This window comes from Zalophus californianus, chromosome 11, assembly GCF_009762305.2.
Source record: "Zalophus californianus isolate mZalCal1 chromosome 11, mZalCal1.pri.v2, whole genome shotgun sequence".
Classification (NCBI taxonomy): domain Eukaryota; kingdom Metazoa; phylum Chordata; class Mammalia; order Carnivora; family Otariidae; genus Zalophus; species Zalophus californianus.
The window spans coordinates 21,257,437-21,401,615 of record NC_045605.1 but is presented as its reverse complement, the minus strand read 5'-3'; the positions used below and the strand labels follow the sequence as shown (position 1 = coordinate 21,401,615).

General features: G+C 45.4%; 3 protein-coding genes across 7 annotated transcripts; 1 reads left to right on the top strand and 2 right to left on the bottom strand.

The window, feature by feature from the left end:
• Positions 1–26,660: 26,660 nt before the first annotated feature.
• LOC113910877 (peroxisomal coenzyme A diphosphatase NUDT7-like) lies at positions 26,661–27,700 on the bottom strand. The gene is given in 2 exon segments (XM_035722984.1): positions 26,661–27,145; positions 27,148–27,700. Coding segments are annotated over 2 exon segments (777 nt in total). The 3' UTR covers positions 26,661–26,921.
• A 37,204-nt stretch (positions 27,701–64,904) lies between these two features.
• On the bottom strand, positions 64,905–142,905 carry CHEK1 (checkpoint kinase 1). Of its 5 annotated transcripts, none has more exons than XR_003517614.2 (15): positions 141,483–142,905; positions 140,671–140,755; positions 139,653–139,876; positions 138,491–138,555; positions 138,327–138,396; positions 125,365–125,553; positions 124,624–124,728; positions 122,333–122,428; positions 118,674–118,782; positions 118,309–118,486; positions 117,910–118,041; positions 115,520–115,621; positions 114,177–114,291; positions 66,318–66,442; positions 64,905–65,432 (listed from the first exon to the last, which is right to left on the bottom strand). XR_003517614.2 is itself a non-coding variant. In XM_027581141.1 (14 exons), the coding sequence occupies exons 2-13, from the start codon at positions 140,733–140,735 to the stop codon at positions 114,196–114,198; spliced, it is 1,431 nt and encodes a 476-aa protein (XP_027436942.1). In that variant the 5' UTR covers positions 140,736–140,755; positions 141,483–142,905; the 3' UTR covers positions 79,610–79,697; positions 114,177–114,195. The 5 variants fall into 5 exon arrangements, 3 of the variants coding, with proteins under 3 accessions (XP_027436942.1, XP_027436940.1, XP_027436943.1); XR_004819438.1 differs by lacking the exons at positions 64,905–65,432; positions 66,318–66,442 and adding exons at positions 99,050–99,722; positions 100,610–100,734; XM_027581141.1 differs by lacking the exons at positions 64,905–65,432; positions 66,318–66,442 and adding an exon at positions 79,610–79,697.
• ACRV1 (acrosomal vesicle protein 1) lies at positions 76,704–82,257 on the top strand. The gene is made up of 4 exons (XM_027581143.2): positions 76,704–76,937; positions 79,042–79,647; positions 80,999–81,118; positions 81,872–82,257. The coding sequence occupies exons 1-4, from the start codon at positions 76,889–76,891 to the stop codon at positions 81,994–81,996; spliced, it is 900 nt and encodes a 299-aa protein (XP_027436944.1). The 5' UTR covers positions 76,704–76,888; the 3' UTR covers positions 81,997–82,257.
• Positions 142,906–144,179: the final 1,274 nt, after the last annotated feature.

The window sequence follows — 144,179 nt, the reverse complement described above, 5'->3', positions numbered from 1 at the left end:
TGCTGGCCAAGGAGAATGAAGTTTTAGTTATGCAAGATGAGTAAGTCCTGGAAATCTATTATACGCATAGCACCTATAGATAACAGTACTATATTATAGACTTAAGATGTGCTGAAAACATAGATCTTATGTTAAGTGAAAATGAAATAATAATAATAATAATAAAGGAGATGGAAGGGATTTTTGAAAGGTGATTGACCCTGCATGACATAGACTATTGTGGAAATGACATTGCATTGCTTCAAGGCTAGGGTATAAATGGCCTTGCGCTTTGCACTTGGAACAGCTGTAACCTTGAAGTGCCATATAAGAATTCTGATTCATCAGAGGCTACCGTACTAGACAGAAAGGAGACCACGCGGAGAAGCCTTGAGGCCACATGAAGTGAGAGACATGCCTGACCTGCCACATGTTCCAGCTCCAAACCTTTTGAGTTTTCTAGCTGAGGCCTCAAGCACCGTGGAGTTGAGCTGAGGCGATCTTGCCAAGGGTGCCTGAGTTGCAGATTTGTGAGCAAACTTAAAACAAAAACAAAAACAAAAAACAAAAAACACTTGTTTTAAGCCAGTAAGTTTTCGGGTAACTGGAACACTTTTTAAAAAGTGAGTATTTGTCATAAACTCATACTGATATTTCCAATGAAATTTATGACTGTTTTTTCTTAACATTTTTGTCTATATTCACATCTTTTTTTTTTTGAGGGGGGAAGAGCAGAGGGAGAGGGAGAGAGAATCTTAAGCAGGCTCCATGCCCAGTGCGGCGCCCAAAGGGGCTCAATCTCATGACCCATGAGATCATGACCTGAGCCGAGATCAAGAGTCGGATGCTCAGGACGCCTGGTGGTTAAGTGTCTGCCTCCTGCGAAGGTCATGATTCCGGGTCCTGGGATTGAGTCCCGCGTCGGGCTCCTTGCTCAGCGGGAAGCCTGCTTCTCCCTCTGCCCCTCTCTCTGCTTGTGCCCGCTCTTTCTGACAGATAAATAAATAAAATCTTAAAAAAAAAAAAGAGTCGGATGCTCAACCGAGTGAGCCACCCAGGTGTCCCTGAATCTCTTTTCTTCTTGTGCTGAAATGCTTGGTTCCTGACATGTATACAATGAATTTTGTATATACATACACACACACACACGTGTGTGTGTGTGTGTGTGTGAGATGTGTGTGTGGGTACACACGTGTGTATTTGTGTGTATATATATTATTTTCAGCATAACACTAATTTTATTACAAAATTATAATATCTGAGATAATTCTAAGGCCGTTTTGTAGTTTTATTAACCTTATATTCCAATAGTAGTGTACAATCCAATTACTGTTTTTCGGAGGGGAGGTGCACAAAGGTGATTTTTATTAAAGCACAGGGATAAGACCCATGGGCAGAAAGAGCTGCTACCAGTTACTGGCTTTTAAAGTCAAAAATCTCAATGGTTGCATATGTTACCTCTCCCTCTCCCTGCCACCCTTCCCCTCCAGTGGCTAACTGAATTCCAAGGCCAGCTATAAAACATCACAGATTACAAGATGCTATCTGGGCAGAGAACGTGGTTATCTGCTGTGTGGCCCATAATTTCTGCAGTGACATTTTAGGACAATAACTGTGGCAGTGAGACCATACCTTGCCCTTCTCCGTATCCCTGTGTCTCTCTTAGGCAGGTCTGTGTATCTCTCTTCCAGAATCACGGCCTTGTCCAAAGTGCTTCCCCCTTTGTTCAGTGGCTTCTCTAAATATCAGACATTCAGAGTCATGGGGCCTGGGTATCAACTCCTTCCTGACTTTATAAAGCAGGTCTCACTCTCTGATCTGCCGATGCCCTCAAACATGGTGCTTGGTTTATTTATTTATTTGAATAACAAAAGCAAAAAGAACAGACTCAATTTCTGACCCTGCACTTGAGAGAATCAGAAGGGTGAACCAGATGGGTGATTAAAAGTGGCATAGGCAAGGGACGCCTGGGTGACGCAGTCAGTTGAGCACCTGACTCTTGATTTCAGCTCAGGTAATGACCTCAGGGTCACGGGATCAAGCCCTGCACTGAGCACCGAATGCAGAACCTGCTTGGGATTCTCCTTCCCTCCTCCTCTGCCCCTCCCCCCCCACTCGCACTCTCTCTCTCAAATAAATATAAAAAGACATATATAAATAAATTTTTTTGAAAGTTTAAAGAAAAAGTGGCATGGGCTGAGGGACAACTCACCCCATCAATAGGACAACCAGACAACTCCCTGTGTCATCTACAATTTATTTCCTCTCCTCTGTTCCCCCTTCTTCTCCTTTTATTATTTTATTTTCACCTCTCTCTCTGTCCCTACTAGTTTAAATACTTATCTAAATGTGGAAATCCAGCATGACGGAGAGGACCTGCAAGCATAGTTGATAGATTCTGCTAAGGGCCTATCAGACCTAAGAGAATTCTACACGGCCCTGAATAACTGATTGGTGCACCCACATAAAATCAGTTATGCTGGGGGGCGCGGGGGGTGCCTGGGTGGCCCCAGTGGTTAAACGTCTGCCTTCCACTCAGGTCATGATCCCGGCGTCCTGGGATCGAGTCCCGCATCGGGCTCCCTGCTCCGCTTCTCCCTCCTCTCCTACTCCCTCGGCTTGTGCTCCCTCTCTCAAATAAATAAATAAATAAATAAATAAATAAATAAATAAATAAATAAATAAATAAATAAACAAATAAATAAATAAATAAATTCTTTTTTAAAAAATCGGTTATGCTCCCCAGGAGGGAGCTCTCGAGCCAGCAGAGGAGCTGGTGACCATGAGGGCAGAGGGGTCAGGGCAGAACAGGCCACCGGCAGGCCTGAGGGCAGGGTCACATGGCTGACAGGTGGGCAGGAGGCTGAAACTTCTTGAATGAGAAGTGCCGGAGACTGAAAAACCAAACATGAGGGTGACAGGGGCTGCAAAGTTGGTGGTAGCTGTGGCAGGATGTTTATCACAGGTTATGTTAGTTCTCAAGTATTTGAAATAAAAATGGAGGCAACTTTAGGAAATCTGTTTGCAAGGTCAGTATTGGACATGGCTGCACGATCTACGAAACTTTCCGGATGGGGCGCCTGGGTGGCTCAGATGGTTAAGCGTCTGCCTTCGGCTCAGGTCATGATCCCAGGGTCCTGGGATCGAGTCCCGCATCAGGCTCCCTGCTCTTTGGGAGCCTGCTTCTCCCTCTGCCTCTCTCTCTCTCTCTGTCTCTCATGAATAAATAAATAAAATCTTAAAAAAAAAAAACTTTCCGGATGTTACTGTGACATGTCAAAGCTTGCCCTGAGAATCGTTTGCTTTTAAAAATGACAAACCGCAAGAGCCTCTTAATCTTAGGAAAGAAACTGAGGGTTGCCGGTGTGGAAGGGGGTGGGAAGGATGAGGTGGGTGATGGACATTGGGAAGGGTATGTGTTGTGGTGAGTGCTTCATGTTGTGTAAGACTGATGAATCACAAACCTGTACCCCTGAAACAAATAACACTCTATATGTTAATAAAAAAATGGCAACTGGAGTAGCCAATGGCCAATATGGTGGACCCAAAATCTGCCTGGAAGACAATGTTCTTTTTTTTTTTCACTATGAGTGAAATCATATGGAATTTAATGAGTGGTGTTAAGAATAATGTTAGAAAAGGGATCAGTGGAAAATAGAAAAACAGAAGTATTAGATACCAAACATTTTGACATGCGGGGAGGAGATGGCCACACTCACTACCTCCAGTTCAGCTCTATCCACACACCATTAGTGCCCTTTCTTCTGGCTTCTGCCACCAATACTCACCTGTACATGCTCTGACCACGGTCATCAATAATCACCAAGGTCTTGCCTGTATGATCGGACTTTATCCTATTTCTCTGACCAGCCCTCCACATTCTAAGGGTGTGTTCTTCACCCAACTCTTTGACTTTCCCATTCCTTTAAATTCCATGCTTTTCTTGTCACTCATCACTTGGTTCAGTGGTCAACTACTTAGCTCTCATGACTTTAGCAGCATATATGTCCTTGATCTGCATGTAGTTGTTTAAGATCCCAAACCTCCCATCTCCAACTGTGAAGTTGTCCCAAACCTTCACCCCAATGTATCCGTGTACCTAGGCCAGAGAAGCCCCTGCCTGCCTAGCGGCTGTCTCAAAACACCATTCCCTTAGTGGCCTAGATGTTGCATGACTACAGAGCATTGAACAGGCCAACACTCTGAAGGGAAAGAAGAAAGGGATGAGGTGGAGAGGCTCCAACCAGCTGAGGGGGATTGATGGCTTCAACATGAAAGAGTCTTTTGCCCACCACCTTCGGGGCTGCAGGGAAGGGACATGCCCACCTCTCACCGTGAGCTCCCTTGGACAGGAGCACCAAGACAGAAGATGCCCATTCAGGCTAGCAGGGCTTCAGCGCAGAGAGCTTTACCTGGATTAGTCTCAGGGGGTACTTTCCCACCTCTGCACACTGCATTTTCTGTCGTGCTGCCCTTCCCTTCACCTTCCTGGTACTGGCCATTTGAAAATCTTTAGCAAACCATGCACACTATGGTTGAGGCTAGATGAGCAGACATGGAGGCCAAACCCTTGGGTGGGAGAGCTAAGACCCAGTGTAGTTGAGTCAGAGAGTTGGGGATTTCAGATACCCTGGCCTAGATATAATTCTCCACCATATACATGGTACCTGAAATTCTTCCATTGTGTTGCTTCCATTGAGACCTGAATGTTTCTGGAATCTCCTCAAGTTCTCTCCATCCCCTTAAATATGAATAATCCCAGCCAGATTAACCAAGGTTAGCATCAAGATTCAAATGCCTGCAGTTTCATTAGGATATCTATAGGAGAGGTAAGAGAGCAGAGAGAAGACAAATAAGAGGAATGGGGAAAAATGGTGACCCAACAAAGGGTGGATGAGTTCATTGGAGATCCTTGGGTGAATAAAGCATCAGGACAACCAGGCATTGACCAGGGCACCAAAGCTTACCTAGGAGCTAGGAGACAGGCTTTTGATGCCTTGATGATTAAGACTTATCCGTGCACATGGGGAAATAATAAACTTGCCATCCAAGTGCAATCTGTGTGTTTCCTGTTGAAATGCAGCTTCAAGTCAAGTCTTTTAGTGCCCCTTTCCAAACAGATAATGCTGCCCCTGAGGCCTGTGATATGGAGGTGATGGGACACTGCCTCTGCCTTACTGCAGCCCCACCAACTCTAAAGCATAAAGGGCCCCATCACCATTGTGCCTGTAGCCAGTAACTTCTCCGAAATAAGCCCTTGAGCAGATTCAAGACCAGCACCTAGGTTGGCAAATCCAGCAGCCAGAGGTCAGGGCCAGAGCCCAAGCAGCACACAGCCCCTGTGATGCCCTCTGCTGCTGATCACATCAGCCCAGGACCCAATCCCCAGCTTCCTCCTCCACCCAGTCTTTTGCCCCTTGCCCCAGTCTAGCCTAGTGTCTCACCCAGGGTGACGGGGACAAAAGAACAAAAGAAAACGCACACACACACACACACACACACACACACACACACACACACACACACACAGAAGGCTCTCAGCACTGGGAGCAGCAACTGGAACTTCTCCATCGCTTCCAAGGATAGCAGGTAGGGAAAGGGGTGGGGGAGGGCGGCTGGAACAGAGGACCCAGCCTTGGAGAGGCAGCAACAATGTGGCATGAAAGGAGGTCTAAAGTTCCAGCCAGAATCACTCCCAGAAGCTTCCTTTTAGACAAAGGCCTATAGGTGTTTCCTTACCCCCAACACAGGGAATCCTGTGCCCCAAACCAGGACCTTTGGCCCACTGGGCAAGAGGGCCTCCACTATCTCTGCCAGTTCCCTTGGGGTTGCCAGGGATCAGATGCAAGGGAGCCAGGCTGCTTGACCAGACACACTGGATACCCTGTCTGGTGAGGAAGCCACCCCAGTGCCCAGGAGCACAAAGACTGGGGTCCCTTGTCTAATTGGGGTTTGTGCTGACATGCCCACTTCTTTTGGGTTTGACCCCCCCTCCTCCACCACAACCACCCTCTCCCCACTTGGCTTTGGGCTAGTCTGCTGATGTGCGACTTTCTGTGTTTCTGCTTCCCAGGGGCTCCTTGTGCCCTTGGCCCAACACTTGGGCTCCTCTCCTTTCTTTAATATCTCTTCCCCATCTCTTTGCAGAGTTTTTCAGCTAGCTCCCTGCCCATGGCAGTAAGATGCAATGGTATGTGGGTGATGGAGGTGTAGGTGGTGGTTATGACAGAAGTGGAGGAAATCTGTGTTAATGTTTATTCTGCTATTGTTACCCCAAAGCTCTCCTCACCTTCCCAGCAAAACCTGTTGAAGAGTTTCTCCATTCTCTCTACCAGTTCTCACCAACCTCTCATTGTCTTCTACGCTCAGCCACAACCCAATCAAGTGGCCACCCTCTACTCTAGCCAGGCTTACCAATGATGCCATGTTATCAAATCCAGTGGTGACTTCTCTGTCCACGTGTTTAGACGCCTAAGTGGCATTTGCCCAGGTTGACCCCCGTCTCCTCGGAACCCACTCTCCTCTTGGCTGCCATGATGTCCCACCAGCCTTCTGGGGAAAGGAACAAAAAGAGTATGTTAGCCCCTTTAGTCCAGTTGTGGCTTGGTCGTTCCCGGCGCGGAATTGCGGCTGAAGGGGCCGAGGAGCCGGATCTGTGGGCAGAGAGTTGAGTTTTTTAAAAATACAACAGAAGGGACACTTGGGTGGCTCAATCAGTTAAGCATCTGCCTTCAGCTCAGGTCATGATCCCAGGGTCCTGGAATCAAGTCCTGCATTGGGCTGCCTGCTCAGTGGGGAGTCTGCTTTTCCCTCTCCCTCTACTCCTCCACTGTTTGTGTTCTCTCTCTCTCTTTCTCACTCTCAGATAAATAAATAAAATCTTTTAAAAATAAATAAATAAACAAATAAATAAATAAAAATACCAATGAAGTTGGCTGTCATAGTTAAAAAAAAACAAACAAGAGTATGTTAGGTCCATAGCCTTTAGAAGTTCACATGTTTAGGGGCTCCTGGGTGGCTCAGTCGTTAGGCTTCTGCCTTCGGCTCAGGTCATGATCCCAGGGTCCTGGGATGGAGCCCCGCATCTGGCTCCCTGCTCCGCGGGAAGCCTGCTTCCCCCTCTCCCACTCCCCCTGCTTGTGTTCCCTCTCTCGCTGTGTCTCTCTGTGTCAAATAAATAAATAAATAAATAAATAAATAAATAAATAAATAAAATCTTTAAAAAAAAAGAATTTTTTGACATGTTTATAGGACTTCTCCTTTGTCAATCATTTCCAAATGTTGAGTCATCATAATCTCCCCCAATGAAAATGTCACCTCCTGAATTCCCACTTCCTTTCTACTCCCTTCTCTTAAAAGGTATTCAGCCTCCCTGAGACATCAGGAACCTCATTTGCCAAGAGAGTACAATGAAATAGCTGGGAGTGTTTAATATAACGTACTTAGACCTGTTCTACCACCTCAGATCTCCAGAAAATACAAGCTAAGATTTTTATTATCTCGGTATTTTTCTGTTTCACGTTATTCCAAGCACAAAATGGTGGGTCCTCCATTTTCCCTCCCCTACACCTCAGCTGTCACAGTCTTCTATGTGTTTTCCTCACATGTTTACCTCAGTTCAAACTTACTTTTTCATACCTGAGCCCACAGCCACCCTCCCCAGACGGGTGGTCACCACCTCCACTCCTGCGTGGTCTCACTTCCTCCACCCTTGCCCATGCTCAAGAGCATCCCGAGCCCCAGCTCCCCACGTCTCTGTCTCAGTCCACGATGGAAGAGACATTCAGATGGTCTAACAGGACCAGATAAGGCTGGGTCTTCAATGCCAAGCTGTGAGCTTTCCAGACTATTCAAGAAACAAGCAGGCTGGGGAGTTCACACGTTAAACTAGAGGGAGTCTTGATGGTTGCAACATGCAGAGAAGGTTCTCATAGACCCAACCTCTGAGAGCTGGCAGGGACCTTATAGGCCATCAGGCCCAACCTCTCCTGCTGCCCCTCCAGATTTCCTGACTGGGGACTTTCAGCTTATCCTTATACAGAACTCCCCAGGCTTCCAGGCTCACCCCAATCCCTATCAGACCTCCAGAGGTGAGTTGAGGCTGGACCAGATTGGAGCGGGGTGGCGAAAGGCACAGGCTCTGTCACCACTGGGTCAGGGCCCAAATCCTGACTCCAGCACTTACTGGCCTGAAACCCTGGCCAAGTTATTTAACCTCTCTGAAAGCATCAGCTGCTCCATGTGGCAAAGGGAGACAATAATACAACCTATCTGCAAGGGTTTTGCCAGGATTAAATAAAATGATGCCTTTTAAGTATCTGATATGTGTTACCTAGAGTCTTATTGTCTTATCATTGTTAACTTTGTGCTCCAGCCACACAAGGCCCAGATAAAACTGGGCCTGCGAAAGAGGTGAAGACTGAACACGACCCTCCCCCAAGCTCTCTTCCTGTGTCCTTTCATTCTCTTGACAGCCCTACCACTTCCCAACATAAGCAAACACTCCCCCCACAGCCACACTTTTCCCCCTCACACCACAGAATGTGAAGCCCTGCTAGGCCTCAGCCTCAGAGCCAGCGTGGTCCCAGGGCTGGCATGCCCCTCCGCACACTCCTCCCTGTCCCACATGTCCCACTCAGAGAGGCCACCGTCCCAGGCCAAAGGGCAAGGTGGAAATGGAGACTTCAAATAGAGGGATTAGCAGCTGGCCCAGGCCAGGGGCGCTTCATCACCTCTCAGGTTACACCAATGGAAATGGCGCCCCCTACAGCACTGGTCCAAGCAGGTCCGCATCAGCCCACCAGAGGTGCTCTAGTGAAGGAGCTGGGTGGGGAGACGGGCAGCCTCATCTGCCATCCCTGTCAGAGCTCCCAAACTTCTCTTTCCCAGCTCCCTCCCCACACAGGCACACCCCCTGCCCCCCCCCCCCCACCACCATGCCTTCCTCAGCCTGGCAACATGGGGAGGATTTGTCGTTCTCTACCCTGGCCCTGCTGTAGCCAAGACTCTCCATGGTGTGTGCCAGGTATGGCTGGATGTGTGGATGGTTGGGGAGGGAGAGGGGATGAATAACTAGAAGTAGATGGGTCAGCAATGCTTCCTAGGGGACAAGCAACCAAGAGCCTGAAGAATCTTGACTGTCTGATATGGTCTCCCAGCTGACACGAGCACACAGCCTCTCCTGTCCTATCTTGGAAAAGAGAAGTGTTCCAAGAGTACTCCTGTCTACCAGCTTTCCAGGGACCTTTGCTCAAATCTCTCTCCCCTGGAGTCACTGTTTATTAAGGACCAATCCTGCTACCCCTGCCTATTCATATGTTGAAGCCCTAATCCCACATATGAAGGTAATTATGTTTAGATGAAGTCAGGAGACTAGAGCCTCCTTGATGGGATTAGCACCCTTAGAAGAGGAGACACCAGAGAGCCTGCAGGTTGTCTACTTGGAAAATTTCCTGTTGGTTGTTCTCTCACTCACACCCATTCCAAGGGTTCTATTCTCTGTTCACCTTTTCTGTTCCCCGGAGTTCTTGTCCATTGGAATCTACAACTCTACCCCTTCCTGGTGCTCCTTCGGCCTTCCTGACCATTATCTCTCACCCTGTCTTAGTCTTCTTTGCCCGCCCCATTAACACTGACATTTCCTGGTGTTTCTTCCTCAGTGTATTTCTCATGTAGCTTTTCTTACAGAATTCACCGGGAAAAAAAATCTCATTAACTCTCAAAATAATAGTCATCAAATGCTGTTGGGATGCATTTAACCATCTACTGTACAGGTTGATGGTCTCGAGCCTTTTATCCATGGTCCTGACATCTTTCTGGATCCCCAGACCTCTCTATCCAGCTTCTTGGTGCCATTGCCACCTGGCTTTTCCTCCGACCCATCATATTCATCATGTCCTGTAGAGAACTTACGGTCCTCCCATGCAAACTGCTTTCCCCGCTAAATTCCCAGTCTAAATGCCTCCAGTTATATCCAAACCAGAAATCTAGGAGTTTGGTCTGTCCACCCCCCCAACCCCCATCCAATCTATCAGTAGGACTTCACCTGCCAAACATTTTGTAAATCTGCTATCTTCTTCCCATATCTACTAAAACAGCTTGGCACACAAACTAACCGATGGCCTTCTGCCTACTTCCTCTCTAGACTCCTCTCCCACTCTTTCTTGCTCTTTACTTTATCCTTGAATAATTCTGAACAGCTTGTGGTTGCCCATGTACACCTTGCCCAGCTCCAGTTCTTTGGTCTTACAGTATTTTTTTTCTAGAATGTTTGCCGCCCACTCTTTCCTTCAGCTGGCTCTAAATGATCCTCATACAATTCACCCGACAATCATCTCTTACAAACCTAGAACCCCTAGACTAGCTTATGGTGCCCCTGATCTGTGCTCCCATACCATCCCATGTTTACCTTTGTCCCAACACATATCGCATTGTAATGAAATTGTTTGTGTCAGACTTCCTAACTGAAAACAAGGAATGTATCTTACTGCTCCGAGAGTGTCCAGCACTCACAGGATATCTGGCAGTAAATATCCAGAAAGGTATAGAGGGAAATTGTGAGGTCTTCATTCAGCCCCAGACACAGTGTGGATACCTCTTAAAGATTATCCTTTTGGAAAGGACCTTACCCTTTGGAAATGTCTACTGAACTGGGTGGCTCAGTTGGTTGAGCAACTGCCTTCATTTCAGGTCACGATCCTGGAGTCCCGGGATCGAGTCCCATGTCGGGCTCCCTGCTCAGTGGGGAGTCTGCTTCTCCCTCTGACCCTACCTCCTCTTGGGCTCTCTCTCTCAAATAAATAAATAAAATCTTTAAGAAAAGAAAGAAAGAAAGAAGGAAAGAAAGAAAGAAAGAAAGAAAGAAAGAAAGAAAGAAAGAAAGAAAGAAAGAAAGAAAGAAAGAAAGAAAGAAAGAAAGAAGGAAAGAAGGAAAGAAGGAAAGAAGGAAAGAAAGGAAAGAAGGAAAGAAAAGCTACTCTTTACAGCTCATCAAAACGCCCCTGCAAGAGTTCATCCAAAATGAAGAACTAGGGGCACCTGGGTGGCTCAGTTGGTTAAGCGTCTGCCTTCTGCTCAGGTCATGATCTCCAGGTCCTGGGATCAAGCTCTGCATCAGGCTTCCTGCTCAGCTTCTCTCACTCTCACACCTCTCTCTCTCTCTCTCTGCCCCTCTGCTCATTCTCTCTCTCTCAAATAAATAAAATCTTTTAAAAAGTAAAATAAAATAAAATGAAGAACTAGAATAAGATTCAGACCTAACATCCTGGCAAAGCTAAGGCATGAATTTGAAACCGCATTTGGAGATCTTCATTCTTCTCTTAAAGATAAAGAAAAGAGTAAACATGAATACCAATAACTCTAGTAGAGTCTTCTATGCCTCTGCTTACTTTTAACTTTTGGAGGGAGGGGAGACAGTTAAGAGCCAGCAATTGAATTGATTTGTTGGCTACTTCCTACCTCCTTGGAATCCCCTAAGAGAGTCCAGGTCTTTCTACTCTTCCCACCAACCCCAGCTATGCAAAGAGCTCATACCTCTTAGTTACAAGATCCCTTGTTCACCACTCCTTCAGATAAAAATATGCTGGAAAAATACTAAAAATTAATTCATTTGGTGAATAGTCTATTTAACACTCTTTAATTGATTTTTTCAGATACCTAGAAAATGATCTCACTTGTTAATACCATGTGATCTCTCTGCCCATCCTCTAATCAAATTGTCCAAACTGTAAAACCCAGTGTCTATTTAATAGCTGAGATGTACTTCTGAGCAATTTTCTTTTACTTCAGTCCATTCACCACCTTTTTATGCTCCCATTTATTATTTTTACAGGTCAGGCAATGTGCTAAGCACTGTGCATGCATTACAAGTAATTGCCCCTTCCCCCAGAGCTCCTTGTGACTTGAGCCTCCCCTGCTCCTTTAAAGCTTTACTCAAATGCTACCTTCTTGGGGATGTTTAACTTAAACATTGCAACTCCCATTTCTTTCCTCAGAATTCCTTATCCCAGATCTTTTTTTCCAAAAATGCATTTTGTTATTAATTTTTTTATTGTCTGTCTCTTCTCGTTATGATATAACCTCCATGAAGGTTACATCTCTGGGATGTAGTAAATATTCAGTGTTTGTGGAACGAATGAAGAATCACTGCAATCCCATGAAGTTCATGGATGAGATAACTGAGATCATAGATAATAAGTAACTTGCCAAACAGGTGCTGGAGCCAGAGTTGGATCCGTGTCTGTTTGTCACCACAGCCCGAGCTTCTATCCACTACATACACTCCCTCAGTTCCTCATGTCTCTCTACCACCTCATGTGCGTCTTTTCCCTGCTTCTTTCCACATCTCCATTTCTTTTCTTTACCTTTCTACTTCCGTATTTCTCTTCCCCTTTCAGTTTTTTACCCCTCTGGATTCTACTTCTCCTGATTTCCTGTTTGAACCATTTTCCCCCTCTACCTCTCTATTCGAGGAGGTTCCGAAATGTGATTCTGTAAGCTAGTTCAAGAGCAAGTCATGCTGATGAATTAGTCCCCACTAAATACAAGCACAAAAGATGGGTTTCTTTTTTTTAAGATTTTATTTATTTATTTGTCAGAGGGAGAGCACAAGCTGGGGGAGCAGCAGAGGGGGAGGGAGAAGCAGACCCCCAAGGAGCAGGGAGCCCGATGCGGGACTCGATCCCAGGACCCTGGGATCATGACCCCAGCTGAAGGCAGATGCTTAATCAACCGAGCCATCCAGGCGCCCCCCCAAAAACAGGTTTCTGTGTCATTTTTACAGGGCTTTTTAACAGAATAATAACCATTGCTTAAGTGTACCTGATGTTTGATTTAATAGCCATCTCAACATAGATTAAAAATCTCCCCTGTTGTTGGACATCTAGATTGTTTCCAAATTTTTGCAGATAAAAGAAATGTTATAATAGACTTCTTCTGCATATGGTTTTTCTTTTTTCTTTTTTACCAATGTATCTATTTTAAACAGATGACATAGATCATACAATGACATAGATCATGCATGCATGTGATTTTAAAAAGTCACACTGAGTTAGTGATGTCAACCTCATGGGAGTGTAAGACTGTCCTCCTTTCTATCCCACTTTTTAAACAGTGATTACAGATTCATCCACAAGCAAAAGCGCCTTTGTGGGTGTTGTGAGATCTAGAACAATATGTCAAGAGACCTGGGAGGAGTCTCATCTACGTGTGCATCTGGTAATAGTCAGACAGACTTCAATACAGGCTGCAGAACCCATGGAGCCAGCAAACCTGCCCAGACCCATTTTACCCTGATCAGGGAAAAAAAAAAAATCTAGAAAGTGCTGACCTGGGAAGATCAGCATGAGAGAATTTGCAGAAGTTCAGCCCTACATAGGGGAGATTCTAACACCTCAGTGGATCCAAAAAGGTTAAAGTATGAGTTTGGTTGCAGCAGAGGCAACAGTAAGAAACTTTTCCAGCATCACCCTTCCCCTCCCAAGGAAACACTGCTTGGGGTTGATCTATAGGAGAGTGGCAATCTCCCATGGGGGGATAAAGGGGCCAGTGAGTGAGTGCCTAGCTACCCCAGTTGTGCAGGACACAGCTGAAGAAACCCATTTCTCTTCATCAGTACCCAGAACACGGAGGTGGGACCTCCATGACTTGGGGAGGTAAGAGGATATTGGGAAAGAGTCAGATAGGAATTTCAAAAGATAATAAAGGGATTTCACTCAGTAGGAAGTCCACCCATGAGCCTCTGTGAGTACCACACCTGGAGATGTCTTCACTGAGTCCATGGGCACCCCTAATGCTCCAGGTGTTAAACCCACACCTCCCATCTCTCTGCTCCAGCACCTTGTACCCAGCGCTCCAGCAGATGGGAAGAACAGCTTAGAAAAGAGGCTTTGGGGGACGCCTGGGTGGCTCAGTCAATTAAGCATCTGCCTTCGGCTCAGGTCACCCTCCCAGGGTCCTGGGATGGAGCCCCGCATCAGGCTTCTTGCTCAGTGGGGACTCTGCTTCTCCCTCTTCCTCCGCCTGCCATTCCCCCCTGCTTGTGCTTGCTCTCTCTCTCTCTCTCCCTGACAAATAAATAAGTAAAATCTTGGAAGGAAGGAAGGAAGGAAGGAAGGAAGGAAGGAAGGAAGGAAGGAAGGAAGGAAGGAGAAAGAAAGAAAGAAAGAAGAAAGAAAGAAAGAAAGAAAGAAAGAAAGAAAGAAAGAAAGGAAGGAAGGAAGGAAGGAAGGAAGGAAGGAAGGAAGGAAGGAAGGAAGGAAGGAAGGAAGGAAGGAAGAAAGAAAGAAAGAAAGAAAGAAAGAAAGAAAGAAAGAAAGAAAGAAAGAAAGAAAGAAAGAAAGAAAAAAGAAAAGAGACGACTTTGGTCTAAGGGTGAAAAAGAAACCACAAACATGAGCTATAGCACCACCTTCTTGAAACCAAAAGAGAGGTTCCCAGCCGGCAACCTGAGGAGTTGTAAGAATGAGAGAAGACGCAGAAACTTAAGAATTCTGCATTAGAGAGCAAGAAAGGTGGAAAAGATATACTGCTACAAAGACAGAAAAGTCCATATAATAACAGCATTGAACAAAATACATCATCCAAAGGTCACTAACAATGATTTAAGGAGATGTTTGCTACTTCAAATATGAAAGCAGCAATGCAGAACTACAAGGAACGTGAAAAAATCAAGGAAACATGTCATCACAAAATAAAATAATAATTCCCCAGTAACCAAGCTCAAAGAAATAAAATTTTGTGATCTGATAAAAGAATTCAAAATTACTATTTTGAAGAAACCCAACAAATTAAAAACTCAGAAAGACAATTCAATGAAATGTCAAAAAATACATGATCAAAGTGCAATTTTTACAAAGAGATAGAAATTATTGAAAAAAATCAAACAGATTCTAGAGCTGAAGAATTCAATGAATGAAATTAGGTATGTCATAGAGAGCATGTGCCGTGATTAGAGCTAACAGAAGACAGAAGAAGTAAGTTAGAGGATAGGAATTTTGAAATAACCCTATTAGAGGCAAACAAAGAAAAAAAAGAATGAAAAAGAGCAAAAAAAGCTAATAGGATCTATAGGACTCCATCTAAAAGACAAATATTAGAATAATTGGATTTCCAAAAGAGAAGATTGGGAAAGGGGAGCAGAAATTTCATTTAAAGAAATAATAACCGAGAACTTCCCAAGCCTAAGGAAGGAATTGAACATCCAAATACAGGAGGCTAACAGATGACTTAATTGTCTCAATGCAAAAAGACTTTTTCTAAGACATATTATTCTTATTCTTATTTAACATAGTACTAGAAGTCCTGGCTAAAACAATTAGGCAAGACATGGAAATAAAAATCATCCAAATCAGAAAGGAAGAAGTAAAATTGTCATTATTCGCAGATAATATGATCTTATACATAGAAAATCCTAAAGACTCTTCAGTTTGTTGTAACTAATTAACAAATTTAGTAAAGTTGCAAGATATAAAATCAACATACGGAAATCAGTTGCATTTCCATACAAGAATAATGAAACATATGAAAAAGAACTTTTAAACAATATCAACTCACAATAGCATCAAAAACAATAAAAGACTCAAGAATAAATGTAACCAAGGAAGTAAAAGATTTGTACAAGGAAAACCATAAGACCTTGATGAAAGAAATTGAAGAAGACACAAACAAGTAGAAAGATAACTTATATTCATGGATGAGAAACCATTAAAATGGGGCGCCTGTGTGGCTCACATGGTTAAGCCTCTGTCTTCAGCTCAGGTCATGATCCCAGGGTCCTGGGATCGAGTCACACATCGGGCTCCCTGCTCAGCGGAGAGCCTGCTTCTCCCTCTCCCTCTGCCCCTCCCCCTGCTCATGCTCTTTCTCTCTGTATCTCTCTGTCTCAAATGAGTAAATAAAAAAAAATCTTAAAAAAAAAGAAACTGTTAAAATGTTGATAAGATCCAAAGACATTTATATAGATAGCACCTCTATGTGGAATCTAACAAAGCCAAACTTGCAAAAACAGAGAGTAAAGTGTTGGTTACCAGGGACTAGGGAGTGGGGGAATTGGGGAGATGTTGTTTAAAGATACAAACTGGGAACTAGTAGATAAGTAAGTCCTGGGAAGCTAATGCACAGTGTAGTGATTATAACCAACAATACTCTAATATAAAATTCAAAGTTGTTAAGAGACTAGTCATTAAGTGCTCCCACCATAAAAAAAGAAACATACAGTGTAACGATGTAACGTGAGAGAGGTTAGCTAACGCTCCAGCAGTAATCGGATCACAACTTATAAATATATCAAATCACCTTATTGTCCACCTTAAACTTCTGCAATGTTACGAGTCAATTATATTCCAATGTTTCAAAAATTAAAACTAAGTTTAGAAAACTTTTAATCAAACTACAAAACAGCGTAGAGAAAAAGGAAAATTTCCCCTCATCTCAGGCCCCCAGTCCCCTCTGTAGGAGCCATCGATATTTCAAGTTTTTTGTGTATACTACAAAAGTATTCTGTATATTTATTAACAGATAGGCTTATGCATCTCTACATTTTTACCCAAATGGTATGGCTATAGACTGAATTGTGTCCCCTCAAAGTTCATATGTTGAAGCCCTAATTCCTATAACTTCAGCACATGACTGCCTTTGAGGGTAGAGCCTTGAAAGAGGTGATTAAGTTAAAAACAAGGCCTAATCCCAAATGACTGGTGTCCTTATAAGAGGAGGAAGTTTGAACACAAGCAGACACTAGGAACACACACACACAGAATAAAGACCAGGTGAGGACACAGCAAGGGGGCAGCCATCTCTAAGCCAAGGAAAGAGGCTTCAGAAGAAACCAGACCTGCTGATACCTTGATCATGGACTTCGAGTCTCCAGATCTGTGAGAAAAAATTCTGTGGTTGAAGCCACACGGTCTGTGGTGTGTGGTTCTAGCAGCCAACAGACCAATACAAATTTTGGTCCCCAGAGTCCAAGGCCTCTGGAACAAATTGCCAAAAGTGTGGAAGCAGCTTTGGACCTGAGTAATGGGTGGTGGCTGGAGGAGTTTGACATTCAGGGACATTGAGAGGAAGTGTAGATGGCCTTGAAAAGACCGTTGGGAGAAAAACGGAGGTTGAAGGTGATTCCAGTGAGGTCTCAGATAGAAATGAGCAGTATGTTATCAGAAACTGGAGGAAAGGCAACCCTCACTATAAGGGGCAAAGAATTTTACTAACTTGTGGTTTAGTGTCTTGTTTTTAGTGTTTTGAAGGTAGAACTGACAAGTGATGACCTTGGACTTTAGCTGAGGGAATCTCTAAGCCAAGTGTTAAAGGCATGGCCTGATTTCTCCTCAGTGCTGATCGCAAAATGTGAGCAGAGAGAGGCAGACGCCCTGAACACACCTTTTGTCTCTGTCTTCCTCTTCCTGTTATTCAGGGTACAGCTTCATACCAGGCCAACAGCTGCAGAGAACAGGCCTGAGGTCACTACCAGATTATCGTCTTGAACCTAAATACAGAGCACGCGGTCATTTCCCTCAGTATATCACTTTATCATGTCCACACATTGATCATTTATCTAGTCACTTCTGCTAATCACATTGATCTTCAATAGCTGGGACATTTAGAACCCTAAAACATCTATCTTCATCTGTCCATGAGTTTGCAATCAACCTCCCTCCAAATTGTTCAAAAATTGAGTAAGAAGATCAAGCCTCACCCTAATATCTGGATCTACATGTGTGCAGTGCTCTGCTGGGTAAACCCAGGGACTCTTCCCCTCATCCCCCACCACTAGGAAAGCTGCTTGCTCCACATATTCTCACTAGACTTCAGTGAAGGGAGAGGCCAGACCTGGGCTAGTGAACAGACCAGGATTCTCCTGACATCCACCGAGATCTGCGTGTTTGGCTTGAGCCACCGAATAATAGAAACCAGTTCCTCTCATTGATTCTCAGGTCTGCTTCTAAACCCCCTGCCCCATCCCCTCCCATGCTAAGCTCATTTTTACCTGCTGTTTTCTGTCTATCCCAAATATCAGGGTTTTCAGGGTGGTTTTTAGGAAAGAAGAATCTGGAATTGGTACCCAGCTGCTGATCAAAGGGCTGATGGGGCTGGGGGCCAGCAGGGCCCTGAGAAAGGGAAATGAGTGTGGCAGACACGATGCAGGAGAAGGTGTGGTGGAGGGTATGGATTAAGCCTCCGGGAGTCCAAAGCGGCCTCTAGTCAGCTGTGTGGGTCCCACATGGTGGACAACGTGTCAGCCCCGACCCTGCTTCTCCTGCCCCCTATGCCTTCCCTGGCACTAACTCACTCAGAGTAAGTTGACAAAGAGAAGAAGAGCAAAAGAAAGGAGGCATGAGAAGAAGACAAGCCATGTTGTAGGCAGAAAGGAGAAAAACTGATGGAAGGATTTGCCTCCGACCTGCATGCAACAGCCTGACCTTCTACTTTCCAGCGTGGAAGAACAGCCGAGGTATAGTGCACAGGAAGGAGACCCACATATGGGTCACCAAAGAGAGAAGACTCATCTCTGCACCACCCCCACCGCACTGTGCTGGCTTTCTGCCACTTTCTCAGGCTCTAGAGATGTTAAGGACACTGTGACATTGTCAAAAGCTCTTAGACGCAGGCTCAGTACCACACTTGCCATATCTGGGATATCAGGAAGGATACTTAACCTTGTGCAGCCATCACTTCCTGTCCAGCCTTGGCAGGAGGGGGGCGGGTGGACAGGTCATGATCAAGCATGTAAAGAGCCCACCACAGTGCCCAGCAGTCGGCATGTGCTAGTAGATACTGGTACATATTAGCATCCTGCCTCAGCCTGGGCTTTGAGAATTCAAGGCTCTGCAAACAGCTTTGCTGACTACATTCAGCCTAGCCAGACCCCCTTCCTGGCTCTGAGCAGAGGCAGGACCTAAGGTATGCTGTCCCAGTCTCCAAAGCTCTGCTCTCTAAGGGGAATGAAAATGAAACCATGGTTTGTTTCACAGTTCACTGAATTGCAAGAAATCACACAATGGTAAGTTTGGAAGGTTCAGGAGGCAAGTGGCTGAAAAGGGAGAGACCTGTGACCTCATCGATCCCACTTTATTTATTTACTCATTTCAGCAGCAGGATGGAAACAAGCTGAGCTGTCCCTTATATTAAATCCTTGGAAGTGCCAACACGAGGTCCCCAGCACTGCCTGGGTTCCAGGGGACTCGCGGACACCTGCCCCTCACAGTCCGGGCTCCCATGTGGTGACGGTATGGGGAATGGCTTTAAAAGCAAAGGGCCATCGATTCCAAGCCTTGAGGTGAGCGACACTAAACAAACAACATATAAATAGATAAAGAGCAAAGGAGAGAAAAATATTGCAAAGGATTTCTGCCTCTTCAACAAAGAATCAAAACGGAGAGAGTGGGGACCACAGAGAAAATAGCCGTGTGGCCACCCCTGTCCCGTTTGCAGCTGCCTGACTCACACCTGGGGCAGCTGGAGAGCTTGTCCAGAGGCCTGTCCTGGGCCTCACTTAGGAGACTTCAGGAGGTGTCCATATTTGCATGTCCCTTGCGGCTCAGCATCCCAGGCTCCTCCAGCTTCAGCTGGGGGGATTCTGCTCTGCTGCATCCTGAGGGCAGCAGGGGACCTTATCGCTGCCCCTGGCCATCCTCACACATGAGCTCAGCGACCTAGGGTTCAGGTGGGGCAGGTGGAGGAGTCTTGGCTCTTACACAGTCACAACATGGTGAGCAAGGCTGCCCCCTGCAGGCAGCCTCTGCGGGGAGGACACAAGTTCAGTCTGGCCCCCTGTCCTCCTGTGGTGGGCGCAGCGCAGGTATCTGGCCCCATCGGGATTCAGGGGCTTCTCCTCCTTCCTGGGGGGCAGAGTGCAGCTGGTGACCCAGAAGGCACAGCTCACTTAAATGGCCTGGGAGACTCACCCGGCCTCCTTCCCCTCTCTCCCTCAGGGCCCTACAAGTTCTGCCAGGTGTCTCTAGAGAGATGCAGTCACCTCAGAGTCTTCCTCTCTAGCCCCTGGCTCTCTCTTTCCAAGGAAACACCTGTTTCAGTGAGCACCATCCTCCAGCAGGTGCTGTTGGGTGGAAGCCCGGTGTCCATGGGATTCTGTCTCTGCACCTCCAGCCCGTGGGGAGACAGGGGCTCGTCCAAGTACATGTGCCCGAGGCCTGCTCTCCCCTAACCAGGAAAGCCCCCAGTTTATTTGGAAATTCTGCATCCAGGCATGTGGGTATGACGCACTTGACTCTCTCGCGTGGTCACCGTGGGTTCCAAGGGCTAGCTCTCCCTGGACTCATGACCTCACCCTATTTCTTCCAGGGCTTCCCTTGTGCCTGGGCTGACGCCACCCCAACCCCCCTACGAGGGAAGTAACCCCTTTGCTGAGTTTCACCCCTTTACCTTCAAAGTAACAAAGGGTATCTGTGCACACGGGGATTTTTCAATCTTTGAACTCCTACTCTGTAGGAGCCTTCCTGCAAATCTGCGGCAGGTGTGTCTGAGGCGGCACAGGGCAGGGTCCCCTGTCCCCACCGCAGGACAAGCTCGGGGGCCTAGTTCTGACCGAAGTTTGCTTAAGCTTGCCAGGCTGCTCTAAATTCTTGTCAGCCTTGAAAATCACATGCAGGCAGCCCTGTCCCTGCCTCTCTGGAGCTTGCAATCAGCCTGTACTTCCGACCACTAAGAGCGGACTCCCTGAGCTGCTCGCACAGCTGGGGCCAGACTTTGGTGCATCTCCCGACGTGTCAATGCTCCCAGACGTCACAAGGGGGCACCACCGACCAGCTGCCCTGCCTTCATTTGGGAGGCTTGGGCTCAGTGGTGATCTCAGATGGATTATCTGAGAATGGTTCATTTTGCTTCTCTTGATTGCCCAATTAAGTGGAAAATAGAGAAGTTTCAATGGTGGTAGCAGAAATGAGACCTGTAGTGTGCATAACTTAGTGCTTGATCTCAAACAGAGAAGCAATAACTGCGGAGCTGATAGAATCTAGAGCTTCCGCTGAAGGCTCACGGACCTCAACTTTGCGACCAGTGTGGGGATCCGTGCACAGGAGGAGTGGGTTCGAAATGCTGAAAGGAACATCTTATGGGTTGTGTCCAGGGGAGACGTGTCATTAGGAATTTCCTTTTTTTTTTTTTGGTAAAGATTTAAATAGTCCCTACCCCTAATGCGGGGCTCAAACGCACAACCCCGAGATCAAGAGTCACACATTCCACTGAATGAGTCCCCCAGGTGCCCCAGGGATTTGAGATTTTTAGTTATCTAGGAATGGAAACCTGCTTATAACATGAAGCTCATTTCCCCATTACTTTTTCGCATACATCTTCAGGATCCGTGGTGCCTGGAGCCCACCTGAGATGGCAGAAGGTTCTGCCCAATGCTGAGCCCCTAGCCTTTCACCAGCATTGCTAGGTTTTTGAGTGGAAAATCCCAGCCCTTAATCCTGTCCCAATTCCAAGGGGAAAGAGTCAGGGGCAGTGTGCAGCTCCCAGACCATGTGGATGGGATTGGGCATCTGGTGTGGTCCTTCCCCCAGTCCAAGGTCCATGGGAATTGGGGGTGGTGCCCTGGGGTCTCTCTCAGCCAGGACACAGTCACATTCTCGGTTACTGCCCATAGATCCAGCTGCACCCGTCTGTCCCGTTTTGTGTAGCTGAAGGCCCCCGCTAATGGGGCTCTCGGAGGCCAAAAAGCCACAGAAACTGGTGGGCCTAGGTGAGCACTGAGAACTGTCAGAGCACTTGCCACCAAACCCAAAGATGGCTGAGTTCAGGGGAGCTGGTCATGGAACCGGTCAGGTGGGCCCTAGGTCCCCCTCCCACCTCAAGACTTCCGGGCAAGGAGGTGCATCGGAAACCACGGCACAATCACCCCGGGGCACGTTCTTTTTAGGTGATGAGTTCGGGTCTAAGAAACCCAGAGGGTTAGCCAAAGGGATGCTTCAACTCTAAAGACCCAAAGGCGCCTCCTTCGGGCACACCTGCTTAATTTATGTCGAAAACCTATGGTTCTGGAAGCTGCAGATATCTACCAAAATGAAAAATGTTCCTGTGTCCTGAAAGCTTGTTGTGGTCAACATCAGGTTGGGGGCCCCAAAATATGGTGCTCGGCACGCATTTGGGTCCCGATGTGGCCAGACAGAAGTGTGGGGGGACTGCATTTGTGGCCAAGCGTCGTCCTGCCAAACCTCTGAGAGCCTTCAGGAGAACGACAACGGCCGTTAAGAAGAACTTCCCCTTATATGAGAAAGTGTGAGAAGTGCACGTAGAAGTAACGGTTTCCAAATTAAACAGGGATGCCTATTTATATTGGCATACAAAAGCCTCACAGAGTCTTCAAAATCCAAAATAGCTTCATTGAGAGGGTCCTTGCAGAAGGCCACTGAGAAACGACAGGTAGGGGTTGTTCAACATGACCAGCAATTGTTGCTGTTTGTCCCACTCATAAACTACAAACTGGTTCTGTGATCGAAATTGGCCAGATTGCGGAGCCTCGTAGAATTAAAAAAAAAAGTTTTTCTGCCTCCTCCCCTCAACTGAAAGGGAATGAGGTCCCCAGAGGGACAGAGAAGCGTCTGCCACCTTCCTGAAGGTATTTACTAAAGAAGATAATGTAGTTGGAGGCTGGACCCACCTATGACAGCATTTAAGGTGCAACCCAGTTCCTCGGGGAGTTGGCAGTCCCCGGCCCCACCTTACACCTCTCTGCAACACTACAATGCGGCCCTGGAGGCCAGCCAATCTTCTCGGAGGCCTTCTCCCAACCCGCAGACCTCCCTGTTTATCTCAAAGGGCTTGTGACCTGCGTTCTGGCCTGGGCCTCTGAGATGTCACTATCACAGGACAGACTGCAGGGAGGTGATCATACCAGAAGCCGGAGCTGCATTTGGAACTTGGGCCCCTGGGAAATCCTGAGTGTAGGGAGTCTGAAGGTCTCTGTTCCACCCATCTGCACGGTCTGTTCGCATGTGGTGGAGACGGGGGCTGTTTTCTACCTCCAGGTGGGAGAGCCGAAATTCAGAACTCTGTGTAATTGACATAAAGAAAATCAAGCACTTTCCTAAATTAAGTCTTCGTAGAAATTCTCAGAATGATCATAGGAAGTACCCGCACTATTTTTCAGGTTCGTAGGCTCTGGGATAATCTTTGGCCAAGAAAAGCTAGTTTCAGTTTGGTTTCATTAAATGAGGCCTGTCTTCAGACTTAGCAGCATTAAATATCGTGCAGAAATACCACTTGTACTCTACCTGGTCAAACCAGCTCACGTTCCTCACAAAATTTGTCAGCAAGAAAAGCAGCTTGGAATGATGGCCGACTGTGTCTAACGTCTCATGAAGTTGTTGTGAATGGTCTAAACGTAATTATTAAGAACAAGGAAATTAAACAGAAATAGCATAAAATATTTTTAGGTGGACTTTTTAAGTTTCTCCAAATCGTTGGGTCATCTGAAGCCTTCAGTGTTCCTAAGTTAAATGAAATGATAGATAGTCATTAAGTGTCTAGGCCAATACAAACAAGATGAAAGACTAAAACATTAAATGCCAAACAACGGCTTGCTTTTACAGGGGCCACAAAAGAGACCTGGGTCTATTCGTGAACATGTTACAAACCCTGAAACAAAATTTACCTGAAGAAAATATGTTTCCAGACATTATAAAACATATTCGTAAATTTGCCAAGCCCCAGAACGTTAGTATAAAAGACTGTTCATAGTTGTGTACTTCTTTATTTTCACAAAAAATTAAGGTTTCTAAGGGTGCAAAATTCTAATGCACGTACTTAAAACAACCAGAAAAAATAAGGGAGACTTCCCCTAATGCAACAACAGTAGGATGTGTGTTTTCAATAACAGAGGATATAAAGGATGGAAAGGCCTTCTTTGTTGAGGGAAAAGGAAGGGATTTTGTCCTAAGAGAGGCTGATTATTTTAAAGTAGGGAAGAGAAAAAACACAAGACAAAGTCTGAATGTAAAAGGGAAAGTTGGAGGTTTACGAAAAAGGAAACTTTGCTAAGGAATTTTCATGTGTGGTCAAGTCAGAAAGCATTTAATTAATTTAAGTGAATTTTAGATTGATTGGTTGATTTGAGAGAGGTGGGGGAGGAGAGGGAGAGGGAGAGAAGGACTTTTAATTTTTTTTAAAGATGTATTTAATTATTTTTAGAGAAAAAGAGCGTGAGCAGGGGGAGGGGCAGCGGGAGAGGGAGAGAGAGAGACGCAGACTCCCGGTGCAGGGCGGGGCTGCCCACAGGGCTCCAGCTCATGACCCTGAGCTCATGACCTGAGCCAAATCAAGAGTCAGTCGCTTCACCAGCTGCACCACAAGGTGCCCCAAAGTTACATGAATTTTCATATCACAAGTAAGTAGGTGCAAACTCAGCATTGGTTTTCTCTTTGTTAAAAGGACAAAGTTTCCCTGAGCTATTGGTCTGCTCTTGATAAGTGAGTATATAAGATTTTCCTTTACTCTTTTCAGTAATCCGCCTAGAAAGCAAAGATTTGGGGTTTTCCTTAATACGTTATGATGCATGAAAATGTTTCTAACCATAACTTTTTAGACTTTCTTTCCTTCAACAGAAAAACTCTAATCCACCTGCTACGTGATCTAGCAAGATCTTCCTCAGACTTTGCTTCTGGGGAACCCGTCACTCTGGGATACTTGGACAGCCACAGAGGATCCTAGCTTACGTCCCTCTATTTCCCAATTCAATACACACGTGCCTTCAATGCCTGTAGCTGCCGATGAAACAGGAGGGAATCTTCGTGGTCTTTAAAACTCGGCATCCTGATGTTACAAGGTATTGCCGTGACACAGGTGGGGGTCATTGCCTCTTCATGTTTGCCAAATGAGCGGCTTGCTATTTGTGAATGAAGAAAATTCATGAACATTTTCTCTGCCCAGAGCAGTAGCCACCATTGTGCCAAAGAGTGGAGGCCTGGTTTGTGACAGTGACATCATGGAATTCCCCAGCTGAGGTGACGAGGCAAGCACAGGGTGCTCTTCTCTGGCTACGCTGAACCAAAGAGGTGACCCGTGAGCAGGGACCTGAGGAAGCAGGTGGGTGAGGCCTGAGACTCTGCAGGGAAAGGCCTTCCAGGCAGAGGGAGTAGCAAGTGTGAAGGTCCTGAGGAAGGACTTTGCTGGGGGCTTTGCCTGAATAGCTGAGGAGCCTGGAGAGTCTGGAGTGGCGAGGGTCATAGCAGGTGAGGGCAGAGGGCCCCTGGGACCCTGGATCTTGCAAGGCCTCGCAGCCCCTGTAAGAATTCCAGCTGTACGCGGAGCGCACCGGGGAGCCAGGGGAAGGAGTTGAGCAGACGGGGGACCTGATGTGCCCCCGGTGTCGCAGGAGCTCTCTGCTTGCTGGTGTGCAGGACAAAGCGTGGAGGGTGAGGAGGGCCCAGATGGAGGCTGGGAGACCAGACAGAGGCTGCTGGGGTCTTCCTTCTATCCTTCCTTCCTTCCCTTCCCCTTCCTTCCTTCCTTCCTTCCTTCCTTCCTTCCTTCCCTTCCCCTTCCTTCCTTCCTTCCTTCCTTCCTTCCTTCCTTCCCTTCCCTTCCCTTCCCTTCCCTTTCCTTCCTTCCTTCCTTCCTTCCTTCTTTACTTCCTTCCTTCCCTTCCCTTCCCATCCCCTTCCTTCCTTCCTTCCTTCCTTCCCTTCCCTTCCCCTCCCTTCCCTTCCTTTCCCTTCCCTTCCCCTTCCTTCCTTCCTTCCTTCCTTCTTTACTTCCTTCCTTCCTTCCTTCCCTTCCCTTCCCCTTCCTTCCTTCCTTCCTTCCCTTCCCTTCCCATCCCCTTCCTTCCTTCCTTCCTTCCTCCCCTTCCCATCCCCTTCCTTCCTTCCTTCCTTCCCTTCCCTTCCCCTTCCTTCCTTCCTTCCCTTCCCTTCCCCTTCCTTCCTTCCTTCCTTCCTTCCCTTCCCTTCCCCTTCCTTCCTTCCTTCCTTCCTTCCTTCCTTCCTTCCTTCCCTTCCCTTCCCTTCCCTTCCCTTTCCTTCCTTCCTTCCTTCCTTCTTTACTTCCTTCCTTCCCTTCCCTTCCCATCCCCTTCCTTCCTTCCTTCCTTCCTTCCCTTCCCTTCCCCTCCCTTCCCTTCCTTTCCCTTCCCTTCCCCTTCCTTCCTTCCTTCCTTCTTTACTTCCTTCCTTCCTTCCTTCCCTTCCCTTCCCCTTCCTTCCTTCCTTCCTTCCCTTCCCTTCCCATCCCCTTCCTTCCTTCCTTCCTTCCTCCCCTTCCCATCCCCTTCCTTCCTTCCTTCCTTCCTTCCCTTCCCTTCCCCTTCCTTCCTTCCTTCCCTTCCCTTCCCCTTCCTTCCTTCCTTCCTTCCTTCCTTCCCTTCCCTTCCCCTTCCTTCCTTCCTTCCTTTCCCTTCCCTTCCCCTTCCTTCCTTCCTTCCTTCTTTACTTCCTTCCTTCCTTCCTTCCCTTCCCTTCCCCTTCCTTCCTTCCTTCCTCCCCTTCCCATCCCCTTCCTTCCTTCCTTCCTTCCTTCCCTTCCCTTCCCCTTCCTCCCTTCCCCTTCCTTCCTTCCTTCCTTCCTTCCCTTCCCTTCCCTTCCCCTCCCTTCCCTTCCTTTCCCTTCCTGTCTCCTTCCTTCCTTCCTTCCTTTTCTCCTTTGTGGATCTAATTGGTTTTTTAAAAACCTAATCTTCCAAATTTCTCTCTTTTTTTTTTTATATTCAACAAATATTTATTAAGTGCCTACTATGTGCTGGATACGTGTGTACAAAAAAATAACATGCTGTGGGTGAAATTATGCAACACTATGAACACATTTTTCCACTTCTGAAAGACTTTTGCTCTCTCAGGTAATACAGGGCAAGTGGGAAAAAGGCAAGGTTTTTTACCTTCATATTGCAGGAAAAATAGTCGCACCTGTCAATTGCCGACAGCTTGTGTTACTGTTGTTCTTATGGAGAAGCACACACGAAATCCTCTTAGCTATTTGGATGGTGGTCTCATAAATCATAACTTGCTTGTAGCATGCTTATTTAGTTTCAGGAAGATCTCTTCAGAGGATGAAATCAGATCATTGAGATTAAACTCCATTTCAAAGATGGGATTTTCCCCCAAAATAATTAAGGCAAGGAACAGGGCAAGTTTTGCAGTTATTCCCTTGATCTGGTAAGTGACACCATCTCTAGGGTCTGTGTACTCAAAGCAATGAATAATAACATGATGACCATATGTGTCAGGTAACGCTGGTGGTAGACATGTGGATGCAGGAAATATTCCAGAGGCACCAGGAACACACTTTTAACTTCATCGGGATTAGGCTGGGCCTGGAAGTTGTGGTCTATAAATCCTACAACTGGGGTTATCAATGTATCACTGTCAAGCAGATATGGCACCAGGCAGCAGACAACCTCCACTTGGTGAGGATGCAGCCCTACTTCCTCCTGGGCTTCCCGGAGAGCTGTATCCACATCATCCACATCTGCTGGTTCAGACTTGCCTCCAGGGAAGCAGACTTCTCCAGGTGACCTTCTTAGCTTCTCTGACCGGAGGGTGAACAACAGGTGGAGTTTTCCTTCTTTTGCCAACAATGGTAAAAGGACAGAATATTTGTTAGAGGACAAGTGAGAATATTTGGTCCCAACATCATGCTTTTTTAAGCGGGCCTTAGCATCATCTATCAAACTGTTTCTGACCGGCTCCGGGGACGCAGAGGGTCGTGCCATCCTGCAGGGGAAAGTTTGTTTCCGGACGGAGACGGCCTCAGAAGCGCTCGGCTGGGTGGACATGCCCCAAATTTCTCTTAAATAAAAAATTTCTACGATTCTTTGTGTGTACATGAACAGTTTTGAAAGCCTCTTCTGCACATCTGTTTATGTATCTTTTTAAAGAATTAAGTGTTTATTGGAATGAGGCAGAAATCTCTTTCCCCTGTCATCTGAAAGCCAGGCCGACCCCCTGAGCATTGTAGGCGTTATTGCCCCGTGGACTCCAGCATCCGGTGTTGCTCCTAACGAGAAGGATGTCACTTCAATTAGTCCACAGTCGATCTGCTCTTCTCTCTAGGAAATGGTCATATCTTCCTTATTCTTGCCCAATGTACTGGAATCTCACAGTGATGGTGCGGTGGGGTCTTACTCTGTTTCTCCTCCTTGACCCTTGCTAGACGCTTTCTACTAAAGATTCATGTCTCACTTGAGGAAACTGGTTTTTCGAAGAAAAATTCTTGCCATGGTTTCTCTGGAATGCTGTAGGTTGGTGTTGCACTCAGGGTCGACCTTCCACATCTTAGCAATTCCTCAAACACTTGTCTTTGTCATTTTTGTCTGCTCTGGGCGATGGAAGGCAAGACAGGCACCGGGGGAGACGGGGAGAGTCCAACAGCCCAGAAGGGGTTTTCAAGAAGGAAGGAGCAGCCAATCACACACGCTTCCAGGGAGTTAGGGAGAGAGAGGCTGACAATGTTGGGGCCCAGTGCCCCGACCGTTCTGCCCTCAGTGGCCCCATGAAGCTCAGGGCAGGGCAGCCTCTGGGAGCCCAGCCGGGCCTGATGGGGTCTCACTGGCTAGAGTTGCAGGTCCTGGAGGAAATGCTTTGTGGCTGGTGTTGTTCACGTTTACCGTAAAAACTGGAAGCGTCCCACAAGGCACATCGCTCAGGTCCACTTGGGATTGGGCCTCCCCGCCCACCCTCAGGCACACTCACCCCAGCCTAAGCCAACACCCAGAGGCTTCCCAGGAGTCTACTCAGCCCCTCGCTGACACAGCAGTGGTGGATTCAGCCACGGGGAAACTCACGTCCGCTTCCTGCTCTTTGTCCCTGGGACTCTCCCCCACTCTGGCTGCAGGAGGCCTGTGGAGACGAGGCTCCCTGAGAGCTGATCGCCCAGAGCACGGGAAGCCCTGCTGTTCCTTCCCAGACAGCGACTCCAACAGGGCTTACACGTGATTTGGAGGGCTCTCTGAAAGCTTCCTTGGGGCAGGAAGTGCAGGTAGAGTAGGTATGGATTTGTTGGTACTATCATTGGGGTCCAAGAAATGCCTCATTTGTCATTCTCTAAACGTCGTCCATAACGCGACACCCCCCCCCCCTCCCCGGATGCTAGAACAGTCCACCACTGCCATTCCGGGGGCTTCTCCCCTCCTCTCATCACCATCGGGAGGAGCGTCTAAAGAAGACACACAGCAGTGGAAGTTCATGACGTTTGCCTGAACTTAGAGCAGAAATACCTGCCTGTGGGGAGCTCCTGCTCCCTGTTTTGGCTTCATGCTTGGGGCCTCCCTGGTTCCTGCCAAGTCGGAAATCCATGGACATGAGGGGCCACCTCTCCGAGTGGACCGTGTCCCTGTGCGGTCACCCGCTCCTTCGGGCGCTGCCAGAATCAAGGTGGGAAGAAGCGATCCCATCCTCCCACAGCCCCCGAGGCATTCCCTCCCCTCCCCACTATCTTGGTAATCCTGCCTAGGGCTTCAGGCTTCCAGATAGAGGGGCAAGTGGGGGAGGCTGTGCTTGCTTCTGTTGGTGCTGGCCAAAACGTCCTCCCTGAGGGCAGCCATAAAATGACTGGAAAATTCCTGGAAGAAAGTGGCAGCTATTTCGAGAAGGGGAGAGAGGGCAGACAAAAGGAGTTTGGTATGTCAGCTAGGAATCCTGCCACAAAATGGTTTTTGTCCTTAAGGCGAATGTTGCACAAAAGGAAAAGAGGTTTTAGGGGGGCTTCCTAAAGCAATACCGGCCAGCCGGCAGATCCCCTGCTTGTCTACCCTCTTCAAGTGAGAGCAGAGGGGCTGGGAGGACACCCCTGGGCGGGGCAGAGACCCCCGGCCTGGGGGGAGCTCCTGGGACCAGTGCTGGGTGGCCTTTGGGAGATACTGGAAGTCTGTGTGGGAAGTGGACGAAAAGCTTGCCGTCTACCGGCGTCCTTTGCAATCTCTAGGTCATCCCCCACCCTGTGAGCCCTGGGAGAGTGGGGGTCCTGGGGCAACTGTCCCCGCCTTGGCCCCCTGCGCTTCCTGCCAGCGACACACATAGGTCATGTAGCTGCTCTTCTGCTTTTACGAACTTCCCACCCACCCGCTAAGCATCAATATTTCCTGTCGTGAGACCCTTTCCCCAGATACCCCCAGGATCACAAGCGGCCTCGGGGCTGGCTTCCACCCTCTGTCCCCAGGCCCCATCCTCACGGACACTGAGCTCTTCTGGGCCTACATTCATTCCACAGCCAAGGGGTTGTTGCGTTGCATCTCCTGTGGTGCCTTATATGACAGCGATTAGACCGATTTTATTCTCCAGGATATAAGTATTGTCTCCTGCCCCCCACACCCCACGTGTGCGTGTTGGGGGTCCCTGTCCCAGAAGCAGAGCCGGGAGAGGACCTTCAGCCCTCCATCCCCTCTGGGCTGTGTCATAAAGTTCAGGTGCACTATTACGCGTAGCCATGACACCGGTGTACCCGGGAGGGCCTGGAACAATCCAACCATCAATTTCCCGGCTCATTCTGCTCCTGTGGCTAAGGTTCCCAGGGACCAGTCCCCTCCTCCAGCCACCAGGCGTGGTTCCTGCTCATCCCTGAAGAGCAGATTGCAGTTCCCTGACCGCCGTGGTATGATGCCTCTGACCCAGTCCCATCCTCTCTGAAAACTCGGGGTCACCGAGCCTCCTCCTCCTCCAGAGCCCAGCCCCACACTCCCTGGGGGATGCTGCTCTCCCCACAGGCAGCCCCGTCGGGTCCTCTGTGGCGGGAGGGGTCCTCCTCCCCCTGCCGTGGGGTAAAGTGCTGGCGATCTCATCGGGCCTCTGTCCCACAGACGGCTGTCGGCCACCTTCATAAATGAGGAGTGGGAATCCCTCCCTCCTCGACGGGGTGGGTAGGAGGTACACACCACCCTCTCGATCCAGGGACGGAAGCGCGTGTCCTGGGAGCCTCGAGCCCCCACTGGACACAGCGTCCTGCAGAGAGTCAGGGAGAAGCTGCAAGGGGCTGCAACCCTTTGGGCTGAGCCCAGCAGCTGGGTGCTCTCCGTCCTCCTGTCCAGCTCTTCGGAAGTCATGACCAGGAGTGTCAGAAGAACCGCTTTGCCTAGAAACTATAAAATAGCTTTTCTGAGTCCATATGCTTATGGAGCCAGATTGGGCCTGAGGAAGGCCTCTCGGAAGGCCGAAACGTGGACAAGGGCCACCCTCTCTAAGGTGCGCTGGTGGGACGCGGGCTCAGGGATTGGAGAGAAACCGTTTGCGCCGAGGGGGCACCCAACCCGGGACCGGCCCCTCCCTGAGCGGGCCAGAGTCTCGGGGTCTGTGCCAAGCAGGCCCCCTGGTCCCGTGTGCAGAGAGCCGGAGCCCAGGCCCGGGTGCCAGGTCCCAGCTGTGCGAAGCTGGCCGGGGTGCTGACCTCAGTCTCCAACTGCACGAAGTGGGGGTAACAGGGCCCAGCACACTGGAAGTAGGGGCGCAGATGGCACTGCTCCTCGAGCTCTTGCCCGGGGGCCTGGCGCTTGGGGGACGCTCACATGAAAGCCATTATCATGTTGCATCTGTGCGGCCCTGGGGCCCATGGAAAACAAGAGTGGCGTCCTGGAATAACCGCGCTGCTCCCCGGGGGCTTTGTGGGCAGTGCCGGTGAGGAAACACGGCAGGAGTAGCCTGTGTGTGACCTTGCACTGAAGTCTGGGGGTGAAGTCTGGCCCCCCATGCGGCCTCAAGTCAAAAGGTTCTGGACCGACCGTCCCTCCCTTCCATGCCTCCACTTAGGATTGTTCAACTTCAAATGGTGTGAAAACCATACACATTTGCTAGATACTGTACTTGGATTTTTTTAAGATTTCATATTTTTGCATTCACTCATTCATTTATTTTAGAGATAGAGAAGAGGGAGAGGGTGCATGGGAGCGGGGGAAGAGGGGGAGAGAGAGAGAGAGAGAGAGAGAATTTGAAGCAAGTTCTACACCCCGCTTGGAGCCAGACGCTGCGGTGGCTCTCACGACCCTAAGATCATGACCTGAGCTGAAATCAAGAGTTGGACGCTTAACTGACTGAGCCACCCAGGCGCCCCAAAACTGTACTTCCATTTTAAATCAGGACCTTCCCCTGGGTGGGGAGAGGCACTGGGACACCCCGTCCATAGGGGTGGAGGTGGCAGGTCACGTTCCCAGTCAGCCCCGCTGACGGGGGGCGCCAACAACACAGTCTCTGACAACCACTGTGGCCCTGCAATCATGCTGTTACACCTTCATGACACTCGTCGATGAATTACAGGAGATATTGGACTCTGGTATATAACAGGCTTGCGTCGATGATTTTGCCCAACTCTGCGCTGCTGGGCGTGCTCTGAGGTCCAAGGTGGGCCAGGCTAAGCGATGAGAGGGAGGAGGTGAGGTGTGTACTCGGTGCTCTCTTGACGTACGAGTTTGTAACCCAGGATGGCTTTGTCGGTGCATAACTTCACCGGATGTCAAGGAAGATCTGTGTTGCTGTCCGGTTGTTGCCAAAAAACATCACCGCAACTTAGTGGTAAACCACCACATACCCATTCTCGCAGTGGTCTGGAGTTCGAGAGCCTGAAATGAGTCTCAAGGGACTCAAGGCCAGGCGGGAGCTGCACTGGATCCTCCCGGAGCTTCTGAGGGAAAATCCTCTCCTTGCTTCTTTCAGCTTCGGGAGGCTGCGGCGTTCCTTGGCTTGTGACCCCCTCCCATGGCCCCAACTCTTGCCTCCATCACCACTTTCCCCACTAGGGACGGACTGCTCCGCTTCCTCTCAGAAGGAGCCCTGGGGTTACTCGCGTCCCACGCAGAACATCCAGTCTCGTGTCCCCATCTCCAGGTCCTTAACGACATCTGTGTGCCCCCTCTCTACAGGACAGTATCTGCAGGTTCCGGAGACTAGGATGCGGACACGCGGGAGAGCCACCATGTGGATACTGTACCCTGTCCTGTCTGCAGTGCGTGGTATCCACACTGCACACGCCGCAGACACACATACCTGTGTGCACTAGGATGCACATGCGTATCTATCTATCTATCTTAAGAGATTTATTTTCAGAAATGGACTCAGTGATCATGGGGGTTGACAGGTCCCATGTCAGGCAAGCCACCTGCAGCCTGGACACTCGGCAGTGTCAGGGCAGAGTTTCTTCTTCTCCAGGACACTGTTTTTGTTCTTCAGGCCTGCCGCCGATTGGATGAGCTGCACTCGTGTTAGGGACGGGAATGTCTCTTCCTCGCAGTCAACTGATGGTCCACATCCACGAAACATCTTCCCGGCAACACCCGGACTAGTGTTTGACTCCGTAACTGAGGACGGAGCCTCCCCGGTGGACGCGTAAAGCTCGCCATCCCCGCCATGGACGTTCACGTTTTCCATCCCGTCTGGGGCCCCTTCAGCATTTGTGTCTGCCGCCTTGTTTTCCACTCCTTTCTCTCTCTGTCTCTCCCCTCCTGATTCTTCCGTGTGCGTCGGGCTGGGGGCCCGACGGTGCCCCGCACGCCTCGGAGGCGCTGTTCCTTCTGCTGCTTTGCTTCCCATCCTCAGATCGCATCATCTCCGTCAGCCTGTTGAACATCTCTGGTTGTTTCTTCAGCCAGTCAAAGGGACCGCTGACCCCTCTCGTGACTTGTTCACGGCAGCTGGCTTATCAGCTCCAGAATTTCCATTCGGTTCTTTTTTATAACGTCTATCTCCTCGTTGCTGTGATATCGGAGCCGCTGTCGGTTCCCTTTAGTACTTGAACAGACCGTAAGGGCTGCTTGGCCACCCTGCCTCAACCAGACATCAGGCCGTCTCACCACAAGGGTCTTCTCCCCGCTTTCCTGAGGGATAAAGGACAATAAAATGATATATATTTAAGGGGGTACCACGTAATGATTTCATACACACAGATTTTGTGAAATGATGACCACATCAAGCTAACTGATCACTTGGCACACTTACTTCTGTGGTGTGTGTGGTGATGAGTAAGGGACAGGCGGGGCTAGATAGGGACAGACAGATAGGGGGCTCTGTGATCAGGCTCACAGAAATCCCAAAAATGCAGAGGTCTGAGGAAACCAGAGATAAGGGAACACACCAGACCACCCCGCCCTAGGCGTGCGAGGGGGGAGTCTCCTTTATGACCGTCTCCTGGGGTCAACGGAAAATAACCAGACCCCAAGAAGAAGTAAACCACTAAAGATGTTACCACTAGTCCTTTACCAAGGGTGTTGCCAGGAGAGAAGTTAAAAAGATTGAAGTGTGGGGCGCCTGGGTGGCTCAGTCGGTTAAGTGTCTGCCTTTGACTCAGGTCCTGCTCTGGGGGTCCTGAGATCGAGTCCCGCATCGGGCTCCCTGTTCAACGGGGAGCCTGCTTCTCCCTCTCCCTCTGCCTCCCCCACCCTCCGGCTTGGGCTCTCTCTCTCAAATAAATAAAGTCTTAAAAAATAAATTAAAAGATGTAAGTTCCCTGGTGAGCTTTCAATAAAAAACAAACCCTAAAAGCCCTCAGTGTGGGGACCCTCGCCTTCCGGAGAGCTTTATCTGTATCCTTCCTTAATAAAGCTCCACCGCTTTCCTCACTCTCTGTCGTCCGCGAGATTCACTCCCCGACTCCGTGAGACGAGAACCTCACTCTCCCACTTTGGTGAGATTCCCCTCGGCAAATGCAAGTACACAGCGCAGTGTTAACCGGAGTCACCAGGCTCACCACTGGTCCCTCGGCACTCGGTCCACATGCAACTGAGCGTTGAACCCTTTACCAACATCCCCCACCCCCACCACAGACAGTTTCTAGCACCACATCTTTGCTGAGTGTGGGTCACCCGGGCCTGGGGCTTCGCTTGCCTCGCCTTTCTTGGACGCACCTGGACATTTGAGGTAAACTGTTGCAGCAACTCTGGGTAGCGAGTCCTCTTTCATCCCACCTCCCAGCGCTTTGGGGTGGTGTTTTCTTGACTACGGTTCGTGATTTGCCTGGACGTGTGCGGTGAAGTTGACTTGCCCGCAGGGAAAAACGTCTGCCCTCTCCCCGCAGAGGGTCAGCTGTGTGCACGCTCTCTGTGACCCGGGGTGGGGGCTCTAGCAGGACACTTTAGGACTGTCTCTTTCCCTCTTCCCTCCGTTAAGTTCTCGCCTCTGTGGCCTCAAGCAAAGGGTGAGCTCCACTGAGGACGGATAATGGCTCCGTGATTTCAGCAAGGCCCTGGGGCAGAGGAGTTCCCCTGTTTGAACTTGCTGGATGTCTTCAGGGCAATTCCCAGGGTTTCCAACCAATGGTTTAAAAAAAAACCATTTTTCACCTGTTAGGACCGTTTCGCTGGGGCGCCTGGGTGGCTCAGTCGTTAAGCTTCTGCCTTCAGCTCAGGTCATGGTCCGAGGGTCCTGGGATCGAGCCCCGCGTCGGGCTCCCTGCTCAGCGGGAAGCCCGCTTCTCCCTCCACTCCCCCTGCTTGTGTTCCCTCTCTCCCTGTCAAATAAATAAATAAAACCTTAAAAAAAAAAAAAAGGAGTGTTTCGCTGGCCGGGGTGGGTGTGTAGTTCTCCTCCCAACACCATTCTGGAAAGGAATCCCTCCACCCGCTGTAATCTAGCATCCCGAAGAGGAAAAGTTATTTAAAAAAGAAATGGAGATTTAAAAAAAAAAAAAAAAAAAAAAGCTAAAAAGGAAAACCAAGTATGGGTCACTTGCAGCATAGCTCTTAAAGTTGGGAGGAGAAAAATTTCCTGTGCTCCTGTTTGCCCAAACATGACCAAACAATGCCGACGTGTTTTATTTCTAAGAAATGAGACAACAGCACTCTCAAATCTGTTGTGTTCTGTTGTGTGCTGGCCTGCACTTTCCAAAAGTCTAAGCTCGTGCTTATTACTCTGTTTATTCACTAGGAGAGACTCTTGAACGGGCGGGTATGTGTATTCACACCACTCTTCGGTACTTCCCTTAAATATGGTGAACGCCGTTGGATGGGGACACATTCCCTCATTCACTTGGATCTCCAGTGCTTAGGCGATGGTAGTCAGGCCGCATCATTTCATTTACGATTGGGAAATGGAGATGCACTTACGATTGGGAAATGGAGATGCATTTACGATTGGGAAATAGAGATAGAGCGATGTCTCCTACCCACTTGTCTCCCTCGGTCAGGCCAGCGGAGGGGGCTGGGCCAGTATCTCTGGGCGGAAGGCAGGGCCCTGGCTCCTGAGGCTCTTTGTCCCCTCGGTGTCCTGGGGACAGGGGCCTTCGCTGCTCCTTCAGCCAGCACTTACACAGCCAGGGTTCTCAGAGGCTCTGGATGCCGGCGACCCTGCCCCGCTTCGGCCGGGCCTTGGGTCCGGGTCCAAACGCAGCGATGGGTCGAAGCCTCCTGCCCCTGCTGCTGCTGTCCTCACAGCTGGGCTTCCTGCAAGGTGAGCCCCTGGGGGGCAAGGGGCGGCAGCGGGGACTGAGGGGCGTCTGGGGGAGTGGGGCGTCCCTCTGACTCTCTACCTGCCTGCCTTGTCCTGACTGACACCCCACAGGTCAGATTACCCCGGGGAGCTGTTATCTAACGGGGACATCTTATTTTTGTAGGGACACATTTCAGGGCCTTTCTGTTTGCAACTTGGTTCTTCATAACTTCGTCTGCCTAAACACTCTTCAGGTCCTCCCTCTGTTGCCCTTGAAGGTTTCAGCTATGGGGTTATCCTGGGGCATCGGGATGACCGCTCACTGCAGATTTAGTTGGATGTCCGGACCCATGAGGCCACATTGCACCCAGAGGGAAAGAGAAGGTTTTCCACTCACCTGCTGAGACTTGGGGGAAAGCAAGACTTGCGCCCAGCTGGTCTTCCGATGGCCTGAGGAGCAGGGAAGGGAGCCTGGCCTGGGATTGACATGGTGGTTGGGAGAGGGCCAGGGCCGTTCCTGCCCCCAGCAAGGGTCTGTGTGTTTTGAAACCCCCGCCGTGTCACTGGCAGCTGTCCCCGGGCCCAGAGGTGAGGCAGAAGGGGTCAGACTGGAGAGCCGTCCCCGGTCACACATCATAAAATGGGGTCAGACACTTTATCAATGGGAACAAATGTGGGGGTCCAGACCACTGCGGACACTTAGATGGAATCGCAAGTTAGTCTTCAGGGGCTTCACCACGTTCACACGTGCCGCTGACAGGAGCCGGGGCACAGATTGCTGAGAGCCGTGTAGGTTCTTCGTCACCTTCCACGCAAACTTCTGTAAGCTGGTCGTTCCGCCTGCGCGCACGCGCGTGTGCGTCTGTGTGTGTGCGTGCGCGGTGCGCACATAGTAAAAGATCATTCATACTTGACCCACACAGATAGACACACACGCTACCCAGTTGTCCGAGCACAGTCAGAACCCTGTTAGTTCGTTTTGTGCTTATACTGTCACCACAAAAGACACGATTTCATGTTCAGTGTGAACCGTAACACTGAACCGATAATAGCATTCACAAAGGTCAGATGTTTGACCGTCTACAGTACACGTGGGCACAGCTTTTGTTGGATCCGAGGGCTGAGTGAAAAGTGGAATGATCGCTGGCATCACTGGCAACATCTGCTTGCATCCTCCCCCTTCAGCCAGGGGGACCAGCCTAGGAAGGGGCTAGTTGCTTTGCGGGTGCGCGAAGACTGGAGACTCAGAATACAAAGGACGCCAGATGCGTTGAGAACACGCTCATGTGACCCAAACGGAAATTCATCCTCCTGACCCGTGTTCCCCCAGAAGCTGGATCTGAGGTCATTTGTCTGGACAGTGGTCCCAGGGACACCTGCGGCTGCCTCCCCCCCTTCCTTCTTCTCCTTGCCTCGGTCCTCCCTGGCTTGCCTCCTTCCCTCCCTCTCATCTCCTCCTACCCTCCTCCATCCCTGGGCCTCGAGGGGGACCCTGTCGTACTCGGGCAGGCGTGTTTCCCCCAGATATGAGCCAAGCACCCCGAAATCCTCTATTAGACTGAGCTGTGCCTTCTGGGTCACCAGCTGCACTCTGCCCCCCAGGAAGCAGGAAAAGCCCTTGAATCCCGATGGGGCCAGATACCTGCGCTGCGCCCACCACAGGAGGACAGGGGGCCAGGCTGAACTTGTGTCCTCCCCTCAGAGGCTGCCTGCAAGGGGCAGCCTTGCTCACCATGTTGTGACTGTGTAAGAGCCAAGACTCCTCCACCTGCCCCACCTGAACCCTAGGTCGCTGAGCTCATGTGTGAGGATGGCCAGGGGCAGCGATAAGGTCCCCTGCTGCCCTCAGGATGCAGCAGAGCAGAATCCCCCCGGCTGAACCTGGAGGAGCCTGGGATGCTGACCCGCAAGGGACATGCGAATATGGACACCTCCTGAAGGCTCCTAAGTGAGGCCCAGGACAGGCCTCTGGACAAGCTCTCCAGCTGCCCCAGGTGTGAGTCAGGCAGCTGCAAACAGGACAGGGGTGGCCACATGGCTATTTTCTGGTTTTTCTTCCCTTGTCCTTCTTGGTTTTTTGAGGAAGCAGAAACCCTGAACATTAAGGCACAGTTAACACCCAAACTCTTCTCCATTTCTATTAGTTTGTTGAGGGTTGCTAATGGCTACATTTGGAATCAATGGCCCTTGGCTTTGGTGAAGTCATTACCCATATGAGATAATTAATTTCTCACATCTAATAAGAAATTCCCAGGCAAGAGAATTCATAGGCCCAGTTGGTCAAGCGTCCACCAGTCTTACCGTCAACTCAGACCAGAGGAGAGAGTCTCGTAAGGGTCACATGGTTTGGCCCTTGAGGAGGGGTGTCTACACCCACTCTCCCACCTACCCCGTGGCAAATTGTGAGTTTGGGTGTGACCCATGAATACAGAGGTAGCTCTACCCACCCTGAGACCATTACTAGGTGATAACCCAAGTCACAACCCATCTTTTTCTGAGGAGGAAAACTTCACGAGTAAATGAATCTCCCAGTGGATGAGAAAACTGCCTCCCGAGAAGGGCCAGGACACACCAGAATGCATGCACTTAGTATCGGAGCATGGGCAGCTTCTACTGAAGGATGTGCAGGTAACTGAACCAACCTCTGTGTCCGGTGTCCTCTGCTGAGCCAGACCAAAACTGGGGCGCATGGCTAATGCCTTCAGCTGCATCCCCTGCATCAAAACTCATGAATAATTTGCAGGTGCACAGAGGAGCCCTGGGAGAAGGCGGTTTGGGGCACATGCCGGGGTCCTAATGATGAAGGAAGCCTCAGAGATAGCAGTGAGATTTCTGACTCTGTCCAGCCCTCATGGATGGTTTTGAGTTGCAAGGGTTCAGAGCCCGCCCCCCCCCCAAAATATGTCATTTGACACAGGATCATTTTGAGTTGAAAGTCATTTCTAAGATGCAGATACAAGGAAAACTCTCTGGCCGCCCTCTCTCCACCAGGGAGGGCAGGTGGAAGCTTGGTCACTGGAGGCAGCTCTAGACACCAGCCCTGAGGCATCTCCATAACAATCTGTACTAAGTAGCCTTTTCATTCCTTTCTTCATAGAGTTACCTTTCCATATTTTGCCACCCCTGAACATATAAACCCCTTTTCTTCTGTCACTTCTGTACAAAATACTTCTTTGTTTAGATGCTGTAGCAGCACTATTTGTGATTACTCATCCACGGTGACTGCCACGTGTAGGTGTGGATAAGGCTAGTGTCAACACGCTGTTTGGATGTCTTCTTCTTCCTCTGCCTTTTCCCAGTCTAGAATCTCAGGAGACCCAAAGCTGTTCCTCCCTACAGAGTCCTGTAAAGAGAGGAGCCAGAACAGAAGTGGGGATGTTGTTGCCACAGAGTGATGAGTGGACAGGGCAGGGCTCTGGTGTGGACGGACTATCACCAGTGCTGCTGGTCACCCTCAGGACAGCATGTGAGGGAGAATCAGGGGGACCAGTGATCTCCTGAGGGCTGACTGCTGGGGGAGAATGAGGACATGACACCACTGACAGGAATACAGGGGTTCCCAGGGAAGCCCACAGCAAGAGAGCTCTGAGACCCCGCGGATAGGCTCGTGAGGCATGCTGGGCTCCAGCCTCCATGTCGGGGAGGCTGAAAGGGTGGGAGTGGAATATCTGGTCAAGTCATACGGGTTTTACTTTTAATCAGTGTATGGTGCTCTGTAGTCCCATTTGCTGGGTCATTCTTTCCTTTGTAACAGAGGTCAAATGTGGGTGCAGTTTGAGGAGCCTGAACAGTGGGGGACAGAGTGGGGAAAGGAAGCAGGCTTCATCCACTGTGTTCATCAGAGCTTCTGAATTTTCTCTCAGGCATGCCAGATTACAAGATTACATTTTTTACAAATTGTTTGTGGTCAAGTAATAGTGGAATGCAGGCAGAAATTATGCACAACACTTCGAGTTCCAGCCATAGAAGCCCCCATGTGCCTCTCCATGCTTACTTCCCCTTCCGTAGAGAGCTTGGAGACTGTTAAAGATGGCGGCATAAAAAGTTGAAAGAAGCTGAGATCTCTAAATAATCACCACCACCTCGATGAACTGTGAGGTGGGTTAGCAATCTTTTCTTATTATTTTTCATTATTATTTTAAGACATCAACATTTCAGAGATTTTTGTTACAGCTTGCCCCCTCCAACTCATACATCATTTACAGCCAACTCATTCCCTATGCTCTTCAGCTTCTGAGGACTCTCCTTCTTCCTTCAGCTAGCTGCCTCCACAACACCCAGAATGACAGAACCCACAGTCTCCCACAGACCCTGCCTTTTTAAAATGAAAATAAGCATGACTCGTGATTAGGGCCTCGAAAGGAAGAAGGCATGTTTGGACCTACCCACGCCCACACTTCTCACTCCACTTGGATTTTAAAGACTCTCCCGGAAGCATCTCACAATAAGGGAAAGAAAAGGGTGATTGGACCTGGCACAGAACTAGCTTATGACTTCTCCTTATAGGGAGCGCATAGTCAGTGCACAATAGTTGTAAGGATCCTGAGAGTTGAAAAGTGTGTTGAATCAGCTTCATCCATCAGGTCAGGGCAAAGCTGGGCTCCATCTTTAGAACTTGTTGCAGAAAGGTGAGTCATTGCAACATTTATCCTCCAAAGCAACATCCATATAAAAGATTGTCATAGGGGAACACACACTGCTACAACCTTGATATCCATATGAAAGGGTGTCATCTACAGAGAGAGAGAAGAGGGTAAGTGAGACCCCAGAGCCTGGGTTGCAGACCCACGGCTGTGGGGTCCAGCGCATCTTGGCATGCAGTGCTCAGTCAATATTGCTGAAAGGATCATTGCATCAACATGCAAGGTCATTGCATCAACATTGCATCAACAACTTAATCAAGGAACCAGGAGAAAATGGAATTTTCCATCAAGGACTCCTGTTCTCTTGTAGGGAGGAGTATCTGCCTTCCAGGATTGAGATATTTGAGATAGGGCCCCCTAGTGGGCTCCTGTAGGATAGCTCTGGGGGCTCTGTGTCCTAGGATTCAGGAGAGGGCAGGAAGGGGTGTCCTGTGTCCCACACAGGAGAGGGCAGGAAGGGGTGAATAGAAATTGCCCTAATCACCCTCCCCACTGCTCTCCCCCTACCTCCACCTCCAGTTTCCCAAAACTCTACCACACTCAAGTTCTACTCAGTGGGATTTTAACAGTCCTTCCTGTCACCCCAGGAGCTAACAGAGGATGCTGTCTTCTTCTCTTACAGGTACTGGCCCAGTTAGGAGCCACTGGCAGCCGAGTACCAGAACCAGATGACACAGATTCACAAATTTAGTTGAAAAAAATAAAATCAACCCCTGCCTATATTGGTGCTACTCCCATGGTTCCTAAGGTCGCAGTTCCCTGGGTCCTAGAGTTGCCTTGCCTTGCCCTGGGGGCCCTGGCTCCCTGTGGTCCCATGGGGGTCCCACTCCCAACCCTGACGCCCACTGCTAGCACCTAACTTCATGCAGAGGTCACCCAGGAGACTTCTTAGGCCCACCTACCTTTATAGACCTTCCTCAGAAAGCACTGCTGGTTGCCTTTAGCCTGGCAGACACTTTCCCCAGTCTCACAAACCCCACTGGCATTGATTCGTTGACACTGGAAACACTGTAGAGCTGGAAAGTGAAAATGGGCTCAGTAAGGTTCTCCAGGCCCTACCTTCCACCAGGTCGGGAGGGAGCACAACCTCTGGGCCACGGGCAGCCTGGCCAGTGGCCAGGTTCCAGGCCAGATGAGGTAGCAGAAATCAGAGGATTTGGGGGTGCTTGGCTCATACCTGGGGGAGACACGCCTGCCCAAGTACGACAGGGTCCCCCTCGAGGCCCAGGGATGGAGGAGGGTAGGAGGAGATGAGAGGGAAGGAAGGAGGCAAGCCAGGGAGGACCGAGGCAAGGAGAAGAAGGAAGGGGGGGAGGCAGCCGCAGGTGTCCCTGCAGATGTCTGGCCCAGAGCCCCAGCTCCTCACTCTTCTCGAGCCTTAGGAGGGCAGCACCTGGCCCCTGCCTTCCCTCCGCAAATACTGAGCACCTGCTGTGTGCGAGGCGCTCTCCCAGATGGTGGGGACAGAGTGACAGGAGGGAGGAATGAAACAGGCATGTCACTTATTCCCTTAAGACAGCCAGTACATGGGGGAAGTGGCTGACAAAGGACAAGCGAGGAGGAGGGTCACAGGTGCCGGGACAGAGGAAGAGCGTGGCCTGAGCACAGGGACGTGGTGAGGTGGGAGCCCCTAGGGCTGTCCCGTCACGTGGGGCGTCAGAGAAGCGCTCTCAGGCGTCACATAAGCTCACACTTGAGCAAGTTAAAGGAAGAAGAGAAGCTGACTCTTTAAACACCTGGGAGGAGTTGGGGACTGGTTCCAGGAAGACACACGGGGGCAAGTGCGGAGACTGAGAGAAAAGCGCGGTGGCCCGTCCCAGGAAGGGAAAGGACAGCAGGGGCCGAGGACAGGGAAGGCCGGCAGAACTAGGAAGTGAGCTGGAAGAGGTCCCGGGGGCCAGACCCGAGGGTCCCTTCTCAGGGCTGCGCCGGCCACTCGGGGCCCTGCCCCCCGGGACTGCTGAGCCTGTGCCCCGTGACTGGTCCAAACACGCGGGCCCCAGGACTTCGGTCAACCGTCAAAGGACCCTGCCTTGGGCTTCTCTTTCTTCTTGCTCTCTTCATCCTGTTTTGCTGGTTTTTCCAACGTCTCTGTGCCTGGGGCCAAAACGCCTTCACGGCCACCAGGTCTGGCCCACAGGTGACCCTCTGCCCCCGAGGAGACTCCCGTCCGTTAGCAGCTGCACACACAGCGGCTCGGCCTTTCGAGACTCCTAGTCAACCCTCAGCGGACCGGTGGGGCCCTGGGGCAGGGACCTCTCTGCGCCCTGCCTCAGCAAGGAAGTTACAGAACATGGGCCCTTCTGCCCGCAGCAACCTCAAAGACTGAAGGGCCCAAGTTGTTCAGGGGGCAGGTGATGGGCGGACTGGGCTGTAGCTCGAGTCTCCCTCCAGGCAGAGCTGCCGAGGCTCACGGAGGGTAACGGCCCTGCTGCTCCCTCAGGGACTTCCTTCACCGAGTGACCACGACAGCTTTGCTCGCCTCAGCGTGACCCCCTCTGCTAACCGCTAACACCCCCCTATCTGCAGGTTAGCAATCACCTTGCAAACACTAGGCCCGCTGATCCCCATTTGAGGGGGTCCGTGACTAGTGTTTTACAGACAATAGTAAAGGCAGCCCTATCTTAACGATAGCTAGCCCTCCGAGGTCCTGGAGACCTTGCTTGTCACATGCCCAAATTCCCTGGAGACAGACGCTGTCCCTAACCCCCACTCCCTAAACAGTATGGCCTCAGTCACTCCTCACAGCCCCTGTGCGGATCTCTGGGCTCGGCGGCCCTGTCCCCATGCTTTAACGGCATGAGAAAAAAACAAATAAAACACACACAAACACAAAAGCACAAAAAGCCCAGAAACGCCCCAAATCCAAAGAGACGGGCCATCAGTGGATTTCAAGCACGTGGTACAAGTACACTTGTACTTGCCGATAAGTCAGCGCAACGTTGATGGTGTGTGTGCGGCTGATACTATTTTAGATCTACCAAGGTAAATAAACAGGTTATTAAAATTACTTCTACATGTTTCTGACTTTTTGAATATGTCTACTCAGAAAATCCAAACTACATCAGGAGCTGGCCTTATACTTTTACTGGATAGGACAGTTTCCACCACCATAAGAACTGGGATTTTGCTCTGGAGAGGAGGCCATCGGAGGCCAACGGAGGCATGAAGCGGTTTGTGCTGTGCAAGCAGGCTCTGGCCGCTGTGTGGACGATGGACTTTGAGGAAGGACAGCATACAAGAGGCCGAGGCGAGAGATGGGCGAGACAGAAAGCCACCAGTCAGTGGAGTCCCTGCAGCGCGCTGCCCCCTGCCCCCCAGCCTCGGATTCACCTGCACAGGCTGCGGGCTGCTCCCGCACACGCCTGTGACCCTGACCGGGGCCTGCGGGGCGAGCTGGGGTCCTACAGAGCCAAAGCCCCTGGAGGCGTCCCTCTCCCCAGAGCAGGTGGGGAATCGGTGGCTAAATGCTCCAGCTCTATCCCCTTGAGTTGGGACAGCTTGGGGCCCGCTCCACACTGTCCTCCAGAAGGTCCCGGCAGCATTGGGCTCCACGTGCCCGCCGTGCATCTAGCTCAAGGACGCCTCCTTCACTAGCTCGCTCCCTTCCGTGGCTCGCTGGCTCACGCCCCTGCTGGCATCTCCTGGGACCACTGTCCAGACAAATGACCTCAGATCCAGCTTCTGGGGGAACACGGGTCAGGAGGATGAATTTCCGTTTGGGTCACATGAGCGTGTTCTCAACGCATCTGGCGTCCTTTGTATTCTGAGTCTCCAGTCTTCGCGCACCCGCAAAGCAACTAGCCCCTTCCTAGGCTGGTCCCCCTGGCTGAAGGGGGAGGATGCAAGCAGATGTTGCCAGTGATGCCAGCGATCATTCCACTTTTCACTCAGCCCTCGGATCCAACAAAAGCTGTGCCCACGTGTACTGTAGACGGTCAAACATCTGACCTTTGTGAATGCTATTATCGGTTCAGTGTTACGGTTCACACTGAACATGAAATCGTGTCTTTTGTGGTGACAGTATAAGCACAAAACGAACTAACAGGGTTCTGACTGTGCTCGGACAACTGGGTAGCGTGTGTGTCTATCTGTGTGGGTCAAGTATGAATGATCTTTTACTATGTGCGCACCGCGCACGCACACACACAGACGCACACGCGCGTGCGCGCAGGCGGAACGACCAGCTTACAGAAGTTTGCGTGGAAGGTGACGAAGAACCTACACGGCTCTCAGCAATCTGTGCCCCGGCTCCTGTCAGCGGCACGTGTGAACGTGGTGAAGCCCCTGAAGACTAACTTGCGATTCCATCTAAGTGTCCGCAGTGGTCTGGACCCCCACATTTGTTCCCATTGATAAAGTGTCTGACCCCATTTTATGATGTGTGACCGGGGACGGCTCTCCAGTCTGACCCCTTCTGCCTCACCTCTGGGCCCGGGGACAGCTGCCAGTGACACGGCGGGGGTTTCAAAACACACAGACCCTTGCTGGGGGCAGGAACGGCCCTGGCCCTCTCCCAACCACCATGTCAATCCCAGGCCAGGCTCCCTTCCCTGCTCCTCAGGCCATCGGAAGACCAGCTGGGCGCAAGTCTTGCTTTCCCCCAAGTCTCAGCAGGTGAGTGGAAAACCTTCTCTTTCCCTCTGGGTGCAATGTGGCCTCATGGGTCCGGACATCCAACTAAATCTGCAGTGAGCGGTCATCCCGATGCCCCAGGATAACCCCATAGCTGAAACCTTCAAGGGCAACAGAGGGAGGACCTGAAGAGTGTTTAGGCAGACGAAGTTATGAAGAACCAAGTTGCAAACAGAAAGGCCCTGAAATGTGTCCCTACAAAAATAAGATGTCCCCGTTAGATAACAGCTCCCCGGGGTAATCTGACCTGTGGGGTGTCAGTCAGGACAAGGCAGGCAGGTAGAGAGTCAGAGGGACGCCCCACTCCCCCAGACGCCCCTCAGTCCCCGCTGCCGCCCCTTGCCCCCCAGGGGCTCACCTTGCAGGAAGCCCAGCTGTGAGGACAGCAGCAGCAGGGGCAGGAGGCTTCGACCCATCGCTGCGTTTGGACCCGGACCCAAGGCCCGGCCGAAGCGGGGCAGGGTCGCCGGCATCCAGAGCCTCTGAGAACCCTGGCTGTGTAAGTGCTGGCTGAAGGAGCAGCGAAGGCCCCTGTCCCCAGGACACCGAGGGGACAAAGAGCCTCAGGAGCCAGGGCCCTGCCTTCCGCCCAGAGATACTGGCCCAGCCCCCTCCGCTGGCCTGACCGAGGGAGACAAGTGGGTAGGAGACATCGCTCTATCTCTATTTCCCAATCGTAAATGCATCTCCATTTCCCAATCGTAAGTGCATCTCCATTTCCCAATCGTAAATGAAATGATGCGGCCTGACTACCATCGCCTAAGCACTGGAGATCCAAGTGAATGAGGGAATGTGTCCCCATCCAACGGCGTTCACCATATTTAAGGGAAGTACCGAAGAGTGGTGTGAATACACATACCCGCCCGTTCAAGAGTCTCTCCTAGTGAATAAACAGAGTAATAAGCACGAGCTTAGACTTTTGGAAAGTGCAGGCCAGCACACAACAGAACACAACAGATTTGAGAGTGCTGTTGTCTCATTTCTTAGAAATAAAACACGTCGGCATTGTTTGGTCATGTTTGGGCAAACAGGAGCACAGGAAATTTTTCTCCTCCCAACTTTAAGAGCTATGCTGCAAGTGACCCATACTTGGTTTTCCTTTTTAGCTTTTTTTTTTTTTTTTTTAAATCTCCATTTCTTTTTTAAATAACTTTTCCTCTTCGGGATGCTAGATTACAGCGGGTGGAGGGATTCCTTTCCAGAATGGTGTTGGGAGGAGAACTACACACCCACCCCGGCCAGCGAAACACTCCTTTTTTTTTTTTTTTAAGGTTTTATTTATTTATTTGACAGGGAGAGAGGGAACACAAGCAGGGGGAGTGGAGGGAGAAGCGGGCTTCCCGCTGAGCAGGGGGCCCGATGCGGGGCTCGATCCCAGGACCCTCGGACCATGACCTGAGCTGAAGGCAGAAGCTTAACGACTGAGCCACCCAGGCGCCCCAGCGAAACGGTCCTAACAGGTGAAAAATGGTTTTTTTTTAAACCATTGGTTGGAAACCCTGGGAATTGCCCTGAAGACATCCAGCAAGTTCAAACAGGGGAACTCCTCTGCCCCAGGGCCTTGCTGAAATCACGGAGCCATTATCTGTCCTCAGTGGAGCTCACCCTTTGCTTGAGGCCACAGAGGCGAGAACTTAACGGAGGGAAGAGGGAAAGAGACAGTCCTAAAGTGTCCTGCTAGAGCCCCCACCCCGGGTCACAGAGAGCGTGCACACAGCTGACCCTCTGCGGGGAGAGGGCAGACGTTTTTCCCTGCGGGCAAGTCAACTTCACCGCACACGTCCAGGCAAATCACGAACCGTAGTCAAGAAAACACCACCCCAAAGCGCTGGGAGGTGGGATGAAAGAGGACTCGCTACCCAGAGTTGCTGCAACAGTTTACCTCAAATGTCCAGGTGCGTCCAAGAAAGGCGAGGCAAGCGAAGCCCCAGGCCCGGGTGACCCACACTCAGCAAAGATGTGGTGCTAGAAACTGTCTGTGGTGGGGGTGGGGGATGTTGGTAAAGGGTTCAACGCTCAGTTGCATGTGGACCGAGTGCCGAGGGACCAGTGGTGAGCCTGGTGACTCCGGTTAACACTGCGCTGTGTACTTGCATTTGCCGAGGGGAATCTCACCAAAGTGGGAGAGTGAGGTTCTCGTCTCACGGAGTCGGGGAGTGAATCTCGCGGACGACAGAGAGTGAGGAAAGCGGTGGAGCTTTATTAAGGAAGGATACAGATAAAGCTCTCCGGAAGGCGAGGGTCCCCACACTGAGGGCTTTTAGGGTTTGTTTTTTATTGAAAGCTCACCAGGGAACTTACATCTTTTAATTTATTTTTTAAGACTTTATTTATTTGAGAGAGAGAGCCCAAGCCGGAGGGTGGGGGAGGCAGAGGGAGAGGGAGAAGCAGGCTCCCCGTTGAACAGGGAGCCCGATGCGGGACTCGATCTCAGGACCCCCAGAGCAGGACCTGAGTCAAAGGCAGACACTTAACCGACTGAGCCACCCAGGCGCCCCACACTTCAATCTTTTTAACTTCTCTCCTGGCAACACCCTTGGTAAAGGACTAGTGGTAACATCTTTAGTGGTTTACTTCTTCTTGGGGTCTGGTTATTTTCCGTTGACCCCAGGAGACGGTCATAAAGGAGACTCCCCCCTCGCACGCCTAGGGCGGGGTGGTCTGGTGTGTTCCCTTATCTCTGGTTTCCTCAGACCTCTGCATTTTTGGGATTTCTGTGAGCCTGATCACAGAGCCCCCTATCTGTCTGTCCCTATCTAGCCCCGCCTGTCCCTTACTCATCACCACACACACCACAGAAGTAAGTGTGCCAAGTGATCAGTTAGCTTGATGTGGTCATCATTTCACAAAATCTGTGTGTATGAAATCATTACGTGGTACCCCCTTAAATATATATCATTTTATTGTCCTTTATCCCTCAGGAAAGCGGGGAGAAGACCCTTGTGGTGAGACGGCCTGATGTCTGGTTGAGGCAGGGTGGCCAAGCAGCCCTTACGGTCTGTTCAAGTACTAAAGGGAACCGACAGCGGCTCCGATATCACAGCAACGAGGAGATAGACGTTATAAAAAAGAACCGAATGGAAATTCTGGAGCTGATAAGCCAGCTGCCGTGAACAAGTCACGAGAGGGGTCAGCGGTCCCTTTGACTGGCTGAAGAAACAACCAGAGATGTTCAACAGGCTGACGGAGATGATGCGATCTGAGGATGGGAAGCAAAGCAGCAGAAGGAACAGCGCCTCCGAGGCGTGCGGGGCACCGTCGGGCCCCCAGCCCGACGCACACGGAAGAATCAGGAGGGGAGAGACAGAGAGAGAAAGGAGTGGAAAACAAGGCGGCAGACACAAATGCTGAAGGGGCCCCAGACGGGATGGAAAACGTGAACGTCCATGGCGGGGATGGCGAGCTTTACGCGTCCACCGGGGAGGCTCCGTCCTCAGTTACGGAGTCAAACACTAGTCCGGGTGTTGCCGGGAAGATGTTTCGTGGATGTGGACCATCAGTTGACTGCGAGGAAGAGACATTCCCGTCCCTAACACGAGTGCAGCTCATCCAATCGGCGGCAGGCCTGAAGAACAAAAACAGTGTCCTGGAGAAGAAGAAACTCTGCCCTGACACTGCCGAGTGTCCAGGCTGCAGGTGGCTTGCCTGACATGGGACCTGTCAACCCCCATGATCACTGAGTCCATTTCTGAAAATAAATCTCTTAAGACAGATAGATACGCATGTGCATCCTAGTGCACACAGGTATGTGTGTCTGCGGCGTGTGCAGTGTGGATACCACGCACTGCAGACAGGACAGGGTACAGTATCCACATGGTGGCTCTCCCGCGTGTCCGCATCCTAGTCTCCGGAACCTGCAGATACTGTCCTGTAGAGAGGGGGCACACAGATGTCGTTAAGGACCTGGAGATGGGGACACGAGACTGGATGTTCTGCGTGGGACGCGAGTAACCCCAGGGCTCCTTCTGAGAGGAAGCGGATCAGTCCGTCCCTAGTGGGGAAAGTGGTGATGGAGGCAAGAGTTGGGGCCATGGGAGGGGGTCACAAGCCAAGGAACGCCGCAGCCTCCCGAAGCTGAAAGAAGCAAGGAGAGGATTTTCCCTCAGAAGCTCCGAGAGGATCCAGCACAGCTCCCATCTGGCCTTGAGCCCCGTGAGACTCATTTCAGGCTCTCGAACTCCAGACCACTGCGAGAATGGGTATGTGGTGGTTTACCACTAAGTTGCGGTGATGTTTTTCGGCAACAACCGGACACCAACACAGATCTTCCTTGACATCCGGTGAAGTTATGCACCGACAAAGCCATCCTGGGTTACAAACTCGTACGTCAAGAGAGCACCGAGTACACACCTCACCTCCTCCCTCTCATCGCTTAGCCTGGCCCACCTTGGACCTCAGAGCACGCCCAGCAGCGCAGAGTTGGGCAAAATCATCGACGCAAGCCTGTTATATACCAGAGTCCAATATCTCCTGTAATTCATCGACGAGGGTCATGAAGGTGTAACAGCATGATTGCAGGGCCACAGTGGTTGTCAGAGTCTGTGTTGTTGGCGCCCCCGTCAGCGGGGCTGACTGGGAACGTGACCTGCCACCTCCACCCCTATGGACGGGGTGTCCCAGTGCCTCTCCCCACCCAGGGGAAGGTCCTGATTTAAAATGGAAGTACAGTTTTGGGGCGCCTGGGTGGCTCAGTCAGTTAAGCGTCCAACTCTTGATTTCAGCTCAGGTCATGATCTTAGGGTCGTGAGAGCCACCGCAGCGTCTGGCTCCAAGCGGGGTGTAGAACCTGCTTCCAATTCTCTCTCTCTCTCTCTCTCTCTCTCTCTCTCTCTCTCCCCCTCTTCCCCCGCTCCCATGCACCCTCTCCCTCTTCTCTGTCTCTAAAATGAATGAATGAGTGAATGAAAATTATGAAATCTTAAAAAAAATCCAGGTACAGTATCTAGCAAATGTGTATGGTTTTCACACCATTTGAAGTTGAACAATCCTAAGTGGAGGCATGGAAGGGAGGGACGGTCGGTCCAGAACCTTTTGACTTGAGGCCACATGGGGGGCCAGACTTCACCCCCAGACTTCAGTGCAAGGTCACACACAGGCCACTCCTGCCGTGCTTCCTCACCGGCACTGCCCACAAAGCCCCCGGGGAGCCGCGCGGTTATTCCAGGACGCCACTCTTGTTTTCCATGGGCCCCAGGGCCGCACAGATGCAACATGATAATGGCTTTCATGTGAGCGTCCCCCGAGCGCCAGGCCCCCGGGCAAGAGCTCGAGGAGCAGTGCCATCTGCGCCCCTACTTCCAGTGTGCTGGGCCCTGTTACCCCCACTTCATGCGGCTGGAGACTGAGGTCAGCACCCCGGCCAGCTTCGCACAGCTGGGACCTGGCACCCGGGCCTGGGCTCCGGCTCTCTGCACACGGCACCCGGGGGCCTGCTTGGCACAGACCCTGAGACTCTGGCCCGCTCAGGGAGGGGCCGGTCCTGGGTTGGGTGCCCCTCGGCGCAAACGGTTTCTCTCCAATCCCTGAGCCCACGTCCCGCCAGCGCACCTTAGAGAGGGTGGCCCTTGTCCACGTTTTGGCTTTCTGAGAGGCCTTCCGAGAGGCCTTCCTCGGGCCCAATCTGGCTCCATAAGCATATGGACTCAGAAAAGCTATTTTATAGTTTCTAGGCAAAGCGGTTCTTCTGACACTCCTGGTCATGACTTCCAAAGAGCTGGACAGGAGGACGGAGAGCACCCAGCTGCTGGGCTCAGCCCAAAGGGTTGCAGCCCCTTGCAGCTTCTCCCTGACTCTCTGCAGGACGCTGTGTCCAGTGGGGGCTCGAGGCTCCCAGGACACGCGCTTCCGTCCCTGGATCGAGAGGGTGGTGTGTACCTCCTACCCACCCCGTCGAGGAGGGAGGGATTCCCACTCCTCATTTATGAAGGTGGCCGACAGCCGTCTGTGGGACAGTGGCCCGATGAGATCGCCAGCACTTTACCCCACGGCAGGGGGAGGAGGACCCCTCCCGCCACAGAGGGCCCGACGGGGCTGCCCGTGGGGAGAGCAGCATCCCCCAGGGAGTGTGGGGCTGGGCTCTGGAGGAGGAGGAGGCTCGGTGACCCCGAGTTTTCAGAGAGGATGGGACTGGGTCAGAGGCATCATACCACGGCGGTCAGGGAACTGCAATCTGCTCTTCAGGGATGAGCAGGAACCACGCCTGGTGGCTGGAGGAGGGGACTGGTCCCTGGGAACCTTAGCCACAGGAGCAGAATGAGCCGGGAAATTGATGGTTGGATCGTTCCAGGCCCTCCCGGGTACACCGGTGTCATGGCTACGCGTAATAGTGCACCTGAACTTTATGACGCAGCCCAGAGGGGATGGAGGGCTGAAGGTCCTCTCCCGGCTCTGCTTGTGGGACAGGGACCCCCAACACGCACACGTGGGGTGTGGGGGGCAGGAGACAATACTTATATCCTGGAGAATAAAATCGGTCTGATCGCTGTCATATAAGGCACCACAGGAGATGCAACGCAACAAGCCCTTGGCTGTGGAATGAATGTAGGCCCAGAAGAGCTCAGTGTCCGTGCGGATGGGGCCTGGGGACAGAGGGTGGAAGCCGGCCCCGAGGCCGCTTGTGATCCTGGGGGTATCTGGGGAAAGGGTCTCACGACAGGAAATATTGATGCTTAGCGGGTGGGTGGGAAGTTCGTAAAAGCAGAAGAGCAGCTACATGACCTATGTGTGTCGCTGGCAGGAAGTGCAGGGGGCCAAGGCGGGGACAGTTGCCCCAGGACCCCCACTCTCCCAGGGCTCACAGGGTGGGGGATGACCTAGAGATTGCAAAGGACGCCGGTAGACGGCAAGCTTTTCGTCCACTTCCCACACAGACTTCCAGTATCTCCCAAAGGCCACCCAGCACTGGTCCCAGGAGCTCCCCCCAGGCCGGGGGTCTCTGCCCCGCCCAGGGGTGTCCTCCCAGCCCCTCTGCTCTCACTTGAAGAGGGTAGACAAGCAGGGGATCTGCCGGCTGGCCGGTATTGCTTTAGGAAGCCCCCCTAAAACCTCTTTTCCTTTTGTGCAACATTCGCCTTAAGGACAAAAACCATTTTGTGGCAGGATTCCTAGCTGACATACCAAACTCCTTTTGTCTGCCCTCTCTCCCTTCTCGAAATAGCTGCCACTTTCTTCCAGGAATTTTCCAGTCGTTTTATGGCTGCCCTCAGGGAGGACGTTTTGGCCAGCACCAACAGAAGCAAGCACAGCCTCCCCCACTTGCCCCTCTATCTGGAAGCCTGAAGCCCTAGGCAGGATTACCAAGATAGTGGGGAGGGGAGGGAATGCCTCGGGGGCTGTGGGAGGATGGGATCGCTTCTTCCCACCTTGATTCTGGCAGCGCCCGAAGGAGCGGGTGACCGCACAGGGACACGGTCCACTCGGAGAGGTGGCCCCTCATGTCCATGGATTTCCGACTTGGCAGGAACCAGGGAGGCCCCAAGCATGAAGCCAAAACAGGGAGCAGGAGCTCCCCACAGGCAGGTATTTCTGCTCTAAGTTCAGGCAAACGTCATGAACTTCCACTGCTGTGTGTCTTCTTTAGACGCTCCTCCCGATGGTGATGAGAGGAGGGGAGAAGCCCCCGGAATGGCAGTGGTGGACTGTTCTAGCATCCGGGGAGGGGGGGGGTGTCGCGTTATGGACGACGTTTAGAGAATGACAAATGAGGCATTTCTTGGACCCCAATGATAGTACCAACAAATCCATACCTACTCTACCTGCACTTCCTGCCCCAAGGAAGCTTTCAGAGAGCCCTCCAAATCACGTGTAAGCACGGTTGGAGTCGCTGTCTGGGAAGGAACAGCAGGGCTTCCCGTGCTCTGGGCGATCAGCTCTCAGGGAGCCTCGTCTCCACAGGCCTCCTGCAGCCAGAGTGGGGGAGAGTCCCAGGGACAAAGAGCAGGAAGCGGGCATGAGTTTCCCCGTGGCTGAATCCACCACTGCTGTGTCAGCGAGGGGCTGAGTAGACTCCTGGGGACGCCTCTGGGTGTTGGCTTAGGCTGGGATGAGTGTGCCTGAGGGTGGGCGGGGAGGCCCAATCCCAAGTGGACCTGAGCGATGTGCCTTGTGGGACGCTTCCAGTTTTTACGGTAAACGTGAACAACACCAGCCGCAAAGCATTTCCTCCAGGACCTGCAACTCTAGCCAGTGAGACCCCAATCAGGCCCGGCTGGGCTCCCAGAGGCTACCCTGCCCTGAGCTTCATGGGGCCACTGAGGGCAGAATGGTCGGGGCACTGGGCCCCAACATTGTCAGCCTCTCTCTCCCCTTACTCCCTGGAAGCGTGTGTGATTGGCTGCTCCTTCCTTCTTGAAAACCCCTTCTGGGCTGTTGGACTCTCCCCGTCTCCCCCGGTGCCTGTCTTGCCTTTCATCGCCCAGAGCAGACAAAAATGACAAAGACAAGTGTTTGAGGAATTGCTAAGATGTGGAAGGTCGACCCTGAGTGCAACACCAACCTACAGCATTCCAGAGAAACCATGGCAAGAATTTTTCTTCGAAAAACCAGTTTCCTCAAGTGAGACATGAATCTTTAGTAGAAAGCGTCTAGCAAGGGTCAAGGAGGAGAAACAGAGTAAGACCCCACCGCACCATCACTGTGAGATTCCAGTACATTGGGCAAGAATAAGGAAGATATGACCATTTCCTAGAGAGAAGAGCAGATCGACTGTGGACTAATTGAAGTGACATCCTTCTCGTTTGGAGCAACACCGGATGCTGGAGTCCACGGGGCAATAACGCCTACAATGCTCAGGGGGTCGGCCTGGCTTTCAGATGACAGGGGAAAGAGATTTCTGCCTCATTCCAATAAACACTTAATTCTTTAAAAAGATACATAAACAGATGTGCAGAAGAGGCTTTCAAAACTGTTCATGTACACACAAAGAATCGTAGAAATTTTTTATTTAAGAGAAATTTGGAAGATTAGGTTTTTAAAAAACCAATTAGATCCACAAAGGAGAAAAGGAAGGAAGGAAGGAAGGAGACAGGAAGGGAAAGGAAGGGAAGGGAGGGGAAGGGAAGGAAGGAAGGAAGGAAGGAAGGAAGGAAGGAAGGAAGGAAGGAAGGAGAAGGGAAGGGAGGGGATGGGAAGGAAGGAAGGAAGGAAGGAAGGAAGGAAGGAAGGAAGGAAGGAAGGAAGGAAGGAAGGAAGACCCCAGCAGCCTCTGTCTGGTCTCCCAGCCTCCATCCGGGCCCTCCTGGCCCTCCACGCTTTGTCCTGCACACCAGCAAGCAGAGAGCTCCTGCGACACCGGGGGCACATCAGGTCCCCCGTCTGCTCAACTCCTTCCCCTGGCTCCCCGGTGCGCTCCGCGTACAGCTGGAATTCTTACAGGGGCTGCGAGGCCTTGCAAGATCCAGGGTCCCAGGGGCCCTCTGCCCTCACCTGCTATGACCCTCGCCACTCCAGACTCTCCAGGCTCCTCAGCTATTCAGGCAAAGCCCCCAGCAAAGTCCTTCCTCAGGACCTTCACACTTGCTACTCCCTCTGCCTGGAAGGCCTTTCCCTGCAGAGTCTCAGGCCTCACCCACCTGCTTCCTCAGGTCCCTGCTCACGGGTCACCTCTTTGGTTCAGCGTAGCCAGAGAAGAGCACCCTGTGCTTGCCTCGTCACCTCAGCTGGGGAATTCCATGATGTCACTGTCACAAACCAGGCCTCCACTCTTTGGCACAGTGGTGGCTACTGCTCCGGGCAGAGAAAATGTTCATGAATTTTCTTCATTCACAAATAGCAAGCCGCTCATTTGGCAAACATGAAGAGGCAATGACCCCCACCTGTGTCACGGCAATACCTTGTAACATCAGGATGCCGAGTTTTAAAGACCACGAAGATTCCCTCCTGTTTCATCGGCAGCTACAGGCATTGAAGGCACGTGTGTATTGAATTGGGAAATAGAGGGACGTAAGCTAGGATCCTCTGTGGGTGTCCAAGTATCCCAGAGTGACGGGTTCCCCAGAAGCAAAGTCTGAGGAAGTTCTTGCTAGATCACGTAGCAGGTGGATTAGAGTTTTTCTGTTGAAGGAAAGAAAGTCTAAAAAGTTATGGTTAGAAACATTTTCATGCATCATAACATATTAAGGAAAACCCCAAATCTTTGCTTTCTAGGCGGATTACTGAAAAGAGTAAAGGAAAATCTTATACACTCGCTTATCAAGAGCAGACCAATAGCTCAGGGAAACTTTGTCCTTTTAACAAAGAGAAAACCAATGCTGAGTTTGCACCTACTTACTTTTGATATGAAAATTCATGTAACTTTGGGGCACCTTGTGGTGCAGCTGGTGAAGCGACTGACTCTTGATTTGGCTCAGGTCATGAGCTCAGGGTCATGAGCTGGAGCCCTGTGGGCAGCCCCGCCCTGCACCGGGAGTCTGCGTCTCTCTCTCTCCCTCTCCCGCTGCCCCTCCCCCTGCTCACGCTCTTTTTCTCTAAAAATAATTAAATACATCTTTAAAAAAAATTAAAAGTCCTTCTCTCCCTCTCCCTCTCCTCCCCCACCTCTCTCAAATCAACCAATCAATCTAAAATTCACTTAAATTAATTAAATGCTTTCTGACTTGACCACACATGAAAATTCCTTAGCAAAGTTTCCTTTTTCGTAAACCTCCAACTTTCCCTTTTACATTCAGACTTTGTCTTGTGTTTTTTCTCTTCCCTACTTTAAAATAATCAGCCTCTCTTAGGACAAAATCCCTTCCTTTTCCCTCAACAAAGAAGGCCTTTCCATCCTTTATATCCTCTGTTATTGAAAACACACATCCTACTGTTGTTGCATTAGGGGAAGTCTCCCTTATTTTTTCTGGTTGTTTTAAGTACGTGCATTAGAATTTTGCACCCTTAGAAACCTTAATTTTTTGTGAAAATAAAGAAGTACACAACTATGAACAGTCTTTTATACTAACGTTCTGGGGCTTGGCAAATTTACGAATATGTTTTATAATGTCTGGAAACATATTTTCTTCAGGTAAATTTTGTTTCAGGGTTTGTAACATGTTCACGAATAGACCCAGGTCTCTTTTGTGGCCCCTGTAAAAGCAAGCCGTTGTTTGGCATTTAATGTTTTAGTCTTTCATCTTGTTTGTATTGGCCTAGACACTTAATGACTATCATTTCATTTAACTTAGGAACACTGAAGGCTTCAGATGACCCAACGATTTGGAGAAACTTAAAAAGTCCACCTAAAAATATTTTATGCTATTTCTGTTTAATTTCCTTGTTCTTAATAATTACGTTTAGACCATTCACAACAACTTCATGAGACGTTAGACACAGTCGGCCATCATTCCAAGCTGCTTTTCTTGCTGACAAATTTTGTGAGGAACGTGAGCTGGTTTGACCAGGTAGAGTACAAGTGGTGTTTCTGCACGATATTTAATGCTGCTAAGTCTGAAGACAGGCCTCATTTAATGAAACCAAACTGAAACTAGCTTTTCTTGGCCAAAGATTATCCCAGAGCCTACGAACCTGAAAAGTAGTGCGGGTACTTCCTATGATCATTCTGAGAATTTCTACGAAGACTTAATTTAGGAAAGTGCTTGATTTTCTTTATGTCAATTACACAGAGTTCTGAATTTCGGCTCTCCCACCTGGAGGTAGAAAACAGCCCCCGTCTCCACCACATGCGAACAGACCGTGCAGATGGGTGGAACAGAGACCTTCAGACTCCCTACACTCAGGATTTCCCAGGGGCCCAAGTTCCAAATGCAGCTCCGGCTTCTGGTATGATCACCTCCCTGCAGTCTGTCCTGTGATAGTGACATCTCAGAGGCCCAGGCCAGAACGCAGGTCACAAGCCCTTTGAGATAAACAGGGAGGTCTGCGGGTTGGGAGAAGGCCTCAGAGAAGATTGGCTGGCCTCCAGGGCCGCATTGTAGTGTTGCAGAGAGGTGTAAGGTGGGGCCGGGGACTGCCAACTCCCCGAGGAACTGGGTTGCACCTTAAATGCTGTCATAGGTGGGTCCAGCCTCCAACTACATTATCTTCTTTAGTAAATACCTTCAGGAAGGTGGCAGACGCTTCTCTGTCCCTCTGGGGACCTCATTCCCTTTCAGTTGAGGGGAGGAGGCAGAAAAACTTTTTTTTTTTAATTCTACGAGGCTCCGCAATCTGGCCAATTTCGATCACAGAACCAGTTTGTAGTTTATGAGTGGGACAAACAGCAACAATTGCTGGTCATGTTGAACAACCCCTACCTGTCGTTTCTCAGTGGCCTTCTGCAAGGACCCTCTCAATGAAGCTATTTTGGATTTTGAAGACTCTGTGAGGCTTTTGTATGCCAATATAAATAGGCATCCCTGTTTAATTTGGAAACCGTTACTTCTACGTGCACTTCTCACACTTTCTCATATAAGGGGAAGTTCTTCTTAACGGCCGTTGTCGTTCTCCTGAAGGCTCTCAGAGGTTTGGCAGGACGACGCTTGGCCACAAATGCAGTCCCCCCACACTTCTGTCTGGCCACATCGGGACCCAAATGCGTGCCGAGCACCATATTTTGGGGCCCCCAACCTGATGTTGACCACGACAAGCTTTCAGGACACAGGAACATTTTTCATTTTGGTAGATATCTGCAGCTTCCAGGACCACAGGTTTTCGACATAAATTAAGCAGGTGTGCCCGAAGGAGGCGCCTTTGGGTCTTTAGAGTTGAAGCATCCCTTTGGCTAACCCTCTGGGTTTCTTAGACCCGAACTCATCACCAAAAAGAACGTGCCCCGGGGTGATTGTGCCGTGGTTTCCGATGCACCTCCTTGCCCGGAAGTCTTGAGGTGGGAGGGGGACCTAGGGCCCACCTGACCGGTTCCATGACCAGCTCCCCTGAACTCAGCCATCTTTGGGTTTGGTGGCAAGTGCTCTGACAGTTCTCAGTGCTCACCTAGGCCCACCAGTTTCTGTGGCTTTTTGGCCTCCGAGAGCCCCATTAGCGGGGGCCTTCAGCTACACAAAACGGGACAGACGGGTGCAGCTGGATCTATGGGCAGTAACCGAGAATGTGACTGTGTCCTGGCTGAGAGAGACCCCAGGGCACCACCGCCAATTCCCATGGACCTTGGACTGGGGGAAGGACCACACCAGATGCCCAATCCCATCCACATGGTCTGGGAGCTGCACACTGCCCCTGACTCTTTCCCCTTGGAATTGGGACAGGATTAAGGGCTGGGATTTTCCACTCAAAAACCTAGCAATGCTGGTGAAAGGCTAGGGGCTCAGCATTGGGCAGAACCTTCTGCCATCTCAGGTGGGCTCCAGGCACCACGGATCCTGAAGATGTATGCGAAAAAGTAATGGGGAAATGAGCTTCATGTTATAAGCAGGTTTCCATTCCTAGATAACTAAAAATCTCAAATCCCTGGGGCACCTGGGGGACTCATTCAGTGGAATGTGTGACTCTTGATCTCGGGGTTGTGCGTTTGAGCCCCGCATTAGGGGTAGGGACTATTTAAATCTTTACCAAAAAAGGAAATTCCTAATGACACGTCTCCCCTGGACACAACCCATAAGATGTTCCTTTCAGCATTTCGAACCCACTCCTCCTGTGCACGGATCCCCACACTGGTCGCAAAGTTGAGGTCCGTGAGCCTTCAGCGGAAGCTCTAGATTCTATCAGCTCCGCAGTTATTGCTTCTCTGTTTGAGATCAAGCACTAAGTTATGCACACTACAGGTCTCATTTGTGCTACCACCATTGAAACTTCTCTATTTTCCACTTAATTGGGCAATCAAGAGAAGCAAAATGAACCATTCTCAGATAATCCATCTGAGATCACCACTGAGCCCAAGCCTCCCAAATGAAGGCAGGGCAGCTGGTCGGTGGCGCCCCCTTGTGACGTCTGGGAGCGTTGACACGTCGGGAGATGCACCAAAGTCTGGCCCCTGCTGTGCGAGCAGCTCAGGGAGTCCGCTCTTAGTGGTCGGAAGTACAGGCTGATTGCAAGCTCCAGAGAGGCAGGGACAGGGCTGCCTGCATGTGATTTTCAAGGCTGACAAGAATTTAGAGCAGCCTGGCAAGCTTAAGCAAACTTCGGTCAGAACTAGGCCCCCGAGCTTGTCCTGCGGTGGGGACGGGGGACCCTGCCCTGTGCCGCCTCAAACACACCTGCCTCAGATTTGCAGGAAGGCTCCTACAGAGTAGGAGTTCAAAGATTGAAAAATCCCCGTGTGCACAGATACCCTTTGTTACTTTGAAGGTAAAGGGGTGAAACTCAGCAAAGGGGCTACTTCCCTCATAGGGGGGTTGGGGTGGCATCAGCCCAGGCACAAGGGAAGCCCTGGAAGAAATAGGGTGAGGTCATGAGTCCAGGGAGAGCTAGCCCTTGGAACCCACGGTGACCACGCGAGAGAGTCAAGTGCGTCATTCCCACATGCCTGGATGCAGAATTTCCAAATAAACTGGGGGCTTTCCTGGTTAGGGGAGAGCAGGCCTTGGGCACATGTACTTGGACGAGCCCCTGTCTCCCCACGGGCTGGAGGTGCAGAGACAGAATCCCATGGACACCGGGCTTCCACCCAACAGCACCTGCTGGAGGATGGTGCTCACTGAAACAGGTGTTTCCTTGGAAAGAGAGAGCCAGGGGCTAGAGAGGAAGACTCTGAGGTGACTGCATCTCTCTAGAGACACCTGGCAGAACTTGTAGGGCCCTGAGGGAGAGAGGGGAAGGAGGCCGGGTGAGTCTCCCAGGCCATTTAAGTGAGCTGTGCCTTCTGGGTCACCAGCTGCACTCTGCCCCCCAGGAAGGAGGAGAAGCCCCTGAATCCCGATGGGGCCAGATACCTGTGCTGCGCCCACCACAGGAGGACAGGGGGCCAGGCTGAACTTGTGTCCTCCCCGCAGAGGCTGCCTGCAGGGGGCAGCCTTGCTCACCATGTTGTGACTGTGTAAGAGCCAAGACTCCTCCACCTGCCCCACCTGAACCCTAGGTCGCTGCGCTCATGTGTGAGGATGGCCAGGGGCAGCGATAAGGTCCCCCGCTGCCCTCAGGATGCAGCAGAGCAGAATCCCCCCAGCTGAAGCTGGAGGAGCCTGGGATGCTGAGCCGCAAGGGACATGCAAATATGGACACCTCCTGAAGGCTCCTAAGTGAGGCCCAGGACAGGCCTCTGGACAAGCTCTCCAGCTGTCCCAGGTGTGAGTCAGGCAGCTGCAAACAGGACAGGGGTGGCCACACGGCTATTTTCTCTGTGGTCCCCACTCTCTCCGTTTTGATTCTTTGTTTCTTGGAGAGGCAGAAATCCTTTGCAAGATTTTTCTCTCCATTGCTATTTACTTATTTATATGTTGTTTGTTTAGTGTCGCTCACCTCAAGACTTGGAATCGATGGCCCTTTGCTTTTAAAGCCATTCCCCATACCGTCACCACATGGGAGCCCGGACTGTGAGGGGCAGGTGTCCGCGAGTCCCCTGGAACCCAGGCAGTGCTGGGGAACCTCGTGTTGGCACTTCCAAGGATTTAATATAAGGGACAGCTCAGCTTGTTTCCATCCTGCTGCTGAAATGAGTAAATAAATAAAGTGGGATCGATGAGGTCACAGGTGTCTCCCTTTTCAGCCGATTGCCTCCTGAACCTTCCAAACTTACCATCGTTTGATTTCTTATAATTTTCAGTGTTCTGTGAAATAACATGGTTGCATTTTCTCAGGAACTGTGTAAAACCACAAGCTTCAACAAACAGGAAGAGAAACGCAGAAGAAAACCATGACCTCTCCTTCACAGACGAAGTGAGGCCAGAAGCATTCATATCAAAGTTTTTCAGAGAAATGAGCATGTGAGCCCCATGCCCAGACACTTCCCTTGGCCCCAGCTGGAGTTGAGGGCAGTTTGAGGACCGCTGTCCCTGGGGACGAGGGAGCAGGGAGCCTCGATCTCGAAGGCCCGGTGGGGGCCGAAGTCCCTGCAAAGGGGAGAACAGAGGGGCCAAGGTGGTGGTGGAGGTGGGGCTCCTGGAGCTGAGCTGGAGTGTCAGCAAACACAGTGTCTGGACAGCTCGAGGGGATATAGATATACCTACCCAGGAGGGGGATGTCCCCAAAGGCCCACCTGCTGTACAGTTTGGGGACAGTGCCCAGGGACAACATAATTAAATCACTAGTACCAGCTGAGGCTGAGGACATGTGTGCGGTTCACATTGCTTTTTGCCCAGAAGAACTCTTTAACTAGTGCATGCCCTTTCTTGTTTAAAAACTGTGACCCAGGGGCACGTGGGTGGCCCAGTCAGTTGAGGGTCTGACTCTCGGTTTTGGCTCTGGTCGGGATCTAAGGGTCGCGGGATCAAGTCCTGTGTTGGGCTCCGAGGTTCTGCTTGGGAGTCTCTCTTCCTCTCCCTCTGTCCCACCCCTACCTCAAAGAAATATTTAAATCTTAAAATACACACACACACACACACAAAAAAAAAAAAACCCACATGACCCAGAACTTCAAGGCTACGGGCACTATTGGACATTTCTAGCTGGATGCTGGGGATGCGGCGGGAGGGAGGGCGTGGCACAGTCCTTGGTGGGTCTAGAGGGCCAGGCCAGGGCCATAGGAACAGATAAAGTCTGAGTCTTAACTAAATTGAGTCATAATTTTGCCTCTGTAAAGCAGTGTGACTCAGGACGGTGCTTGATGCTGAGTCCGCAAGTCCTCACTGGCAGAGCAAAGGCTTCTGCCTTTCCTAGCCCAGGACCTGCGGGGAGGAGTCCAGCTGGGCGTGTATGTGCAGCAGCTTTGACAACCACGGGGGGCTCTTCAAATCTGATGACCTCTTCTCTGGCTCAGGTGCAGCCGGGAAGAGAACCTTTAAGGCTGCTCTCTGCTTTGTGACCCCTGCTCCGGAGTGTCAGTAAGATCACTTTTCTCTGGGTGGGAAGAGAGCTAGGGGGCCAAGGCTCTGGGTTTGAAGGTGGGGGGAGCATGTGCACAGCACCCCCCGCCCCAGTTGGGACAGCATAGTCTCTCCCCTGGCTCACTGGGAAGCAGGGAATCAGGCCTCCCCTGAGCAGGTACATCTCCCGAATTCATGCCACCCTTTCCTTCCCTCAGCCTGTCCTCCTCACCTGCCACTGATGTGAGTTAAACCCTGGGCTCACTTTTCTCCCCTCCTTCCCCCATCTTTCTCTGTCTGCATTACCTCCCTCCCTCCCTCCTTCCCTCCGTCTGGGTGGGAGAGGTTCAGGCTCTCCTCTGAGGCAGAGTCTCTGGTCAGCGAGGGCATCTTGTGCCCCACAATTTACAGCACCCTCTGCCTTTCTCAGGCTTCTCTGTCTCCCTCAGGATCAGGAATAGGACACTTATGCTCAGATCCCTCCCAGATCAGCATGAGTGCCGAGTAGCAGGACTAGGAACGTAGAGACCAAGACCACAAGGACCATCCCCCCCAACCTCTGCCCTCGGACCTTTCCACACCTGGGAGGAATATGGTAGAAGAGGAGATAAGGAGAAGCTGGGCATCCTGCTGCCTCCACAAGCAGGTGAACACTACGACCAACATCACTATCTACCTGTGCCTCAATCCTTAGGAAACACTCAGAGCGATGAGCACTTTCTTGCTGGCCCCTCCTCCTCTGGGCTCCAGTTGGCTCAACATCCCAAAGAGTAGGGGCGTCTGGAAGCAGCGGGTTTGCATGGTATTTCCTTTGGTAGACCGTCTGGGAAGAGGACCTGGCCCCCAGCAGCCTGCACTACAAGTGAGTCCAGTCTTGGCATGTCTCGGAGTGTAGGGGCTCAAGGCCAGCAGACAGGCTTTGACCAGGAGACAGGTGTTAACCCCGGCTGCACCTAGTATCTGAGGCATCAGATGGATGAGCTAGAAAATGAGCACTTATGACACCCCCTTCCTTCCTTAGGTATAAAATTTGAGTTGTACAGGTCATGAGAAAGTTCCTAGCCTGTCCCCATCCTTCCCACAGACCCATTACACAGCCTTGTTTGGCAGAAAATACAGGACCAGGGATAGCATGGCACATTGGTCCAACATTCAGTGGAGCTGTGACAAAGACCTAAAAAACCAGAGGGGGCTCAAGCTCATCTGAACTGAATATAAATTACTTATGCATGATTTGGAGGGCTCTCTGAAAGTTTTCTTGGGCAAAAAGTATAGGTGGAGTAGGTATTGATTTATTGGTACTATAATCTGGGGTCCAAGAAATACCTCATTTCTCGTTCTCTTAAAATCATACAAAATCTGACACCCCACTACCCCCACCATGGATACTAAAACAACCATCTCTGCTATTTCAGGGGCTTCTCCCCTCCTCTCATTACCATCAGGAGGAGTTTCTAAAAAAGACACACATCAGTGGAAGTTTGAAACAATCACATTATGAATGTTTGCCTGAACTTAGAGCAGAAATATTTGATTTTGCTGGAGCTCTTGCTCCCTGTTTTGGCTTCATGCTTGGGGCCTTCCTGGTTCCTGCCAAGTCTGAAATCCGTGGAGATGAGGGGCCACCTCTCTGTTTAGACCGTGTCCCTGTGAGGTCACCCGCTCATTCGGGCTCTGTCAGAATCAGGGTGGAAAGAAAAGATCCCATCCTCCCACAGCCCCCAAGGCATTCCCTCTTCTCCTCTCCTCCTTTCACTATCTAGGAAATCCTGCCGAGGACTTCAGGTTTCAAGATAAACCAGCAAGTGGGGGAGGATGTTCTCCAACATCTTCTGTTTCTGCTTGCCAAAAACTCACCCTGGGGGCAGCCATAAAATGGACTGGAAACTTCCTAGAAGAAAGTGAGAGCTCTTTTGAGAAGGAGAGAGAGGGCAGACAAAAGGAGTTTGGTATGTCAGCTAGGAATTCTGCCACAAAATGGTTTTTGTCCTTAAGGTGAATGTTGCACAAAAGGAAAAGAGGTTTTAGGGGAGCTTCCTAAAGCAATACCGGCCAGCCGGCAGATCCCCTGCTTGTCTACCCTCTTCAAGTGAAAGCAGAGGGGCTGGGCCGACACTCCTGGGCGGGGCAGAGACCCCCGGCCTGGGGGTAGCTCCTGGGACCAGTGCTGGGTGGCCTTTGGGAGATACTGGAAGTCTGTGTGGGAAGTGGACGAAAAGCTTGCCGTCTACCGGCGTCCTTTGCAATCTCTAGGTCATCCCCCACCCTGTGAGCCCTGGGAGAGTGGGGGTCCTGGGGCAACTGTCCCTACCTTGGCCCCCTGCACTTCCTGCCAGTGACACACATAGGTCATGTAGCTGCTCTTGTCATTCTTTGAAGAACTCTCCACTCATTTTGCTAATCATAAATATTTCACATTACAGAGCCCAATCTCCCAAATACACTGTGGGGGAGGAAAAATTTTTATATACCCTTCGAGATTCTTATAGGTGGTCTAAGAATTAAATTGACAGGAGACAGATTAACGGGAAAAAAATCAAATTTACTGATGTACATATGGGGAATTCACATAAACATGAGATTCCAAGGACAGTTAGGCAAAATGATATATTTATGTTTTCCTGAACTAAGGAGAAGGGGTAAGGGTCTGGGACTTCAAAGGGAAGGAAAGCAATTCACAGGGAGATGGAAAAGGGTAAGGGAGGGATGGAGGTACAGAGAGAGAAAGGGAGGGGACAGGAATCAGAGGCAAAGAGCAGCAAGGGCGATGGGAAGCAGAAAGCCTTGATCTGGTGGGTGAAGCTGTACGAATGTCATTACCCAGAGCTGAGGAGGAGCAGGCTTCGGGGCTTGAACAGTGCTGGGGCAGGGGGGCCCCATCCTTTGAGGCTACAGGGGCACAGAAAAGGGCTAAACGAGTAACTGAGCGGGTCAAAGAAGGGCCAACTCTCTACAATCGTTTACAGTGTCACGGTGGGATTCAAAACCAATTTGAGCCCTTGGTCTCAAGAAGGGCACGGAGAGGTCCCCACGGTCCTGGTATCCATACGGGAGACTGTCATCTGGAGAGAAAGACAAGAAAAGAGGATCTCTGATTTGTGGCCTCCAAGATCAAGTGTTTGCCACATTCGAGATAGACGATACATATTTGTTGAAAGAATGAGTGATTCGGCCAATGGGAAGAAACAGCACATGGTCCTGAGCAGTCAGGTTGCCAGGTAAGAAGGGACATCAGCCACCCTGCAATGACAGAGGGGGGCCCCTAGTGGGCCATCTTCCCCCAACCCCTCACCTTGCTCCCAAGGCCTCAAGTTCCCAAAAGCACTACCACAAACAAGCCCCACTGCAATTTTCATCCCAGTTCCTCCCAACCCTGAGTCTGCCTGGGGACTCCCCAAAGACCTAGGTGCCCCTCAACAAGTCCTTTTCCCCCTGATAACTCTGTTGGTCCAGTCAAGGGCCAGTGGCAGTCCAGCACCAGATCCAGGACGCTTGTGCAACTTTTGTTTTTCCCAAAGGATTTCACAGCCCTTTTTTCACTATCATATGTACGCTTAGATGATATTTAAATACTGCCACTTTGATTTCAGCCCTTGGCTCAAACAATGGAAGCATTAATTTTGCAAACAGTGCCAGAACCCGGATCTGGGATAGCTTTCCCAGGGCTTGAGGGTGGAGTATGCAGGGAAGAGCCAAATGCCAAGCCCTGTAAGGAATTTCCAGATTATAATTCCAGGGAGCTGATTATAGAGCTATGGTGAAATTTAGTTAAAACCACCACCCACGGGGAAATCCATGATGCATTCTGGCCACGACCCCTTTTGTAACTTTTTAAGGAAAAAAAGAACCCTTCCCAGTCTCTCAGCTATTGACCCCAGGGCTCCTGAGAGCTACCTCCCTCACGATCAGGTAAAGGTCACCCAGGTGACATCTCAGACCCCACCTACCTTCATGGTCTGTCCTCAGAGAGCTTTGTTGGCTCCCTTCAGTCTGGATGGCACTTTGCCCAGCCTGGGAAACCCCAGGGTAATGAAAGCCCTACAGATGTTGACTCTTCCATTCTGGAAACAGTCTAGGATTGGAAAGTGAAACAGACATAATGAGGCTCTCCAGGCCCTGCCTTCCCACAGGTCAGGAGCGTGCACACCCTCTGGGCCACTGGCAGCCTGGACAATGCCAGTTCCCAGGCCCGAGGAGGTGGCTGAAATCGGGGGATTTCTGGATGCTTGGCTCATACCTGCGAGTACTGACAGGATCCCCCTCTCCTCCCAGGGATGGACTGTGCTGCCCGGGGAAGGTTGCGTCCTACCCTGTAGCCCCTCCAGCCCCACCCATATGGCCCCGTGACCATTTTCCCAATCCTTCCCAAAAGGCAGCCCACATTGCCTTCACCACCCACAAAACTTTCTTTGCTCCCTTTCAACTCAAATTTAGGGCTCTCAGCAAGAAAGCCTGAGGAACTGGGGAGTGTCAGGGATTAGAACTGAGGTGGGAAGAAGGTGAAGTAAAATTGGGAAGAGGAGAGGAAGGAGAAAGGGAAAAGCAGGGACAAAAGTGGAGGAAGCAAAGGGGAGGGGAGGCAGAGAGGGAGGAAACCCAGTGGAGTGAGGGGGCAAAGGCTGTGATGCCCCCTGAGGTTAAGGTTAGGCCCTTGTGCCTTGCTCTTCACCTCTCCGGGGCCGCCAATTCACAGCTCACCTAGAGCCAGACCCCAAAGTACTTCCCGATGCACAGCAGGGTCTCTACTGGAAGCCCAGCAGGAAGGGGAGGGACAGCAACAGCACCACCGGGGGCAGCAGGAGCAGCAGTTGGGGGAAGCCAGGTCCCATTGTGCCTGAAGGACCAGGGCGCAGAAGAAGATAGGGCAGAGCCACCGGCACACAGGCCCTGAGTATACGGCTTTACAACCCCAGCTGGGAAGGGCCGCCAATGGGAGCGGGGGCAAAGGGTTGCACGTCCACCACAGAAGGAGCAGAGTGGCCGGTGGGAGCCCAGGCTTCCTGCCTGCCTTGCAGGGGCGGGGCACACCACCACGTGGTTTCTCATCCTTAGGCCACTTGCCTGAGTATGCTGTGAGCCCAGACTGAAATCTCCTTTCTCGGAAATGGATACATGCCTTGACTGTTGCAAAAACAAACAACAACAACAACAAAAACCCCACTATAGGGAACATCTCCTTTGACAAAAGAGCAGTCTAACAACAAAGGGTTCCCCCTAGCAGCCCTAGCAAGGGCTAGCCACAAAAATTTTTTCCACCCCAAGACAGCAGTACTCACCGCCTCAACCTGAACCTGGAACTAGCCCTCAGCCTGTAAGCTGTAAGGGGGCTCCAGCCTTAGCTGGTGACGCCCTCTGCAGGGTTCTGTTGCCACAATAACACCTATTTTTGCCTTAGAGCCGCCATCTCACTCTCCCTCTCCTCAATCCCTTGTCACAAGTGTTAACCGAAGGGGTTTATCTTCCATGCAGGCTGCATTCCAGACTAGAGATTTTGGGTTGTTTATATGCTGAGGAATGTAATTTAAAAACACTGATCTGGGGGTGCCTGGCTGGCTCAGTCTGTTAAGTGTCTGCCATTAGCTCAGGTCATGATCCCAGATCCTGGGATCCAGTTCCGCATCAGGCTCCCTGCTCAGCAGGGAGTCTGCTTCTCCAGCTCCCTCTGCCCCTCCCCCACTCCTGCTTTCTCTCTCTCTCTCTCTCAAATTAATAAATAAATATCTTAAAAAAAAATCCCCCAAAACAAAACACTGATCTGGAGGGGTGCCTGGCTGGCTCAGTGGGTAGAGTGAGCAACATTTGATCTTGGGGTTGTGAGTTCAAGCCCCATGCTGGGTATAGAGATTACTTAAATCAAAATCTTTAAAAACAAAACACTGATCTGGGGGGAAAAATAGTTTTGTAGCTTTGGCTTCAGGCTCCTCTGCACTCCCAGGCACACCCCAGAACTTGGGTCCACCCTTACCCAAATGCGGACCTCAAGAATGCACATATTTCTCCCCTCCTGCACTAACCTTCTCTCCCAACTTAAGAACAGGAAACCCACTGAAATGGAGGGCTTACCCCATAGGGGTATAATTATTCCCCAGCCCACCTCTGAAGTCTGAAGAGGCTGAGTCAGCTATGCCATCCCAAAACAGCATATGACATTGATAGAGAACTTGCTACGTGACAGACATACTGCTGAATACTTGAACAATATTGATGAGGGGGCAGAAGGCAAGCTGAGGACAAAGCACAAGCTGACACCCCGCAAGACCCCACCCCCTAGGTGGGACATGTGTGACATTCCTCAGGCACTCCCCACTGCCCTAAAGCTAAGGGAAGAAAAGACAAATGGTTAATTTACAGAGATTACACTCCTGGGGGACCGGAGTCTCCCTCAGTTACAAATGTCTCAGTGATTTACAAGAAAAAAACATTCTTATCAATAACCTAACTTCCAGAAAGAAACTCCCAACACTCTTTTTTTTTTTTTTTTTAAGATTTTATTTATTTATTTGACAGAGAGAGACACAGCGAGAGAGGGAACACAAGCAGGGGGAGTGGAAGAGGGAGAAGCAGGCTTCCTGGTGATGCAGGTCTCGATCCCAGGACCCCGGGATCATGACCTGAGCCAAAGGCAGATGCTTAACAACTGAGCCACCCAGGCACCCCTCCCAACACTCTTAATATTAATGCTTTGCTAGAGGTAAAAACAACCTTAAATTGACAGTGGCAAATCCTCCGGTATCTTGCTCTTTAGCATAGGAAAATCCTTTTGAAAATCTCCCTTTTTCCTTACTCCCAACCCCCAAGTATATAATCAGCCACCGCTCACAACCCCGGGGCAGCAGCTCTTCCTGCCCAAGGGTCCTGTCCCCATGCTTTAATAAAACCACCTTTTTGCACCAAAGAATTCCTTCTTGGCCATCAGTTCTGGACCCCAACAACACTACTCCAAAACCACATCATTTTGAGCCCAACATGGGGCCTTTGAGTCTTTTCATCTGAACTCTGAGCTTTGGTGCAAACTTGGGGAGTACTTTCTCTTCTTGTCCTTTACTCTCATTTCAGGAACCCTTCAAGGAGTACGGTCTTATTGGAACATTTTCATGCCCATTGCTTAGACTGTAATCCTCTAGCTCGTGGCTACTCTATGGGGAGAAGAAGATTGCCTTTTGGCTGGAAGTCAGTACCCTGGCCGGGATGGTAATAAGACCCAGAAACTTGATGCCCTCTCTTTATTCCTGTCCTTATGCAAAGTCGTCTGTCTTGGGCACAGGACAGCCACCTAAGTCACCAGGACAGCTGCCAATCCTAAGACTCCCATGTGAGGTTTCTTCCTCATTGGTCTAATGCGATCCCCTTCACATCCCTGGTCTAGCTGCTTCTGGCTGGAGATCTCAGTTTGGAGCCAGCTGAAAACAGTACCCGACTGAATTAAAACCCAATGGGGGACCAATTTCCTAGGGACGTTGGCTATGAGGACTACATGGGTTGAAATGTTGCTTAGATCATGATGGATTTCTATCTTCCCATCAATGTCCTCTACTAACTACTTAAGTTACAAAATTGGGTACTTTCCTCTTGTAAGACTTCTCTAGTGTATTCCATGGGTTGAAAACGGTGGATTCTAAGTGGCCTTCACAACAAGGCAACCCAAGGTGCACATGGCCTTCACAGCGGGGCCCTCAGCAGGGCAAGCCAAGGTGCACGTGGCCTTCACAGCATGGCAAACTTGGTCCATACCCTGGCACCCATCGTAGTCTAGAATGCGATGGGGAAGTGAGGGGAGGGCCAGCCTCTCTCCTACAGGGCATTTACGGCAGGCAGTGATCATAGCGATTTCATTCGAGGGATACCTCAGGTCGCTATGACAGCAGGAACATCTGACATATCCTGCACGTGGGACACCACCCAGTAGTGGAGGTGGGGGGGCTGGTTTTCTTGATAATGGACATTCTCTATTCTGAAAGATCTATATGATCAAGCATTATTCTTGCTGAGCTTATGTAAATAATAGGCCAAGTTTGTTAAAATTGGACTTGTTTTATAAATAAATTAGTCCTGATTTGGCTATCTCTGATTAAAAATGAGGGTTATTATAGAAAGAAAATATTTCAATAAAACATCTTTGTAGATACTAGATTTTAAGCATTGAGACTCAAGAAAACTGGAATGAGGATTGCCCCAAAACAACCAATAAGGTTAAGTCCTTTTGAGTTACTATATGAAAAACCTTTTCTCATTGTAGACCTATCAATAGATGGAGACTGTAATGCTCTGTTAATTACTCACTTGAGGCTGGGTTAATTCATAAATCTTTAAATGAATATGCAAACCATATCCTCCTTAAACCTGATCTGATAGTTACTAGCAACCCATCCCAGATAAACCCTGGAGACATGGTTTATTTAAAGGATTGGAAGTCTAACACAGTAGAGGATTTAACTCCAAAATGGAAGGGCCCCTACAGGGTCATATTATGTTCTCCCACTGCAGTAAAATTAGAGGGACACTCTTCGTGGGCTCATATATCTAGAATAAAAGCTGTAACTCCCACACAGGAGACCAATGAGCAAAGTAACATGCCTTCTTATTCCTGTGAACCAGTGGAAGACCTCAAATTTCTCTTCAAAGGACAATAAAGGACTGGAAGAAAATTTTAGTTAACTACCAAAGGTCTCTTTATTCGGGCTTCTCTTTCTCATAATATTAACCTTATTTTGTTGTCTCTTCCCATGTCCCCCTGCATGGTGCTAAGACCCCTTCACTGCCATAACTTCCAGCTGACACATGGTCCTTTCCACTCAAGAATGGGTGTGTACTGTGGTAACCTAATGAGGTATTTAGTCTGTATGCCCTGTGCTAATATCCCTATGTTGTCTACCTTGGATTGACTGCCTCTGCCTTCAGTAACTCCTGAATATAAATTCCCCAACTGACCAATGTTGACCCACAGGTAGGGACATCTCTACACGCCTATTCAGCAAGAAGAAGTTACAGAAGATAAGCCCTTCCATCCTCAGCAACCTTAAAGATTTAAGAGTCAAAATTGTTCAGCGGGGTATGATGTGGGAAACCAAGGCAGAAGGAAATGGTGATAAAATTAAATGTCCATATAACCTGCAGCCCATTGACAAATACTTGAGGCAGGCCGGATATAATGTTCCTCCAGGAAGCTCCCAACTGTCCTAATGTTAATGTCTTGCTAGAGGGAAAAACAACCTTAATTTGACCATAGCAAGGCCTCCTGTATCCTGTGTCTTCTTTAGCATATGAAAATCCTTTTGGAACTTCCCTTATCTTTACTCCCCCCCACCCCAAAGTATAGAATCAGTTGCCCCTCACAATCCTGGGGCAGTGGGGAGCAGAGGGTAACAGCTGCTCTTTCTGCCCACGGGTCCTATCTTCAAGCTTTAATAAAATCATCTTTTTACACCAAACACATCTCAAGAATTCTTTCTTGGCCATCGGCTCTGGATCCCACATCACTACTCCAAAAACACATCACCAAGAGCTGCCCCATTAATATCCGAGGACCCTAAGACAGAATTCCTACTGCCAGAGATGGCTCCTTCAGACGCAGAAGGCCCCCAGCCCCTGTTCCACATCATGCACAAAAATGGACATGTCTCAGCAAAAATAATTTTCTGTAATCTACTCATAACGTTTTTACTAAATGGTTCTTCTGGGACTCCCATTTAGTCTTAATCCTAGCATGCTCTGGAGCAGGATGGGGGCCCTGCTGTTTAGGCCAGCCCCAGGGGATTCTTTCCTTTCTACTCCTTGAAGCTAATCCCTGACCCTCTTTCCAGTTTTCCAAGATCCCTAAGGCCAGGGAGTGCCCCTGGCTACCCTTCCCCAGTCCTTCCTGTAGTGGAAAAAATGGATGAGTCCCCAGTCAGCCTGTGGGGTGCTCAGGGACTCAACATTGTGCATTGTGTCTGAACTGGGGCAGGGGGACAGATAATAACAGAAACTTAGGATGGGAGACCAAGCATCATTTTCACAAATATATTAATATAGTTAACATAATACACTTGAAAAAAAGTGAGTAAAACTTAATTGCTTTCATTCTTCTGCATGTGGCTGTCCAGTTTTCCCAACACCATTTGTTGAAGAGACTGTCTTTTTTCCATTGGACATTCTTTCCTGCTTTGTCAAAGATTAGGTGACCGTAGAGTTGAGGGTCCATTTCTGGGCTCTCTGTTCTGTTCCATTGATCTATGTGTCTGTTTTGTGCCATCACTGTCTTGATGATTACAGAGATAGTAGGAAGGGAAAAATGAAGGGGGGGGGAATTGGAGGGGGAGACGAACCATGAGAGACTACGGACTCAGAAACAAACTGAGGGTTCTGGAGGGGAGGGGGTGGGGGGATGGGAAAAAACTTAATTGCTTTCTTGGTACAAATTACATAAAGCTTGATAAAATCATCACAGCACATGGAGGGATCAAAAAGCAGTTAACCCCCTTTCCATCATTGTCAAGGAAGTTTAAAGGAGGCCTCCTTAGGGTGAAGTAAGAATTTAGATGTTTATCCAAAAATGATGTGCTTTTTTTTTTAAAGATTAAGAAATCTTGCTCAAATTGTGTAAGACTGATGAATCACAGACCTGTACCTCTGAAACAAATAACACATTATATGTTAAAAAAAAAAAAAGAAGAAGAAGAAGATAGTAGGAAGGGAAAAATGAAGGGGGGGAAATTGGAGGGGGAGACGAACCATGAGAGACTATGGACTCAGAAAAAAACTGAGGGTTCTAGAGGGGAGGAGCGGGGGGGGATGGGTGAGCCTGATGATGGGTATTAAGGAGGGCACGTACTGCATGGAGCACTGGGTGTTATATGCAAACAATCATGGAACACTACATCAAAAACTAATGATGTAATGTATGGTGATTAACATAACATAATAAATTTTAAAAAAAAGAAACCTTGCTCAGATGCTTTCAATGAGTGGTTAAGGATGAAGGGGTAGAGGAAGAAATGAGCTTGTCATTCAGCACTGGTGTCAGTAGACAGTGTCCCCCAGATCCTGTTCCCCATAACACCATGTGACCCACCCCCCCACCCGATGCCTCTGAAATCTCACCTTATGTCTTCCCTCTTTCCTGAATGCAGGGAACCAAGTAACTTGGGATCCTCCCAGCCAGCCCGGTGTTGCCCATAAAATGACTCTGCGATGCTCTTCCCTGTTCTGTGACATAAATATAAGAATGGGTACACACTGTGCTAACCTAAGGAGATATTTAGTCTGTATGCCATTGGCTAATATCCCTCCCTGCCCTCAATTATACGAAGGTAGTCTGGTTCCCTGGCAGAGTCCCAAGGAGTGAGAGGAGGAATGGCTGTGGGTGCATACAGTGAAGGCAGAGTCCTGGGCATCAGAGTTCCAACCTCTGGAAACATTCCAGAGCAAGACACTACACTTGGCACAAAGGTAGCAGAACTCCCAGGCTTCAGGAGAGAACAGGCCCTTGTATAAAGGTTACTAATAACCTTTATCAATAACTAGTGGGGGTGGGGGTGGGGCACCTGAGTGGCTCCGTCAGTTGGGCATCTGACTTTGGCTCAGGTCATGATCTCAGGGTCCTGGGATGGAGCCCCATGTCGGGCTCCCCGAGTCTGCTTCTCCCTTTCCCTCTCCCCCTCTCCCCCTCCCCGCCACTTGTGCTCTCTCGCTCTCTCTCTCAAAAAAGGAGAAAAATCTTAAAAATAAATAAATAAGTAAATAACCTTTGGGGACAAAAGAGTGCAGAGATTGGATACAACCATTAGTGCAAACTATCATTCTTTATCTGGGTTCAACCCAGCAGAATTCCTGGCTGCTAGTTTGATCAGTTGTCTGGTCAGATAGGAGTTCCTATGCTGAAGAAGCGTGCAAGGTCTCAGTGTCCTGACAAGCTGGCCATCTTCCCCAGGTTACAAGTACATGGGTTTAGCCCCCTGGTGTGCTGGTAAACGTTTAACAACTGGCTTGTGGGGCGAGGCTGGATGGGAAGAGTCCTGATTTGTAGGATTTGCAGATTTCCACGGTGCAAATGGCAATTTGCAGCTACCATCCTGACATCATTGAATAGGGAGTTGAAGAGATGTGCCCACCATTATAGAGTATTTCTCACACACAGATACAGCAGTACTAAATAACTTTATGAGCACAGATAGTAAATAGTAAAATGTCATAAAATTATTTAGAAGTGATGAGGTTTTGAGTATTTCTTACCTTTGTTTTTAATATAATCTGTCAGTTTATATTATGTTAATTATGTTAATTTTAATAATATCTGTGTTCAACAACCAGATTGTGGAATTCCTGAAACTTTACCAATCAGCTGTCTTCTGCCAGTTCAAGTCAGTTCCCAGTACATCATGGATTAAGCAAAGAAGCTGGTCCAGTGAAAGGTTCTCAGCTCTCCATACATATGACTATTCCTAGGGAGCCTAGCTGCCTCTCTCTTTCTGTGTTCCCTCTACAAGCCCTTGGGAGAAGTCTGTTTGGCTCAGCTGAAAACATTACCAGCGCTGACCTAGCAGGGTCTTTGCTTCGCTTTGGGCTGTTAGAAACTGGAGCTTCCCCTCATCTAGGATAGCAGAGATGGGCCGAAGAAGGACACAGGGACTGGAGCACCTCTGGACATCTTAGCTCCGGAACACTTCTGGTCCCACGGCAAATTCTCCATCACTCCATGTTTTTTTATACAGTGTGCTCAGATACTCAGTGCAGGTTTGACTCCGAAGTGCCAGACCACTGGAAACAGGGAGAAAATTTCCAAAGTAGAGCCTAAGGAAAGCCAGGCTGGGTGGGATTGGGATACAGTCCCGTAACACCAACCTTAAGGAAAAGAGGGAGGAAAAGTTGGAGGCTGAGGTTTAAGGAGTGATCATTCAGGCTTTAGGTCCTGCCTTTCAATACTGTGACTCCTAGGGAGGGGTGAGGCTGCGATATTCCACAAAGTTGCAAAAAAAGTGTGCCACCAAACTTAAACTGGTGGGTGGTATACATAGTGCCTCTCCCTTTCCATAAATTTCCACGGCTTCTATCAACAAAAGTCTAACTCAGTATGATCCCCCCCCTTTTCTCCGCACTCTCTCCACATGGAGAAAAAATGATCAACAACATGCTCCTTCGTGCGTTTATCCACTCCACAGAAGCCCAGCCTCAGACCCACAAATCCTAGTTTTGTCCTTCAACACATGCCAAGTAGGGTAGGCCTCCCTCTGCAACTTTTTTTTGACCCCTGGAGATCCCGCTTTCTCCAGCTGACCCACAATCTTTATAAAGCCAGCCCACTCTAAGAGCTCTCTATAAATTTTCCTCTGTGAGGCAGAGAGAGGCCCAGAAAAGGCAATTCATCCATTCCTTCATTCAGAAAGCATTTATTAAGTATGTATTATGTGGCAAAGCAAAACTGCCACTAGATAGTGGGGATACTACAGTGATCAAGACAGACAGGGATCCTGCTTTCAAGGAGCTTAGGGTCTAATGGAGGAGATAAATAGTAAACAAATAATTAAAAGAGTGATAAATGCATCTATTCTGGATCCAGCTTTCAGTATTACATGAAACAAAGTGGTCCAAGGGAGGTGGGCAGGAAAGAAGTAGGAGGTAAGGGCCAGAGTATCTCTGCCATGCAACCCCCAGGAGTTCTAGCTTTCTACCAGGTGGATGCCTCACTGCATCCATATTCTACCCCTTGAGAGAAATTACAGCTCAAGGCACAGCTTTCAACAACCCTTTGTTGATCCCTTTTTGGGCCCATATCATGCATTTGTCATTTGTTTCCTGCTAAAACCAACATGTTAGCATAGTCTGGCTGAGAACAGGAGCCATAGAAGATAGGGCACCGAACAGAAGCTTTGTCCTGTCAAGACCCAACCAGTGTTAAAACCATGGCAGGAAAGGAAGTACAATAAATAGAGAATAAATATTTCAATCTCAATCTGTGTGTGTGTGTGTGTGTGTGTGTGTGTGTGTGTGTGTGTGTGTGTGTGTGTGTGTCCCTCTAGTCTTCCACTGGCTAAATCCAGTCTGAAGCCAAACACAACCAGCATTCAGGCGATCAAGTCAATAGAGATTAGCCTGCAGGGCCAAAAAAAAAAAAAAAAAATCAAAAAACAAAAACAAAAAACCAAAGAGCCAAACACAAAATAATCAGCCAATTATACCTCATTGTCAAGAACATTTCAAAAAGAGAATAAATAGCTTTTAAAATTTATTACAAAGAGAATATGTTATTTTGGTAATAGGATTTTTTTTTTTATAGATAGGGCAAAGAGCCCCAATACACCATGTTATACATGGCAAATTTAGCCTTCACCTGCACCGTTTGCCCTGAGTTGTTAGAGAGCCATCCTGCCGAAACAGCCTGTATGAGAATCTCAGAGCTCAACCCATTGTGAGGCACATGGGTGGTCTCTGAGGTTCTAGAATTCCCAGGAGCTGTAGCTTAGCATTGGGAGCTTCTGCTCACAGTTTTCCCTCACAGCTCTTGGGTGTCCTAAACCAGAGTCTCCTCTTTCCCAAAATCCAGATGAAGTTTCCCTTACTAATGAGTCTTTATCTGATTGGATGTGCCAGAGGTGAGTCCCCTATCTTAGCTCTGGGAGACTTCTTTCAGGTCTTTTAGCCCTTAAGAAGGAGGACCAGAATATTAGTTATCCAAATCAATCTAACTCAGAATCAGGAATAGCTAAACCAGTTCAACTCTGAGAACTCCTGAGCCAGTTGATTTCTCCTTGTAATGGCTTTACCATCAGAGAAGCCTGCTGGCTTGGCACTGTCTCATTCCTACTACTTTTTCAGCCACTCACCATTCGTGCCTGATGCTCTGTGAGATGAGAAAACAAGTCTAAGGGTTCTGTGAAAGTCCAATGAAGATTTGTCCCAATGAACTGAGTGCAAGGGATCCTTATGTAGTTAATGTAGCAAGGAAAGATAGAAGGAGATAGGAATGTGATGTACCCAGAAAGCCATCTCAGAACACAGCAGGGCTATGGGCAAGAGACCTTATGAGCCTCGCCTTCATGGCCAGGTTCTACCCATGCAGTTTTCTGTATTTCTTCTTTCAGGGTCCTCATTCATGGTGGGCTGTGTTCCCTCATTCCTCCTAGAGGAGAAGAAAGAAGCCATGAGCTCTGAACTGTCGGTTAAATGACAAAGTATTTTCCATAATGTTGGTTGTCCGAGATTTTATTTTTTGCTTTCTTAGACTTTCAAAAGTTGACTCAGAAATTTAGATACATAGCTACCAAATGGTAGTATATGCCAGCCACATGGCGAAGCAGTGAGTTGTCAACTCTAAGAATGACTACGAAATGAGCATGCTTTTTCAAACCTCCTTTCTACATCAGAAATCTCTTTATTATAACTTCTGTTAACTATTAAAGAATCAATCAAGCAAATAATATTCAGTAACAACTTTTAAAAATAAGGATAGCCTTTCCAAACCTTACCTTTCCTTTATCAACATATTCTAAGCATAGTCTTTCAGAAAGTCATTGATTATAAGGATGGCAAATCACCCAGAATATGCGTATCTATTGCAGGACTCTTACAGAGATAAGGGTAATTTGGAGCCCTAGGCTACCTTGTCCTCAACAGATCTTGTCATTCCTCTCAGCTTTTGGCTAGGATTAATAACTCATGTTTGTAGTCTACCCACCCTCCTCTGGGTTACTCAGTCTAATCACAGAGTAATAACCAAAATTTTTGGTGCTACTTCAATAAAATGAAAAGTACCACCTAAAGAATATTTGTCTGGTAGTCATTGGTGAGATGGATTAAAGGTAGGAGGGACTGGCCAGAAGAGAATGACCGGCTAAGAGTTTTTTTAAGTCCCAGTGTAAAGTGGGGAGGAGAGAAAAATAAAATTAATTGAACACTTAGGCGATAAACTAGGCACGTCACAATTTATCTTACTGAAACCTCATGCAACTACCTGAAGTAGGTATAATGGTACATCACAAGGAATCTCAATTCAGAAATAAATAAGCAAAGAATGTTTTTATCTTAATAAGTGATCCCAACTTTGAGTCTCCAACCCACATGGATTGGGGACTGAGTGTAAGAAAGAACTTGAATTCGCCAAATAAAAATGTCTTAAATCCCGTCTGATCATTTTTGTGGGTTCATTAGATATTTTGTCATCTCTGGTTTAAAATTTATCCTGTCCAAAGGGTAAAATCTACCTTCAATTTCAGCAAGAATTACTTAGCTATTGAACTGAGTTGTTTTCTCTTTCCCTTTTGTATTTTCATCCTTCCTGCCTTTCACCCAGAGAGGAACTGGAGGGAGGGCTTGTGGTAGACTTCTGATCTTGTGATTGATGGCATATTGATTTCCTGATGCTGGCTTTGTCAGGGAGGCACACCATTTTCCCTTTAGGTGCTTTTGGTACATGGGCTAGTGGGCCCTCCTGTACATTTCTTAATAATGTGGATCTTAAAATTCTTCCTTTAAATGCCAGAGGCAGTCTCTGTGTATTTCATTAACACCTCTGTCCTTCATGGTCTCTTGGGTAATTAGTTGACTTCCTCCAACATCTGCAATATCTTCAGATGCCTGACCAGGCCCACAGGAAACCCAGGAATCCCACGTTAGCCTTATTGCATAAGAAAAGCAGTCTTTATCCCAGACATTCTTTCTCTCATCTTCCTATCTCTCTTCTGTTCCTCTCCATCCCAGGAGCATCAGGTCAGCCTGATGAGCCTCCTGGCTCTATGGGTCATCAAGCTTCAGTTCAGCAATTTTCAGGTGAGTACTTTTCACTTGGAAACCCTTCAGATGGTGAGACTTTATATGAGACTTCTGCAGGCGAGAGAACTTTAAGTGAGCATACTTCAGGTGAGCACACCTCAGCTGAACATGCTTCAAGTGAACACGCTTCAGGTGAACGTGCTTCAGGTGAGCATGCTACGGGTGAACATACTTCAGGTGAACATATTGCCAGTGAGCACACTTCTGGTGAACAACCTTCAGGTGAACAGCCTTCTGGTGAAAAGCCTTCAGGTGAACAGCCTTCTGGTGAAAAGCCTTCAGGTGAACAGCTTTCCGGTGAACAGGCTTCTGGTGAAAATATTTCTGGTGAACAGTCTTCCAGTGAAAAACCTTCAGGTGAACAGGCTTCAGGTGAAAAGCCTTCGGGTGAACAAGCTTCCAGTGAGAAGCCTTCCGGTGAACAGGGTTCAGGTGAACAAGCTTCAGGTGAACAGGCTTCAAGTGAACAGGCTTCAGGTGAAAAGACACTGGGTGAACAGTCTTCAGGCATTCCACCATCAAGCACATTTTCAGGTGAGGCACATTTTCAGGGGAATTGCATCTGGATGGGTGCTAGTCCTTGACTTCAGGGGAGAAATAGGCAACACATCAAGAAACCCAACTTTTAAGGAGAGCGTATAGAAGAAAGATTAGTTCACAAACACTTCACAGCTCTCTCAAAGACACTCTACATCTCTTTACAGTAATACCAGGAGGCAGGATATAGGTTTTGTGTAACCCTGAAGGCTAAACAATTTTGAGGGCCCTTTAAAAAAATAACACAAATACAAAATGCCAGCAATGCCTCCAACTTCACTCTATGTAAGAAATTATAAATACAAATGCCCACTGCTCCCTTGGAAGGGGCTCATGGGACACTAACCTTCATGAGCTTCATGCTAAATCTGCCTCAACAAACTATGTTAGAATGCCTCGCAAACTCTGTAAGGAGATGACTAGCCCTCAAGCTGGTGGCTCTGTTTTGTTTGTTTGAACATGGAGAATAAAGCATGAACACACTTTTGTCTGTTAGATTCATAAAGAACTTCCCAGCACAACTGCAATTCTTTGGCTCTTACTAAAAAGGGGTTGTTCAAGGAAGGACAACAAGATCCAGAGTTTGATGACCACTCAAGATATTACCAGACATAGGCACTTCACATTTCCTCCCATTGCCTAAGTAGTAGTATTCCAAATCTTCAGATGAGAGAAGTGGGGCTAATATCACATAGCTAGAAAGTAACAATCCTTGGATTCAAACTTAAGTTGGTCTGACTCCAAAGCCCACATCCTTCCTATTTCTTTATGCTTCCTTAACTAGGGAATTGGCAATGGAGATAGTAAAAGAGGCAGAATAGAAGCATTTCGCAAAGAATGCCCTTTGTGACAAATTGATATTGTTGAAGGTCAACTTGAAAATGGAGAACGATCACTCTTTACAGAGTTTGCAACATTAGAGCATTCTAACATAGCTTACTAATCAGCCAGTTCTTACTCTAAGTGTGCCCTGTGGGTGAGAGTATGATGGGGGAGTAAAAAGGGGAACCAGTCATGTGATTAAAGCTCTACTTTGCTCCTACGGAGTTAGACATGGCAGAAGCCAGTGGGGATATGAATTGGAGTAAACATCAGTATTATAGAGAGAAATTTGGGATTCTTCAGCAATGAAAATTATAGATGAAGCAGTAAGAATGAAAGAATTTCCTCTGGCCCATAAGAGAGACTATGCTCTATCAGATGCAGGGCCCTCAAATGCCCAACAAGAACCAAACAATGAAATGTGTTGTATCCAGGCTACTTACTGCCCATCATTCCTCTCCTTGTGATTTGTGGCTCCCTGCCTGGTCCATCAGGAAATTTCATCAGGTTTGTCTTAAATTTGCAGGCCCAATATTAAATTGCCACACATGCTCATATATGAATGATCATGGAAAATGTCTTCGTGGAGAGGGAGTCTGCTCCACTCAGAATTCTCAGCAGTGCATGTTAAAGAAGATCTTTGAAGGTATGTGGGGACTTCATAATACAGTCTGCCAGGGAAACACATCAATTAACTTCAGTACTCTTGGGAGCAGCTGGGGTGGTGGGAGCCTGAGGAGGGGGTCAAGCTGTGATTCCCTAGAAACTTGGAGATTCAGGAGAAACTTATCCTAAATTAAGAGCAGAATTCTAGCTACTGATGGGGAGGCGGAGGTCCTTCCCAGCAGGCCTATGATGTCTTAAAAGGAGACAGGGAGACTGGCTCTCTTCCTACAAAAGAAATATATGAGTTACACCTTGAGATGTTGAGACATTAACCATAAGCTCAGGACTGTATCTGTCTTGTTCATGGTTATATATTCCTAGCACTTAGTACAATGTTTAGTACATGGTAGGAATTTAGTAAATACTCAATAAATGAATAAACAATTGTCTATCAGTCAGTGTTCACAGGTTGCCAGACGTGTCTTGCTATATTCCCATACTTTCTACCCTTATACTCACTCCTCATCCCCAAAATAAAGGATCTTGGTTACTGCCATCCCGTGAACCATACTGCCTGACTTCCCTTGTGATTTGTCTAGTCCCTCAATAGAGGCAGTGGGCAACAGATGTGGGGAAGGGCCCAGAAAAGACAGATGGAAGGAGAGGGGGAGGAAGAATCCAAAAACTGGAGGTCTTGGTCGTGCCTGCATGGGGACACTGGGGACCATGGATGAAGGTGAAGGTCGGAGGAGGAAGCCTTCAGCTCACTACAGTCTGTCTCTGCTTCTTTCAGGTGGAAAACTCCAATTCATGGTTCAGGGGTGTGAGAACATGTGCCCATCTATGAACCTATTCTCCCATGGAACCAGGATGCAAATTATATGCTGTCGGAACCAATCTTTTTGCAACAAGATCTAGAAGTCTGTGCCTTTGCTTCCTGCCCTGACTCAGGCAGTAAAAATTCTCCATCACCCTAAAGGGCTTAATTTATATTTTGTTTCTTCCCCAGTCAATAAGTAATCACGTCTGTCTCTGCCTGAGTGTCAGACAGGATGTTCAAATACCTCACCCTTCCTCTCCTATCCATGACCCATGACCCATGCTTCTCTGTCTTCTGTCTTCCCTTACCCCATCTCTCAACATTCTTTGCTTTCTCAATAAATCCTGCATGGTCAAGAATACAGACTGGTGATGGACTTCTTTTCCCATCAGCCAGCTGCAGGATCAGCCTGAGCCTGCTTCCTCCACATACTAAAGTGGATGTGTTTTAAATCACTCCACATTCGTCAAAATGGAGGGGTCCCCCAGGGCAGAGATCACAAAAAGGAATGCAGGGTAGCTTAAACAATACTGTGGGACCTTCTCTGACCCCCCATTTCCATCCCAATAGAAACCTTACCCCATTCTACCACCCGTGATGGTGTCCAAAACTCACCCCTTCTTTGGCTCTTGAGTTTTCAGTCTTCAAGAGTCTGCTCTTAACAAAATTATAACAATAAAATGGCTCTTTTTTATTTGCTATGTAAATATGTAGTAGGTGATAATTGCTTAAATCTTTTTCTCACACAATGTTACCAGATCATCTCAGTATAGAGGAGCAGGTGGAAATACTGTAATAGTCCCTCTCTCACCTTGTATTAGTGTTATATTCTTTAACGTATTTGCACATACATGGTCTCATCTGATTCTCAGAAAAGAGCCCAGTAAGGCAGACAAGAAAGACAGAATCATCCTTAGTTTAAAAATACATAGAATTTATAACACCATGTTGTTCCAAACTGGCCATGGTTACAGAGTTAACATTGAGCCAGGGCTGGATTTCAAAACCAAATCCGCATGATTTCAATTTGAGTTGCTTCTACAACATGATAAATATTAGGCAGAATGGTTCTTTCAAGACCAAAATCAATCCTCTCTTCCAACACAAGCCCATCTCCTTTTACCACTGCTCTCCCACATCTCTATTTAAAACCACCTGAAACCAGCTGCGTGGTCTTAAGTGTCTTGTGCAGAGCAAAAGCCTCAATTTTAATAAAATCCAATTTATTTTTTATTTTATGGACAGGGCTTTAGGTTTCATGCTTAAGAACTCTTGGAATACTACATCAAGAAACAAATTTTACAGGCACCTGGGTGGCTCAGTCAGTTAAGCATCCACCTTCGGCTCAGGTCCTGGTCCCAGGGTCCTGGGATCAAGCCCCATATTGGGCTCCGCTCAGCGGGGAGCCTGCTTCTCCCTCTCCCTCTGCCCCTCCCCCCTGCTTGTGCTCTCTATCTCTCTCTCTCAATAAAATCTTTAAAAAAAACAACAGATTTTACTGTTTGTGAGATTTAAAAAATTATACACATACACACATCATGGACCTTCTCCCAAAAACATTGGTAATAACTGTTGGCTAGAAGACAATGGAACTTACCTTCAAATTTCTTTTTTTTCCCAACAGTTATTATTTTTCCCAGTATATATATAATTTTAATTTCCATTGTCTAAAATTCAGTGATGCTTACATTCATATTTATTTGTTTTTAAATGGGAATATCCAAATTGACAACACATTAAATATTTTTATACTTTAATAGAGAAATATAAGCTGTGGTTGATTTAGTATTTTCACCTATGGATTTAAGTATGTACTATTTGCTGAAAACCAAGTGGGCTGGGACTTTGAATAACTATTTCCATGAAGACATTCATCATTGTGAAGAGAGTGGTAAGTAGCACTTACAGAATATATACTCTATGCCGTGTGATGCATTTAGCAGTTTTGTTTATACTTTCTTTTTTTATTATTTTATTATTATCTATGTTAATCACCATACATCATTAGTTTTTCATGTAGTGTTCCATGATTCATTGTTTGCATTTAACACCCAGTGCTCCATGAAGAACATGCCCTCTTTAATACTCATCACCAGGCTAATGCGTCCTCCCACCCCCTCCCATCTAGAACCCTCAGTTTGTTTTTCAGAGTCCATCATCTCCCATGGTTCGTTTCCCCCTCAAATTTCCCCCCTTCATTCTTCCCCTCCTGCTGTCTTCTTCTTTTTCTTCTTCTTTTTTTAATATATATTGTATTATTTGTTTCAGAGCTGCAGATCTGTGATTCAACAGTCTTGCACAATTCAGAGCGCTCATCATAGCACATACCCACCCCAATGTCTATCACCCAGCCACCCCATCCCTCCCACCCCCACCACTCCAGCAACCCTGTTTTTTTCCTGAGATTAAGAATTCCTCATATCAATGAGGTTGTATGATACATGTCTTTCTCTGATTGACTTATTTCGCTCAGCATAACACAATCCAGTTCCATCCACATCGTTGCAAATGGCAAGATTTCATTCCTTTTGATAGCTGCATAATATTCCATTGTATATATATTCCACATCTTCTTTATCCACTCATCTGTCGATGGACATCTAGGCTCTCTCCATAGTTTGACTATTGTGGACATTGCTGCTATGAACATTGGGGTGCACATGCCCCATCTTTTCACTACATCTGTATCTTTGGGGTAAATACCAAGTGATGCAATTGCTGAGTTGTAGGGTAGCTCTATTTATAACTTCCTGAGGAATTTCCATACTATTTTCCAGAGTGGCTACACCAGCTTGCATTCCCACCAACAGTGTAGGAGGGTTCCCCTTTCTCCACATCCCCGCCAACATCTGTTGTTTCCTGATTTGTTAATTTTAGGATTCTGACTGGTGTGAGGTGATATCTCATTGAGGTTTTGATTTGGATTTCCCTGATGCCAAGCGATGCTGAGCACTTTTTCATGTGTCTGTTGGCCATTTGGATGTCTTCTTTGGAAAAACGTCTGTTCATTCTTCTGCTCATTTCTTAATCGGATCACTTGTTCTTTGGGTGTTGAGTTTAAGAAGTTCTTTATAGATTTTGGATATTAGCCCTTTATCTGATATGTCATTTGCAAATATTTTCTCCCATTCTGTCGGTTGCCTTTTGGTTTTGTGGACTGTTTCTTTTGCTGTGCAAAAGCTTTTTATCTTGATGAAATCCCAATAGTTCATTTTTGCCCTGGCTTCCCGTGCCTTTGGCGATGTTTCTAGGAAGAAGTTGCTGCGGCTGAGGTCGAAGAGGTTGCTACCTGTGTTCTCCTTTAGTATTCTGATGGACTCCTGTCTCACGTTTAGGTCTTTCAACCATTTGGAGTCTATTTTTGTGTGTGGTGTAAGGAAATGGTCCAGTTTCATTCTTCTGCATGTGGCTGTCCAATTTTCCCAACACCATTTGTTGAAGAGACTGTCTTTTTTCCATTGGATATTCTTTCCTGTTTTGTCGAAGATGAGTTGACCATAGAGTAGAGGGTCCATTTCTGGGCTCTCTATTCTGTGCCATTGATCGATGTGTCTGTTTTTGTGCCAGTACCACACTGTCTTGATGATGACAGCTTTGTAATAGAGCTGGAAGTCCGGATTTGTGATGCCACCAGCTTTGCTTTTCTTTTTCAACATTCCTCTGGTTATTTGGGGTCTTTTCTGGCTCCATACAAATTTTAGGATGATTTGTTCCATTTCTTTGAAAAAAGTGGATGGTATTTTGATGGGGATTGCATTGAATGTGTAGATTGCTCTAGGTAGCACTGACATCTTCACAATGTTTGTTCTTCCAATCCATGAGCATGGAATGTTTTTCCATTTCTTTGTGTCTTCTTCAATTTCTTTCATGAGTATTTTATAGTTTTCTGAGAACAGTACAGTTTCTTTGCCTCTTGGGTTAGATTTATTCCTAGGTATCTTATGGTTTTGGGTGCAATTGTAAATGGGATCGACTCCTTGATTTGCCTCTCTTCTGTCTTGTTGTTGGTGTATAGGAATGCCACTGATTTCTGTGCATTGATTTTATATCCTGCCACTTTACTGAATTCCTGTATGAGTTCTAGCAGTTTTGGAGTGGAGTCCTTTGGGTTTTCCACATAAAATATCATATCATCGCAGAGAGTGAGAGTTTGACTTCTTCTTTGCCGATTTGGATGCCTTTGATTTCTTTTTGTTGTCTGATTGCTGTGGCTAGGACTTCTAATACTATGTTGAAGAGCAGTGGTGATAGTGGACATCCCTGCCACGTTCCTGACCTTAGGGGGAAAGCTCTCAGTTTTTCCCCATTGAGAACGATATTCGCTGTGGGTTTTTCATAGATGGCTTTTATGATATTGAGGTATGTACCCTCTATCCCTATAGTCTGAAGAGTTTTGATCAAGAAAGGATGCTGTATTTTGTCAAATGCTTTTTCTGCATCTGTTGAGAGGATCATATGGTTCTTGTTCTTTCTTTTATTAATGTATTGTATCACATTGATTGATGTGCGGAAGTTGAACCAAACTTCAGCCCAGAGATAAATCCCACTTGGTCGTGGTGAATAATCCTTTTAATGTACTGTTGGATCCTATTGGCTAGTATTTTGGTGAGAATTTTTGCATCCATGTTCATCAAGGATATTGGTCTGTAATTCTCCTTTTTGATGGGTTGTCAGGTTTGGGGATCAAGGTAATGGTGGCCTCATAAAACGAGTTTGGAAGTTTTCCTTCCATTTCTATTTTTTGGAACAGTTTCAGGAGAATAGGTATTAATTCTTCTTGAAATGTTTGGTAGAATTCCCCTGGGAAGCCATCTGGCCCTGGGCTTTTGTTTGTTGGGAGATTTTTGATGACTGCTTCAATTTCCTTAGTGGTGATAGGTCTGTTCAGGTTTTCTATTTCTTCCTGGTTCAGTTTTGGTAGTTGATACATCTCTAGGAATACATCCATTTCTTCCAGGTTATCTAATTTGCTGGCATAGAGTTGCTCATAATATGTTCTTATAACTGTTTTTATTTCTTTGGTGTTGGTTGTGATCTCTCCTCTTTCATTCATGATTTTGTTGATTTGGGTCATTTCTCTTTTCTTTTTGATAAGTCTGGCCAGGGGTTTATCAATCTTGTTAATTCTTTCAAAGAACCAGCTCCTAGTTTCGTTGATCTGTTCTACTGTTCTTTTGGTTTCTAGTTCATTGATTTCTGCTCTGATCTTCATTATCTGTCTTCTCTGCTGGGTTTAGGCTTTATTTGCTGTTCTTTCTCCAGCTCCTTCAGGTGTAGGGTTAGGTTGTGTATTTGAGACCTTTCTTGTTTCTTGAGAAAGGCTTGTATTGCTATATACTTTCCTCTTAGGACTGCCTTTGCTGCATCCCAAAGATTTTGAACTGTTGTGTTTTCATTTTCACTTGTTTCCATGAATTTTTTAAATCTTTTTTAATTTCCTGGTTGACCCATTCATTCTTTAGTAGGATGCTCTTTAGCCTCCATGTATTTGAGTTCTTTCCAACTTTCCTCTTGTGATTGAGTTCTAGTTTCAAATATTGTGATCTGAAAATATGTAAGGAATGATCCCAGTCTTTTGGTACCAATGGAGACCTGATTTGTGACCTAGGATGTGATCAATTCTGGAGAATGTTCCATGGGCACTAGAGAAGAATGTGTATTCTGTTGCTTTGGAATGGAATGTTCTGAATATATCTGTGAAGTCCATTTGGTCCAGTGTGTCATTTAAAGTATTTCCTTGTTGATCTTTTGCTTAGATCTGTCCATTTCAGTGAGGGGAGTGTTAAAGTCCCCCACTATTATTGTATTGTTGTCGATGTGTTTGTTATTAATTGTCTTATATAATTGGCTGCTCCCACATTAGGGGCACAGATATTTACAATTGTTAGATCTTCTTGTTGGAGAGGCCCTTTAAGTAGGATAGTGTCCTTCCTCATCTCTTATTACAGTCTTTCGTTTAAAATCTAATTTGTCTGATATAAGGATTGCCACCCCAGCTTTCTTTTGGTGTCCATTAGCATGGTAAATGGTTTTCCACCCCCTCACTTTCAATTTAGGGGTGTCTTTGCATCTAAAATGAGTCTCTTGCAGACAGCATATCGATGGGTCTTGTTTTTTTATCCAATCTGATAGCCTGTGTCTTTTGATTGGGGCATTGAGCCCATTTACATTCAGGGTAACTATTGGAAGATATGAATTTAGTGCCATTGTATTGCCTGTAAGGTGACTGTTACTGTATATTGTCTGTGTTCCTTTCTGGTCTATGTTACTTTTAGGCTCTCTCTTTGCTTAGAGGATCCCTTTCAATATTTCTTGTAGGGCTGGTTTCGTTTTTGCAAATTCCTTTAGTTTTTGTTTGTCCTGGAAGCTTTTAATCTCTATTTTCAGTGACAGCCTAGCTGGGTATAGTATTCTTGGCTGCATATTTTTCTCATTTAGTGCCCTGAAGATATCATGCCAGTCCTTTCTGGCCTGCCAGGTCTCTGTGGATAGGTCTGTTATCAGTCTAATGTTTTTACCCTTGTAGGTTACAGACCTCTTCTCCTGAGCTGCTTTCAGGATTTTCTCTTTGTCTCTGAGACTTGTAAGTTTTACTATTAGATGTCGGGGTGTTGACCTATTTTTATTCATTTTGAGAGGGGTTCTCTATGCCTCATGGATTTTGATGCCTGTTTCCTTCCCCAAATTAGGGAAGTTCTCTGCGATAATTTGCTCCAATATACCTTCTGCCCCTCTCTTTCTTCTTCTTCTGGGATCCCAATTATTCTAATGTTGTTTCAACTTATGGTATCACTTATCTCTCGAATTCTGCCCTCATGATCCAGTAGTTGCTCTTTTTCTCAGCTTCTTTATTTGCCATCATTTGGTCTTCTATATCACTAATTGTCTCTTCTGCCTCATTTATCCTAGCAGTTAGAGTCTCCATTTTTTATTGCACCTCATTAATAGCCTTTTTGATTTCTACTTGGTTAGATTTTAGTTATTTTATTTCTCCAGAAAGGGTTTCTCTAATAACTTCCATGCTTTTTTCAAGCCCAGCTAGTATCTTTAAATCATCATTCTGAACTCTAGTTCCGACATCCTACTAACGTCCATATTGAGTAGGTCCCTGGCAGTCAGTACTGCCTCTTGTTCTTTTTTCTGAAGTAAGTTTTTCCACCTTGTCATTTTGTCCAGAGGAGAATAAATGAATGAGAGAACAAAATGCTAACAGGGTAAAAATGTCCCCAGAAAATATACACTAAACAAATCAGAAAAGACCTGAAACTGGAGGAAAAGAAAGGGAAAGAAAGAAAAAAGAAAAAGATAAAGATAAAGATAAAAACAAACAAAAACAAAAACAAAAAAAACAATATGATCGAATATGATCAGGCTGGTGCACAGATCAGTGTCACACACTAGATTTTGGGCATATTTTGGTCTGTTAGAAGAAAGTACCTCCCAAAATTTTAAAGAAAGAAAAACTTATATATGTACAAAAATAAGGGTTAATATGATAAGGGGATGGAATATGACTATAAAGGTGAAAATTATAAAAGATCTTATAAAAGGAATTGATAAGATAAGAAGTTGGTTGAAAAAAGAAAGAAAGAAGAGGATTTAAAAAAAGGGGGGGGGAGAGAATGTGATCAGGCAGGAGACTAGAACAAAGCCATACACTAGAGATTAGGGTATATTTTGATCTGTTAGATGAAATTGTATCTCAAAATTTTAAAGAGAGAACAACTTATATATATATATGCCAAAAATAAGGGTAACTACTATGAAGGGATAGAATATGACTCTAAAAATGAAAAATAAAAAATGTTTTTTAACAAAAAGGGATTGATAAGATGTTGGTTGAAAAAGGGAAAAAGAAAAATTCAACAAAAAAAAGAAAAAAGAAAAGGCAGTTAAAAAAAATTAACTTTGAAAGACTAAAGAATCATGGTAAAAAAGCCATGAATTCTATGTGCAGTATTCCCCTAGCGCTGGCACTCTGCCATTCTCATTGATGGGTAAACTTGGTCTTGGCTCGCTGTTCTGCTGATCTTCTGGGGGAGGGGCCTGTTGCCGTAGTTCCCAAATGTCTTTGCCCCACCCTTGTCGGTCCGGGCTAAGTAATCTGCTCGGGTTTGCTCTCCAGAACTTTTGTTCCCTGCAAGCTTTCCCTACAGCTTTGGAGGACGAGAGTGAAAATGGCGGCCTCCCAATCTCCGCCCCAGAGGAGCCAAGAACTTGAGGCCCTGCTCCTTAGTGGACCCCCAGAGAAAAGCAGTAAATCTTTTTTCTCCCGGTCTCCGGCCGCACTCCATGCTCACCCAGCCTGTGACCGAGGGTTTCTATCTCTAGCACCCGACCCCGTGTGGAGTCTGCAAACCCAGCAGATCCCTGCGGTGTGCTCCCGTGCCACTCCTTCCGGGGGGGAGGAAGGGGAGTCTCCCCAGATCTGCCTCCTGTTGGGTCCCTGCTGGAGGAGCAGTGGCCTGACTGTGCCGAGGATCACGGTTTATGGCCACCCCAAGCGGAGAGCCCACGCCTCGGCTCCGTCTCTGCAGCGGGCTTCCCCGCTCCGATACCTGGGAGCTCTGCCGCACTCAGGCACCCCCGGTCTTTCTGTGACCCCGAGGGTCCTGAGACCACACTGTCCCGCGAGGGTTCCACCCCCCGCTTAGCCACTGCAGCGACGTCCCTCAGCGGAACCGCCTTCTCAAAGTTCCGATTTTGTGCTCCGCGGCTCTAGCACTTGCCAGAAGCAGCCGACGGAGGGCCCCCTCCCCCGCCGTCTATCCTCCCGAATATCGCCTCGGATTCACTTCTCCGCATGTCCTACCTTCCAGAAAGTGGTCGCTTTTCTGTTCAGAGAGTTGTTGCTATTCTTTTCTTCGATCTCCTGTTGAGTTCGTAGGTGTCCAGAAAGGTTTGATCCCTATCCAGCTGAATTCCTGAAACCAGATGAAATCCAGGTCTCCTACTCCTCCGCCATCTTGCTCCTCCCCCCATGCTTTCTCTTTTAATCCTGAAAACAATTTTACAATATTATTAAGATTAGGGGAGCCTGGTGGCTCAGTCGTTAAGCGTCTACCTTCGGCTCAGGTCATGATTCCAGGATTCTGGGATGGAGCCCCACATAGGGCTCCCTGCTCCGCGGGAAGCCCGCTTCTCCCTCTCCCACCCCCCCTGCTTGTGTTCCCTCTCTCGTTGTGTCTCTCTCTGTCAAATAAACAAATAAAATCTTTAAAAAAATTAAGATTACAGGATCCTAAGCAAGACAAATTGGAGAGTTTTGTCATAAGCCAAAATAAATGGTGGTGGTCCAGAGACTCCTTCAGGCTCCTTTTAAAATTTCTGAATGAAAATTATTTTGGATACACAGTACTATCTCTTCATTAACTGCCATTCAAAAATAAAGGCCCAAAACCTTGGAATTCCAAAAGAATTCTCACCTTGAAATATGGTCTACTGGGGTGCCTGGGTGGCTCAGTCTGTTAAGCATCTTACTCTTGGTTTCAGCTCAAGTCCTGATCTCACGGGTCCTGAGATCAAGACCTGCATGGGGCTCCCCACTCAGGAGGAATTTGCTTGGATATTTTCTCTCTTCTCTGCCTCTTCACCTACTTGTGCTCTCTCTCTCTCAAATAAATAATAAAATCTTAAAAAAAATATGGTCTACTGAGGGCAAGAAGAAAAATGAAATTCTACTAACATTATTGACATTTTTTTGAGGGAAGGGGATAAATATTAGCTAAATCTGTTCTATAAATATAGCTACATATGTTGAGGAAATAAGTTCAAACATGTGGTTAAAATGTAATGGAAGGAAAGTTCTGGCTTCCATTAATAGTGGAAGAGTTTGGTTGAACTAACCCTCCTTTAGATAACAATTATAAACGGGGTGAAAAATAAGAAAGAACTATTTGAAAGTTCCCTGAAAGGTACTGGAAAGAAGTCACCCCTAAAAAGACAGGAACAGCGCCGAGTGAGATTTGCAAGTCTGTGGCCTTATGCCTGAGAGGACTTCTTAGTCCACATATCAAGGGAGAGCAAAAATCCAGTTTACTGGTTTGAGGATTCAGAGAACAAAGATTAGAGCAGGCAGAGAGTTGTAAAATTAGGGAAATCCTCGAAAGAAAGAAACCACAATTAAACCTCAAAATGAGTATAAACTGTGACCAAATTCTTGGCTGATCACTGACTCCAGGAGGTCTGACAATAGCAAATAGAAGCTGAAAGAACTGAGCAGAGATGTGTGCTGCTGTCTATCTCAAAGAAGACAGAGTTTGGACTACAAGTCAACCTAGGAGAACACAAGTCAACACTCTTCAGAGGAACACAGAGTCCAGAACTCCACATCATTCACTATGTCCACTATATAATAAGAAATTAGTAGACACAGAAATAAAAATGTGACCCATAGTAAAGAAAAAAAGGTTATTGACCCCAAGATGTACCAGACGTTGGAATTAGTGAACAAAAGCAATAAGCAGCTATTAGAGATGTGTTCAAGAATCTAAAGGAAAATAGTGTCATATGAATGAAGAGATAAGGAATCTCAACACAGAAACTAAAACTATAAAAAAGAACCAAATGGAAATTTTAGAACGGAAAAGTACAATAACTGAAAAAAACCACTAAATTATCTTAACAGCATAACAGGGACCACATCAGAGTCAGCAATTTTGGAGAGAGCTCAATAGAACTTATCCAATTTGAAAAACAGAGGGAAAAAAAGTATTAAAGAAAGTGAACAAAACCTCAGTGACTTGTGGGACACTATCAAGCAATAAAACGTATAATTAATTGGAGTCCCAGAAGAATAGAAGAGAGATGAGACAGAAAAAGCATTAAAAAAAATAATGGCCAAAATTTTCCCAAATTGGGTGAAAAACACAAACTTACACATCTAAGAAGTTCAGTGAACTAAAGGTAGGATAAACACAATAGAAAACCACATAGGCACATAATAGTCAAATTACTAAAATTCAAAGATAAAGAAAAAAAGCTCAAAATTGGTCCAAACAAAAGATACATTGTAACATGTATATAGAACACTGACACAAATGTCAGCTGACTTCTTATCAGAAACAACAGAGAGCAGAAAACAAGAGAATTATATGTTTAAAGCCATAAAAGAAAAAACCTGTCAGTCAAAATGTTACAAACAAGACAATTATCCTTCAAAAATGAAGGTAACAAAGACATTTTCATATACCCAAACAGGAAGAGAATTCATAACCAACAGACTTGGAGACCAGGAGAAAAAAAAGGCGCTAAGGTAATTTCTTCATGCTCAAGGAAGCTAAAGGAAAATGATGCCAAGGCAACTCTGATCTACAGGAAGAAATGTGGAGAACAGATATAATGTGGTAAATTTAAGACATGTATACTATTTCTTCTAATTTTAAAAGCCATGCCTGTTTAAAGCTAAAATTATTTATTTATTTATTTATTTTAAAGATTTTATTTATTCATTTGACAGAGTGAGACACAGTGAGAGAGGGAACATAAGCAGGGGGAGTGGAAGAGGGAGAAGCTGGCTTCCCACCGAGCAGGGAGCCCGATGCAGGGCCCGATCCCAGGACCCTGGGACCATGACCCGAGCCAAAGGCAGATGCTGAACAACTGAGGCACCCAGGTGCCCCTAAAATTATTTTTAATGTAAAAAGATATAACAATAATAGCACAAAGGAAAGAGGAGGTAACTGGAACTATACTTTCAAAAGTTTCTTATTTTGGGGGCGCTTGGGTGGCTCAGTTGTTTAAGCATCCAACTCTTGATTTCAGCTCAAGTCATGATCTCAAGGGTTGTGAGTTCAAGCCCCATGTTGGGCTCCATGCTGGGCATGGAACCAACTTAAACAAAAAGTTTCTTATTTTTTTTTTTAAGATTTTATTTATTTGACAAAGATAGAGCACAAGCGGGGGCAGTGGCAGGCAGAGGGAGAAGCAGGCTTCCCGCAGAGAAGGGTGAGCTTGATGCGGGGCTTGATCCCAGGACTCCAGGATCATGACCTGAGCCAAAGGCAGTTGCTTAACCAACTGAGCCACCCAGGCGCCCAAAAGTTTCTTATTTTTAAGTGAAGTAGTCAATGTTAATTTAATTCAATTGTGAAGAGATATAGTAATCCTTGGAGAAAAATTATTTTAATAAATACACAAAGGCATAGCTAAAAAGCCAATGGGAAAATTAAAACGGAATACTAAAAAGTATTTGATTGACTCAAATAAAGGTAGAAAAGTATGGCTGTGGGGGAGGGTTTTCCATTTTCTCTCTTGACTGGCTGGTTCCTCCCTTGGAGTACACTTTAAAAAAACTTTGCTAAGATCAACAAGGAAATAAAGACTTTAAATGACACACTGGACCAAATGGACTTCACAGACATATTCAGAACATTCCATCCCAAAGCAACGGAATACACATTCTTCTCTAGTGCCCATGGAACATTCTCCAGAATTGATCACATCCTAGGTCACAAATCAGGTCTCAACCGGTACCAAAAGATTGGGATCATTCCCTGCATATTTTCAGACCACAATGCTTTGAAACTAGAACTCAATCACAAGAGAAAAGTCGTAAAGAACTCAAATACCTGGAGGCTAAAGAGCATCCTACTAAAGAATGAATGGGTCAACCAGGAAATTAAAGAAGAATTAAAAAAAAATTCATGGAAACCAATGAAAATGAAAACACAACTGTTCAAAATCTTTGGGATACAGAAAAGGCAGTCCTGAGAGGAAAGTATATAGCAATACAAGCCTTTCTCAAGAAACAAGAAAGGTCTCAAATACACAACCTAACCCTACACCTGAAGGAGCTGGAGAAAGAACAGCAAATAAAGCCTAAACCCAGCAGGAGAAGAGAAATAATAAAGATCAGAGCAGAAATCAATGAAATAGAAACCAAAAGAACAGTAGAACAGATCAACGAAACTAGGAGCTGATTCTTTGAAAGAATTAACAAGATTGATAAATCCCTGGCCAGACTTATCAAAAAGAAAAGAGAAATGACCCAAATCAACAAAATCATGAATGAAAGAGGAGAGATCACAACCAACACCAAAGAAATAAAAACAGTTATAAGAACATATTATGAGCAACTCTATGCCAGCAAATTAGATAACCTGGAAGAAATGGGTGCATTCCTAGAGATGTATCAACTACCAAAATTGAACCAGGAAGAAATAGAAAACCTGAACAGACCTATAACCACTAAGGAAATTGAAGCAGTCATCAAAAATCTCCCAAGAAACAAAAGCCCAGGGCCAGATGGCTTCCCAGGGGAATTCTATCAGACAGTTAAAGAAGAATTAATACCTATTCTCCTGAAACTGTTCCAAAAAATAGAAATGGAAGGAAAACTTCCGAACTCATTTTATGAGGCCAGCATTACCTTGATCCCAAAACCAGACAAAGACCCCATCAAAAAGGAGAATTACAGACCAATATCCTTGGTGAACATGGATGCAAAAATTCTCACCAAAATACTAGCCAATAGGATCCAACAGTCCATTAAAAGGATTATTCACCACGACCAAGTGGGATTTATCCCTGGGCTGCAAGTCTGGTTCAACGTCCGCAAATCAATCAACGTGATACAATACATTAACAAAAGAAAGAACAAGAATCATATGATCCTCTCAATAGATGCAGAAAAAGCATTTGACAAAGTACAGCATCCTTTCTTGATCAAAACTCTTCAGAGTATAGGGTTAGAGGGTACATAGCTCAATATCATAAAAGCCATCTATGAAAAACCCACAGCGAATATCATTCTCAATGGGGAAAGGCTGAGAGCTTTTCCCCTAAGGTCAGGAACACGGCAGGGATGTCCACTCTCACCAGTGCTATTCAACATAGTATTAGAAGTCCTAGCCACAGCAATCAGACAACAAAAAGAAATCAAAGGCATCCAGATTGGCAAGGAGGAAGTCAAACTCTCACTCTTTGCAGATGATATGATACTGTATGTGGAAAACCCAAAAGACTCCACCCCAAAACTGCTCGAACTCATACAGGAATTCAGTAAAGTAGCAGGATATAAAATCAATGCACAGAAATCAGTGGCATTCCTATACACCAACAAGACAGAAGAGAGGCAAATCAAGGAGTCGATCCCATTTACAATTGCACCCAAAACCATTAGATGTCTAGGAATAAATTTAACCAAAGAGGCAAAGGATCTGTACTCAGAAAACTATAAAATACTCATGAAAGAAATTGAAGAAGACACAAAGAAATGGAAAAACGTTCCATGCTCATGGATTGGGAGAACCAATATTGTGAAGATGTCAATGCTACCTAGAGCAATCTACACATTCAATGCAATCCCCATCAAAATACCATCTACTTTTTTCAAAGAAATGGAACAAATCATCCTAAAATTTGTATGGAACCAGAAGAGACCCCGAATAGCCAGAGGAACGTTGAAAAAGAAAAGCAAAGCTGGCGGCATCACAATTCCGGACTTCCAGCTCTATTACAAAGTTGTCATCATCAAGACAGTGTGGTACTGGCACAAAAACAGACACATCGATCAATGGAACAGAATAGAGAGCCCAGAAATGGACCCTCAACTCTATGGTCAACTTATCTTTGACAATGCAGGAAAGATGTCCAATGGAAAAAAGACAGTCTCTTCAACAAATGGTGTTGGGAAAATTGGACAGCCACATGCAGAAGAATGAAACTGGACCATTTCCTTACACCACACACAAAAATAGACTCCAAATGGTTGAAAGACCTAAACGTGAGACAGAAGTCCATCAAAATCCTAAAGGAGAACACAGGTAGCAACCTCTTCGACCTCAGCCGCAGCAACTTCTTCCTAGGAACATCGCCAAAGGCACGGGAAGCCAGGGCAAAAATGAACTATTGGGATTTCATCAAGATAAAAAGCTTTTGCACAGCAAAAGAAACAGTCCACAAAACCAAAAGACAACCGACAGAATGGGAGAAAATATTTGCAAATGACATATCAGATAAAGGGCTAGTATCCAAAATCTATAAAGAACTTATCAAACTCAACACCCAAAGAACAAATAATCCAATCAAGAAATGGGCAGAAGACATGAACAGACATTTTTCCAAAGAAGACATCCAAATGGCCAACAGGCACATGAAAAAGTGCTCAACATCGCTCGGCATCAGGGAAATCCAAATCAAAACCTCAATGAGATACCACCTCACACCAGTCAGAATGGCTAAAATTAACAAGTCAGGAAATGACAGATGTTGGCGGGGATGTGGAGAAAGGGGAACCCTCCTACACTGTTGGTGGGAATGCAAGCTGGTGCAGCCACTCTGGAAAACAGTATGGAGGTTCCTCAAACAGTTGAAATTAGAGCTACCATTTGATCCAGCAATTGCACTACTGGGTATTTACCACAAAGATACAAATGTAGGGACCCGAAGGGGTACGTGCACCCCAATGTTTATAGCAGCAATGTCCACAATAGCCAAACTGTGGAAAGAGTCTAGAAGTCCACCAACAGATGAATGGATAAAGAAGATGTGGTATATATACACAATGGAATATTATGCAGCCATCAAAAGGAATGAGATCTTGCCATTTGCAACGACGTGGATGGAACTGGAGGGTGTTATGCTGAGTGAAATAAGTCAATCAGAGAAAGACATGAATCATATGAACTCACTGATACGAGGAATTCTTAATCTCAGGAAACAAATTGAGTGTTACTGGAGTGGTGGGGGGTGGGAGGGATGGGGTTGCTGGGTGATAGACATTGGGGAGGGTATGTGCTACGGTGAGCGCTGTGAATTGTGCAAGACTGTTGAATCACAGATCTGTACTTCTGAAACAAATAACGCAACATATTTTAAGAAAAAAGAAAAAGAAGAAGATAACAGGAGAGGAAGAATGAAGGGGAGTAAGTCAGAGGGGGAGACGAACCATGAGAGATGATGGACTCTGAAAAACAAACTGAGGGTTCTAGAGGGGAGGGGGTGGGGATGGGTTAGCCTGGTGGTGGGTATTAAAGAGGGCACATTCTGCATGGAGCACTGGGTGTTATGAACAAACAATGAATCATGGAACACTACATCAAAAACTAATGATGTAATATATGGTGATTAACATAACAATAAAAAAATTAAAAAAAAACTTTGCTGTGCTTTACTTTTTTTTCACTGTCCTGTAATTCTTTACTGTGGCAGTGAAAAGAACCAAGGCTTCTTTCTGTTTCCATCTCACTCTCAGTAACAAAGGGAAGGCTCATGCACTGTTGGTGGGAATGCAAACTGGGGCAGCAGTCGTGGAAACAGTATGGAGGTTCCTCAAAAATTTAAAAATAGAACCACCCTATGATCCAGTAACCGCACTGGGTTTTTACCCAAAGAATATGAAAACACTAATTCAAAACAATGCATGCACGCCTATGTTTACTGCAGCATTATTTATAGTAGCCAAATTATGGAAGTACCCCAAGTGGCTGCTGATAAGATGAATGGATAAACAGGATGTGAGATACACACACACAGACATACACACACACACACACACACACAGACACACACACACACACACAGGAATATTACTGAGCCATAAGAGAATGAAATCTTGCCAGTTCTAACAAGATGGATGGACCTAGAGAGTATAATAAGCAAAATAAGTCAGTCAGAGAAAGATAAATACTATATGATCTCACTCACATTTGATGGTTACCAGAGGGGAGGTGGATAGGGCAATGGGTGAACTAGGTGAAGGGGATTATGATGAGCACTGAGTACTGTATAGAACTGTTGAATCACTATATTATACAGATTCAAAGAAGCTAAAAGAATCTCACACAGATGAGTACTGAAAACACCACCACAATCATCAAATTGCTTAAAACCAAAGAGAAAGAGCAAATCTTGAAGACATCAGGAGAAAAAGGCACTTTAAGTAAATTTTGATAAATTAAAGGTGTATACCATAAGCCCTAAAACAAGGTATGTCTCTGCATGATAGGAGGGGATTGCTAGTGAGATCTACTTTGGCCACTATTTTATACCTTTTTCTAAATTGAATATTTTACTTATATAATTTAAACATAAAAACAAAAATTCCAAAACAACACCAACCTAAAAAGATACAGGATTTATTAAGAAAAAAGCTACACAGTAGAAAGGGGGAAAGACTGAGGAAGTTGTGTGTGTGTGTGTGTGTGTGTGTGTGTGTGTGTGTGTGTGTGTGTGTTTGTGTGTGTAACTGAAAGGCTGGTGAAGGAGTTCCCTCCAGGCCTAAGTTCTATGAGTAAGAGGGAGGCAAGATATTGGAGCCATTGTGACTCTGGTCAGCCTGGCAGAAAAGAAGCCTCTACACGGAAGGCACATTGAGGACAGGGATCAGGTCTGTTTTATTCACTGTTCTAAAATCAGCATCTAATTACAGGGCCAAGCAGGCAGAAAAATATGCATTGAAGGAAGGAAAAGAGGGAGGGGGGAAGGCTTGCTATCTGGCAGCCAGTGACAGGAGAAAGGAGGGAGGGGTGGAGGTACAGAGAGAGAAAGGGAGGGGACAGGAATCAGAGGCAAAGAGCAGCAAGGGCGATGGGAAGCAGAAAGCCTTGATCTGGTGGGTGAAGCTGTACGAATGTCATTACCCAGAGCTGAGGAGGAGCAGGCTTCGGGGCTTGAACAGTGCTGGGGCAGGGGGGCCCCATCCTTTGAGGCTACAGGGGCACAGAAAAGGGCTAAACGAGTAACTGAGCGGGTCAAAGAAGGGCCAACTCTCTACAATCGTTTACAGTGTCACGGTGGGATTCAAAACCAATTTGAGCCCTTGGTCTCAAGAAGGGCACGGAGAGGTCCCCACGGTCCTGGTATCCATACGGGAGACTGTCATCTGGAGAGAAAGACAAGAAAAGAGGATCTCTGATTTGTGGCCTCCAAGATCAAGTGTTTGCCACATTCGAGATAGACGATACATATTTGTTGAAAGAATGAGTGATTCGGCCAATGGGAAGAAACAGCACATGGTCCTGAGCAGTCAGGTTGCCAGGTAAGAAGGGACATCAGCCACCCTGCAATGACAGAGGGGGGCCCCTAGTGGGCCATCTTCCCCCAACCCCTCACCTTGCTCCCAAGGCCTCAAGTTCCCAAAAGCACTACCACAAACAAGCCCCACTGCAATTTTCATCCCAGTTCCTCCCAACCCTGAGTCTGCCTGGGGACTCCCCAAAGACCTAGGTGCCCCTCAACAAGTCCTTTTCCCCCTGATAACTCTGTTGGTCCAGTCAAGGGCCAGTGGCAGTCCAGCACCAGATCCAGGACGCTTGTGCAACTTTTGTTTTTCCCAAAGGATTTCACAGCCCTTTTTTCACTATCATATGTACGCTTAGATGATATTTAAATACTGCCACTTTGATTTCAGCCCTTGGCTCAAACAATGGAAGCATTAATTTTGCAAACAGTGCCAGAACCCGGATCTGGGATAGCTTTCCCAGGGCTTGAGGGTGGAGTATGCAGGGAAGAGCCAAATGCCAAGCCCTGTAAGGAATTTCCAGATTATAATTCCAGGGAGCTGATTATAGAGCTATGGTGAAATTTAGTTAAAACCACCACCCACGGGGAAATCCATGATGCATTCTGGCCACGACCCCTTTTGTAACTTTTTAAGGGGAAAAAAAGAACCCTTCCCAGTCTCTCAGCCATTGACCCCAGGGCTCCTGAGAGCTACCTCCCTCACGATCAGGTAAAGGTCACCCAGGTGACATCTCAGACCCCACCTACCTTCATGGTCTGTCCTCAGAGAGCTTTGTTGGCTCCCTTCAGTCTGGATGGCACTTTGCCCAGCCTGGGAAACCCCAGGGTAATGAAAGCCCTACAGATGTTGACTCTTCCATTCTGGAAATAGTCTAGGATTGGAAAGTGAAACAGACATAATGAGGCTCTCCAGGCCCTGCCTTCCCACAGGTCAGGAGCGTGCACACCCTCTGGGCCACTGGCAGCCTGGACAATGCCAGTTCCCAGGCCCGAGGAGGTGGCTGAAATCGGGGGATTTCTGGATGCTTGGCTCATACCTGCGAGTACTGACAGGATCCCCCTCTCCTCCCAGGGATGGACTGTGCTGCCCGGGGAAGGTTGCGTCCTACCCTGTAGCCCCTCCAGCCCCACCCATATGGCCCCGTGACCATTTTCCCAATCCTTCCCAAAAGGCAGCCCACATTGCCTTCACCACCCACAAAACTTTCTTTGCTCCCTTTCAACTCAAATTTAGGGCTCTCAGCAAGAAAGCCTGAGGAACTGGGGAGTGTCAGGGATTAGAACTGAGGTGGGAAGGAGGTGAAGTAAAATTGGGAAGAGGAGAGGAAGGAGAAAGGGAAAAGCAGGGACAAAAGTGGAGGAAGCAAAGGGGAGGGGAGGCAGAGAGGGAGGAAACCCAGTGGAGTGAGGGGGCAAAGGCTGTGATGCCCCCTGAGGTTAAGGTTAGGCCCTTGTGCCTTGCTCTTCACCTCTCCGGGGCCGCCAATTCACAGCTCACCTAGAGCCAGACCCCAAAGTACTTCCCGATGCACAGCAGGGTCTCTACTGGAAGCCCAGCAGGAAGGGGAGGGACAGCAACAGCACCACCGGGGGCAGCAGGAGCAGCAGTTGGGGGAAGCCAGGTCCCATTGTGCCTGAAGGACCAGGGCGCAGAAGAAGATAGGGCAGAGCCACCGGCACACAGGCCCTGAGTATACGGCTTTACAACCCCAGCTGGGAAGGGCCGCCGATGGGAGCGGGGGCAAAGGGTTGCACGTCCACCACAGAAGGAGCAGAGTGGCCGGTGGGAGCCCAGGCTTCCTGCCTGCCTTGCAGGGGCGGGGCACACCACCACGTGGTTTCTCATCCTTAGGCCACTTGCTGTGAGCCCAGACTGAAATCTCCTTTCTTGGAAATGGATACGTGCCTTGACTGTTGCAAAAACAAACAAACAACAAAAAAAAACCGCACTATAGTGAACATCCCCTTTGACAAAACAGCAGGCTAACAACAAGGGGTTCCCCCTAGCAGCCCTAGCAAGGGCTAGCCACAAAAATTTTCCCCACCCCAAGACAGCAGTACTCACCGCCTGAACCCGAACCTGGAACTAGCCCTCAGCCTGTAAGCTGTAAGAGGGCTCCAGCCTTAGCTGGTGACGCCCTCTGCAGGGTTCTGTTGCCACAATAACACCTGTGTTTGCCATAGAGCTGCCATCTCCCTCTCTCCTTCACCCCGCACTATGGGGATTAACCCAACATTTTGGTGCCAAACCTCTGGGCACAGGGCTCCAGCTGTGCAGGAGAAACCCATCCTGCACCCTGAGAAGCGGCGGGCAGCAGCGGCCCGCCCCGGGCTAACTCTCCTGTCTCGCTTCTGACCCTGTCTCGGCCTAGACTTCCCCCTCCTGTTGCTTTCTCTTCTCTTCCCTTGGGCTCCGGCAGGGGCCACTTCCCGTTGCAGGACATCACATCCAACACCAGCCGTCTTCATAGAGGTGAGTTTTCCCATTTCTCCTTCCCCCGAACCCTCTCATATTTTCTGTCTGCCAGGCATCCGGGCTCTGACACCGGCGTGCCCTCAGGGGGTGCCCTCTGAGCCCTCCTTGCTCCTTCCTTCAAAAAATAGAAGTCTATGGGGATGCCCCTCTCATCTAATATTTTTCATTTCTTTGGGGACTGGAATCCTCATTCTCTCAGCCTCCATCATGGGTCAGACCCCCTTAAAGCCCCCTTGCGACCTTGGTCTTGGGTGTCTTATCCATAATATCCTTGGGCCTGACCTCCAGCATTAAGCCAAAAGCATCTCATTTTCGATTGCAATATGGCCTGGCCTCAGTATGAACTAGATAATGATAATCGCTGGCCAAAAAATGGCACTTCTAATTTCCAAATATAGCGTGACCTCAGAAACTTCCTCCAACACAATAGAAAATGGTCTGACTGAGGTCCCTTATATCCAGGCCTTTGTCCACCTCTAATCTAAACCCGCTCTCTGTCAACCCTATTGCCCTGCCAAGTCCTTCTCCTCAAAAGAAAACCCCACTCCTCCCCCTCTTCCCTCCCAAAAGAACCTTCCGCCTGCAATTTCAGGCAGACGCATAGCCCCCATTACCACCTCCTACTTCTCTGCGCCTGTCTCCAGCCCATCCCTCGGTGCTTCCTCCCCTACCCCCCTCAAAAAAAAAAAACCTCATGCCCCTGCCAACATGTTCCCCTCCTCAGGGAGGTGGCAGGGGCCAAAGGCACTGTCCGCGTTCATATGCTATTCCCCCCCACTGACCTTTCCCAAATTAAAAAGTGCTTAGGCTCCTTCGTCACCAGCCCTACCACCTTCTGAAAAGAACGCCTATGCATCAAGCAGTCCTGTAATCTTACCTACTACATCTACGTCACCCTCGTCCACGCTCTCCCCCAAGGACGAGGAACACATCTGGGCAGCAGCTCAAATTCATGCAGACACCCTCTAGCAACAGGATGCCCCCACAACCCCATTGGCACCGTCGCTGTCCCCAGAATTGATCCCAAATGGGACTACCTGCCCAATACACCCGATAAGCAGAGGAGGGGCCACATGATTATCTACCTCCTGGCTGGTATGGATAACACCAACCTCAAGGCCGTCAATTATAAAAAGATAAAAAAAAGTCACCCAGGGCCCTGATGAAAAACCTGCCCCCTTCTACTCCTGGCTTTCAAAAGCTGTAACGAAATATACTACTTTCACTGCCAACACAGACAAGGAAAGGATCTATCTTCACTTTCACTTCACAGTTGGCCCCAAATATCCGTAAAAACCCCCAAAATTGGAAGATGGCCCACAAACCCCACAATGGGATTTAATTAAGGTGCCCTTTATGGTGTTTGATAATAGAGAGGAGGAGCAAAAAACCCCAAAACCTCAAAAGAGATCAGGTAAAATATCAGACACTGGTAGCTGTCATCAGGCAAGTCTCCCAGGGTCCTCAAAAACCTAATGCCCCACACATAACCCCACCAGGACCACGCTTTAAATACAGCCAGCAGGGCCACCAGGCAAGAGCTTGCCCCAACCCCAAACCACCACCAAAGCCTTGCCCTATCTGTGGCAAAAAGGGGCACTGGAAGTTGGATTGTACTCTGCGAGACTGTTTCCCATCCAGCCACTTCCAACTCCAACCAACCCCCTAACCCAAATCTAGGCCTGGTGAACCTACTGGGTCTGCCACCAAAGACTGACAGGGCTCGGGGTCTGTTGCCCCCACCACCATCACTGCCTCAAGACTCAGGGTAATGCTGGCAGTATCTGGTAAGCCCATCTCTTTCTTACTGGACACAGGGGCAACATTCTTAGTCTTACCAGAGTTTTCTAGCCCCCTCCATAGCTCCTCCATCTCTACCGTTGGGGTGGATACCCTCCACACATAAACGACTGGCCCTTTACTCTGCAACCTGTTTGACACTCCCTTCATTCATTCCTTTTTAGCTACCCCACAATGCCCCACTGCAATCTTAGGGAGAGACATCCTAAGCAAATTCCAGGCCTCCCTCCAATGTGCACCCTTCAATTCAACCCCCTTCATCCTACTTTGCCACCTAGATGCTTCTCCCTCCCCTCTATCTCCTCTATCCACCCTCCTCCCCCAAGTGGATCCCACCATATACAGTGGAACCCACTATAGCCACTCACCATATACCTGTCACAATCAAACTCCAAAATCCCTCACTCTGTTTCATCAGCCACAACATCCACTAAGTCCTGCAGGTCTTCAGGGATTAAAGCCCATTATTTCCAAGTTCCTTCAGACTCACATCCTAAAACCCACCAAATCCCCCTACAACACTCCTATGCTAGCTGCTGTCAAAAAATCAGACAAGTCCTATTGCCTTGTCCAAGACCTCCAAATTGTTAATCAGGCTGTAATTCCTATTTACCCCATTGTGCCTAATCCCTACACCCTGCTCTCCCACATCCCCCATCCACCACTTGTTTTTTTCAGTGCTCAACCTAAAAGATGCATTTTTTTACAATTCCCCTAGACCCCATCGGCCAGGATCTTTTCTCCTTTGCATGGACTGACCCTCCAAAACTGCCTAACACCAAATCTCCTAACTGCCCACGCTGAGAGAACACTTTTTTTTAAAATTTTTTTAATTAAAAGATTTTATTTATCTATTTGACAGAGAGAGATCACAAGCAGGGGGAGTGGCAGGCAGAGGGAGAGAAGCAGGCTCCCCGTGGAGCAGGGAGCCTGACGCAGGGCTCAATCCCAGGACCCTGGGATCATGACCTAAGCCGAAGGCAGTCACTTAACCAACTGAGCCACCCAGGAGCCCCAGAACATACACTTTCCTACAAGAGGAGTGCTGCTTTTATATCAGTAAGACCAGACAGGTCATTACTCACCTAAGTAACTCAAAGAACCTCTCCTCAATGGAAGGGGTTCACGGATGGTGGGCCTTATTATGCAGCCAACAGTTATGCTGGCTATGGCCCCTCTTGCCTTTTTCTGCATAATTCTGTTGTTGGGACTTTGTTGCATACTTAACATCCTATCTAGCTTATCTCCCAAGAACTAAATTCCTTTTAACAGACAGCCATCCAAAAACACATGGTCAGCATCTCCCTCCCGTGCCAAATGAGATATCTTCCAAGCCAGAAAAACACCGTAACTTCAATGCCCCCACTAAGCAGGAAGCAGCCAGATGACTCACATTGCCCTCAACAACCGAATCCCATTTCTTTTTTTAAGGAAAACGGACTGAAAGGTTAGCCAAAGGCACGCCATTTTCTACCAGCTGCCACCTCAGGTGACTGGACTGGAAAATTACCACCTAAACCCGGGGCCCATAGTACATCCTGTTTGACAAAAAAAGTTTAACTGCAAAGCAGTCCTCCTTAGCAACTCTAGCCATGGCTAGCTGCAAAAATTTTTCCCACCCCAAGACAGCAGTTCTCACCTCCTCAACGGGAACCTATAACTACCCCTAAGCCTGTAAGCAACACGGGCTCCAGCCTTAGCTGGTGATGCCCTCTGCAGGTCTCTGTTGCCACAATAACACCTGAGTTTGCTATAGAGCTGTTGTCTCCCTCTCTCTTCTTCACCCCTCATCACGGGGGTTAACCTAACACGACCTAGCAATTACACTACTAAGTATTTACCCAAAGGATACAAAAATACCGATTTGAAAGGACACATGCACCCCAATGTTTATGGCAGCATTATCAAATAGCTAAATTATGGACAGAGCCCAAATGTCCATCAACTGATGGAGTAAGATGTGGTGTGTGTGTATATATATATGCACACCCACACAACGGAATGTTACTCAGCCACCAAAAACAATGAACAATCTTGCCATTTGCAATGATGTGGATGGAGCTAGAGTGTACTATGCTAAGCGAAATAAATCAGAGAAAGACAAATACCATATGATTTCACTCATGTGGAATTCAAGAAACAAAACAGATGAAAATAGAGGAAGGGAGAAAAAAGAAGAGAGGGAGGCAAACCATAAGAGACTCAACTATAGAGAACAAACAGGGTTGCTAGAAAGGAGGTGGTTGGGGGAAGGGCTAAATGGGTGATGGAGATTAAGGAGGGCACTTGTTTTGATGAGCACTGGGTATTACGTGCAAGTGATGAATCACTAAATTCTACTCCTGAAATCAGTATTATACTATGTTAACTAAAATTTATATAAAAACTCGAAACAAAAAAGAAATCTACATTAACAACCATCATAATTAAATGTCTAAAAACTAAAAACAGGGCGCCTGGGTGGCTCAGTTGGTTAAGCGACTGCCTTCGGCTCAGGTCATGATCCTGGAGTCCCGGGATCGAGTCCCACATCGGGCTCCCTGCTCAGCAGGGAGTCTGCTTCTCCCTGTGACCCTCTTCCCTCTCGTGCTCTCTATCTCTCATTCTCTCTCTCTCAAATAAATAAATAAATAAAATCTTAAAAAAAAAAACTAAAAACAAAGAAAAAATATTTTAAATTTTTTTATTTTTAATTGAAGTATAATTGACATGCAATCTTGTATTAGTTTCAGGTATAAACAGTGATTTGAAAATTATATAGATTATGAAATGCTCACCACAGTAAGTACAGCTACCATCTGTCAGCATAGTTATTAAATTGACTATATTCCCTATACTGTACTTTCATCCCTGTGATTTATTCATAGCTGGAAGTTTTGTACCTCTTCACCCTCTTTACCTATTTCTCCCATTCCCCCACTCTTCTCTCCTCTGGCAGCCACCGGTTTCTTCTGTATTTTTGAGTCTGTTTCTGGGCTTTGTTTTTTCACTTTCCACATATAAGCAAAATCATATATTTGTCTTCTTCTGACTTATTTCATTTAGTGCAATACCCATAAAGGTCCATCTGTATTGTCACAAATGGCAAATTTTCTTTTTTTTTATGGTTGAGTAATATTCCAACACACACACACACACCCCCCTTATCTTCTTTATCCATTCATGTATCAATAGACATTAAGTTGCTTCCATATCTTGACTATTGTAAATAAAGCTACAATAAACATAAGATGAATATATCTTTTTGAATTAGGGTTTGGGGGGGTTGGTAAATACTCTGAAGTGGAATTACTGGATTGTATGGTATTCCTATTTCTAATTTTTTGAGGAACCTCCATATTCAAAGAAAAAAAATATTAAAAACAGCCAGAGAAAAACGAAGCCTTATGTATAGGGAGAAAACAATTAGAACTCCACTTTTGCACATGATTTGAAAGATAAATGCATAAAAATAATTGTAAATCTAGGTTAGATGTAATTTGTGACATCAGTAAAATAAAATGGGGAAGGGAAGAAGCAAAGCTGTGGAGGACTAGAGTCCTTTCATGACAAAATTAAGATGGTGTTAATTTTAAATATATTGTTATAACTCTAGGATGGTAAGAATGTAAAATGGTACAGCCACTATGGCAAACAATATGGAGTTATCTCAAAAAATTAAAATAGATTTACCATATAACCAGCAATTCCACTTCTAGGTATATGCCCAGAAGAACTGAAAGCAGAGACTCAAATAGATTATTTGTACACCCATGTTCACAGCAGCATTATTCACAATAGCCAACAAGTACAAACAGTTCAAATGTCCATCAAAGGATAAATGGATAAACAAAATGTGTATTATAAATACAATGGAATATTATGCAGCTTTTAAAAGGAATGAAATCTGATACATGCTAAAATATGGGTGAACCATGAAGACAAATGCTGAGTGAAATGACCCAGACACAAAAGGACTAATATTATATGATTCTATAATATGGAGGACTAGAAGTTTTCAAATTCATAGAAATAGACAGTAGAATGGTGGGTGCCAGGAGCTGGTGGGGAAGGGTAAATGAGGAGTTACTGTTTCATAGGTACAAGAGTTTCAGTGCAGGAAGATGAACAAGTTCTGAGAATGGATGATGGTGATAATTACACAACAGTGTGAATATACTGAACACTATTGAACCGGCACTTAAAAATAATTAAAATGATAAATTTTATGTTGTATACATTTTACCACAATTAAAACTAAAACCCAGGGGCGCCTGGGTGGCTCAGTCGTTAAGCATCTGCCTTCGGCTCAGGTCATGATCCCAGGGTTCTGGGATCGAGCCCTGCGTCAGCCTCCCTGCTCGGCGGGGAGCCTGCTTCTCCCTCTCCCACTCACCCTGCTTGTGTTCCCTCTCTCTCTGTGTCTCTCTCTGTCAAATAAATAAATAAAATTTATAAAAAAAACAAAACAAAATAAAACTAAAACCCAGCAAATCTCTTTTTTTACATTCAGACAAGATTATTCTGAAATGTATATGAAAAAACAAAGGACTAGAATATCTAAACCAATTTTGAAGAAGATAAACTGGAAGGAATCAATCTACCAAATTCACTATATGCATAGTAATCAAGGCTGTGTGGTATTATTGGACAAACAGACAGACACAACAATGAAACAGAACAGAGAACTCAGAAAGAGACCTACAAATACACCCAACTGATGTTTTTACAAAGGTCTGAAAGCAATTCAGTGGAGGAAAGATAACCTTTTCAGCATATAGCAATGGAACAACTAGATATTGAGAGGCAAAAAAAAAAAATTAAACTCAACCTAAGGCTTATACCTTACATAAAAATTAACTCAAAATGCATCACAGCCTTAAATGTAAAATGAAAAAACAAAAACTTTCAGGAATAATATAGGAAAAATCTTTGCGGTCTAAGTCTAGACAAAGGATTGTTAGACTCTGTGTTTAACAGATCCCAAAAATGTCATTTGTAAAATGAAATAATAACTGGACTTCATTGAAATTTAAAACTTTTGCTGTTTTCAAACCTGTTGAGAGGATGAAAAGGCAAGCTATGGAATGGGAGAACACATTTGCAAACCACATATCCAACAAGGAACTAGTATCTAGGACATATAAAGAATTTCCAAAACCCAATATAAAAAATTCCAATTAGAATATGAATGAGATGTGACACCTGGGTGGCTTGGTCGGTTAAGTGTCTGCCTTTGGCTCAGGTCAAGATCCCAGGGTCCTGGGATCAAGTCCCATGTCTAGCTCCCTGCTTTGCAGGGAGTCTGTTTCTCCCCCTGCCCCTCCCCCCACTCGTTCTCTCAATCTCTCTCTCCCAAATAAATAAAATCGTTTTTAAAAGTGTCCTGTAAAACATAAGAACTGGAAATCTGAACACTGAATGGATATCAGGAGGAAAAGGATAATCTTTGCAATTAACCAATGTTAAACTGGATAGCCAAGTGGGGGGAAAAATGAGCCTTGACCTCTCCCCTCACACTATACACAAAATCCACTTTCAGGTGGATTATAGATCTAAACATGAAAGCCAATGCTATAAAGCTTTTAGAAAATAATATACAAGAAAATCTTCATGACCTTGAAGTACAGAATGAGTCCTTAATAGGAAACAAAGCTAGCCAGGAGAGATCTTAATGGAACTACATTAAAATTACAAACCTCCATGAAATTTGAAACAATAAGCCACAGAATGGGACAGTGTACATGCTATACATGCAACTGACAAAGAACTAGTATGCTGACTGTATAAACAACTGAAATCATTAAGAAAAAAAAAACAGAAAAATGGGGAAAAGACTGGGGGAGGCACATCATAAGATACTCAACCTTATTTAAACTTAGGTATGAGCAAATTAATACCAAACAAATATTACACCAGTAACTTGGCAAAAATTAGACTGACAGCATCAAATGGAGGGGAAAGTCTGAAATACTAGAAACACATATTCTGCTATTAAAATTCTGATACTTTAATAGATCATTCCAAACTGTTTTTCCAGCAATTGCATCCTCTTTCCATGGCAGTGTAAATTGGTACGATCACTTTTGAAACAGTTTGCCATTATTCTACTTAAGTTGAAGATATGCATATCCTAAAACCCATCCATTCCACTCATAGGTATACACACTAGTCTCCAGGACCTAGAGAATTCATGGACATGAACAACAATGTTCTTAGCAGGAGTGTTAATAATAGTGTCGGAGTGTTAATAATAGCGTCCACCTGTAAATAACGCAAACATCCATTAGCAGTAGAAAGCATACATAATTTTAGTGGTATGCTCATAAATGGCATCCTATACAGCAATTAAAATCAATGAATTCGATACATGCAAGCTATTCATGCTAATGAAAATAAAAAAGCAACACATAAAAATTACATACAGCATAATTTCATTTATATGAAGTTCTAAAATAGGCAAAAGTAAACTATGTCATTTAAAGATGCATAAATAGGGGCGACTGGGTGGCTGAGTAGGTTAAGTGTCTGCCTTCAGCTCGGGTCGTGGTCCCGGGTCCTGGAATCGAGTCCCACATCAGACTCCCTCCTCAGCGGGGAGTCTGCTTCTCCCTCTGCCCCTACCCTGCTTGTGTTCACTCTCACGCTCTCTCTCAAATAAATAAATAAAATCTTTTTTAAAAAATAAAATAAGATGCATAAATAGCTGAGAAAACTAAAGGAAACCAAGGAGAGGATTATTATAAAAATAAATTTTATGATTACTTCTGGGGGAAAGGAGTGGGTTCTGAGTGGGAAGGGGTACAAGGGAAGGCTTGTGAGGGTCCAGAAATGATCTTTCTTTTTTTTTTTTAAAGATTTTATTTATTTATTTGACAGAGAGAGACACAGCGAGAGAGGGAACACAAGCAGGGGGAGCAGGAGAGGGAGAAGCAGGCTTCCGGCGGAGCAGGGAGCCCGATGCGGGGCTCGATCCCAGGATCCCGGGATCATGACCTGAGCCGAAGGCAGACGCTTAACGACTGAGCCACCCAGGATCCCCTGGAAATGATCTTTCTTCAACTGAGTTTGGTTAAACAGATTAACTTTACAACTGCTTGTTAAACCATACACATTGTATATATTTATATTTATCTCAACAATCATACCCACTTCATACACCACACTATGCATACACACAACGCAGCACGCGTTGACCTTTCCATCAAAATTTTAGCTGTTATCTTTGGGTAATAATTCCATTCCCCCCATTTTTGCATTTTGCAAATTTTCGTTGCTAAGCAAACATTACTTTTAATAATGGGAGTAAACACATTCTCCCAACAGTATAATGAACACTGCAGAAAAATTATGGCGGCTTATGTTTATTGAATGCCTTTTGTGCAACACAGTATACTATACTCTTTATACACATTAACTCATTTAAGATTAAAAACAACTCTAAAATGTCATTATTATCAGTCTCTTTACAGAGGCGGTTGCCAATGCTCATGTAATTATTACTGTGAGAGCTAATCTGTCCAAGTCTGAATGGAACTTCCCCCTCAGTCTACACAAATTCCAATAGCTGAGAAAGTTTGTTTACTATCCATCTATTCACCTTCCCCTTACAATATTCTGTAGCATTTTCTTCATCTGATATTTAATTTATTTGTTCAACAAATATTTACTTAGGGCCTACTATATTCCAGGTACTGTTCCACATACAAAATATACAAAGGGGCAGGAAGGGGCGGGGGAAGATATACAAAGGGAAAAAGAAATGAAGAAGTCTAAGTTTACATTTTGGTGTGGGAGACAGACTATAATTTCAGATAGTAATCAGTTCTATGAAGAAAACAAAACAGTGGGACAGTGATTGGGGAATATCCTCAGATATATTCTGAGGATAGACCGGATCAATGGAGTGTCTATTTCTTCATTAAACAACTATTCATTGCATGCTGTAATACATTAGGCACTCTTCTAGGTGCTGGGGACACAGAAGTGAACAGGACATATAGGATCCCTGACCTCAAGGAGCTTATATATTACATAGCAATGAGGGAAATGGACATTTAATAGGTAAATAAAAATATCTTATAATGTCAGATGGTGTTATGATGAAAAATAAAGAATGATAGAAGTGGGGTAACATTTTAGATAAGTCAAGGAAAGACTTTGCATAATGGGTGACACAAGCAAGGACTTAAAGTGAAGCACAAGCCACATGAATGTTTGGGAGTAAAGCACTCCAGGGAGAGGGAACATCAAAGGAAAAGATCTTGAGATAAGAATGTGTCTGCTCATGTAAACATGAGAACAGCAAGCAGATACAGCTAGGGCAGGATAATAAGTAAGAAGAGGGGCAGAGGAGGCCCAGGCGCTGGTAAGAGGGCAGATCCCGTAAAGCCAGGAGGTGAGAAAGAAAATTTTGAATTTTGTTTGAAGTGTGACGAAAAGCCATGAGAATCGAGAACAGGGGAAGGATAACTGATTCACATTTTAGAAAGATCATTCTGACTCTTTTTGAACTGTTGTAGGATAAGTAATATGAAAAGAGAGGTAACAGTGCCTTCAACTAGAGTGCTTCTAGTAGAGGTGTGAAGTAGGATAGATTGTGGATAAATTTGCTAAATGGAATAGGATTTGCTGAATTAAATGTACAATATGAAAACCAGGTCAAGGAGGATTCCTAGGGTTTTGGCTTAAGGAACTGGAGAGCTGAATGTAGCATTTACTGGGATTAGGAAAAACTAGGGAAGAACAGGTTGGAAGACAGGGACCAAAAGCTGGTTTTGGTCTCGTGTTCACTATTAGTCAAGTGGAAATGTCAGCTTGGCTGTGTCTGTAAAGGTCTAAAGCTCACAAGAGAGGTCAAAGCCTGAGATAACTTTGTTTTTGAGAGTTACTAGTCACAATTCTCAAGAACAAAATTTTTCGTATTTGAGAATTTACTGGCTCAATTCTTAGGAGTCACCTATTGCTTCAAATTTATTTCTCCTATGGATATACTGCAGTGAACACAATTTACCAGTATATACTAATAAGCGATAAACTCTAACCATAAAATTTCACATGTTCTTAGCTTCAGACTAAAATGATTAATTTTATAAATTACCAAGAAAAAGGAATACAGGTCCCAACCTAAAACATTCAAATATTAATATAAATTTTATCAGAAGAACAAAGTCTTAGTAAACCTAATAGTAAAAGAATTAGGATCAGATCTATTTCTATCACAGCTTCCTTACTTCTCCCTCCTCTTTTATTCCCTACTACCTAGAAGCTTGGTCACCAAGAAGTCCACAGAGTTAGCTATTCATTTTCAAAATAGAATTTATTTCTGTAATAAAGAATTAAAATATGGCTGTGAAAGTAGAAAATAATATAGAAAAATATTTAAAATGTGCAATAGTAATTTTACAGTAAAGGTAGTTAAGCACTAGAGTCCATGCTCAACTTCTACTTGAAAGACAAACCAGTATTTTATATATTATTAACTACAATGGAGAAAACATACCTACTTGCAATTTTAAGTAACAGTTATAATTCAAAAACAGATTTATGTACTTGGTAAGGCCCTTGTGAAAATATAAGTACAAATCATGGGGATATATTTTTTGAAGTTGGTTTCACTTTATAGACTGATAAATCTACTGTCCAAAAGTCACAGGATTGCTTTATTACTAATCCATCCATATAATTAAATCAACATAGGAAACACCTACTTTTTGGATGAAACCAAATGTTTTGTTACCAATGCGACAAGAATATTTTTCATTACACTGGTATAAAAGCTGGTAAGCTCATGTATCCCCAAAGCTTGGTTTCCATCACATGGGTCTTTAGACACTAAACACAGGATGAAGAAATATCTAATGAGTTCTATCCATCCGTTCCCCAAAGCTTTACTTACAATGAAGATATAGGTATTGTTTGTATGAAGAACATACAAAAAGAATTGGAAAATGTTTGGCTAGAGGGAAGACAACTCTTCAGAGACTATTGTTTGCAGTTTGCAGAATAGGATAATCTTCTCTAGGAAGAATAATGTCAACATAGCAGCACTATATTCACCAGGAATCCAGTGGATCTCTCATGTGGCAGGAAGCCAAACCTTCTGGCTGCTCACAACATCGCTCAGCTTCCCTTTAATCTTCAGGAAGTGTCTCTTGAATTCTAATCCATCACCCTATATTAGGAATAATATCCAAAAATAATATCAAAAAAGAGACTGCCATAAAATCAAACTCTCTTTAGTGGTAAGTAGAGACAATTGTAGGTGGACATAGCTAAGGATGTCCACCTACAATTCTCTTCAGGTCCTCTTCTGAGGACCAAAAGTCTTAGAAGAAATAGCTACATAAGTAATTCCAACTTGCTTTTGGGCCCATCACAGTTCCCACCACACTGGGCTCAGAGAGCAGAAACAATGGCATCTTGTCTATTTCAAGCATTGTTATCTATGGACCTAAGTCACTGTTTTCCATAGGCACTAGGGGTTTGTAAACTAAAATTAAGCTACACAACTACACTGAAGTCTTGCCAAAATACTGTGGCAACAAAGCCAGTGATTCAGTTATGAGAAGAATTTCATTACACTAGGATCTTAATAATTTAATCCCATACTAAGCATCTAGACAATGGTAATGCAGCAAATTTCCAATTTTAGAATGTGACTTGTTTCTCCAACCTCCTTTAGAGCCATACACAATCTCTCAGCAAACATATTTGGTCTTACATACCAAGGCCAAACTATAACCTCAGAATCAGTAATTTCTAAAGAAATAACCAGAAATGTGAATAAGACTCTACGTATACAAATACTAATCACAGACTTACTTATGACAGATGAATGCTCATTAATTATATTGTACACTTGGACAAACATAATTGTTATTAAAAAGATATATATGGATTAAATAAGTTTAGAATGCTTTAAAATATTCAGGGTAATTACTGTTGGACAGTATAATTTAGGATTATTTTTATTTTATTTTTACTTATTTACATTTTCTACAAAAAAACTTCTATAATAAGGAAAATGTCATTTGAAAAAACTATGTTTTAGAAGGATAATGACAAAAAATAAATGTTCAGAACACTGAATGAAATCAATGTTACCATATATTTACGAATGCCATGTATATACAAATATAATGCCATTGAAAAAAAATCTCTACATATAAGAGCATTTCCATATAGCACATACTAAAGAAGTAGTAAGACTACCATAATGAAATACAGTATAAAATAGGTCTCTGTTCTCTCTGGATGATTAGATTAAACTTGATTCATATTTTCTCCTTTATATGTTTTCATATTTTTTAGGTTTCTACAGTGAACATGTAATACTTCTTTAATAACAGCAAAACAAAGTTAAAAAAACAAACAAACAGAAAACATGTTGTTATATGTACCTTAGAAAGCCGGAAGTCAACCAAGATCTTCTCATCCATTTCTACCAAATTTACTTTGAAAATCAGTTTATTGTTTCTCCTATCAGTTGTTGATACAGTAACCTAAGGCAATATAAATAAGTTTAGCCTCAATTACAAAAACATTTGTAATACTTCTCATTTCAAGGAATGACTAAAAAATACACTGGTATACCACTATTGTGCAAAACTAGAACCTCATGTTCTGGGAAAGTACAAGATGCTTAACACATACACTGCTGGTGGAAATGTACAATGGTGTAGCTGCTTTGGAAAACCACTTGACAGCTCCTCAAAAAGTTAAACAGAGTTACTATACGCCTTAGCAATTCCATTAGCAGGTATATACGTAAGAAATTGAAAACATATTGTTATGGGTTGAATCGTATTCCCTCAAAATTCGTATGCTAAAGCCCTAACCCCTCAGAATATGACTGTATTTGAAGACTGGGTCTTTAAAGAGGTAACTGAGTTAAAATGAAACCACTAAGTGGGTCCTGATCCAATATGACTGGTATCTTTGTAAGAAAAAAAAAATTAGGATACAGAGAGAGACAGATAACAGGTACCCATGTGCACGGAGCAAAGGCCATATAAGGAGGCAGCAAGAGGACAGCCATATGAAAGCCAAGAAAAGAGGCTTCAGAAGAAACCGAACCTGCCAGCACCTTGATCTTGGACTTCTGTCTCTAGAACTGTGAAAAAATAAATTTCTGCTGTTTAAGCACCCAGTCTATGGTATTTTGTTATGACAGCCCTGGCAAAGTTTGTACAAAAACTTGTACAAAAATGTTCATAGCAGCATTACTCATAATAGCCAAAAAGTAGAAACATCCCAAATGTCCATCAACAGGTAAATGGATAAATAAAATAGCCTTCTATCCACAAAATGGAAGATTATTCCCCATAAAAAGGAATGAAATACTGATAAATGTAAACAATGCGGATTAACCCTGAAAACATTATGCTAAGTTAGAGAAGACAGACACAAAAAGCCATTTATATGATATTATATAATTCCATTTATATGAAATATCCAGAATAGGCAGTCCATAGAGACAGAAAGTAAATCAGTGGCTGCCAGGAAAGGGAGGAGTGACTGTTAATTGGTATAGTTTATTTTTGAGGCAATGGGAGGTTCTAGATTTAAATGATGATGGTAGCACAATCTTGTGAATATATCAAAACCACTAAATTATACACTTTAAAATGGTTAAAGTGATGATTTTTAGGTTACGTGAATTTCATCTCAGTAAACCTACCTGATTAAAAGAATAAATAAATTACCTACACAAGTGAGAGGAAAATCAGGCTGGCCTCAGATTTCTACACAGTAACAATTTCCCCCAACTTTTAATTTTGAAAGCTTACAAATCTACAAAAAAAACCCTGAAAGAATCTACAATAATAACTATATACCCTTCACTGGTCTTATCAACCTAGATAAGTATATGTTTACTTGTCTTTTTTTATGTGGTTGTCTTTTTTTTTTAGTTTTTCAACCAAGCTATAGAAGACAAATACTTCCACATGTTTCTCCTATGAACAAAGACATTCTCCTACAAACCACAATATTATAACACTCAAGAAATTTGGCACTTATACAGAAACATTATCTAATATAAAACCATATTCAAATTTCCCCAATTATCCCAATAACATCCTTTATAGCTTTCTTTTCTTTAAATCCATGATTTAGTGAAAGATCATACATTACATTATTTATCAGTCTTCTTTAATACATAATATTCACCTCTAATTGTTTTTTATGACATCAGATTTTTGAAAAGCCTAAAGACAGATTAGAATTTCAATGTTACAAATATGCTATAATAATATAAACAACAAAAACTGGTAGGTGGGAGCAGGGGAGATGGAAGAAATATGGGATTGTTAATGTATTCATCTTTCATAGAAGGGTATCTTTGTTACTGTTACAATTTAAGTATATATAGTTTTTAAAAACAATGATTTGCCTCTCGATATTTTTAATAACCTTTAAGAAGACTTTCAATATTATTTCTTAAGGTAAAGAACATTTTACTTAAGTCTTTTCAATCTCAATTGTTTCTTTTTAAGATTTTTTTTTTTTTTTTGGTCAGAGAGAGCAAGCGAGAGGAAGAGAGAGAGAGAGAGTACACAAGCAGGGGGAACAGCAGGCAGAGGGAGAAGCAGGCTCCCCGCTGAGCAAGGAACCCGATGCAGGAAGCAATCCCAGGACCCTAGGATCATGACCTGAGCCAAAGGCAGACGCCTAAGCGACTGAGCCACCCAGGCATCCCCCAATTGTTTCTTTTTCAAAAATATACTGATAATGATCGTTTTTTACTTAAATATTTACATTTTTCTTCAGGAAAATCAATGAAACATACCTGATTCATACAACTCTTTTTCCACTGATAGCCCAATTTCTCACAAGTCTCTTTCAGGCATTGATAAGATTTGTCTGCATCCAATTTGGTAAAAAATCGTGTCATCCTTTTAACCAAGCGCTGCCAAGGGTTCTACATGTCAAAGAGAGGAAACCTGAATAAATTTGGTATTACCAAAAGCAGTCGTATCATAGCTATTCGGTCTGAAAATTCTTTTATGTGACTTAAGATTCTTATACAGGAAAGCATCCTCTAATTCTCTCCTCCTTGTTAAAAAAAAAAAATCTGTATACACTAAAGTGTTAATACTATATTTCTAAGATTTATACATTTAAAAAAAGGTTATGACAAAAACTAGAAGTTTTTCATCACTTACTTGAAAAAACTAAATTCCCTTACCTGTGAGGATCCTGGGGTGCCAAGTAACTGACTATTCAGCAGCATATGATCAGGACATGTGGGTTGGGAAAAACTGATCCCTTGCACCAATTTATCAATATATGAAGGGCTGGTGTCCCATAAAGAAAGACCTGTCCGTGGTTCTGGCTGGGAACTGGAGTACTTCACATTTTCTTCACTGGAGCATTAAGATATGGGAAAAAAATATATCTTCAGATAAAATCAATCAGGCCTTTCTTATATGACATTATCATTCTCACACTGATAAAAATCACATTCATTATTAAGAAAAAATCTATACATGCATTCCTTCTTATGGGAACATTACATTCAACAACTATTTGATCTTTATTGATTAATCTTACCTAGAGGCACTGTTCACTGGAGAGAAGTCCAAATTGGATTGAATGTGTTTAGAAAAGCCACTAGGAGACTCTGATACACCACCTGAAGTGACTCGGGGCCTCTTTGCCCCTAAAAAAGAAAACATAAATACAAATGTTTTAAAACCACATCTAAATCCATTTATCCAAAACAAAATAGTTATATGACAAATAGTGGCTCCTTGTACATGATTACGTAAGAAATGTGGTCATTATAAACTTAGGAGGACTCACTTGTCAAATTACACATTTCACAAATCCTGACTTGTAAGTATGTTCCAAGTGTGGGGTTTCACATAAAGGTCATTATTTTAATGGTACCATTTATAGTAACAGACAATGGTCTATGAAGACAAAGAGACCTAGCTAAAAAAATCAAAACTTTTTAAAATAAAAAATAATTTATGATAATGGCAATAAACATTATCAATCTACTCTATCCAACATTCTTTGCTCCCCTGAAAAAGGCACCAAGAATAATTATTATATAGAAAATGATGCCACTATAAATTCATGGTTACTATCCTTAGCTGGATCCTCAACACTGACAGTTAGTCCTATGTTTCTCTAGTCAGTTTCCTCTCCCTTTCTCCAAATGATTACTTCAAAACTTCTATACTCTTGTGAAATTTCCACAACTACCCACCCTTCCTTCCCTTCCATGCTCCTATCCAATGCCCATCCCTCTACTTGTATGTGAGCCCCATACCCTCCTTTCTCTTCAGGGGTCTTGATGCTCCTTCATTCCTTCTCTTAGACCTTCAGCCTTTTCCTATCAACTGGAACTGTCTCAAAACCATTTACACACACTTTATTTAGCCAAACATTTTATTTATTAATTCATTTATCCAAATATTTTATTAAAGCTACTATGCATCAGGCAGTAAGATGAAAGAACAGCATACTGGTATGTTAATGAGAAAGCAGGAGAGAGAGAAAAATTAATGATACAGGACAAAGACAAAAGAATTGCTAGACAATGTCCCTGAGTAAGCAAAGGAGAACTGGGCATCGTGCACAAGACAGAGTTGGCTTATATCTGGAGCAGACAATTTATTCCTAGCAACTGAGGAGAAAGCAGAGTATACGAGCACAGAGGCAGCTGGTTAGGTGAGTAGAAATGGTGATGGGAGCTTGTGGAAGTTTCCTTATGATTGTTTCTACTTCTCAGTGAAGCAGGAAGTACTGTCACCAACTGAGAGTGAGGATGGGGAAGGAGGTATTAGAAGTTGAAGAAAAAAGAAAAGGCATACAAATGTGATTTAGGAGAGTGAGGCTGTGAAAGAAGTAAAGAAAGGCATTATAATTGCCTGGCAGAATTAAGGGCTCACTTGAGATTAGTGAGCCTGAATTTAAAGTGAACACTGTCATATATTTTGGTCCAAATGTGATCAGCTATGCAGGTGTTAAATGTAGAGTAGGCAGAAGACTGGATTAAACTTGGGTTAGGTTTTGACCAGTAAGCATGATGAAGAGAGAATAGGGCCGGAAAGCTGAAGCTGAATGTAAAGAAGACATTATAATGACTGACCTTGGGATTTAAAGTAGTGAGGATGGAAATGAGGACCTAGGGAGGGGGCAGATAAGAGATAGTGAAAAGGAAGTAGAATTAGTGGATTACATATCCAAGTAGGGTCAAAGGATTGCTGGAGTCAGGGTACTAGAGGAGGAAACCAGAAAAAAATATACCAGTAATCAAAGCAGGATGCTTGAAGAGATCAATAGAGGAGAGAGGGTCAAGGAAATATGAGATCAAGATATTGGAAGAATCATCCAAATGAATATTTAAATCACCAAGAACCATGACAAAATGTACATCAAGAGTCATGTTGGAGAGAGTGACAATGTGGCAGGAATTTTAATTGGGGGTTCAGAAGCTGACTGTAACAAGGATGGAACTGTGGGTGGTAATCTGATAATATGAGATTCAAAGTGAAGAGGGGGAGAAATGTGGGAAAAGGGGGAAAAGTGGCAATGAAGAACAAAAAGGATGTCTGCCCCACCCCGTGTTTCAAGGGTAGGAGCATGTGGGAAAGAAAACATCTACCACTGGAGAGGAAGCCTGTGTTCTCAGAAGAGAGTTGGATTCCTATTAGAACAGAGTGAAAGGTAAAAGACACATTCAGAGAAGAGTTAAAAACTCCTCATTCATCTCTAGCCATTGTGATCTCTCCTCCCATTCACAGCCAGACTGCTTGAATGAGCTGTCTACACTCTGCTTCACTATCTCTCTTTTAGACTATAATCACTGTACTTAATTACTCCCAGGTCTCCACCAAACCTGTTCCTGCCACAATCCTGAATAACTATCGGGAAATTTTAGGGTTCGTTATTAATTCACTTAACAGTATTAGCTAGTATCATGCGTTTTCTTCTCTTAGCCTCAATTCCTCCATATTCTCCTGTTATTTCTCCCATCTCTTTGGCTATTTTTCTCTATTTCCCTGGCCTCTACCTATCTCTTAAATGTTAGAGATTTAAGTTTCCTTAAAGTTTCATACACTCAATTTCATCTACCAGTTTAAATTACTGTCTATTTGCAGAAAACACCTAAATACTGACATCTCAAGCCTGGTCCTATCTCCTGAGTTACACACATACACACATCTCTTGATTAGACAGTTTTACTTCTTAAATTCAACATGTCTAAAATCAAATAAAATTTCCCCCAATTCTGTTTTTCCTGAGTTATATTCCAGTAAATGGCACCACCACTTTCTGAGTTGGTAAACCCAGAAAGGAGTCATCCTGGATTCCTCATCCTCCTTCATTTTCTATATATAAACAATCACCAGTCCTATCAATTCTAATTGGTAAATTTCTTTGGAATCTACTTCCTCCTTCCAATCCCACTGCCACTAACCTCATCCAAGGTACCATCTTCTCACATTCAGGATCAAAAATGTCAAAAACAATAGGGAAAAAAAGGTAGCTAGAAAGATCTTTTAAAACTGAATATATTTAAAACCAGATCATGTATTTCCTGGCTTAAAATCTCTCAAAGGCTTCTTCAGTGGCCTCAAGTTAAAGTCCAAAATCCTTAATGTGGTTTATAAGATCCCCCTCCACAATTTGGTCACTGTCTACCTTTCAACCTTCATCTCAAACCTCTCTCCCTCTCCCCCTTCTTTATTCACTCATTTATTCAATAAACATTTACTGAGAGCCTACAATGTACAACACACCGTGCTAACCTCTGGTGACAACCGTGATGAATAAGCCAGACACAGTCCATGCCATACTGGCCTTCTTTCAAGTTCTTCAAATGTACCACCTTCCAAATTCCAAGACTCTCCAGATGCTGCTTCTTCTGTTCAGAATCTGACACTCATCTTGTTAGTACTCATCTAGCTAGCTCCCCTTTAATCTTCAGACCTTAGATTTAATGTGATTTCCTCAGAAAGACAAGTTTTCTCTGTCACTTAAGACTTGGTCAAACACTTAGCTATAGTACTCTGACTTTCCACCTTATTAATAAACTTCAAAATTCATTTTTGTATTTCTGTTTTCCCTACTAGACATTATAACCAACCAACATGAGGACTTAGACCACAGGTATCTTGTGTTGTTGACTTGTAATACTGACTGCCAAGGGTCTTTTCTTTCACAGAAAAAAATACTTGTATTTTTCATGATATTACCTTTCTTGAGAGGTTTGTTGTACCATCGATCTTTTTTGATGTCTGGGATGGTAATTCTTACTGATGGATTCTCAACTAGGATTTTATGCAGCAAAGCTGAAAATAAAATATTAATACAACATTTACAAAAGAGTCATGCAGATTAGAAACTTGTGCTGTGGAACATATTCTCTATTAGTCTCCTTATATCCAAATATTTCTGGGCAAGAGAAAGAATAAAGCTACTACATTATTGCTTTAATTTCATGTAGTTGCTCTTTGCTACTGTCTATATCTTAGAAGATCATTCTCAGATCTAATTCTCAGCTGTCTGCAAGTAAGCAGAGTAAGAGTCTGGTGGAAATGTTTCTCCCCATGTGACAACATTAACAAAAAGATACAAAAACCCTCATCCACTTTCAATACCAAACTTCATTGTTCCAATATGTCATGTTACATCCTCATTCACACAGTTTTATAAGGAAAATTTACTTTCCAGTAACTTTTTAAGAGACAATAATGTAAGCAACTATCATCCTAAAGTATCTTAATTATCTTGATAAAAAATTCATACATCTCCGAAAGCCAAAATTATTTTCTAATGGACCAAAGATTTAAATGAAAAACTGAAGCTATAAAAACACGAAAACACAGGGAATTTTTTTCTAAAGTTAGGGGTAGGGAAGACCTTTCCAAACATAACAATACAGTCAGAAAACCACAAAGAACAAAATAATAGATCTGAATAAAAATATAAAACTTCTGCATGTGAAAATAACATAAACAAAATAAAAATGCATGGCAAATTGTGAAAAATATTTGTAACAAATGCAAAGATCTAATGACATTAATGTTAAAAAAAAAAACTCATACAAAGTAGTAAGAAAACCTCACTGCCACAAGTGAGCAAAACAGATCATCTATAAAAATGGACAAAAAGCTAGCAATGGATGTACAACCTCATTGGTATTAAATTAAAAATAAAAATAAGAAAACAGTGAATACAGGGGTGCCTGGGTGGCTCAGTCGGTTAAGCAACTGACTCTTAGTTTCCACTCGGGTTGCGATCTCAGAGTCCTGAGATCGAGCACCATGTTGGGCTCCATGCTCAGTGCGGGGTTTGCAGAAGACGGTCTCTACCCCTCCCCACTGCATGCATCATGTGTGCTCTCTCTCTAAAATAAATAAATCTTTGGGGCGCCTGGGTGGCTCAGTCAGGTAAGCATCTGCCTTCGGTTCAGGTCATGATCTCAGGGTCCTGGGATTGAGTCCCAGATCAGGCTCCCCGCTCAGTGGGGAGCCTGCTTCTCCCTCTGCCTGCCGCTGCTCCCCCTGCTGGTGCGTGCACTCTCTCTCTGTCAAATAAATAAATAAATAAAATCTTTAAAAACAAATAAATAAAATCTTTAAAAAAATTTTTTTAAATATTAACTAATGAGATTGTGATGAAATGGTACAAACTTTCTAAAAAAGCAATTTGGGGGGGTGGGGGGGTGAGTTAGCCTGGTGATGGGTATTAAAGAGGGCATGTATTAAATGCAGCACTGGGTGTTATACGCAAACAATGAATCATGGAACACTACATCAAAAACTAATGATGTAATGTATGGTGATTAACATAACATAATAAAATAAAATTTTAAAAAAATTATAAAACACAGAAGAAAAAAAAGCAATGTGGCCAAGTAAACCATAATAATTAAAAACTGCATACATTCCTGACACTTGTGGATTTTTTTTAATTACATGATTTAAAGGTATGTGCATTACGTGGATGATCACCGTATCTCTTTCATAAGTGAAAAATTTTAAAAAAATATATAAATCTCTAAAAGAAGTGAATTGGATGACTATAGTAAAACATACCCACATAGCAAAATTCCATCACAGCCTTTAAAAACAATGATGTAGACCTACAATTACAGTCATGGAAAAATGGCCATGACTACAGCATTAAGACAAAAAAACAGGTTATAAAATAGCATGTGTAGTGTGATCTCATTTTCTATAAAAACATACATAGTTATAAATAATATACATACATAACAAACATATTTGTTATACATTTTTACAACAAAGTGTAGAACTGCATATCAAAATATTAAAAGAAGCTATTTCTGAGTGCTGGAATTATACAGTTGGCTTTTTTTAAAAAAATTATTATTTTCTAATCTATCTGCAAGGACCACATATTACTTATGTGATTATTTAAAAGTTAAAAAGAAAAATATATATATATAAGAAAAAATTCAAACATCACTAAGCTTCATTATCCAAGAAATCAGTACTTTCAATCAACATAACCCAGTTACCTAGAGGAGCTGAATCAATTTTTTTCCAAGGGTTGAGGTATGTCTTTTTTTCTTTCCAATCAGAATATTCCTGACAACTGTCACTGGGCTGGTCCCATGGCAATTCTAAAAAAGAAACAAGTCCCGGTTTTCTGAATGTTCACATTATTATATAGTAAAGTTTTAAAGGAAAATAGTCAATGATACAAACCCATTAAGTTTCCTCCAAATTAATTCAATATGGTTTTCAAAGTAAGAATGCCAACTCACAGACATATGAGGCACTTCAAAGATAAACTATCACTTCTGCTCTACTGTTTCCAAAATTATTCACATGAATCTTAAGAGATTGCTATTGTGATATTTTATTTAATAGCTATACATACCTCATTTTTAAAAAGTTTTGGGATTCAAAGTTCCAACTTAGTTATAAATAAGTTCACTATTAAAATACAATCATATAGGGGATGCCTGGGTGGCTCAGTCCGTTAAGCATCTGCCTTCAGCTCAGGTCGTGATCCCAGGGTCCTGGGATCGAGTCCCACATCGGGCTCCTTGCTCAGCAGGGAGCCTGCTTCTCCCTCTGCCTGCCACTTCCCCTGCTTGTGTTCTCTGACAAATAAATAAAATCTTTAAAAAATTAAAAAAAAAATATTATCATATAAATATGGATTTCCTTGGTTTGTTTAATTTATTTTGGTATAACAAATCTGGCTTTCCATAGGACAGGAGTTTCATCATGATTAATTAAACAGCTCTTACCTCCAGCCAACATTGCCGTAAGTACTATTCCACAGGACCAAACATCAACTGGCTCTGCATGAAATTCTTTTCTCTTTAGAAGTTCTGGAGCAACATAAGGTAAAGTACCACACATCTTGTTCAATAAACGTTCACGATTATTATGCCGAAACACTGTTGCCAAGCCAAAGTCAGAGATTTTGAGGTTATCTAAACCAAAGGAAAAATGAATGGCACTGGATAAAAATGTTCTATAAATAGATATACTTAAAGGAATTAAGTTTTATTGGAAAATCACTGGTGTTACTTAAAGTGTGTAGCACTTTTCTACCTTAAAATGACAAAAAAGAAATTTTTTTTAAGATTTTACTTATTTAATAGAGAGAGAGAGAGCGCGCACAAGCAGGGGGAGAGGCAGGCAGAGGGAGAGAAAGAAGCAGGCTCCCCACTGAGCAGGGAGCCCAATGCGGAGCTCTATCCCAGGACCCTGGGATCATGACCCGAGTGAAAGCAGACCCTTAACTGACTGAGCCACCACGGCACCCCAAAAAAGAAATTTTAAAAAAGAAGAAATAAAAGATATCATCACATAACTAAAAACTAGAAAAAGGCCTCACTGTTTCTATTAAGAGAAAAATCATCAACACACAAAACAGTTTGGACCAGGTTCAAGAAAGACACTGGAGTCAAAAGGGGTTGCCCTTCTGGAAAAAGGACACTCTAGTCTTCGGTTGAAAGCGAGCCAAGACCTTCATCAACTTGTACAGAGGGCAGGAAGGAGACATCAATAACATGACAGGCATAACTTTCTCAGCAGCAAACAAACCCAGCTGGCAGGAAGAAAATATGTAAAGATGTACCAAAGCTAAAGATCCACAAACCACTAGAACTTCTTGTCAAAGCAGATAAGTTTAGAAAAGGAGGAACTCTGCACAAAAAATAAACCAGAAGAGCAAATTTCCTCTAACTTCCCATCTCTAACACACAACTGCCGGCAGAGCTTTCAATTATCCTGTTCTTAGTGAATATCCGCTGTAACTGAGTGACACTTTGCTAGCCAATGCAGGTACACAAATCACTGAAGATTAACAATAGCCAACTGCTACGAAAGTTATAAAAATACAAAGCATTATAAGATCTTATAGCAAGGGAATCTAATCTAATCTTAGGAGGGAGGGAAGTCCCCCTATTACCAAGGTGTCAAACGGTATAACCTTTTTAGAAGGCAATCTGACAATCTGGAAATTTGAAATATTCACTCTTGGAACTAGCAATTCCCATTTCCAGGACCACAAACACAGAAATACTCCCTAAAATTCACAAATATAAGGATATTCCTAGCAATATCATCTGTAGATAGCTTAAATATCCATCAATAAAGAAATGATAAAATCTTACTGCACATGTATACAATGAAAACTATGTTGGTAAGTTGTTATTTAAAAAAAAGGGGGGGGGGCGCCTGGGTGGCTCAGTCAGTTGAGTGTCCAACTATTGGTTGTGTCTCAGATCATGATCTTGAGGTCGTGGGATCAAGCCCTGCGTCCACCGTCCACCCCGCATTCAGTGCAGAATCTGCTTGTCCCTCTCCCTCTGCTCCTCCCCCTGCTTTCTCTCTCTCCGGAATAAATAAAATCTTAAAAAAAAAAAAAAATCTATCTATAGTACAGACATGGAATAGGGTGTAAGTGAAAAAAAAAGACAAGTGCCATAGCAAATATCCATTATAACACGACCCAATTTTTATATTGGGCCTGTGCACAAATTTATAGAACAGACATTGCTGTTCTATCTTTTTAAATCTAGAAACAACTTTAATGTCCTAAAATGAGGATAAAATCAAGTATATCCACACAATATAATAATGTAAGGCATGGATGATGTTTACCTGCATTTGAATTGGGAGGTAGCTCCTCTAATTATCCTTTTAATAGCTATACATGACACAATCTTGACAAACCACTGGGATTAAGAGTGCCAAGTTACCAGTGAAAATGCTAATGAATAACTGTAACATTCCTCGTATTTTGTTGTTTCCATATGTCTGCAACATAATACTCAGGTTAAACACCTGCATATAATAAATTCTAAACTGAGGGGTGTGGTTATCTCTGAGAAAAAGGGAATACATTTGTGAAGGAATACACAGAGCTTGGACTATATTCACAATGTTTGCTTTTTTAAAAAAACTATTGTTAAATATTGAATAGGAACAAAAGAATATTTATATAATATGCAGGATATGAGGATATAATGAACATCCACTTATCCAATACTCAATTTAAGAACATTCTATTTCCTTTGAAACCCCCTATAATTACTTGTCTCAAGATAGTCCCTTCCCTACTTTCTCAGAAGTGACCACCATTCTGATTTTTAATATATTCTTTTTTCTTTGTGGTTTTCCCCATGTGTATCTCTAACTGATATATTTAATTTTACATATTTCTGAACTTCATTTAATAGAATCATACTTGTATGAATACTTCTACGAAACATATCCATGTCATTACTTTCACTACTTGTACCTATCAACAACAGAATAGACATTTAGGTTGTTTCCAGTTCTTTGCTATTATAAACACCGATGCTTTGAGCAATGTACATATGTATAATGTTTTTTGTTTTATTTTTAAGATTTTATTTATTTTTGTGACAGCGCAAGCATGAGTGGAGGGGGGCAGGGAGGGGGCAGCGGGAGAAGCAGACTCCCCGGGCAGCAGGGAGCCCAATGCTGGGCTTGATCCCAGGACCCTGAGATCATGACCTGAGCCAAAGGGAGACACATAACTGACTGAGCCACCCAGGCACCCTAACGTTTTATTTTTTAAGCCAGGTTGGTACACAGGTAGTTACTGTATTTTTATCTTATTATATCACATGTGTTTTAAATAAACTTTTATATGCCTGAACTTTCTTAAGTAAGCTCTACACCCTGGGCACCTGGGTGGCTCAGTAGGTTAAGCGTCTACCTTCAGCTCAGTTCATGATCTCAGGGTCCTGGGATTGAGCCCGACATTGGGCTCCCTGCCCAGCAGGGAGTCTGCCTCTCCCTCTGCCCCTCTGCCAATTTATGTGTTCTCTCTCTCAAATAAATAAAATCTTATAAAAAAAGAAAAGTAAGCTCTACACCCAACCTGGGGCTCAAACTCACAAGCCCAAGATCAAGAGTAGCATGCTCTACCAACTGAGCCAGCCAGGCACCCCATGTCTAAATGTTTTTTTAAGTTTTAAGTAACGTAAAGGTTTTTATACACTATAAATACAAAATAAAATGAAGTCCTGAAAAATAAAGTCCACATGCACATTAAAAAAGCATATATCCTATGGTCCATGCCATGCCAGGTCCCTAAAGTTGGGAGTTTTAAAACTCAGCCAGCCTGCCTGGGATAGAACACAGGTGCACTGCGATGCCGGCAGGCAGACAGCCCAGACACAGACAGGGTGAAGGAAGCGATCTGAGGGATTCCTCTGGACACACGCTTTTCTGGGAGGGCTTCCTGGACAGTGGCAGGTACAAACTCCCCTCTCCAGGGATGAGGGAGGGGGCTGATGCCATTTCTCTCCCCTGCCCCTCAGCATAAACTAACTTCAGTAAGCAGCACAGCACCAACACTGGTAGCCTGAACTGCTTATACCAAGCCTCACCCACCCAGTGCTCTGAAGGTGCTGTTTTTCTCAGACAAGTATGCCTGAGACCGGTGCAGCAGACCGCTCCCTCAGAAGACCAGCACAAATCCCCCACATGCACCAAGTCTACTGACAAGAGAGTTCTGCGGAGCTTCAGCACTAGTGGAAATAGCATCAGGTCTCTTTTAACAAGCAGACCAGAACACACCTAGCTAAAACTCAGCACACTCTGGCCAAGGTCCAAACACTCCCCACTGCAGGCAAGGAGAAACTCTGCAGAGGACTAACCTGAGGGAAAGAGCAACCAAAATACAGCCAGAGAGTACATACACATACCTCAGAGACACTTCCTAAAGCACCAGGCCCTAGACAGTGTAGGACCTCTTCTTTATAAAGCCATTACTCCCAGAAGCAGGAGACATAACAGGCTTTCCTAATACACAGAACAAAATAAAGACCTAGACAAAATGTCAAGATGGAGGAATTCATCCCAAAATAAAGAACAAGAAAAGGTCACAGCCAGGGCTCTGATTGAAACAGATATAAATAATATGCCTGACCCAGAACTTAAAGCAACAATCGCAAGAATACTAGCTGGACTTGAAAAAAGCACAGAAGACACGAGGGAGTCTCTTACCTCAGAGATAAAAGATCTAAAAACTAGTCAGACCAAAACAAAAAATGTAATTAACTGAGATTTAAAACCAACTGGATGTAATGACCACAAGAATGGAAGAATCGGAGGAATGAATAAGTGATACAAAAGATAAAATTACGAAAACCAATGAAGCTGAAAAGAAGAGGGAAAGAAAAATATTAGATCACAAATGCAGACTTACGGAATTCAGTGACTCCATCAAACATAATAACATTCGTATCATAGGAGTCCCAGAAGAGAGTGAAAAGGGGCCAGAAGGTTTATTTGAGAGAATAATAGCTGAAAATTTCCCTAATCTGGGGAAGGAAACAGATATCCAGATCCAGGAGGCACAGAGAACTCCCATCAAAATCAACAAAAGCAGGCCAATACCAAGACATAACACAGTTAAATTTGCAAAATATAGAAATAAGGGAAAAAATCCTAAAAGCAGCAAGATAAAAGAAATCCCTAACTTACAGGGGAAGACAAATAAGGTTAGCAGCAGATCTCGCCACAGAAACTTAGCAGGCCAGAAGAGAGTGGTGACATATTCAACATACTGAATGGGAAAAATATGTAGCCAAGAATACTTTAGCTAGCAAGGTTGTTATTCAGAATAAGAGGAGAGGTACAGAGTTTCCCAGACAAACAAAAACTAAAGGAGTTTATGACCACTAAACCAGCCCTGCAAGAAATATTAAAGGAGACTCTTTGAGTGGGAAAGAAAGACCAAAAACAACAAAGACTAGAAAGGAACTGAGAAAAATCTCCAGAAACAACAACTTTATAGGTAATGCAATGGAACTAAATTCATATCTATCAATAATTACTCTGAGTGTAAATGGACTAAATGCTCCAATCAAAAAACATAGGGTGTCAGAATGGATTAAAAAACAGAATGGATATGCTGTCTACAAGAGACTCATTTTAGACTTAAAGACACCTGCAGATTGAAACTGAAGGGACAGAGAACCATTTATCATGTTAATGGAAGTCAAAAGAAAGCTGGCGTAGCAATATTTATGTCAGACAAACGAGATTTTATTTTATTTTATTTATTTTTTAAAGTAAGCTCCACACCCAGCCTGGAGCCCAACACAGGGCTTGAACTCACGGCCCTGAGATCAAGACCTGAGCTAAGATCTAGAACGAGATGCTGAACCGATTGAGCCACCCAGACACCCCGAGCCGAATGAGATTTTAAGCCAAAGACTGTAACAAGAGATGAAGAAGGGCATCATATCATAATAAAGGGGTCTATCTAACAAGAGGACCTAACAAGTATAAATATTTATGCCCCTAACTTGAAAGCACTCAAATATATAAAACAATAACAAACATAAGGAACTCATTGATAATAATACAATAATAGCAAGGGACTTTAACACCCCACTTACAGCAATGGACAGATCATCTAAGCAGAAAATCAAGAAGGAAACAATGGCTTCAAATGACACACTGGCCCAGACGGACTTAACAGATATATTCAGAACATTTCATCCTAAAGCAACAGAATGCACATTTCTTTCAAGTGCATATGGGACATTCTCCAGAACAGACTACATACTGAGTCGTAAATGGGCCCAACACGTACAAAAAGACTGAGATCATACCATATATACTTTTTGACCACAACGCTATGAAACTTGAAGTCAACCACAGAAAAAATTTGGAAAGACCACAAATACATGGAGATTAAAAAACATCCTACTAAAGAATGATTTGAGAAACAAGGCAGAGGATCATAGGGCAAGAGAGGAAAAAATGAAACAAGAAGAAACCAGAGAGGGAGACAAACCATACAGACTCTTAATCTCAGGAAACAAACTAGGGTTGCTGGAGTGGAGGTGGATGGGAGGGATGGAGTGGCTAGGTGATGGACACTAGGGAGGGTAAGTGTTGTGGTGAGCACTGTGTATTGTGTAAGACTGATGAATCACAGACTTCTACCCCTGAAACAAATAATACATTATATATTAATAAAAAAAATTCATCTCAGTCACAATAGGCATATTTTGAATGCTCAATGGCCACATGAGGTTAGCAGTTACTCTTGATGTACAGAGGTACAGAACATTTCGATCATTGCAGAAAGTTCTGTACAGTGCATTAGTCTAAAGAAAACTGACTGCTACACAATTACAATAAATGAGGTACTTTTACTACTCATTTTGGCATATAAAAAAAATATGCTACTAAATAATGAATGGCCCAACCAGGAGATTAAAGAATTAAAAACCACATGGAAACAAATGATAATGAAAACATGAAAAAGCCTTTGGGATGCAGCAAAAGCAGTCATAAGAGGGAAATATATAGCAACACAAGCCTGCCTCAAGAAGCAAGAAAAATCTCAAATAAGCAACAACCCTTACACACAAAGGAGCTAGAAAAATAACAAATGAAGCCTAAAGCCAGCAAAAGAAGGGAAATAAAAAAGATTAGAGAAGAAATGATACAGAAACAATCAAAAAACCCAGCAGAACAGATCAGTGAAAACAGGAGCTAGTTCTTCAAAACAATAAAATTAATAAACCCCTAGCCAGACTTAACAAAAAGAAAAGAGAAAGGACCCAAATAAACAATGAGAATGAGAGAAGAGAGATAACAACCAACACCACAAAAATATAAACAATTATAAGAGAATAGTATGAAAAATTATATGCCAACAAATTGGGAAATCTGCAAGAAATGGATAAATTCCTAGAAACATGAAAACTTGAACAAACAAATAACAAGCAAAGAAACTGAATCGATAATCAAAAATCTCCCAAAAAAAAAGTCTGGGGCCAGATGGCTTCACAGAGGAATTCTACCAAACATTTAAAGGAGAGTGAATACCTATTCTCAAACTGTTCCAAAAAATAGAAATGGAAGGAAAACTTCCTAACTCATTCTACGAGGCCACCTTACTTTCATTCCAAAACCAGACAAAGAACCACTAAAAAAGAGAACTACAGGTCAATATCCCTGATGAACATGGATGCAAAAATTCTCAATAAGATACCAGCAAATCGAATCCAACAGTACATTAAAAGAATGATTCACCGCAATCAAGTGGGATTTATTCCTGGGTTGCAAGGGTGGTTCAACATCCGCAAATCAATCAATGTGATACAATACATTAATAAAAGAAGAACAAGAACCGTATGATCCTCTCAATAGAGGCAGAAAAAGCATTTGACAAAGTACAGCATCCTTTCTTGATCAAAACTCTTCAGACTATAGGGATAGAGGGTACATACCTCAATATCATAAAAGCCATCTATGAAAAACCCACAGCGAATATCGTTCTCAATGGGGAAAAACTGAGAGCTTTCCCCCTAAGGTCAGGAACATGGCAGGGACGTCCACTATCACCACTGCTATTCAACATAGTATTAGACGTCCTAGCCACAGCAATCAGAAACAAAAAGAAATCAAAGGCATCCAAATCGGCAAAGAGGAAGTCAAACTCTCACTCTTTGCAGATGATATGATACTTTATGTGGAAAACCGAAAAGACTCCACCCCAAAACTTCTAGAACTCATACAGGAATTCAGTAAAGTGGCAGGATATAAAATCAATGCACAGAAATCAGTGGCATTCCTATACACCAACAAGACAGAAGAAAGAGAAATTAAGGAGTTGATCCCATTTACAATTGCGCCCAAAACCATAAGATACCTAGGAGTAAATCTAACCCAAGAGGCAAAGAAACTGTACTCAGAAAACTATAAAATACTCATGAAAGAAATTGAGGAAGACATAAAGAAATGGAAAAACATTCCATGCTCATGGATTGGAAGAACAACTATTGTGAAGATGTCAATGCTACCTAGAGCAATCTACACATTCAATGCAATCCCCAGCAAAATACCATCCACTTTTTTCAAAGAAAACGGCATAAATCATCCTAAAATTTGTATGGAACCAGAAAGACCCCGAATAGCCAGAGGAATGTTGAAAAAGAAAAGAAAAGCAAAGCTGGTGGCATCACAAATCCGGACTTCCAGCTCTATTACAAAGCTGTCATCATCAAGACAGTATGGTACTGGCACAGAAACAGACACATCGATCAATGGAACAGAATAGAGAGCCCAGAAATGGACCCTCAACTCTATGGTCAACTAATCGTCGACAAAGCAGGAAAGAATGTCCAATGGAAAAAAGACAGTCTCTTCAACAAATTGTGTTGGGAAAATTGGACAGCCACATGCAGAAGAATGAAACTGGACGATTTCCTTACACCACACACAAAAATAGACTCAAAATGGTTGAGAGACCTCAATGTGAGGCAGGAGTCCATCAAAATCCTAAAGGAGAACACAGGCAGCAACCTCTTCGACCTCAGCCACAGCAACTTCTTCCTAGAAACATCGCCAAAGGCAAGAGAAGCGAGGGCAAAAATGAACTATTGGGACTTCATCAAGATAAAAAGCTTTTGCACAGCAAAAGAAACAGTCAACAAAACCAAAAGACAGCTGACAGAATGGGAGAAGATATTTGCAAATGACATATCAGATAAAGGGCTAGTATCCAAAAATCTATAAAGACCTTATCAAACTCAACACCCAAGGAACAAATGATCCAATCAAGAAATGGGCAGAAGACATGAACAGACATTTCTGCAAAAAAGACATCCAAATGGCCAAAAGACATGAAAAAGTGCTGAATATCACTCGGCATCAGGGAAATACAAATCAAAATCTCAATGAGATACCACCTCACAACAGTCAGAATGGCTAAAATTAACAAGTCAGGAAACGACAGATGTTGGTGAGGATGCAGAGAAAGGGGAACGCTCCTGCACTGTTGGTGGGAATGCAAGGTGGTGCAGCCACTCTGGAAAACAGTATGGAGGTTCCTCCAAATGTTGAAAATAGAGCTACCCTATGACCCAGCAATTGCACTACTGGGTATACCCCAAAGATACAAATGTAGGGATCCGAAGGGGTATGTGCACCCCGATGTTTATAGCAGCAATGTCCACAATAGCCAAACTATGGAAAGAGTCTAGATGTCCATCAACAGACGAATGCATAAAGAAGACGTGGTACACATATCTACAATGGAATATTATGCAGCAATTAAAAAATGAAATCTTGGGGCGCCTGGGTGGCTCAGCCAGTTAAGTGGCTGCCCTCGGCTCAGGTCATGATCCCAGGGTCCTGGGATCGAGCCCTGCGTCGGACTCCCTGCTCCGCGGAGAGCCTGCTTCTCCCTCTCCCTCTGCCCTGCCGCTCTACCTATCTGTACTCTCTGTGTCAAATAAATAAAATCTTAAAAAAAAAAAAACGAAATCTTGCCATTTGCAACGACGTGCATGGAATTAAGAGGGTGTTATGCCAAGTGAAATAAGTCAATCAGAGAAAGACAATTATCATATGATCTCACTGATATGTGGAATTTGAGAAACAAGACAGAGGATCATAGGGGAAGAGGAAAAAATGAAACTAGACAAAACCAGAGAGGGAGACAAACCATAAGAGACTCTTAATCTCAGGAAACAAACTGAGGGTTTCTGGAGGGGGAGGGGGTGGGAAGGATGGGATGGCTGGGTGATGGACACTGGGGAGGGTATGTGCTATGGTGAGCGCTATGAATTGTGTAAAGACTGATGAATCACAGACCTGTACCTCTGAAACAAGTAATACATTATATGTTAATAAAAAAAAATTCTTCTTGAGCAATCCAAGCAAAATTGTTAAGAGCACATGGATCAGGTTGATGTAAGTGAAATAAATGTATTACGATTAAAAAAAAAAAGAATGATAGAAATCTGTTGGATTTCTATACACCAATAAAGCAGCAGCAGAAAGAGAAATCAAGGAATCGATTGTACCAAAAACCGTAAGATACCTAGGAATAAAACCAAAGAGGTAAAAGATCTGTATGCTGAAAACTACAGAACACTTATGAAAGAAATTGAAGAGGACATGAAGAAATGGAAAACCATTCCATGCTCATGGATTGGAAGAACAAATATTGTTAAAATGTCTATACTATCCAAAGCAATCTACTCATTTAATGCAATCCCTATCAAAATACCACCAGCATTTTTCACAGAGCTAGAATAAACAATCCTAAAATTTGTATGGAACCACAAAAGACCCCAAATAGCCAAATCAATCTTGAAGAAGAAAAGCAAAGCTGGAGGCATCACAATTCTGGACTTTAAGCTGTATTACAAAGCTGTAATCATTAAGACAGTATGTACTGGCACAAAAACAGATATATAAATCAGTGGAACAGAATAGAAAATTTAGAAATGGACCCACAGCTATCTGGTCAACTAATCTCCAACAAGCATGAAAGAATAACCAATGGAAAAAAGACGGTCTCTTCAACAAATGGTGTTGGGAAAACTGGACAGCAACATGCAAAAGAATGAAACTAGGGGTGCCTGGGTGGCACAGTTCATTGAACATCCAACTCTTGGTTTCGGCTCAGGTCGTGAGATCTCTGTACTCAGTGTGGAGTCTGCTTGAGTTTCTCTCTCCCTCTCCATCTGCCTCCCCACCTCATACTCTCTCCCTCTCTCTTAAATTAAAAAAAAAAAAAAAACGCAAATGGACTACTTTCTTACACTATACACAATAACAAATTCAAAATAGATGAAAGAGCAGGGGCGCCTGGGTGGTTCAGTTGGTTAAGCATCTACCTTCGGCTCAGGTCATGATCCCAGGGTTCTGGGATCAAGCCCCATGTCAGGCTCTCTGCTCAACGGGGAGCCTGCCCTTCCTTTTCCCTCTGCCTGCTGCTCCATCTGCTTGTGCTCGTGTGTACCCGCTCTCTGTCAAAAAAATAAATAAAATCTAAAAAAAAAAAATAGATGAAAGACCTAAACATGATACAGGAAACCCTCAAAATCCTAGAGAGGAACACAGGCAGCAACCTCTTTGACATCGACAGTAGCAACTTCTTACTAGACACATCTCTGGAGGCAAGGGAAACAAAAGCAAAAATGAACTATTAGGATTTCATCAAGATAAAAAGCTTCTTTACAGCAAAGGAAACAATCAACAAAACTAAACAGCAACCTTTGGAATGGGAGAAGATATTTGCAAATGACATATCTGATAAAGGGTTAGTATCCAAGATCTATAAAGAACTTCTCAAACTCAATCACCTAATAAACAAATAATCCAGTTAGGAAATGGGCAGAAGATACGAACAGACATTTTTCCAAAGACATACAGATGGCTAACAGACACACAAAAATGTGCTCAACATCAGTCATTATCAGGGAAATGCAAATCAAAACTACAATGAGATATCACCTCACACCTGTCAACAACACAGGAAACAACAGATGCTGGTGAGGATGCAGAGAAAGAGGAATCCCCTGGCACTGCTGGTGGGAATGCAAACTGGTTGCAGCCATTCTGGAAAACAATATGAAGGTTCCGCAAAAAGTTAAAAATAGAATTGCCCTGGGGTTCCTGGGTGGTGCAGATGGTTAAGCCTCCCACTCTTGATTTCCACTCAGGTCATGATCTCAGGGTCCTGAGATCAAGCCCCAAGTCGGGCTCTGCACTCAGCATGGAGTCGGCTTACCCCTCTCCCACCCCCCCCCACACACACTCTCTCGCTCACTCGCGCTCTCTCAAATAAATACATAAATAGATAAAATCTTAAAACAAAAAAACAGAACTACCCTACAGCCCAGCAACTGCACTATTAGGTATTTACCCAAAGGATACAAAAATACCGATTTGAAAGGACACATACACCCTGCTGTTGATAGCAGCATTATTAACAATAGCCAAATTATGGAAAGAGCCCAGGTGTCCACCGGCTGATGGATAAATAAGTTGCGGTATATAATGGAATATTATTCAGCCATGCAAAAGAATGAAATCTTGCCATTTGCAATGAGGTGGATGGAGCTAAAGAGTATTATGCTAAGAGAAATAAGTCAGTCAGAGACAAATGCCATATGATTTCACTCATATGTGGAATTTAAGAAACGAAACAGATGAACATGGAGGCAGGAAGAGAGGCAAACCATAAAAGAGACTCTTAACTATAGAGAATAAACAGGGTTGCTGGAGGGGAGGTAGGTGGGGGGATGGGTTAAATGGATGATGGGTATTAAGGAGGGTACTTGTGATGAGCACTGGGTGTCATATGTAAGTGATGAATCACAAAATTCTACTCCTGAAACTAATATTACACTATATGTTAACTAACTGGAATTTAAATAAAAATTTGACACAAACTAACTATCTACCTAATTAAATAAAACAAGATAAGGCTAAAGTCCAGGGTATTCCAACAGAAACTTTAATTCATTGAAAAGTCATTTTAAGACTATTCATACAGCTATTCATTTAGTGAGCATCTAGGTTAGATTTCTCTCTCATCCACAACTATATCAGGAAGGACTTGTGAAGTCTAAATATATGGAGTCTCTCAAACTTCCTAGACTTTTCAGATTTTCTGCCCTAAGATTTCAATAATGCAAAAGCTTCGAACCTGCCTTCTATGGATTAAAATAATTTAGGCAGGGACGTCTGGGTGGCTCAGTCAGTTAAGCAGCTGCCTTCGGCTCAGGTCATGATCCCAGGGTCCTGGGATGGAGTCCTGCATCGGGCTCCTTGCTCAGCGGGGAGCCTGCTTCTCCCTCAGCCCGCTGCTCCCCCTGCTTGTTTTCTCTCTCTCTAGGTTTAAAAAAAAATAAAATAAAATAAAATAATTTAGGCAGCAGTGACAAAATGCTCAACTTACCCCTTTCATCCAATAGGAGATTTTCTGGCTTAATATCCCTATGAGTTATCCCAATACCATGTAGATAAACCTAAAAGAGAAACAGAGGGAAACATACAAAAATTTGGTAACTTACTTCATTCATAATAATTTTAAGCAAAAGGAAAAGAGACAACTGTACCTACCACCCCTGCCATGAGTTGATGGAAGAACCTCTGAGCATCTTGTTCAGGCATGCCTATGTCTGGCTCTGTAAGAATTAATAATGAAAGTTAGTTTGCCAGGTAAACATAATCAGGTATCAACCACAGTCTCCTAATTAGGTTAGACTTTTGTGATGGTACTCTGGCAAACAGAATCTTATGGTAACAATTAAGACCCTGGTGTCCACTAACTTGTACAATATTTAATAACTCACATTTCCCCATCTGTTATGTGGCAAAAATAAATTAACATCACAGGAAAGTTACAGAGAGAAACAACAAACTACTATCCAAATCAAGAATGGAAGCCATACCTTGAAAATCTCTGCTTATCATACACTAACCATCATTCATTTGGTATCTTTCAAATTCTCCCCTAATTTCTTCCAAATGCTGACAATATTTTCCCCACCCCTGAAATGTAATTGCCAAAGTGTAAGCCTGGGCAAATATAAACTGATTTCACTAAATATTTAAATTTTGATCTCCCTCTTTACCTCTTGGTTTCTTTTACACTGAACTCTCTCCTGAGATACATACTGGAGAGTCTAATAATCAGCTTTTAAATATGAACACAACAGCTTTAAATAATAAATTTAGATCCACATAATATTATTCTTGTGTACTTCTCAGAGTCCTGCAATACCAAGCCTTTGAATCTACATAGAACATTGAAGTAGCAAGTACAGAATTTACTAAATATAGGCAAAGCAATTCTAGAAAATTCTCAAGTTAATTTCACTTAAATAAATAAAGAAAAAATATAACATGCTATTATGTTGGCTCTGTAAATGTATGTAATGATTTCATATAACTGGAATGTCTATAAAGAAAAATCACTGTATAGTGAGTATACATTGCACTAATGATACTTCACCATGAGATTAGTTTATCATCCTTAAACTCTACAAAACAGCAATCCTGACCAAAATCACATATACAATTTGGGGAAAAGGTTTTCCTTGATGATTCCATATATGCTTTAATGTGTTAATGTAACTTGTAAAAACAAGAAAAGTTACTCCAATTTCACTGTTGCATAAGCAGTTCTGAATGGACAATGACCAAATAGCAGACCCAAGATTAAAAAACAAATTTAGAAACTTATTTAGTAGAATAGTTATCTTAAAGCTTATTTCCATACCAATTCTGTCAAAAAGTTCTCCTCCACTACAGTACTCCAGAAATAGATACTGGATATTGCCTTCTCTCCTGTGACCATAGAATTTCACTACATTCTCATGATTTAACATTTTATTGATACAGATCTCTTTCTTAATATTTTCTGGACAGTCTATGGCACGCTTCATGTCTACAATCTTGACTGCAACTGCTTCTTCAGTTCTTCTATTCACAGCAAGTTGAACCCTAAAAAGGAAAAGGAAGACAACTGAATTCGATTTCTTTGAAAACTTCAAAAGATTAATTATGACTCAACAATTTTACCTTCATTACTCTACCCAGTAGAAACCAAGGAAACAGTTTCTGCCATGTTCTCAACAGATACTACTCTTTTCTGAAATGTGAAGTATGATGAATAATGCTCTAAAGAGGTCATTATGTTGTACATCCAAAGGTTATTTAATAAATACTGGATAAAATAAACTAAAATGGAGTAACAGTAATTCCATGCCACATCACATATACACATGCTCTATTCATTTAATTTTAATAACACTACCTAAGATTTATTAACCTCATACTACATATGTCTGTGGTAACTGTTCTAAGAGGTAGGTACTATTATTGTCACCTTAGAGCTGAGGAAACAGGCACACATGAAGAAGTTTGCCTAAGAACACAAACCAATGTGGTGAGTGAAGATCTGAAGTGAGGCAGTCTGACTCAAGAGTCTGTTCATTTGCTCATTTAACCACTATGCTTAAATCCCAGGATGGAATATGTGGGAGGAGAAAATGACTTCACAGGTCTCTTCCAGCTCTTTACAGAGAAAGTGTTTTTTTAAAAAAAGAGGGGGGGGATTAATCCTTATAAAAGTGCGGCTCTAGTTTCCAAAAATCGTAGACTTCAAACGCAAAGATCTGTTCTCTAAGATGCCACTGTATTAGAATAAACAATTCCAAAACAACAAATACGTACTCAAGACAACAGACAGAAATCTAAAGCAAGTGTGAAGGCAGGGTAAAGGGACTCGAACTCACTCTCCATAGGCACCTTCTCCCAGGGTTTGCACCAAGTCCCAGTCTTCCACAAAGGGCACTGCCATGACTTCACGATGGACCACGGCTGTAAAAGGCAGGAACCCAGAAAAGATGGGGGTGAGGATAAGCGTCAACCATCTGCCATGATCCCTCAATATAACTAACAGTTTGGTTTCCCCTTACACCTCATCCGTATTTTATCCAAGGCTTTAAACCACAAGCAAGTATTCTAAATTCTGGCATTCTGTGGTGTAAATCACCATCCCCATTCCCACGCAGAACGAAGCAGAAACTGCCTTCCTCAGGCCTCTGAGAAAAGGCAGCGGCTCTGCTGAGGAGCTGGGGGCACATATGCTTTGAGGGGAATGACTAGGGACGGACGGAGGGTGAGACGGGCGACGGGCTGCGAGTTAGTGGAGAAGAACAGAGTTTAACTAGGACGCCTGCAGCCCCTCCTCCCGCTTGCTCAGCTCCAATACCCACCCCACGCCGTCCCAAAGGCCGGGAGGAGCCTGGGGCGGGGCCAAACTGCCCCCAGAAGCGGAAGGAAGGCTTGGCAGGCACTCTAGACGGCCGGCGCCCAAACCGCTGGGGTCCTCAGCCGGCAAAGGGGTAGTCTCTCCAATCCCCCCACCACGGGGTTCCCCGGTCCCACACTCCTCCACCCTCCGAAACCGCCCCTCAGCGGGAGTCTCTCCGATTCCCTTCGCTCGTCACCGCTAACTTTCTCTCGCCATGCCCCTCCCAACTAATGTAGACCCCGAACTCCTTCTACAGGCTGCTTTCCCACCCTACCGGCCGCCCCTCCTCACCAGGCCGTCCTTTGCCCGCCACCACAGGAATCCAAATGCAGCGCTTTTCCCGCCAAAACTCTGCCGGCGTCACGCTGTCGCAAACCCGCGCACCCTTGCCGTAAAGCAGGAGAGCGCGCGTCCCTTCGTCCCATTGCTTTAAAGGATGGCCATAACGGGCTGCGCGCCGGATGCGTTAGCCGGCGAGGCCCGGGTTAGTTTGGAGTCGAGGGGAGATCCAGGCTGGAGAGGTTTAAGAACTTTCGAGCGCATCAGCGCGAAGGATCTCTGGGCCCAAGCGCGAGCCGGTATCCGGCGCGTGGCCCGCAGCCGGGCGGCCCTCGGGCTGCTGGGCGGAGCCGAAGCCCCCTCGAACGCCGGCACACGCTATGTGGGCTGCGCGGTGCTCGCGTGCCCTCCGCGCCGCTCTGGACCTGCACACCCCCCCTGCCCGGCCCTCTGAGCCCCTTGCCCAGCGGCCTGGCAGCATTGTGCGAATCGTACTCAGAAGTGCTGCTTCTGAAACTTTAAAATGCGGTACAGCTCAGAGCCGAAAAGCTAGGAACAGCTGTTGGCGAACCGATCCTGTGAACAATGAAAGAACTTTGTGGCGGGAGCGAGAAGCACCCAAAAAAGACTGGCAAGACTGGCTGTGCTGCAGTGTGGGTGGAAGGCATCCAGCTGAAGCAAGCTACTCTTTTGTAGTGGTGAGAGCGTGTCAGGATAACCAGTTTTGCCCTGTCTTGTATCCAGGCTCCAAAACCATACCTTTTCCCAACCTTTTTGAGGGAACAGCACCTCCATAGCCGAGTCCTACCTGCTTTCTCATTCTTAGTGTGTAAGAAACAGGTGGAGGCAAAGGACTGTTTGGCCTCATTTTACGATGCAGATTTTAAATGCAGAGTAACCAGTTTAAATGGGAAAGAAAATTCTGGGGAAAGGGACTTGAGAACAAAATAATGTGGAAAAACTATAGATATTCCCCCTTTGACAATGAACTAGACTGGGAACTCAAGGTGTCAAGATCCTCTCCATTAAATTCTCCAGTTCTTAAAACTGGGCCACATACCTTGAGTATAAAGCTCTTGATTGTGATACTAGTAAGAGAGTAAAATGAGCGTACGTATTATCAAAAAAGCACACACTTGTTTTAAAGCAAAGTCAGGGACCAAAAAAAAAGGCCAGAGCACTTCAGAGTGCTTACTGGAGAAGTTTGTAACCGTGATGTCAGCATTAGGCTTCATGTAATAAAGTTTTCCAGGTCATTTACTCCGTTTTCTCTCATTTGCACACCGTGCTGCAAGAATATGAACAAAGGAAGAGGAGGGCCTGCACAGTTTCTGTGTATGAGTGGAGTGAAGGTACCTTAGCCTGAAAAAAAAAAGGTACAGATTTCAGGCAGAACACCAGTTAAAGATAGCATGTGAGAGAATCAGTGCACACAAAAGCCTCTCTTCCCTTCTCAGACCTTACTAGAATAGTAAATATTAAAATTTAATATTTAATTTAATAATTAAAAAATAGTAAATTTGGGACGCCTGGGTGGCTTAGTTGTTAAGCGTCTGCCTTCGGCTCAGGTCATGATCCTAGGGTCCTGGGATCGAGCCCCGCATCGGGCTCCCTGCTCCACGGGAAGCCTGCTTCTCCCTCTCCCACTCCCCCTGCTTGTGTTCCCTCTCTCGCTGTGTCTCTCTCTGTCGAATAAATAAATAAAATCTTAAAAAAATAAAAAATAGTAAATTTGTAAAATGCAATAACCCACAAGAATGGAGTATGAAAAACAAGATTTTGGAAATTGAAAAATTTCAGATAAGTGGTAACTTAAATGATGAATCGTAAAGCCATCAATAGGAAAGGAAAGCAACTTGGTTTATATCACAGAACTCCCAAAAGGCTCGTTTGATTAGTGACTCCAGGTAATAGAATGTGGAGGTGAAGGTGGGGCTAAAAAGAGGATATGTTGAAAGACTATGTAAGAAGCCTAAAGAACCTTGGAACCCCTCCCTCCTCTGTGTACCCAATTAACTGCTCCTCCCCAAAGCTGGTACAAGACTTGAGAGGGTAAACCCAATCCTAACTGGAGAGTATCAGGCACAATCAGTATCAGGCTGAAACTCGAAGCCTTCTTGCCCCACCTTACTCCCAGAAATCTGCCAGCTGGCCTCGTATCCCTAAGAGTATATACTCATACAAGCCTTCTTGAGGGAATCTTACCTACATGAAAGATCTAAAAATACTAGTATCAGGGATCGCCTATGTAAACAATTATATAACAGAAATATGTTCCTATGTAACAATATGATAACTCAGCCAGATCACGGGAGAGAGGCCCACGTTTAGTGAGCCCAACCCCAAACAGACCTTCCAATCCACTTTTTGGGCCCCACTCTCTAAAAAGAGCAGACAACCAAGAATTTGAAAAGGTCTTTAATATGAAAGATATTAAAGGAACATTTTTAAAAAGCTTTTGGACATTAAAAAAAAATAATGACAGCAGAAAAAAAGGAAACCAGGTTAGAAAAAAAAAGTTTCGGAAATGTCCCAGAAGGAAGGATAAAGGTGGAAAACAGAAAAGTAAATATAGACTATCAGGAGACTAACCCAGTAAGTCCAACAACCAAGTAACTTAATTTTCAGAAAGAGAAGCTGTGGGAATACACAATTAGGAAAAGAAAATTTCGGGCGCCTGGGTGGCTCAGATGGTTAAGCGTCTGCCTT

Excerpts from the sequence above, each read along its gene's own strand:
- ACRV1 (XM_027581143.2), top strand. The coding sequence starts at position 76,889 with ATGAAGTTTCCCTTACTAATGAGTCTTTATCTGATTGGATGTGCCAGA. Across the intron at positions 76,938-79,041 it reads TCTGATTGGATGTGCCAGAG|GAGCATCAGGTCAGCCTGAT; the intron begins GTGAGTCCCCTA and ends TCTCCATCCCAG. Across the intron at positions 79,648-80,998 it reads ACCATCAAGCACATTTTCAG|GCCCAATATTAAATTGCCAC; the intron begins GTGAGGCACATT and ends TTAAATTTGCAG.
- CHEK1 (XM_027581141.1), bottom strand. The coding sequence starts at position 140,735 with ATGGCAGTGCCCTTTGTGGAAGACTGGGACTTGGTGCAAACCCTGGGA. Across the intron at positions 118,783-122,332 it reads CAACAAACCTCTCAAGAAAG|GGGCAAAGAGGCCCCGAGTC; the intron begins GTAATATCATGA and ends TTTCTTTTTTAG. Across the intron at positions 118,042-118,308 it reads GCACCCCAGGATCCTCACAG|AACCCTTGGCAGCGCTTGGT; the intron begins GTAAGGGAATTT and ends TTTGACATGTAG.